This window comes from Bos indicus x Bos taurus, chromosome 17 (genome assembly GCF_003369695.1).
Source record: "Bos indicus x Bos taurus breed Angus x Brahman F1 hybrid chromosome 17, Bos_hybrid_MaternalHap_v2.0, whole genome shotgun sequence".
In the NCBI taxonomy this organism is placed as follows: Eukaryota; Metazoa; Chordata; class Mammalia; order Artiodactyla; family Bovidae; genus Bos; species Bos indicus x Bos taurus.
Window position 1 is genome coordinate 19,246,976 of NC_040092.1, and position 118,888 is coordinate 19,365,863.

The 118,888-nt window shown below is 51.1% G+C and overlaps 4 protein-coding genes and 1 long non-coding RNA gene across 21 annotated transcripts; 3 read left to right on the forward strand and 2 right to left on the reverse strand.

The window, feature by feature from the left end:
• The first annotated feature begins 362 nt into the window (after positions 1–362).
• On the forward strand, positions 363–45,778 carry TMEM120B (transmembrane protein 120B). 2 transcript variants are annotated; one of them, XR_003515227.1, is made up of 13 exons: positions 363–561; positions 20,645–20,763; positions 22,733–22,849; positions 26,232–26,291; positions 26,886–26,981; positions 30,087–30,176; positions 38,538–38,603; positions 39,103–39,164; positions 40,245–40,337; positions 41,140–41,204; positions 41,545–41,613; positions 42,123–44,707; positions 44,799–45,778. XR_003515227.1 is itself a non-coding variant. In XM_027566849.1 (12 exons), exons 1-12 carry the CDS (start codon positions 493–495, stop codon positions 42,234–42,236), a joined length of 1,020 nt encoding a protein of 339 aa, XP_027422650.1. In that variant the 5' UTR covers positions 363–492; the 3' UTR covers positions 42,237–45,778. The 2 variants fall into 2 exon arrangements, 1 of the variants encoding a protein (XP_027422650.1); XM_027566849.1 differs by having other exon boundaries at positions 42,123–45,778.
• Positions 43,779–67,893, reverse strand: RHOF (ras homolog family member F, filopodia associated). Of its 13 annotated transcripts, none has more exons than XM_027566862.1 (9): positions 66,738–67,198; positions 65,819–65,923; positions 63,769–63,868; positions 60,033–60,083; positions 57,344–57,801; positions 56,948–57,035; positions 46,831–46,940; positions 46,609–46,743; positions 43,779–45,347 (listed from the first exon to the last, which is right to left on the reverse strand). In XM_027566862.1, exons 5-9 carry the CDS (start codon positions 57,497–57,499, stop codon positions 45,183–45,185), a joined length of 654 nt encoding a protein of 217 aa, XP_027422663.1. In that variant the 5' UTR covers positions 57,500–57,801; positions 60,033–60,083; positions 63,769–63,868; positions 65,819–65,923; positions 66,738–67,198; the 3' UTR covers positions 43,779–45,182. The 13 variants fall into 13 exon arrangements, with proteins under 13 accessions (XP_027422663.1, XP_027422662.1, XP_027422659.1 ...); XM_027566861.1 differs by having other exon boundaries at positions 57,344–58,866; XM_027566858.1 differs by adding an exon at positions 65,675–65,710 and having other exon boundaries at positions 57,344–60,083.
• A 368-nt stretch (positions 67,894–68,261) lies between these two features.
• Positions 68,262–91,783, forward strand: SETD1B (SET domain containing 1B, histone lysine methyltransferase). 2 transcript variants are annotated; one of them, XM_027566847.1, is made up of 17 exons: positions 68,262–68,377; positions 68,867–69,054; positions 69,310–69,408; positions 70,056–70,326; positions 72,358–72,470; positions 73,414–74,652; positions 78,293–79,120; positions 79,581–79,842; positions 79,926–80,254; positions 80,341–80,446; positions 81,200–81,685; positions 82,993–84,249; positions 85,072–85,238; positions 86,711–86,842; positions 86,929–87,048; positions 87,133–87,270; positions 89,138–91,783. In XM_027566847.1, exons 2-17 carry the CDS (start codon positions 68,881–68,883, stop codon positions 89,309–89,311), a joined length of 5,895 nt encoding a protein of 1,964 aa, XP_027422648.1. In that variant the 5' UTR covers positions 68,262–68,377; positions 68,867–68,880; the 3' UTR covers positions 89,312–91,783. The 2 variants fall into 2 exon arrangements, with proteins under 2 accessions (XP_027422648.1, XP_027422649.1); XM_027566848.1 differs by lacking the exon at positions 68,262–68,377 and adding an exon at positions 68,654–68,757.
• Positions 91,784–96,393: 4,610 nt separating this feature from the next.
• HPD (4-hydroxyphenylpyruvate dioxygenase) lies at positions 96,394–108,496 on the reverse strand. Of its 3 annotated transcripts, none has more exons than XM_027566866.1 (14): positions 108,417–108,496; positions 108,057–108,083; positions 107,460–107,522; positions 107,019–107,123; positions 106,228–106,270; positions 105,953–106,035; positions 104,508–104,597; positions 102,897–103,000; positions 102,197–102,274; positions 100,789–100,951; positions 100,587–100,658; positions 99,072–99,194; positions 96,829–96,945; positions 96,394–96,753 (listed from the first exon to the last, which is right to left on the reverse strand). In XM_027566866.1, the coding sequence occupies exons 1-14, from the start codon at positions 108,417–108,419 to the stop codon at positions 96,643–96,645; spliced, it is 1,182 nt and encodes a 393-aa protein (XP_027422667.1). In that variant the 5' UTR covers positions 108,420–108,496; the 3' UTR covers positions 96,394–96,642. The 3 variants fall into 3 exon arrangements, 2 of the variants coding, with proteins under 2 accessions (XP_027422667.1, XP_027422665.1); XM_027566864.1 differs by having other exon boundaries at positions 102,897–103,051; XR_003515228.1 differs by having other exon boundaries at positions 99,072–100,658.
• Positions 108,084–114,921, forward strand: LOC113907553. Its single transcript, XR_003515229.1, has 3 exons — positions 108,084–108,168; positions 113,785–113,933; positions 114,809–114,921. It is a non-coding gene; the product is annotated as an uncharacterized LOC113907553 (long non-coding RNA).
• Positions 114,922–118,888: the final 3,967 nt, after the last annotated feature.

The window sequence follows — 118,888 nt, forward strand, 5'->3', positions numbered from 1 at the left end:
TCTAGCATTTCAGGCCGTGGCTGGCTTCGGCTCCGTTAAGGCAACGCTCCTTCTCCGCAAACTCCTTCCTCCCTCCGACCCCAGACACCCCAAATACACACAATCTAGGTAAAATAAGCTCTACAAATGCGGTTTGCGGCCAACTTCCCCATCCCAGCTGGGCATGAGAGATTCCCTAAAGGCCGAAGCATTTCTAAAGAAACACTGAGAGACCCAGCCAACTCCCGCAAAGGTACAACAATCCCCGCCGCGGGCGCCTGGCGCGCGGGGGCGGGACCGGGGAGGCGCGTGCGCGTGCGCAGGGGGCTGCCTCCCGGCGAGGGGGTGGGGCGGGCGCCTGGGCCGGGGCTGTGACGTCAGGTGCGCGCGTGGCTCGGGCTGCGCAGGAACAGCTGGTCCCTGGGAAGGCGGCTGGCCGGCGGACACGCGTGGGGTGCGGGTGGCTTGCCGCGCCACGCTGCGGGAGCAGCCGCCGCCTACCACCACTGCACCATGTCTGGCCAGCTGGAGCGTTGCGAGCGCGAGTGGCACGAGCTGGAGGGAGAATTTCAGGAACTGCAGGTAGGACCGGACCACCTGGTCCCGAAACTGCTACCTGAAGTGCCGGGTATTTCCTTTCCTGCTTCTCCCAGCCCCGGCCGTGGGAACCATCAAGGCCCGGGCCAGGCCCTGCGGCGGAGGCGAGGGGTTGTTGCCGGTGGTCTGCGTGGGCCAGCCCCCTCCCATCTCCCAGGACTTCACTTTTTCATCCACTTAGGGCGCTGGGTGGAAGCCCCCACAGCTACCCCAGCACCCCCCGCCTTCTCACCGGCTCCTTGCTGCGCGCGCCTCCTTCGCTGCAGAAAGTTGATCTGTGACCTCTGAGGGGAAGTTCCAGGCATGTCCATGTTGGGGAGGCCGGAGGGACCAGGTATGTTCTGGGACTCAAAAGAGAAAGCCCAGTCCCTACCTCCTCAGGGGTCTCCCCTAACCCCACCGCCGCCCACCAGGGTTTGGCGGCTCCACTCCCCTTTTGCTGTGGCGGATCAGCCCTCTCCTCTGACGCTCCATTTTGGGAGATGTGCTTGGGAGCCCTTCACCTTGAGCCCGCAGGCTTTGCTTAGGGGTTAGAGACCCCTGACCTCAGCCTTTGGGGCTCCTGTGTCCCGCCTCTGACGTTGCTGCAGGCCAAGTTTGGCGTCGTGGGTGACATCTGTCACTTCTGACAGCTGGGTTGCCTCCCAGTGATAGAGGCTGCTCCCAGCCCTCACGCTTTGGCCCAGAGCCTTATGCTGGGTGGGGTGAGGTCGAGTATAAGAGAGGCCCCTTGAAAGAACAGCATTGGCATTGCCGCTGCGGGGTCCCTGGCAGGAGGAGTTGTTCCTGAGAGGAGGTTCGCAGAGGCCTCAGCTGCCTATCCTAGTGACTAGAGAGGTCTCTGAAAATCTTGGAGTTGGCTAAGAGAGATGCCTGGGTCTTTTTTTGGGAGATGGGGCTGTTCCCTCCCCAACTACCGGATTGTGTTTGTTTTCTCCAGAGTTGGGCTCTGTTTGCCTGAAATCACATGGAACACCCCCAGCCCACTTCTGCCTAGTCTCAGCTGGGACCAGTGACATTTTGCTTGTCCATGGAGCTCTTGTCTGCAGTTTAATTAGCCGTTTACTGTGTCCAGAGTAGGGGAGGGAGGGGAGATGGGGAAGGGTGTCTGTGATGGGTCTTTCCAGAGCCATCTAGAAGGAAGATGGGTCATAGGTCCGGAAGAATAGAGAAGGGGTGCTGGAGAGACCAAGCAGGGAGAGGAGTGCTGTTTTAGCTGTGAGCAGAGAGTAAGGTACCAGAGCTGGTTCCCAGGGGACCTTTCTGGCTCTCCTGCCATGGAGAAGAGTCAGCTACTTTTTTTTTTTTTTCTCAGTATTTATCTTTATTTTGGCTGTGCCAAGTCTTAGTTGCAGCACTCAGGATCTTCAATCTTCATTGCAATATGTGGGGGATCTTTAGTTGTGGCTCGTGGGATCTAGTTCCCTGATCAGGAACTGAACCCCGGGCCTCTTGCATTGGGAGCGAGGAGTCTTAACCACTGGACCACCAGGGAAGTCCCCACTCAGCTGCTTCTTGCCGCTTTGTCCTGCTGGGCTCTCGGTTATGTCCAACTGTGGACCCATGGAGGGTATTAGGGTCGGGCGTGAGAGAAGAGTTTTGCTGTGTGGAGCTTTTGTTGTTCATAATGCCTTTCCCTGACCCTGCTTTCGGCTAGAAGGAAGAGTCTTAACTCTTCAGAGCTTTACAATTAATGCAATTAACAGCAATTAGATAGCTAGTCTTGGCAGGCAGAGGTTGCAAAGGAGACGTTTGATTTGTTGTTATGTTCTTACTTGGCGTCTCTGGGGCTCAAGTGTGTGGGGGACAGAGAGGAATTGGAAATGAATCCTGGATTGTGTCCCCTGGTGCAAGGATTGTAGACGAACTGACTGGGTAGAAACCATGATGTCCCTTGCTCAGGTCTTCAGCACTGGGGCAAGTGGAATGGACTAGGTCCGACTTCTTATCCCTCCCCCCACCCCCCATAATACACGTGAGAACTCTGAACTGAGATGAACATCTCTGGAAAAAGGCATGTAATAGGTAGAGTGTACGTTGTCATTATGTGTGTGTTGGGTGAACTTTCAAATATGAGACATTTGTCGGGGAGCAAGGAGGTCACAACAGGTATACGTTGGGCGGGGGTGCTGATTGGAACTAGAAAAGTTAATGGTAGGAAGGGTCTTTTTCTCCCACCAGAAAATCCCAGTCTATCTTACTTCACCTGTATCTGCTTCAGAATCTGGGATTTGTGGGTGTCATGCTCATATCTCTCTGATTCTGTCTTGCTTGGGATGATGTATAATATCTCTGTGTTTTATCTCTCCTTCCCTTTTGCCAGTGGAGGGAGGAAAGAGGAGATCTAATTTCAGACCCAAAAGGATTTGAAAGATTTCTGGAACTTCCCCCCTCTCCCAACCCCTAAAATGTCAAAATCTCTGGGACTTTCTAGAGGAAAGGATCTTTGTTCTTTTGTCTGTGATGTACATCTGCCAGGGCCTCCGTGGACTCAGGGGCAAGGCTGAGTTGCTATGAGGACTTTGGTTTTGGCTGGTTGGGGTTTTGGGTGTGCTGGCTGATTGAGCATTAGTCTGAGACTGGCGCATGTTTGGCCCTGTGGCCTGTGGTGTGACCACAGAAGGTCACTTACAGACGTGGTGGCAGGTGATTTAATGAGCATTTCTTGTCTTGCCTCTCTGGAAACCTGACCTCATCCCTCTGCACCCAGGAAGGAGGTGGCCCGAAGAGGCCTTTCCCTTACCCTGACCTCTCAGAAATGCAGGGGCCTGACAGGACATTACAGAGATTTTTGGCTTTTATTACCAATGAAACAGGTATTCCTTTGGCTGCTGTGTATAGAATAGACATGAGGGGGCCAGGCTGGAAGCAGGAAGATCAGTATTATTTAATTAAAACCCTCTGAAATAGAGCCTGTTATACCCATCTTACAGAGTGAAAAATATACCCCAAAGTATAAGTACTAGAGTCAGGATTCAAATCCAGGCAGGTGAACATCAACATCTATACTCTTAAAAAAATTTTTTTTAAATTTATTTAGGCCATGCCTTGCACTACACAGGATCGTAGTTCCCACATTAGGTACTGAACTGGTGCCTCCTGCATTGGCAGTGTGGAGTCTTAACCACTGGACTGCTGGGGAAGTCCCCAGAGTCTGTACTCTTAACCACGGCCCAAGGCAGGTCTGTGCCCTGGGTACTCTTGTTTCTCTCCCATCTTGCATTATTTTCTAGGCCTCTTTTCCCCTAGAAGTGGGTTGTGTGGAAAGAACTCTGGACAAGGGAATCAGAATTCTTGGGTTCAGGTCTGAATTCTGCTGCTGTCTAGCATCTGACCTTTAGCAAGCTGCCTCTCTGAACTTGAGTTTCTTTGTCGACCAAACAAAGGCTGACAGTAATAGCAGCAACAATAAGAACTAATTGTATGATACATGGATTATTCCATTTAATCTAAACAACAACCTGGCTTTATAGATGAGACTGAGGCTGAGAGATGTTACGTAACTTGAAATTTGTGGAGCCAGAATTTGACCCCAGGCCCGCTGTTTCCATCAGGTATTTTTGGGGTTGAGCTCCAAAAGTATCCTGAGACCTTTGGCTTTAGAAGGAAAGTTTCGGACTTGTGGGGACTAATTTTATTTCTATGGTGCTTTAACATGAAGCATTAGTAAGGGTTCTTAGTTGTAAGTGGCAGAAATCCAATTCAAGCAGCTTTAAGCCAAAAAACTGAAATAGTTTATTGGCTTCTGTATTGGGAAGTCCAGTGGCAAATGGCTTCAGGCAGGGCTGGATCCAGCTTCTCCAGTGATGTTACATGTGCACGTGTGTCTGTGTCCTCTGTCAGCTTTGTTCTCAACCATCTCTCCCATGTTGTGGCAAAGATGAGCTTTGACAGCCCCAGGCTGACATCTACCAGCTTAGCAAACCTCAGAAACAAGCATCTTTTCCCCTGTAATTCTAGCTGGAGTCCCAGGGCTGACTCTCATCGGCCCTACCTGGGTCATGTGATTATCCCTTAACCAGATCCTGTGGCACTGATTGGCTGGGTCTTGGTTAATATGTCCCCCCTGTTGCCCAGGACTGGGATGACTGCTGCTCAAACCACATGAAATAACAGTGGGAGAGGGGTGGTCCCATGAAGGAAAATCAAAGTACTGGTAGTGAAAAAACAAAAACAGAGAAGGATGCCAGACAGCTATCTTTTTAGGAGTAATATTGTGGAAACAGTCTATATCTGTGTTTCACCAACTGTGTTAAGGCACCTCCAAGGAGCTGCAGCAAGCTCACAGGGGCACTATGGGATAATTTAAATTTTCAAGAGAAAGACAATGACATCTGTCACGTACCACTTAAACTGCTAATGGAGTAGTTCACAGCTGCACATTAGATTATGCTACATTCTTTTTAATGATGTCATATCTTTGTGAAGTTGGGGTTTTGGTGCTGATTAAAATCAAGTACTATGTGAAAATCAATTTAGAACAAGAAATGAGGGTGACAGTGTCCAATCTATTCCTAAGGTTTGAGCCTGACAGGCATATACATCCATAAATAATTTTGGTTACTTCAAAATGAAATAAAAATACCCTTGGCAATTTCTGCGTATTCTTTTTTATTTCTTCCAAGAGACTACTGAGTTGTTAGGACATGGATACTTTTCAATTATTTGGCTTCCTTAGTGGCTCAGAGGGTAAAGATTCTGCCTGCAATGCGGAAGACCCAGGTTCGATCCCTAGGTCGGGAAGGTCTCCTGGAGAAGGAAATGGCAACCCACTCCAGTGTTCTTGCCTAGAGAATCCCCATGGGCAGAGGAGCCTGGCAGGCTACAGTCCATGGGGTCACAAAGAGTTGGAGACAGCTGAATGACTTCACTTTCACTTTTTCTTCCAATTATTTGGCCTAAGGACTCTGTGAAAAGTTCATTGAGACACTAAGGCAGTGGTAAACCAACAAAGTTAGGGAACCTTTGTTTTATATCCTCATTGTGGTGGTGGTTACACAACTGTATATATTTGCCAAAATTCATTAAATTGTACACCTGAAAATTGGTGAATTGGTATGTGAATTATACCTATAAAGCTGATTTAAAAATCCAGTACATGGCCTGTTACCTATATCTCATGCCCTAGCTCTTTCACAACTGAGGAAACTAAGAAGTGGCAGATTCTAGACGTGAAGTCAGTCTGAGTGTCAAGCCTAATCACTTAATTTTTATGTTACCTGCCTCCCAAATGCCTGACATACTTGCCTATACCTCCACTTACTGTTCCTATAACAGACATTACTAATTGATCCTGGCACGTGACTCAGAATCTTTCCCAGTGTAGAACTGATACAGTTTAGGTGAAGTCAACTTGTCATCTTTGTAGTCTTTCCACTGCCAGTGAGTCTTCGTTCAGTATATTCAGCATTCAGAAATCTTTGTCTGAAGTCAGTTCCTTAGAACTATATAAATGCAATCTCGTGAAAACTTAGCACCAGCCCCAACTATCAGCCACCGTATTTTTGTGGTGGCCATGACTCTGGCAGTCTACTGGGCTATCCACCAGCTTGCAGTGCTCCTAGGCCAGAGCCCTGTCTGAAAATGGCACATGATTCCATTCTGGCACATTTAGTAAATTTTTTTGGCCATGCCATATGGGAGCTTAGTTCCCCGACCAGGTATTAAACCCATTCCCACTGTAGTGGCAGTACAGAGTCTTAACCACTGGCCCGCCAGGGAAGTCTCATTGCCATCAATTCTTGCAATGCATATTGACTCAGGTGTTGTGACTCAGTCAAGTTATGTTAAGAGGGCATCTCCAGGTGTGTCACAGCCGTGCTGGGACCTGGAATCATTAACCTCATCTTCCCACTGGGGCAGAGTTTGTGGCCTCAGAGGACAGGAGAGGTGGCAGATCTCCAAATCCTTCAATGGAAACTCAACTGTTTGTGTCTCCTGTACATGGTATAAAAGGAATGCCAATCAGATATGTGGGAAAGGAGCTATGGGCATCCTAGCTAATGGTGCCAATGTTAGCGTCTGTCTCTGATCTATCCTATATTTTTATAAGTAATACATAGCCACATAGTTAAAAAGTCAAATAGGAAATGTGTATAAGCATTCTATAACAGCTAAAATCTGGAAACCTAACTGTCCATCAGGATGGATAATTCCACCAAACATCCGTAGAGTGTGGTATGAAGATGAGAATGAATAAACTAGAACCATATGTATCAACATGGGTAAATGTTTTAAAGAGAAAAGCAACATTGAGTGAAAAGTTGCTAAGCAGGTACGTATAGTATAACATGTATAATATAATTTAAAGCATTCAATACAACACTTATGTTCTGCTTACTGATACGTGTCTATACAGTACAAATACAGACTTTTGCAAGGGAGTGATATGGGTCAGATTCAGTAGAATGGAGATTTGGGCAGGGCCCTAGCAAGAGGCAAATGACTCTTCCGTATGGATCTCTCTGAAAAGAGTTTAAGGACGAGGCTATTTACAGGGGTTTAAAGGGGTTTCCCTGGTGGCTCAGGTAGTAAAGAATCTGCCTGCAATGCGAGAGACCCAGGTTCAATCCCTGAGTCAGAAAGATGCCCTAGAAAAGGGAATGGCTTCCCACTCCAGTATTCTTGCCTGGAGAATTCCATGGACAGAGGAGCCTGGCGGGCTACAGTCCATGGGGTCGTCAAGAGCTGGACACAACGAGGCCCCTGGAGTTGGGACCATCCCAATACTTAAGGGACAGAGGGAAGGGGCAGTCACCGGAGCCTAGTGCAGGGTAAGGAGAGCAGCAGGACTGCAGCTGTAGTGTCAAAAGCCTAGGAAAGTGAGGAGGAGGCAGGGGAACCAATACCCCAGTCTGCCTCTCCTCCTCCCCCCAGTCTTCTGTCCTGGCACCCCATTGGCTAAGTAGGAGGCAGGGCAAGGGAGCCCAGGAGATGCAGTCCGTAGGGGTCAACCTCTCAGGGCACAGAGGAAGACAAGATTGATCTGGGGTGGGCTTGGGGGTGGAAATAACCAGCCTAGGGGTTCCTCTTGTTGAGGGTAGAGGATGGGAATGCTATGTAGAAAGAATATGTAGGGGCTTTCAACAATTTGTGTACTATTAGTTCTTAAACTGAGGGTGAGAAATGTGGGCATTAATGTTGTTTATTTTCTATTAATTATAGGATTTTCTGACTTTTTCAATATGCCTGAAATATTTCATAGTCAAATGAGCAGGAGACCAGAAAGTCACCTAACAGTACCAAAAGCCTTATTCATAAAAATAGGCTCAATGGGACTTCCCTGATGGTCCAGTGGTTAAGACTCAGCGCTTCCACTGCAGGGGCACGGGTTCAGCATCTGGTTGGGGAGCTAAGATCCCACATGCCGAGAGGTGTGGCTAAAAAAACAAACCCCCCAAAAAAGATTCAGTCATTTATGTGATTACGACCATGCAAATTTCATTTACTGAAGAACTGAGCAGTGTACAATGCTTGTACTTTCTCTTGGGGATTTTTATTACATTTATATAGTCAGCACTTGATTGTTTCCTGGCAGTGTTTGCCTTGTAACTATCTTCCCCGCCCCCCACCCCAAAGCTCTATCTTTAGGTATTTTATCAAGTGGGTCTTTCTTTCCTTTGCTTGGTCTTGAGTTAGACAGCTGGGGGTTGGGACTTGCTCTCAGCCGCAGAACAGAGTCCTTTCTTTCGCAGCTGCCTGTCTGCTCCGGTGCCCCCAGCACTCGGGGTTATTTTTGGAGGTAGCAACTTGAAGTGGGAGTCAGTCGTGTGCTTTATAAGCTGGTACTCCCTGCATTGTGTGCAGACACCAGACTCCCAGTTTTTGGTGAGTGTGCTCTTTTGCTTCAGTCCACTTCTGCCAAGTTTATTTTATTTTATTTACTTTATATTCTGTTTCTTATTGATTTATTTATATGTTTGGCTGCGCGGAGTCTTCCTTGCAGCATGCAGGGTCTTTCAGTTGTAGCATGTGGTATCTAATTCCCCAACCAGGGATTGAACCGTGGGCCCCTTGCATTGGGAGTGCAGAGTCTTAGCCACTAGACCACCAGGAAAGTCCCACTGCTGCCAAGTTTAGAAATAAAAATAGTGGTTTGGTATTTTGGCATTTTCTTTGAGAGTTGGCAAACATACATGTACCATATGACCCAGCAGTTTCATTCCTAGATATCTAACCAAGAGAAGTTGAAATATATATCTACTACCAAGACTTGTGCATGAATGTGCATAGCAGCCTTATTCGTAATAGCCAAAGACTGGAAATAACTTAAATGTCCAACAACTGGTAGATGAGTAAACAAAATATGGTATAAATGCTGTGGTGTGATAAAAAAGTGGATACATGCCACAACAGAAATACACCTCAAAAACACGATTCTTTGTGAAAGAACCAGACACAAAACTGCATCTTATATGATTCCTCTGATGTGAAATGCCCGGAAAAGACAAATCTATAGAGTCCTAAGGTGGGTTAGTGGTTGCCAGGAGCTGGGAGGAAGAAGAGTGGGGAGTGAGTGTGGATAAACACTAGAGATCTTATTGGGTGACGGAAAGTTCTGAAACTGGACGTGGTAATAGTTGCACCACTTGATAAATGTATAAAAATCACTTAATTGTACACTTAAAATGAGAATTTGATGACATATAAGTTATACCCAATAAAGTTGTTAAAAAATAATGGTTTAGGTTCTTGCTTTGGCAGAAAAACACCCAATATGGTTGTTCAGAGATCTGCATTTTAAAGTGCCTGTTTAGTTACTGGCTTGATGAAGGATTTATTCATCAGGCTCCAAGTTTTTTGGCACTGGATGACAGTGCCCAGGGCAAGAGCTTGGTAATGAGTCCAAGATTTATGGCTTCTCTTCTTACCTGGTGTGGTTAACTTTTCCCAGAAGGGAGGCTCTGTTCTTTGGCATATTACTCTAGATTCTGACCCCTGCCTCATTTTTAAATTAGCTAATTTTATTTGACTGTACCGGGTCTTAGTTGGGGCATGTGGGATATTGTCTTCCTTTCTGCACTCGGGATCTTTAGTTGTGGCATGCGAACTCTTAATTGCAGCAAATGGGGTCTAGTTCCCTGCCTGGGGATCGAACCTGGACCCCCTGCATTGTTAGTGCAAAGTCTTAGTCACTGGACCACCAGGGAAGTCCCTGCCACTGGCCTCTTAAATGGAGACACTCAACCCAAATTGGCAAAGCCAAACAGAATAAAATGGCATTTGTTCACTTATATTACTTAGGACCTCAAAGGTGTACCACCTTCAGATATAAGCTGATCCAGGAGCTTAAATGAAACCATCAGGGCTCAGTTTACCCTTCCATTCTGTTTTCCTCTCAATTGGGTTCATTCCCAGGCAGCTAATGGCAGCCCCATTAGCTCTGGGCTCATATCCTACTATCTTCAAAACGAGTGGCAAAAAAGTTTCTTTTTTTTTCCCCTTTTTTCCAACAGTTCTGATAAAAAAGTCCCACAACTGAGTGTGATTGGTTTTGAATGCTCGTCCCTGAGTCAACCAGCTGGGTCAGGAGGGTGATGTTCTGATTGGCCAGGCCTGGGTCATTTGCCTTGGAACCTGGGGCAAGGTCCACTCTGTTCCTAGCCAGATCTCATGGACTCAGTGTCAGGGAGGGAGGATCTCCAAAGAAATTACAGGGAATTAACCAGAAAGGGAATAGCTGCCGAGCTGGCAAAAACAACAGAAGGCTTCCATCTGGTGACTAGTTGCGTTCAAGACCATAGGGGCTGGTTGGTTGAAAGGCAGGGTTGGCTTGCCTCCGTGTGGCTCACTCCTGGAAAAAGCATCTCAAAGCACAGGTCCAGCTGAGGGTCTTCTGGAGACATCCTCAGGAGTGGAGGACAGGGTCTCTGAGGGAAGACAGGAATTGTGTTTCTTCCCCCCGTCCTGCCCCCTCCCAGAAACACCACAAAGACAGTCCTATCAAGAGACAGCTGTCGTGAAATGGTTCAGCCTCTCTGGAAAACGATATGGCAGTTCTTTAAAAAAAAAAAATTAAGCTGTGTGATTAATTACCATATGATCCAGAAATTCTGCTTCTGAATACACACACACACACACACACACACACATATACCCCAAAGAATTAAAAGCAAGGACTCGAACAAATATATATATACATCCATGTTCATAGTAACATTATTCACAATATCCAAAAGATGGAAGCAACCCAGGTGTGCATCGACAGACGGGTGGATAAAATGTGCTATATACATACTGTGGGCTATTGTTCAGCCTTAAAGAGGAAGGAACTTCTGATACATTCTGCAGTGTGGATGGACCTTGAAGACATTATGCTGTGTTTAAATGTCAGGCACAAAAATATAAATACTGTATGAGTCAACTTGTATGAGGTACTTAGAGGAGTCATATTCATAGAGGTAGAAAGAATGGTAGAGGACTTCCCAGGTGGCACAGTGGGTACGCACCCGCTTGCCAATGCAGGAGACACGGGTTTGATCTCTGTTCTGGGAAGATCCCACGTGCCTCAGAGTAACTAAGCCCTCGAGTTGTAACTACTGAGCCCACGAGCTGCAACTGCGGAAGCCCACTTGCCTAGAACCTGCACACCATAACGAGAGGCCATTGCAATGAGGAGCCTGAGCACTGCAACAGAGAGTGGCCCCTGCTCGCCACGATTAGAGAAAGCCTGTTCAAAACAGTGAAGACCCAGCGTAGCCAAAAATGAATAAGAAAAGAGAGTGGAGGTTGTCAGGGGCTGAGGGGAACAGGAAACTGAGTTATTGGGTGATGGGTTCAGAGTTTCAGTTGAGATGATGAAAGAGTTCTGGAGATGGATGGCAAATAATGTGAACATATTTGATGTCACTGAGTTGTACACATAAAATGGTTAAGGTGGTAAGTTTTGTGTGTATTTTATTGCAGTTAGAAAAATTTTAATGATTAACATGGTAAGTTTTATATATATTTTACCACAGTTGAAAAAAGACTGAGAGACAACTGTCTGGGAAAAGGACAGAATCCACGAAGTGAGTTGATAATCTTTCCTGCTGCTGGTGTGACTGCACAAGGTGGAATCAGCAGAGGCTGGGCGTGGGTGAGGAATGCCCTGGGAACAGAGAGTGTGTCACACTAAGGGCCTTGTTGCCACTTCACATTGTCCTCGAGGCTGACAAATCCTGAGCCTGGAGCAGAGGACAGGGTGGACAGGAAGTGTGGTCTCCAGTATCAGATCTCCCTTAGGAAGTGGCCCTAGCCAATGACAGAGAACTGTTAGGAGTCAGGAATGACTGTATGTGCCTGGGGACACAATTATGAGAAGGGCCATGGACTCCAGTCTGATGTTTTAAGAGTGGGCAGAAAATACCACCAGCGGAGCATTATTGTTGTTTAGTCGCTAAGTCGGGTCTGACTCTTTGCAAGTCCCCATGGACTACAGTACGCCAGGCTTCCCTGTCCTTCAGTATCTCCCAGAGTTTGCTGAAACTCATATTCATTGAGTCGGTGATGCCATCCAACCATCTCATCCTCTGTTGCCCCCTTCTTCTCCTGCCTTCAGTCTTTCCCAGCATCAGGGTCTTTTCCAGTGAGACGGCTCTTCACATCAGGTGGCCAAAGTACTGGAGCTTCAGCATTAGGTGAAGTATGGAGCATTGCATGCACGTGTGCTAAGTAGCTTCAGCCATGTCTGACTCTGTGCAACCCTATGGACTGTAGCCTGCCAGGCTCCTTTGTCCATGGGATGCTCCAGGCAAAAATACTGGAATGGGTTGCCATTTCCTTCTTCGGGGATCTTCTGGACCCAGGGATCGAAGCTGCATCTCTTACGTCTACCTGCGTTGGCAGGTGGGTTCTTTTACCATTACACCACCTGGGAAGCCCATGGAGGCATTAGGAAGCGCCTTTAAGAAAGTCAGTGGGGATACGCTGAGTGTTGGTGAGTGTGGTCAGCTGTTGTATGCTGTGGGTGGGAGCATAAATTGGCACAGCCACTCTGTGGGCAGTTTGCCAAGACAGGTTAAAAGTAAAAACAAGCCTGTACGCCATGACCCAGCAATTCCACGTCTCTTCCCCAGAGACACTTGTGTGTGTGCCCAAGGAGACAGTGCAAGGATATTAATCATTGTTGCATTGTTGGTTATTGTCAGAGACTGGAAACAACCTAGTGATAGGAAAATGGCTAAATAAACTGTTGTCTGTTCATAGTATGAAGGACTGAACAGGACTAAAAATGAAGCACATCTGTATAGTCTTCTTTTTTTCTTCTTCTTTTCAATTAATTAATTTGGCTCTGCCAGTCTCAGTTGTGGCACGCAGGATCTTTGATCTTCGTTGCGGCATGTGAACTCTTAGTTGTGGCTTGTGGGATCTAGTTCCCTGACCCCGGATCAAACCTGGGCCCTCTGTGTTGAGGGTGTGGAGTCTTAGCCACCGGACCACCAGGGAAGTCCCTATCTATGTATTCTTATGTGGATAGATCTATAAGACATATTATTGAGTGAGAAAAGAAGGCTGTGAAATCATATCTATATTCTGATACTGTTGATATATTAAAAAAAAATCAAAAGTATGTGCTTTAGGGTATAAGCTATGCTGCTGTAGCGAAGAGATCCCCTAATAAAGTGGTTTAAATGAGATAGCTTCTTCCTTTCTCACATAGTAGTTCAGACGGGTGCTGAGTTATCCATTGGCCAGTTATCCATTGGCATAAAGCAACAGTAATTGCATTTTGCTCATGGATTCTGGGAGTCAGGAATTTAGGCAGGGCATGGTGGGAATGGCTTGACTGTGTTCCACAAGGTCAGAGGCCTTAGCTGGGAAGATGCAAATGGTTGGAGCTGGAATTATCTGGAGGTTTCTTGACCCTCATATCTGCCTGAACTGAATGACAAGAAGATTTATCTTAGTTGTGGCTGTTGATGAGATCAGACTGCTGTCATGTGGCTTCTCTAAGTGGTTAGGGTTTCCATGCAGCATGGTGGCCTTAGAGTCATGGAACGTTTTGTTCCAGAAGCTAGTGTTCCAGCAAAGAAGGTGCAAACGCAATGGCCCTCTGTGATTTTTTCTCAGAAATGGTATAGTGTCAGTTCTGCCGTTTTTAAAAAATTGAGATAAAGTTGATATATTATATGTTTTAGGTGTATAATATAGTGATTCACATTGTTAAAGGGTAGACTTGACTTATGATAAAATGCTGGCTGTATTCCCTGTGCTGCACAGTGCATCCTGAGAGCTTGTTTATTTATTGCATAGTGGTTTGCATCTCAGTCCCCCTACCCCGGTATTGCCCCTCTCCCCTTTGCTCTCCCCACTGGTAACCACTAGTTTGTTCTCTGTGAGTCTGTTTCTTTTTTGTTATATTCACTAGTTTGTTGTATTTTTTATATTCCACATATAAGTGATATCATATAGCATTTCTCTTTCTCTGTCTGACATATTATTAAACATAATGCCCTCCAAGTCCATCCATGGCGAAAATGTCATTCTTTTTTTATGGGTGCATAGTATTCCTGTGTGTGTGTGTGTGTGTGTGTGTGTGTGTGTGTGTACCACATCTTTTTTATCCATTCTTCTGCTGATGGACATTTAGGTTACTTCCGTATCTTGGCTATTATAAATAATGCTGCTATGAACATTGAGGTGCATGTATCTTTTTGAATTAGTGTTTTCATTTCCTTCAGATACAGACCCAGGAGTGAAAGTGCTGGATCATATGGTAGGTCTATTTTTAGTTTTTTTGAGAAACCTCCATACTGTTCCCACAGTGGCTGCACCAATTTATATTCCCACCAACAGTGTGCAAAGGTTCCCTTTCCTCCACATCCTTGCCAGCATTTGTTATTTGAGGTCTTTTCAATGATAGCCATTCTGACAGGTGTGAGGTGATATCTCCCTGTGGTTTTAATTTGCATTTCCTTGATATTAGTGATGTTGAGCATCTTTTCATGTGCCTGTTGGCCATCTGTATGGCTTCTTTAGAAAAATGTCTATTCAGATCTTCTGTCCATTTTTTAATTGGGCTGTTTGTTTTTGGGGGTACTTCTGACATATTTGACAGAAGAACTGTACAAAAAAGATCTTCATGACCCAGATAATCATGATGGTATGATCACTTACCTAGAGCCAGACATCCTGGAATGTGAAGTCAAGTGGGCCTTAGAAAGCATCACTACGAACAAAGCTAGTGGGGGTGATGGAATTCCAGTTGAGCTATTTCAGATCCTGAAAGATGATGATGTGAAAGTGCTGCACTCAATATGCCAGCAAATTTGGAAAACTCAGCAATGGCCACAGGACTGGAAAAGGTCCGTTTTCATTCCAATCCCAAAGAAAGGCAATGCCAAAGAATGCTCAAACTACCGCACAATTGCACTCATCTCACACGCTAGTAAAGTAATGCTCAAAATCCTCCAAGCCAGGCTTCAGCAATACGTGAACCATGAACTTCCTGATGTTCAAGCTGGTTTTAGAAAAGGCAGAGGAACCAGAGATCAAATTGCCAACATCCACTGGATCATGGAAAAAGCAAGAGAGTTCCAGAAAAACATCTATTTCTGCTTTATTGACTATGCCAAAGCCTTTGACTGTGTGCATCACAATAAACTGTGGAAAATTCTGAAAGAGATGGGAATACCAGACCACCTGACCAGCCTCTTGAGAAACCTATGTGCAGGTCAGGAAGCAACAGTTAGAACTGGACATGGAACAACAGACTGGTTCCAAATAGGAAAAGGAGTACGTCAAGGCTGTATATTGTCACCCTGCTTATTTAACTTATATGCAGAGTACATCATGAGAAACACTGGGCTGGAAGAAGCACAAGCTGGAATCAAGATTGCCAGGAGAAATATCAATAACCTCAGATATGCAGATGACACCACTCTTATGGCAGAAAGTGAAGAGGAACTGAAAAGCCTTTTGATGAAAGTGAAAGAGAATAGTGAAAAAGTTGGCTTAAAGCTCAACACTCAACATTCAGAAAACTAAGATCATGACATCTGGTCCCATCACTTCATGGGAAATAGATGGGGAAACAAGTGGAAACAGTGTCAGACTTTATTTTTTGGGGCTCCAAAATCACTGCAGATGGTGACTGCAGCCATGAAATTAGAAGACGCTTACTCCTTGGAAGGAAAGTTATGACCAACCTAGATAGCATATTCAAAAGCAGAGACATTACTTTGCCAACAAAGGTCCATCTAGTCAAGGCTATGGTTTTTCCTGTGGTCACGTATGGATGTAAGAGTTGGACTGTGAAGAAAGCTGAGTGCCAAAGAATTGATGCTTTTGAACTGTAGTGTTGGAGAAGACTCTTGAGAGTCCCTTGGACTGCAAGGAAATCCAAGCAGTCCATCCTAAAGGAGATCAGTCCTGGGTGTTCTTTGGAAGGAATGATTCTAAAGCTGAAACTCCAGTACTTTGGCCACCTCATGCAAAGAGTTGACTCATTGGAAAAGACTCTGATGCTTGGAGGGATTGGGGGCAGGAGGAGAAGGGGACGACAGAGGATGAGATGGCTGGATGGCATCACCGACTCGATGGACGTGAGTTTGGGTGAACTCCGGGAGTTGGTGATGGATAGGGAGGCCTGGCGTGCTGTGATTCATGGGGTCACAAAGAGTCGGACACGACTGAGCGACTGAACTGAACTGAACAGACATATTGTATTGGTCAGAGCAGCCACAAGCCTACTTGTATTTAAGGAGACTGAAAAGAGATACCACTTCTCTATGTGAGGAGTGCTAAAGGACTGGTGGTCATGTTTTAAAAGAAGATCCAGGTTGGTGTGGCTGAGGAGGGCACTGTGGGCTTTGTCATTTGTACCATGTAGCTTCCATTTCCGATTTCAAGGTAACTGGATCCATTGTTGCTATATGCCGCCAGGGAAAGAAAGAGTGGAGGGCAAGCCGTTACTTAGAAAAATGTGGTTTAGTTATTCTTGGCAGAAAATGTTGCCTTGAAACTGCCTTGTCGCAGTGACAACTGAACAGTTAGAAAGAGCAGGTGTAGTGGTTAAAAAAAAATGTAGTTCAGAACTTACATCCCTTCTGCTTCCAACCCATTGGCTAACACTTGGTTGTATTCCTACACGTAGCTGCAAAGGAGGCTGGGCAATGTCTATAGCTGGACAGCCACGTGCTGGCTATGTCTTGGTGGGGTCCTGTTATTAAAAGGAAGCCAAGGAGGGCTTCTCTGAGGGTCCAGTGGTTGAGTGTCTGCTCCCAATGTAGGGGATACAGGTTTGATCCCTGAATGGGGAGCTAAGATCCTACGTGCCTCATGTGCCACGTGGTGTGGGGCAAAAAAACAAAAAACTGAGATGTAATAAATACTCAAACTCTTTATTTAAAAAAAGGAAACAAAGGAGAATAAGTATTAGGGACAATTAGTTTTTGCAACAGTGAGCATTTTTCGTATGTATGTTAAGTGTGTATATATATATATATATATATAGGTCTGTGTGGAACATAGAAATACACAGATACAGAGAATACAGTCTAGAAGAAACGTAACAGTGGTTACTTGTGGAGAAGTTGGAGGAGACAGGATAGGGGTCTATTCAAAGTCAACTCTAGCTGTAGCTGTAGTGTTTTCATTTTTAACGAGGATAATGTCCTTATGTTTACTTGTGAAATTAAATATTAATTCAAGCTGAAGAGGGCCCGGTGAGCATCTGTCTGTTGATGTTGTGGTCTGGTCTTATCTCACTGTCCGGGGGCCCGACACCCAAGAGTGCCGGGAGGTGGTGTGGTGTTTCACCTTCCGTTGCTGGGGACTCCAAATCCAAAGGCGTCACTTTCTCAAAGGCTGTGTAGTTGGGGGTCTCTCTGCACCCATCCTCCACGTCCAGTTCTGGAGAGTTGCCTTTCTTACCCGCAGACACTGGTTGAACACTGAGGACTGTTTCGGCGCTGAAGCCTCTTTCTGTACAGATTATTCATTCATTACAGGTAGGAAGCTGGTCACTGTACAATGGAGAAGACAGATGGCCACCATCTCCCCCAAGCAATCAGAGTTAACATCACAGACTCCACATCCCTTCTCATGGGAGACACTGAGGACCCAGTGTCACTTGAGTGGCATGTCTGTCCCAGATGCATATTCAAAATTCAATCATGAGGAAATATCAGACAAACCAAGGCAGAGGGACATTCTCCAAAACAACTGGACTGAACACTTTAGAAGCGCTGATATTCCCAAGACAGAAGTTGAGGAGCTGGTCTAGACTAAAGGAGACCAAAGAGATATGAACAACAATACAAGGCATAAGACAGAATTGGGTCCAGGGTCTGGGGAGAAATTGCCATCCAGAGATAGTTCACAGGACTTCCCTGGTGGGCCAGTGGTTAAGAATCCGCCTGCCAGTGCAGGGGATACAGGTTGATCCCTGGTGTGGGAAGATCCCACATGTGAGGAGCATCTAAGCCCACACGTCATAACTGTTGAGCCCGTGCTGTAGAACCCAGGCTCTGCAACAAGAGAAGCCACCGCAGTGAGAAAGACGAGCGCTGCACCTAGAGAGTAGCTGCTGCTTGTAGCAACTAGAGAAAGCCTGCATGCAGCAACCAAGACCCCACACAGCCATAGAGAAATAGTGATTAAAAAAAGAAAGCGTTCACATCCAAACTTGAATTTGGATGGTATTTGAGGCCACAGTAGTGTATTGTATCAAAGTAACATTTTCTATATTTGATAGTTAGATGTATAAGAGAATGTCATGTCCTTAGGAAATATGCATTGAAGTATTTAGGAGTAAAGAAGCCTATTGTCTACAAGTAACTCCCAAATGATTTAGAACAGAAATAGTCAGACTCTTGACAAAAAGGTCAAGTAGTGAGGATTCTGGGCTTTGCAGGCCATGTGGTCTCTGTCACAGCTACACTTACTCCATTGCTGTGGTGCTGCAGACGATATATAAATGAATGGGCGTGGCGGTGCTCCAGTGAAATGGGTATTTATTCACGGATTCCAGAGTTTCAATTTCATGTATGTTTTACATGTCACGAAATATTCTTCTTTTGATCTTTTGCAGTGAGACAAAAATCATTTCTAGCTTACTGCCTGTACAAAATCAGGTGGCCAGATTTGGCCAGTGGGTTTATTGATGCCTGATACAGATAAAGACTACACGCACACACAAGCACACACATGGGAAGAAAGCAAATATATCATAATGCTAATAGTTGGTGAATCTGGGCAAAAGGTGTAAGGGGAGTTCTTTGCACTCTTACAAATCTTTCAGAAGTGTGAGATTAGTTAAAAATTAAAAGCTAAATTTTAAAAAATGAGACACGGTTTTCCTCTCTGGGGGCTCAGGAAGGAGAGAATGAGGAAACTGTTTAAATCCAGGGGACTGAGCCCTCTGTCAACTGAGGGCCAAAGGAGATAGGCTCAGAGCATTCTTCCGTGTTGCTCCTAAGTGTTATCTATTCACTTCATTGCCTTCATTTTTTTCTTATTTTTGAGCTTAACTTTCATATCTAGGAACCTGCTTGGCAGACATGAGAGTTTAGGCTATGGGCCTCATTGCCTATCCCTTTTTCCTCTCTGCTAATACAGTTCTCTACCACCCAAGCAGACAGCCACTTTAAATATGGCCATTGGATTATTGTTTTTTATTTTATGGTCCCCGTACCCTCATATTGTTCTCTCTAGATTGTTGGTATTTGTCTTAGATTACCAGGACTCTGGAGGAGACTGGTTGTTTCCCTGCATAGGGCACTACCCAGGGGGAGGTGTGCTGTGGCACTAATGTCGAGAAGATCCTTTGTTCCATTCTCCCTGCCGTGGGGAGCACTGTCTTGTATTTCCTCTGGCCTTGTGGTCCCGAATGGTTATTTCCAGGAGTAAGATATTGAGTGTATTGGAGTGGCTGTGCCTGGGATAAGGAGGGTTGACTTAAAGGGAGGAGGTATGTCTTTTTCTTAATTGTCTTAGCAAGAACTGTCTTCATTGCCAAGATCAGAAACCCAACCCAAACTGGACTAACCAGAAAGGAATTTATTAACTCATATAACTAAGAGTATTAGTGTTGCATTCAGACTTGGTTGGATTCAAGCGCTGAAATGATGCTGTAAGAATGCTGTCTCTTACTGTGTCCCAATTCTGTTTTCCTGTTTGGCTTCATTCTTCTTTTTAAAAAATTATATTTATTTGGCTGCATCAGGTCTTAGTTGTGGCACATGGGATCTTCAATCTTCTCTGTGACATGGGGATCTTTAGTTGTGGCAGTTGCAGCATGTGGGATCTAGTTTCCTGACCAGGGATCGAACCCTGGCCCCCTGCATTGGGAGCATGAAGTCTTAGCTAATGGACCCCCAGGGAAGTTCCCAGCATTCTTAGGCAGGCTCTCCACACTCAACAGCCCCAGGTGTGCCTTCTACCAGAGTAACAAACCCAGGAGAAAGAGGGCATCTCTAAATCAATACTTGTAGGTGAAGTCCCAGAGCTGACTCTCGTTGGCTCAGTTTGAGCCATGAATCCACCTATGAACCAGTCAGTTATTGGGGGGATTGGAGAATACTGATTGGCTAGGCCTGGGTCACATGACCACGCTTGGTTATGGGCACTGTTAGCTCTGTTCAAACCACCTGGACCAAGAATTGACAAGAGGTGGCTGGCCCCTCAGAGGCATATTTGGTTTCTGTTCCCATCAGAAAAGACAGAACCTGCACAGAAAAAAACAGCAGTTCCTTATTTCACTAGTGCTGCCTTCCCCAAATCCAGTCCCAGTTTTATAAGTTAGATCTTTAATAGGTGTACTTGTATCATCTTAACTGTCAAACTGGATTCTATAGTCACAAAGAGCTGACTCATTGGAAAAGACCTTGATGCTGGGAAAGATTGAAGGCAGAAGGAGAAGGGGGCAGCAGAGGATGAGATGGTAGCATCACTGAATGAATTTGAGCAAACCCTGGGAGATCGTGAAGGGCAGGGAAGCCTGGTGTGCTACAGTTCCTGGGGTCAAAAAAACTCAAGTCAGACATGACTTAGTGACTGAACAATAATATACTCAGACACAAGCAGACTGAAAAATAACCTCTTTATGTTTTCCTGCACACCCTGCCCGGGCTCTTCTATCCCTCAGGAAACTCACAGGATCTACAAGCAGAAGCTGGAGGAACTGAATGCACTCCAGACTTCATGTAGCAGCTCCATCAACAAGCAGAAGACACGACTGAAGGACCTGAAACTCACACTCCAGAGGTAGGCGGGCTGCAACTCAGAGGCTCCCCTGGCTTTTAGGGACAGAATCTCAACTCAAAACTGGCTTGAGCCGAGAATGGAAATTTTAATGGAAAAAAACAGAAGTGGCTTCAAGCATCACTGGATCCAGGGGGTCAAAGGGTGTTTTCAGGAATTTGGTTTTTTTCCTCTCAGTTCTGCCTTCCTCTAGATTGGCTTCACTCTCTGGCTGAGATGGTCACTGAGATAGCCACCAGCAGTGCCAGGCTGTTATCTTCTTGGCCTTTCTTCCTACTGGCTTGGCCACCCCAGCAGAATGAGAATTGTCTTTCAGCCCAAGTGCTAGGTGTGAGTCTCATTGGCTGGAACTGGTCATGTGACCATCTGTGAACCAATCATTGAGACTCGGTTTATATAAGACTTGGGGGCTACCCTGGTGACTCAGAGGTAAAGAATCTTCCTGCAGTTCAGGAGACCTGGGTTGGGAAAATCTCCTGGAAAAGGAAATGGCAACCCATTCCAGTATTCTTGCCTGGAGAATTTCATGGACATCCGAGCCTGGCAGGCAAGCCCATGGGGTTGCAAAGAGTTGGATACGACTGAGTGATAACACTTTATAAGACTTGGTCCTATGCTCAGTTAGTTTATGGACCTGGGGGATGGGATAGCTCTACTTGAACTACTTGGGAGGGGGAAGAGGATGAGGCATAGTTCCCACAGGAAAGTTGTTATGAGAAGTCCTGTCAGGCAGGCAAATAGCCAGTATCCTTCTCTCAGGCAAAGGGAGTTCACCCCACCAGGTCTCTGGTGTAGGGGGTGAGAGGTCCGGCATGCCTGGTGGGGATATACTTGAACTTACGACCTAGTTCCTTTCCTAAGGCCAGGATCACCTGTTCACTTCCTAGTCCCATGTCTTTATGGTTTGGAAAGTGCTGTCATTCCCTGCAAGTGAAGGAGTCCAGTGAATGCTGTGACCCCCTAGGAAGACAGGTAAACAGGCTCTGAGTGCCTTGTCCCTGGTCGCTTAGTTGGGCCTCCATTCCAGTTTATGATTCCTGGGCGATTCTTCCCTTCCCCAATGGAAAATTTGGGAGGATGGTTACTGATTATACCCCTAATCTTGACTGACCATTTCGGACATGGAGGCCCATTAGTCATGTGAAGAGTGTGGATGGTTCCACATAATGACATCACCACTCTTGGAAAAACATATCTCACTGATGGTAGGACTCCAGTCTTTTATCTGTCTAGGGTTTTTCATTCCTGGCACTCTTGATACTTCTTTGTTCCTGTGCATTGTAGGATGTTGGGCAGCATCCCTGGCCTCTACCCACGAGATGCCAGTAGAACTCTCTACTCCTGTCTTGACAACCCAGAATGTTCCCAGACAGTGTCTTCATGGTTTGGGAGAACTCCCATCCCAAGTTTCCCCAGTTGAGAACCATTGGGTTGGAAGGTTGACTCGTGAGCAAGGTTCCCAAGGACCCCTGCTATTCTTCTGAGTATCTATGACTTGTTTTTCTAGTTTTGAAATTAAATCTCACCAAAGAACAACAATCAGACCTTGGTTGGTTGACTGCTAATACTTTCAAAACTCTTCCTGTCTGCACTCTCGTAACCTTAAGGTTATTCCTATAGAATAGCGTGGAGGGTGGTATTGCCGGCCAGTATCCCTGGAGCTGGTACTATGTGTCAAGTATTCTAAATGTTTACACTGCATTTACTTACTGTGTCCTCACAATGATATCGTTTGCAAGGTAGGTCTGATGTTATCCCTGTTTTTGAGGTATGGAAAAGAAAGCAGAGAGGTTAGTTAAAGGACGTTTCCCAAGGCTGGCAGGGAGCCAGCATCAAACCCAGAGAGTACAGCTGGAGAGCTGAGGTTGCCAGAAGCATTGAGATGGAAAGATGGGGGGCAGTGCCTAGAGCTTCTGGTTTCTTCATCCAGTCTGTATAACGCTTGTCTCACCCCCCACACCTCTGACCTCAGGTACAAGCGCCATGCCAGTCGGGAGGAGGCAGAGCTCGTTCAGCAGATGGGCGCCAACATCAAGGAGCGGCAGAATGTCTTCTTTGACATGGAGGCCTACTTGCCCAAGAAGAATGGGTAGGAGCTGGGGACCTGCCCTCACACTCCCAACACCGTGTGCAGATGCCCAGGCCTGGAGCACCTGGTCTGCGTGCCTCTGACCTCCCTGCTGGGGGTTGAGGAGGAAACAAGGGCAGGAAAGAGAAGGAAGCTTCCTTACATGACCCTCCATGAACCCAGGAGGGGACCTCAGCCCCTCCGTGTAGCAGTAACATTCCTGGAAGGGCTTTTTCAAGGAACCAGACAAAGGATCTGGTTCCCAGCCTCTGCCATCTGCCTGATGTCACCTGGGGTCAGGAGGAAACATGTTCTTTCAAGAGAACAAACATCCATTGAGGGCCCCTGTATGCCTGGCATTGTGCAGGGGGGCTCTCTTGACGTCAGTCATTTCACCCTCTACAACCCGGTGAGTGAGATCCAGGAATCTCTGTTCTAAAGGTTCAGAGAAGTGGCTTTAGGAAGTATCTTGCCCAGGGGGCTCAGACTGGCTTAGGCTGAACCAGGATGTGAACACTGGACATTCTGACTCTAATGTTTGTGTTCTTTCCGTTTTCCTCCTTCAGAGAAGTCCCATCTCCTTCCTCAAGTGACATCTCTGCCACCTTGTAAAGAGGGATCCTTATAGCATTGTATCATGACTTGATGTGGGTGGCTAAATGCATGTCCCAGGAAGAACCCTGACTTTCTTCCCGGTTTGACCCAGCCCTGAGTCAGAGCCTTCTACCAGAGGCCTTCCTCTTGTCTTCTCCTTTTTGGCTGTGTTTGGTTAAAAACTCCATGCTTTGGGTGGTGATAACTCTACAGAATGAAACAGCGTGACCTTCTTTTAAAGTCAGATTCACTCTCCTAGCTCCAGTCTCCCTAGTCCTCTGTCCAGCTTACATTAGTTAGGAATCCTTGGAATACAAATAACAGAAAACCCAACTCAAAGTTGCTTAATTAATAATAGGGCATTTATTGACACATTTAACTAAAAAGTCCAGGTGTAGCTCTAGGTAGGACTGCTGCTGCTGCTGCTGCTGCTAAGTCGCTTCAGTCGTGGCCGACTCTGTGCGACCCCATAGACAGCAGCCCAACAGGCTCTGCCCTTCCTGGGATTCTCCAGGCAAGAACACTGGAGTGGGTTGCCATTTCCTTCTCTAATGCATGAAAAATGAAAAGTGAAAGTGAAGTCGCTCAGTCATGTCTGACTCTATGCGACCCCATAGACAGCAGCCTGCCAGGCTCCTCTGTCCATGGGATTTTCCAGGCAAGAATACTGGAGTGGGTTGCCATTGCCTTCTCTGTAGGTAGGACTGGATACTATTAAACTGTGTCCCTATTTATTTATTTTTTTTTTACTCTGTTTTGCAGTGTGTGAATTTTATTCTCAGGCAGGCTTCCTCCACAAGCTGGCCCCAGCAGCTCTGGGTTTGCTTTCTACCTGCTTAGCAAATCCAGTACAGAAAGCCTCTTTGTTCTGTAGGAGTTCTGGGAAAAGTCCTCTTATTGATTCTCATTGGCCTAGATAGTGTTCCATGATCATGATTGACCCAATCAGGAGGTTGCACCGCTTTGACTCGGGGAACCTGGGTCATGTGCCTTACCCTAGAGCCTAGGGGGAAAGGTGATTCTCTGAAGGGAAATTATACTGCCCTTCCAGGAGGTAGGGACTATATGCTAGGTGAGAAAAATAGATGGTTTTCTGACACCTCTGCTCTAGATGCACAAGACTGGAAATCTACCTAGATTTTGCCCATAGCTGGAAGAAGGCTTTTCTGTTCCCTTTTCTCCTCTCAAACTTCTGTGTATCCTTCAAAGCCCAGTTCACATGTTACTCCCTCAGTGAAGTCTTTCTAAACCCCTCTCTCCCTCTGTGGAATTAACTTGTCTTCCCCTGAGATCTCCTAACCCTTTATTTTCACCTTTATTAATTAGCATGTTAGGGGCTTCCCAGGTGGCTCAGTGGTAAAGAATCCACCTGCTCAGTGGTAAAGAATCCTGCCAGTGCAGGACCAGCAGGAGACACTGGGTTGGAAGGATCCCCTGGAAAAGGAAATGGCTCCCTACTCCAGTATTCTTGCCTGGGAAACCCCACAGGCAGAGAAGCCTTGGGGGGCTACAGTCCATGGGGTTGCAAAGAGTCGGACGTGACTGAGCATGCATGTACATAACATGTTAGAGTACAGGCTGTTGTAACAGAAGCATCATGGCACAGTGGCTCAAACATGCGAGGCTTTTGTCTCTCATACACAACAGTTCAGAGGTGAGTGGGCCAAGAATGTTGGGCTCCTAAGGTCACCTAGGAACTTGGTCCTTGCTGCTTACTTACTACTCACCACTTCTTTAGGAGTTATTCTCATCTGCATGGCCAACGCTGGGTCACACCATTGCATTCTCAGCAAGCAGGAAAGAGTCAGGCTGTGGAGGGCAATCAGATCCCTTTTTACAAAAATTTTGCCATTTCCTCGTGAAGCCAAACACATACATACCATACGACCCAGAAATTCCACTCCTGGGTGTATATACACTCAGTGGAAATGAGTGCTGAACGTTCACAACAAGGAAGCCAGACATAAAAGGCCACATATCACAGGAGCCTGTTTACATGAAATGTCAAGAATAGACAAATCCACAGAAACAGAAAGTAGATTAGTGGTTGCCAGGGGCTGAAGGAGTGAATGCTAGTGGGTAAGGACTTTCTTCTTGGGGTGTTGAAATTTCATGTTCTGGGATTAGGTGACACTGATGTTTGCACACTGTTGTAAATATACTTGAAACCATTAAATTGTATAATTTGTTTTTAATGTAAACATTTTTTATGAGCTCACATTATTTTATTTATTTTTTAGATGAGGTAGACATAGCAATTTGATATTTCTGTACAGTACAAAATAATCACCACTAAGCTGTATGCTTATTTTTTATTTTATTTTTTAAAAATATTTAGCTGCAAGGGAGGCTGGGAAACATGGTTGTAAGCCAGCTAAAATGGGGAGAGATGGGTTAATCATGACAGTCCTGACAGTTGCCATGTTCTCTAGTTAATCATTTTCATTCTCATATGATGTGAGAACTTTACCGTTGAGCTTAGCACCTCGTTTTCTAATATCTGGTGCTCAGTGCCATGCTTATTGTGCGTGCGTGCTCAGTCGCTCAGTCATGTCTGACTCTGTAGCCCAACACGCTCCTCTGTCCATGGGATTTCCCAGGCAAGAATACTGGAGTAGATGGCCATTGCCTCTTCCAGGGGATCTTCCTGACCCAGGGATTGAGCCCACGTTTCTTGTATTGACATCGGGTTCTTGACCACTGGGCCACCTGGGAAGCCCTTGCCATGCTTATTAAGTTTGCATATTTTTGGCTGGGGCCCACTCCTGGGGTTGTTGGCGCGGTGGCCCTCACAGGTCTTTCCTTTCAGGCTCTACTTGAATCTGGTTCTCGGTAATGTGAATGTGACCCTTCTTAGCAACCAGGCCAAGTGAGTATCCCAGGCACCCCTCCACCTGACTTTATGGAATCCTGGCATTTTGCTCTTTCAGCTCAAGAGAGATGGGACCAAGCTAGTTTTTGCATTAAAAAAAAATGTTCACAGCTGGGACGCTGGCTTTTGGTCTTTCCGACAGTCTCTTCCTTAGTATGTAGACCACCTGGGGGAGGTTTCCTTCCTTCCTTCACAGAGTCAGTATGTGGTGTGGACTGGACTGCCAGCTTCCCATGAGAAATGGGCCCCCTGTCGCATTCCATGCCTTATCACACACATTCCTCCTGGGACGTAGGCAGTCCTGGCTACCCCAAATGTATCCCATTTCCAGGGAAAATGGAGCTGTGGCTTTTCCACTACTGTAGGTAGTTGAGGAGGAGACCCTATCTCAGCTCCCTGCCCATCACGGGCTCAAAACCTTAAACCCAGGAGTCCAGGGACAAAGGAAACTTTGCACACTGGCCCTCTTTCCCTATCAATCATCACCATTAATTCGAAATCTCTCCCTTAGTTTGATCTAGCAGGCCAGGGATCTGGTGGGGTGATGGATTATAGTGATGTGACCTTTCCTGGGGGTGTCTGTCACTGCAGATTTGCCTACAAGGATGAGTATGAGAAGTTCAAGCTCTACCTGACCATCATCCTGCTCCTGGGTGCTGTGGCATGTCGATTTTTCCTTCACTACAGGTGATGGGGTGTGTTGGTGTGTGTGCAGGGGTGAGGGAGGAGGGCCATCAGAGAAGGATCCAGGGTTTCTCTTGCATCTCCTCGTTTGGTGTGATAAGGTATAGGGTAGAGAATGACCATTTCTTACAGGAAATAGTTCTGTCTGCCTTACAGCCATCCAACAAATATCTACTGAATGGTTGCTAAAGAGGCCTTATAACGTAGTAGTTAAGAAAGAGCCCAGTGTGGTCCATCCATACAATGCAATATTATTTGGCCACAAAAAGAACTGAAGTACTGACACGTGCTATAACATGGATGAAGCCTGAAAACATGGTGCTGAGTGAAAGAGCCCAGAGGCAGAAGGCCACTCACTGTGTGCTCCCATTCATATAAAATGTCCAGAACAGGCAGACTCTAGAGACAGAAAACAGATCAGTGGTTGCCAGGGGGTGGTGAGGAGGCAAATAGGGAGTGACTGCTAAGGGCCACAGGATTTTTTTTTTTTTTTTGGAGTGGTGAGAATGTTCTGGAATTAGATAGTGATGATGGATGCACAACTCAGTGAATATACTGAAAACACACTGGCTTGTATCCTTGAAAAGGGTGAATTTTATGGTATGTGAATTGTATCTCAGTTACAGAAATAAAGGTGGTAGCAGGTAGGATGGGGAGCAAAAAAGAGGAAGGAAGGAAGGAAAGAAAAAGAGATAGACCACAGACTTCTTGGGTTTGAATCCTGCCTTCGAGACCTACTGGCTGTCAGATGGGCAGGTTGCCTCTGGGTGCCTCAGTCTCCCTCGCTGTAAAATGAGGGTGACACCAGACCCTGCCTCACTGGGTGGTTGTGACAGCTGAGTGCATTAACACTGCACGTGGCTGTGCCCAGCGCCTGGCACCCAGTGGCACGGTCGAGAGGGTCAGCTGCTCCATTTGAGTGGGACAAGGGAGGTGAGCCAAAGCCACGATCCCCCAGGGGGTTTTGTTTCCCCCTGCTCTGGCCCCGGGTTTCCTGCCCTGAGGGGAGGCAGCCAAGTGTGGCTTGGGCATTTGGCCCACGTGTCAAGGGTTTATTTCCTGGCAGGAGCTTGGCTGGGAGTCCAGTTGCTGGGCTGCCCACTTGAGTGTCCAAACAAAGGTTCTTTCAGGCCCTGAGCCCGTGCCTGCCTGCTGCCGTGGGCCAGGGCAGCTTCCCTGGAGGGCAGAGGGTGCTCATGTCAGTCATACCCACTCACGTGCCCCCAGAAAGGGGGCAGAAGTTCTTGACGTGCAACCAGATTTCCTGGTGCTCGGACTTCTGGGGCCCTCAGAGGACAAACCTGTGGTGTGCGGTTGAGTGCTGAGGCTCACTGAGGGCCTGGCATCACCGTGTCTCCCATCCCTTTCTGTATTCATTCCCTGGGGCTGTCGTAACAAGGCACCACAAGCTGGGTGGCTTAGAACAACAGAAGTGTATTTTCTCATAGTTGTGGAGGCCAGAAATCTGAAATCAAGGTTGGAATCATGGTTGGCAGGACCACACTCACTCTAAAGACTAGAGGAGGAGCCTTCCTTGCCTCTCCCAGCCGCTGGTAGTGGCTGGCCATCCTTGGCATTCCCTTGGCTTAAGGCTGTTTCACTCTAGTCTGTCGTTATGGCCCTCTGCCCTGCGGCCCTGTATCTCTCTCCTGGTCTTCTTATAGGGAGACCCTAACCCATTATCTCCTCATCTTCACTAATTATATTTACAAAGACCCTGTTTCCAAATCAAGTTATATTCTGAGGTTCTGGATGGATTTGAATTTGAGCAGGGGGGAACACTGTTTAGCTGACTACACCTTCAATGGCTTAAAAAAGGCCGAGAGCGGGGAGCTGGATGGGCAGCACATCTCTGAACCTCAGTTTCCTTATCTGTAAAATGGGAAGTTGTTGTTCAGTCTCTAAGTCATGTCCGACCCTTTGAGACCCTGTGGACTGCAGCACGCCAGGCTTCCTTGTCCTTTACTATCTCTTGGAGTTTGCTCAAACTCATGTCCATTGCATCAGTGATGCCATCCAACCGTCTCATCCTCTGATGCCCCCTTCTCCTTTTGCCCTCAGTCTTTCCCAGCTCCATTGCTCAAACTCATGTCCATTGAGTCAGTGATGGCATCCAACCATCTCATCCTCTGACACCCCCTTCTCCTCTTGCCCTCAATCTTTCCCAGCATCAGGATGTTTTCCAATGAGTCAGCTCTTCACATCAGGTGGCCAAAGTATTGGAGTTTCAGCATCAGTCCTTCCAATGAATATTCAGGGTTGGTTTCCTTTAGGAGTGACTGGTTTGATCTCAAGGGACTCTCAAGAGTCTTCACCAGCACCAAAATTCAAAAGCATCAATTCTTCGGTGCTCAGCCTTCTTTATGGTCCAACTCTCACATCTGAACATGACTACTGGAAAAACCATAGCTTTGACTAGACGGACTTTTGTTGGCAAAGTGACGTCTCTGCTTTTTAATACACTGTCTAGGTTTGTCATAGCTTTTCTTCCAAGGAGCAAGCGTCTTTGAATTTCAGAAATGGGAAATAATACTGTCTTTGTTTGGGTTTCCCCAGAAGAAATCCCCCAAGAAAAGCATTTGAGTGCCAATAATTTATTCAGGAGGTGATCCCAGGAAACACTGGTCGGGGAATGGAAGTGAGACAAGTAGGGTTATCCTGTGGGAACCTGGAGTTCAGTGCTGCTGGGGAGTAGGGGGCAGCAAAGGACGGGCTGCAGTTATTCCCCCTTGAGGGAGTGGGTGGCATTTATCCTCCAACTGCTGTCTGCTGTCAGTTAAGGGAGGCTTGACTCTCCGAGTATTGCAACCTGTAGCATTTATGCTGTAATTGTCTACAAAATGAAAAATGGAACAATGTAAGTGAGCATAATAGGTACAATTATCCATTTCCACAGCCAAATTTAGTTATTACCAGCACTCAGGAAGGCACATTTCCGTATATTGAACTTTCAAGGCCCTACTCAGGTGCCATCCCTTCTTTGGGGACTTCCTTGTCCTGGTTTGCTGTTCAGTTGTGCGTGTGCCGGGGGTGGAGGTGGGGCGGGGGGACAGCTGTCCCTGGTTTCTCATGTCTGTACCCCTCCCTGGGGCTGTTTCTCTATGCCAGGGTGACAGATGAAGTCTTTAACTTCCTGCTCGTATGGTATTACTGCACCCTGACAATTCGGGAGAGCATTCTTATCAGCAACGGCTCGAGGTAACAGGGGGCCCAGCTTTGCAGGGTGGTGTGGGGGAGCCAGAGGGAAATCTGTCATGGAGGTGAGAGCTATTACCCTCGCCTTGCACCCCCTTCCTCCGTGTGGGGTGGGGGTATTCATGACTGTTGAGAACCAGGGAGGAGGAAAACGGTGTCTGCTGCTGCAGCTTCACTTGCAATGGTCAGTCTCTTGCTTACAAGAAACCCTAACTCAAATGAGTTTAGCACAATAGGAAATTTATTTTCTCACATCAAGGAGTGGGTCCATTAGTGCTGAGTTCAGGTAAGGCTTAATCCAGGCGTTCAGACAGTGTCATCAGGACCCAGTTTCTATCTCTCAACCATACCTTCTACTGTGTTCTTTTGGTCTCGGGTTCCAGGTAGGAGCACCCAGCAGCTCCAGGCTCACATCTTCATTTCTAGCATTCCCAGCAAAATAAGGCACATTCCTGTCTCCCAGGAGTCTCACTGGCTCCTGTTGGCACTCACTGATTATCTCTGAGCCCAGTCGCTGTGGCCAGAGACTACACTGCTGTGATTGGCTGGTTGTGAGCCTTGTGCCCACCCCCAGGGCTGTCAACCAGCACCTCAAAGCTGAGTGTCAGGAGAGGAATGATTCCCTGGAGGAAAGTGAATGGTCACCAGAAGGTTGAATGGATTCTGGTGAGAAAAGTGGAAGGTCCCCGAGAGAGAGATTAGAGTATCAGGACTGAGTTAAGACCCACGACTTGCCACTTGTAGGTCCCATTTCCCATAGGTCTGATGCCTTTCGAGGGTGTCCATTTGAACCCCTGCATACCATTCTTGGCCCTGTTTTTCCTGAAACAAAAAGTAACAACCTCTCGACCCTCCCCACTTCCTTCTTCCTGGAGGCTGGTAAGGAACGGCCAGGAGCTGTGTATTTAAGATTGGGGTGTTTGCCAAACCCCCAAATAATTTGCTGCCTTCTCACTTCTCTGCCAGTGGTCTCTCATGGCATATCCCTGCCCCGCCGGGCCTTACCCTGACCATAGAGCTGAGAGGTAAGGACCAGGGGAAAAGAGCTATTCTTAGGTATGCAGCCCTGTAGCATGTAGCCCTTTAGAAAAGATCAGTGTTTCTCAAACTGCGCTCATCCTTTGCCATGTCCAGCATCACCTGGATGATAGTTTTTTCACAATTTAAATCCACCGTCTTTCTGTTTCTCTTTTTAATTAAATAAATGTGAATTTATTTTAAAAGGAAACTTTTATTTTACCACCATACGTGGAAAACCAACATCAATTGCAGGAAAGAGGAAATAGTGTAAAAATAGAATTTCATTTTCATTGTCTAATTTATTGAAGTCAATGATTCCTGCTTCCTGAAGGCTCTGAGCCTGAGGCTTGCTATCTCTCTTACTTGTGTGTACATGTGTTAAAAGGGAGATGAGCAGATCTTTATGTATGTATGTATGTATGTGTTAATTGCTCGGTCGTGTCCAACTCTTTGTGACCCCATGGACTACAGCCCACCAGGCTCCTCTGTCATGGCATTCTCCAGGCAAGAATACTGGAGTGGGTTGCCATTCCCTTCTCCAGGGAATCTTCCCAATCCAGGGATTGAACCTGGGTCTCCTGCATTGCAGGCAGATTCTTTACCATCTGAGCCACCTGGGAAGCCCAAGAACAGGGGATTTTGTAAATTAAAGATGTCCTGGCATTTAACCTAGACTGTCTCCCTGACTTAATCGGGAGAATGGAAAGAACAGGACTGATGACTTCTCACCACATGATTCAGTATCATCTAGTGTTACACTCAGATACCATCTAAAACTTGATGGTACATGCCCCATGCTTTGGGAAACACTGAAGTTGAAAATCCTACCAAATCAATAACATTTGTAGTTTTCCTTAATTTTAGAGATTGTATCTTCCTGCTTTGGGGCATGGTTGGAGGGGACCCAGGGTAGTACATAGTGGAGAAATGGGCCCAGGGCAATGGGCCAAGCTTTCTTGTTACTAATTCTCTTCATGCTCCCCTGGGCTTGGTGTTGGGAGTTTCCTCCTCCTGATGGACTCATATTAAGAATGTTCAGGGGCATGCTACATCTCTAACAGTCACTAACACTTTAATAAGAGTTACTCTTGTCCCTTTTTTCTTGTATGACAGACTGTGGGTGGGGGGGTTCCCTGAGAGAAGGGAACAGGTCTGAGTCGAGGTCCCTGTAAGTGTGGAGCATACCCAGAAAACAGGGAGGAGGACTAAAGGGGGAAAGTAGGGTTCCAGAGCCACCTCACTTGCCTGACACCTTAGTGGGGCCTTCTCTGGGGCCTCCCTAGGGCTTGTGCTCTGATGGGACAACAGGAAGGGCTGTCACTGAGCTGGTAATGCAAAGCTTTGTGTGTGGTCCAATCTGTCCCCGACCTGCCATTTATTACACATTTATTTTATGTATTTTACATTTTATTTTATTTTGCTGTGCCACGCAGCATGTGGGATCTTAGTTCCTTGACCAGGGATCAAACCTGTGCCCCCTGCAGTGAAAGTGCGGAGTCCTAACCACTGGACCACCAGGAAGTCCGCATTACACTTTCATGAGCAACTTCTAAGTACCAGACACTGAGTAGGGAGGGACTCCAAGATAGGTCCCACGTGGAGCCTTTTGGGAGCACTCATAGGGGTTCTTTAGAAGACCATTCATGGCAAGTATGCTTCAGGAAGGTCAAGTTGCTTCAGGAATCACACTCCCCTAGGCCTGCCTCCCCAGTCTGGCCTTCGGCACAGATTCGGATGTGTTGGTGGTGGGGACCGTGGGATGAGCGGGGTGGGCCTGTATGGATGTCTTATTTTCTGGAATGACTACGGGAGTTGTGGTCAACTTGTGGGAGAGGGAGGCATGGCAGGTGGACCAAAGTTGGGTGATTAAAACTTGTGACTCGTCCTCAACGTCTGTTGAATAGTTAGCCTCCATCCTCCCCCTCTCCTTCTCAGAGCGGATTTTTCTCCTGAGGGTGGGCACGGGAGATGCCTGTGAGGTTTCCCCTCACACTTGGCCCTTATTAGGGAATAGCTAAGAAACCAGTTCAAGAACGCTCAGTGAGGAGGAGGCAGGGGTCCAGTTTGGGATGAAGGCTGCCTTTCTCTGAAGTGTCCCACGGCCAGCTCTGGAGCTCACAGTGGGTACCCAGTGAGTGCCCCAGAGTCTGTGTAGAAATGAACTGAACCCAAGCTCTGTAGTGAAGGAAGTTCGTTGGGGTCATCTTGGTGTTGGAGAGACAGCTGAACCTGAGCCAGATAGACTTCCTGGAGGCTTGCTGCCCAGTTTTGGTCTGATTGAACCTCTTTTATCCTGTTTCCAGTTGCATCCAAGACCTGAATTAGGGGTGTGTTGGGGGGAAGCAAGCTTTGAGAGGTGGGTGTGTAGGGGAACGCCCGCATCATGGGATGGAGCCACCCGTGGTTTGTGTCTGATGTTTCCCATGTGAGATGTAGCTCCTTAGCTTAGAGCCATAAGTAAGTCAGCTTCCCTTCCAGATTTTGCAAATGATGGAAAACCACCTGATAGGAGTAAACATGAAAGGGTATTTATTGGAGCATATAAATAGTTCAGGGGGGTCCAGAGCGCTCAAACAATGTTAATTTAACCGGCCTCCTCCTCCTCCCTTTTCCTTTCCTGCTACCTCCTGCCCTGGCTCCCAGCAGCCCAGACCAGCACCCACAGGGATCAGCAATCCCAGAGGAAAGAGCATCTTTCCTCTACTGGTCCAGGGGCAGTAGGGTCTTGAGACAGACTTCTAATTGGCCAGACTCAGGTCACATGCTCATCCCTGAACCAATCACTGTGCTGGAGTGATTTAGCATCTCCATTGGCTGACTCTGGGTCATGTGCCCAGTTATCTTCGCTCCACCACCCAGACTGTGGCGGTGAGGTAGTTCCCCCAAGGAAAGACAAAGGGGAGAAGTGGAACAGGGAGTGATTAACAGACAGACAAAACAGCAGATGTCCTCTGCAGTAGTTCCGGGATAGAATGAATAATGAATCAGAAATCACGTTGCCTTTCCTGGCAAGCCAGCCCACCAGTGCCCAGAACGAATGGGTTTTTGTAAGGGCCTTTCCTAGGATACAGAGGGGTGGGGTGGCAGAGGAGAGAGGGAGCCTTGGTGTAGAAGCCATTCCCTGAGTCATGCCCCGATGACCTGAAGCTCAAAGCCAGAGAGAGCCAGGGGTTGACTAGTGACTGGTGCCTGGATCTTACGCTAAGGTGTCCTGAAGGGAGCTCTCCAGGCACAATCCCCAGATATCAGAACATGCTGTTCCTACTACATTCAGCTATGCAGTGTGCCGGCCTTCCTGGAGTACCTACTGTCTGCTCATTTAAAAGGCCACAAGCTCCTGCAGGCTTCGTTTCTGGGGCAAAACGGACCCTAGGGATAGACTGCTGAAGGGTGAAGGTGTCTTTCTGGAGCGGTACAAATGTCCTAAAACTGACTTTGGTCATGTTTGCACAACTTTGTGAGTACACTGACATGTATACTTTAAATGGGTGGATTGTACGGTATCTGACTGACATCACAATAAAACTTACATAAATACACACACACACACTGGTGCGTGTGGAGCACCAGTTCAGAGCCCTGGGGTATGCAGACGGACAATGGGGCTGGCGAATGCACACTGGGAAAGAGGACATTTTTAGCCTCTCCCAGTGCCACTGAGCTGTGTTTATTGGTGGCGTCTGTCAGCGCTGGGCTGTGGGCACAGTGAACTGTGAAATTAGAAGCTGCTGCTCAGCCAGGCTTGCTGCTGAGAGCCTGTGTCTGGCTCCGGCCCTTCCTGGACAGGGAGCGGGTATTTCTCTGGGGACCTTTGGTAGGTAGGACAGAGAACGGGGGCTTGCCAGGCCTCCAGGGCTTGCAGAGATGTGTTGGTTGCTCTTCAAGATGAAGGTCTAAGGATGGGGCCAGTTATCTTTTCAGTCAGAAACCAAGGTTCTTCAGAGACACTGACAGGCAGGGCAGGGACACAGGGAAGGGAGATTGGGAACCAGGAAGTGGACAGATGTCCCATCCTGTCCTGTGAACTCATGTGGCACCTGCGTCAGTCTCCTGTCCAGTCTGTCCTGGTGGCATCTATACCAGCTGCACTTCTTGAACATCACTTTTTTCATTTCAGAATTTATTGAGTACCTACTGTTTACCAGGTGCTGTTAGTGCTAGGAATAAAAAGCCTCCTAAAACCTTGTTTCTCCTCATAACCACTCAAGCATCCACAGGCTGTTGCCCAAACACCTAGTTTATGACCAGACTTTTTTTGTGGCTGTATCGTGTGGCACATGGGATCTTAATTCCTGACCAGGGATTAAACCCGCAGTCCCTGCGTTGGAAGTGTGGAGTCTTAACCCCTAGGCTGCTAGGGAAGTCTCTTTCATTTATTTTCTTTCTTTCTCTTCCTTTCTCCTTTCTCCTTCCCTTCCTTCCTTCCTTCCCAGAACTACTGAAGGGCTTCCCAGATGGCTCAGTGGTAAAGAATCTGCCTGCCAGTGCAGGACACACAAGAGATAAGGATTCAGTCCCTGGGTCGGGAAGACCCCCTGGAGAAGGAAATGGCAACCCACTCCAGTACTCTTGCCTGGGAAATCCCATGGACAGAGGAGTCTGGTGGGCTACAGTTCATGGGGTCACAGAGATTCAGACGGGACCAAGTGACTGAGCACACACACACTCATTGAAGGGCTTCGAAGAGAAGAGAGGAGTAAGATGCTGTGCCTACCCTTACAATGTTTATGTCCAGGTTGGAAGGTCTTAAGACAACTCAAATCCACTTATTAGGACAGTGCAAACGAAAACCTCAACGACACACCGATTTTCACATAATAAGATTGGGAGAAATTTTAAAATTAGGTATTCCGTGTTGCTGAGGGTTTGGGGAACTCGATATTCTCTACTGCTGATGGGAGGGTAAATTGGGAATTGCTGTTTTGGAAGGTAATTTGAGAAATTACCACGCACGCGCCCTCTGAGCTAGCCATCCTGCATACTTACTTCCTGGTAGCCGCCATGGAGAAATGCCGTCAGGACACAGGGGACTTCCACAGGATGTATGGCAACATGAAGGGTGACTGTGACAGTTCGGGAATGGCTGAGTAGACTACGGCAGAGCAGACACATCCTGAAATGCCGTGTCACGTTTAAGAAGTCGGTGGCAGGTCTGTAGATACAGGCCTGGAGTCAAGACAAGGAAGCAAGTCGCAGGATGATTTTAGTTAAAGTCTAAAAAAAAAATTTTTTTTTTAATTTAATAAAAGGGACTTCTTGGAACTTTCCTGACAAAGACAGCATACTCCCAATGCAGGGGGCCCAGGTTTGATCCTGGTCAGGGAACTAGATCCCACATGCCACAGCTAAGGTCCGATGCAGTGGAATAAATAAATAAATTTTAAAAGAGAGGGCTTCCTTGTGGTCCAGTGGTTAAGACTCTGAGCATGCAATATAGGGGAACAGGGATTTGATCCCTGGTCGGGGAACTAAGGTCCCACATGCTACACGGCTCGGCCCAAAACAATTTAAAGAAAGAAAAAAAAACATCTAATCCATCAGCTCATCCCCTAAACCAGCAGATCCTCGGGTGCCTCCATTTGGAGCCCATCTCCCCACTTGGCCCCCTCTCCAGTTATCTCCCAAGAGAGTGTTCTGGAAAGACGAAGGTTAACTTCTTCTCCCACATGGGTGCTTCCCGTGTCCCAGTCCCTGGTATCCCAGGGTGCATTTGGCAAAGCAGATTGCTGCCTCCTCATGTTCTGATCACTGAGCTCCTGGAGGAGGCCTGGGGAGGCCAGCAGAGGCCTGAGACACACTCTGGGACCTTGAAGAATAAAGACTGCCTGTGACACTGGAGAGGGGGTGACAGCCAGGCTCCCTGCCCCTCTTTGGAGTGATAGCCCTGAGCCAGGGGAGCGCTGGGTTCTTCTTATTTATTTGGCTGCCCTGGATCTTAGTTGCAGCCCGTGGGATCTTCAGTCTTCATTTTGCCATGGGGCATCTTTAGTTGCAGCAGGCAAACTCAGCTGCACCACGTGGGATCTAGTTCCCCGACCAAGGATCCAACAGGAGCCCCCGGCTTTGGGAGCGAGGAATCAGCCATGGGCCACTAGGGAAGTCCCAGGGCTGGGTTCTGACTGCGGGGTCCCGGCAGCTTGTGGGCTGGATGAGTGAAGTCCAGGGCTGGGCGAGGGCCTGCTGTAGACAGAGGAGCAGATGAGCCTGGGGCCTGGGGCCCCCGGAGAGCAGCTGTGTCTGGGATGGAGTGAGGCACTTTGTGTACAGTCTGTCGTTCCTCTGCGAACGTGGGGTTAACAGCTAGCTACAGCTCTGTGTAAACGTGTGCGAGTGTTCTGTGTTTATTCAGCATGCTCGTGGAGCACCTGCTCTAAGCCAGGTGTCACGATACAGATGAACAGACAGTATCTCTGCTCTTTTGAGTGGGGAAGGGGGTTCAGAAACAAATGAGGAAAGAATGATAATTTTAGGTAGTGATAAGCACCGTGAAGAAAATGAAGCAGGGTAACTTGATCCAGAGTGGGGCTGTCTAGCTGTTGCAGATAAGGGGGTCAGGGAAGGCCTCTTGGAGGAGGTGACAGTTGGTCCGCAAACTTGAATTTGGACCAGGAGCCAGGCCGGCCAAGATCTTGGAGCAGAGAGAATGGCAAGTTTGAAGACCCTGTTAGTCTGCTCAGGCTGCCATGACAAAGTATCACAGACTATGGGACCTAAACAACAGAATGTATTGGTTCTGGAGGCTAGAAGTTCAGGATCAGGGTGCTGGCAGGTTTCCCCTGGGACCACGCCTTGGCGTGCAGAGGGCCACTGCATCCTCACAGGGCCTATTCTCTGTGTGCATGCACTCCGCTCCAGTCTCTTCCTCTGCTTGTAAGGACACCGAGCCTATCGTATTAGGGCCCCACCCTTGTGACCTAATTTAACCTTAATTATCTCTTTAAAAGTCCTCTCTCCAAATATAGTCACATTTTAAGGTACTGGGGTTAGAGGTCTTCAACATAGGAATTTGAGGGGAACATCATTCAGCCCATCACAGGCCCTGAGGTAGCCATGGGCTTGGTGGGTTCAAAGAAAAGGCTACCTGGAGCTCCTGAGAGTAGGGGTGAGGAGGGGCAGAGAGGCGGGTCTTGGAGTGCTGGGGAGGTTAGGGAGGTGCCCGAGTGCCTCTCTGGGTCTCTGTGTGATTGTATATCTCATAGGACAGAGGGCAAAAGTCCTGGCTTGGGTTCATTTCTTGCTCCAAGAAGCTGTCTCTGGGTTGTAGACCACTCTTCTCCCTCAACACAGGCTGGGAAGCTTGCCTTTCTCTCCCCTCCTGAGCTCTTTTCCTTCTCTTCTCTCAAGAATTAAAGGCTGGTGGGTGTCTCACCACTACGTGTCCACGTTCCTGTCCGGAGTGATGCTGACCTGGTAAGTGTCTCCTGCTTGAGCCCAGGACCTCTGCTCACTCTCCTCAGGGAGCCGGTGGATGGGAACTGGCAGTGGGCCCAAGATGCAGGGGATTTGGGGGCTGACTTTTGGGCCGAGAAGTAAAAGTGTGAGCTTACGAAGGGGCTGCAGAGCCACCCCAAGCCAACTGGGGACTTTTCCAAGGGCCACTGACTGTGGTGACAGGGAGCAAGTCTGGACAGAACAAGCACAGGGACAAGACCGTGACTGATGGAGGAGGAGGAATGGGTGGGCATTTGGTCTTCGAGATGCCTACCCCCGCTCCCTTGGTTCTAGAATGTATTAAAGCAATGATGGAAATTACCTGGTCCAGCCCCAGGGACATGGTGATAAGGTAGAAACTGGGTTTAAAATCTTTTCTCTCTCTCTCTCTCTTTTGGTTGGAACAGAGATAGGATGGGGATGAACAAATGATTTCAGATTGGGGCTTCATCTTTGCTTTTCCTCCACTTCTCTGCAGGCCTAACGGACTAATTTATCAGAAGTTTCGCAATCAGTTTTTAGCGTTCTCCATTTTTCAGAGTGAGTGTCTCTTGCTCAGATTCTGGGGACGGGCACGGTGTGGCTTTCACTGGTGGAGGTTGTGTGAAGAGTGGAGGTTGTGTTTTTCTTGTGTGAAAGGAGTGGAAGGACTGGGGGAGGTCCCTGGTCGGGCAGGGAAGGGTCCCAGAAATCCAGAAGGAGCTGCCCACCATCTCTCCCCACCACTCCATCAGCTCCATCCTGCCGTCCAGCCCCCTGCCCCTGGAGAGGAATGTCTACCCCCTGGAGCTCCAGTTGCTGCCTTTTTTTCCCCTGGTTCAGAATCTGACCAGTTGTGCCCCTCAGGAGCTGCGTGGTATTGGGAGCATCAACTCTGTTTCCCTTAAAATGGACATTTATGTTCTTTTTCTTATTTAAGAATAGCTCCGGATTTGTACACAATGAGGGGTTAACTCTGAGGAACAGAGATTGGATGGTTAAAGACAGGGAGAGAGTTTTACTTTTTGCCAAGTACCTGTTTGTTCCCCTTGAGTTTTATGCTGAATACATCTTACCTATTCAAAAAAATACAATTTAATTTTTAAATAAAACCCTGCGTACAAACATAAGCCAAGAAGGAAAATTATGTATAATTCCATCCTTAGGGTGTTAATAGACATATGTCCTTTTAAATATTTTCATTCATAAACACATACACACCTATAATACTGTATTATGTATAATCTACAAACATAGGATTCTTCTACACAGCTTTTTTTTATAACCTAGTTTCTATTCTTTTAACAGTTATGATGGGTATTTTTCCATGTCGACACGCAGAATTCTGCTTCCTCGTTTTTTGGGTTCAGACGTGTGTGTGTGTGTGGTGTGGTGTGGTGTGGCGTGGCATGGTGTGGTCTGCCTCCTCGTTTTTTGGGTTCAGACGTGTGTGTGGGTGTGGGTGGGTGTGTGGGTGTGGTGTGGTGCGGTGTGGTGTGCTACGGTGCAGTGTGTGTTGGGGGTGGGAGGAGGTTGTACCCAGGTGCCCCTGGTGTCTGGGCAGTGGAGACCTGCCGGCCTGCTGCGGAGGTGTTGCTGGGTCCCCTAGTCCCTGAGCTGGGCGCTGTGCTCCCCCTACAGGCTGTGTCCAGTTCCTGCAATATTATTACCAGAGAGGCTGCCTCTACCGACTGCGGGCCCTGGGGGAGAGGAATCACCTGGACCTCACTGTGGGTGAGTAGCCTGGCCTGGTTAGCGAGGTGACAAGCACTGACCCTTTCTGTTCCCCCAGACTTTGCCCCGTGTCCGTCAGGGGGCCAGGTGCCGGTAAGAGCCTGACAGGATTTGCCACATGCAAAGCCAGGGCTTGCTGGCCTCATCCTAATTGCTTTTTGTAATTCATGGTGGATTCCATTGCAGTTGACAAATGCAAGGCCAGCTGTGTGCCAGGCCCTGGAGGCTAAGTGCCTGTAGCCTATCCTTTTTAAATGTCTATATTTTTTTCCTATGTTTTATGACATACATAATGCTAGTCTAGTCTAGTGTTTTTACACTTGTGCAATTTATGTGTTCTTAACTTTAACTCATTGGGGTGGGTGCTGCATCAGGAAAACTCAGAGACCCTTCCTTTAAAACTCTCAGGGGAAAGTGTTGTTAATAAAAAATCTGTTTTTTGAAGTGGTCATTTCCATCGAATTACTCTGCGCAGTAGGCCCTATTTTGTCAAGACTCGATTGAAATGAAGCATGCCATAGCCAGTTACGAAATGTAAAATCCTGTGCAAATTATGAAAAACCAAAAACCATACTAGTGCTGGCATGTCAGCGTCCTGTAAGAGTGGTCAGCCCACTTGGGTCACAGGGACGTGAGGTGCGAGGGCCACCAGGCCTGGCGGTAGGTAGTCCACGTGTTCCCTGGGTTATTTTCCAAGTTAGCACTCACCCACCTGAAGGAGGTCAACCCGCCTGATCGCAGAGTGACGGGCAGGGCCAGGCCACCTCACCCAGGCCCTTCACTCCCTCCTTCCTCTCCACAGAAGGATTTCAGTCCTGGATGTGGCGAGGCCTCACCTTCCTTCTGCCCTTCCTGTTCTGTGGCCATGTGAGTCCCCCTGGAGTTTGTGGGTACCCCCTTCCAGGAATAGAAGGTCCTAAGGCCACTCCCTCTCTCACCAACCATCTGTGAGCTGGGGCCCTCGGGGTCCTGTGGCTGGGACGGCCCCTGGGTCCAGGGAGGCCAAAGGCAGGAGCGGGAATTGGCCCTGGGCACCCGCATGCCCCACCCCAGGCTGGGTGCCCCAGGTTCATTTGAAGGGGGTTGTCAGTGTCTCAAGGGCAGTTTACAGCAGAAGCTGGGGGGCTTGCCCCTGCCCCCTGGGCTTTCCCACCTGGGTCTCAAGGGGACTCAGGTGAGCTGAGCAGTTCCTGCTTCCCCTCTTTAGTTCTGGCAGCTCTACAATGCCGTCACATTGTTTGAGCTCTCCAGCCATGAGGAATGCAGAGAATGGCAGGTATGGTGCTCGCACTTGTGTGTGTGTGTGTGTGTGTGTGTGTATGTGTGTATGTGTGTATGTGTGTCCTGGGGCCACTTGGAAAGAATTCCTTCCCCGCCCCACCCCCTGCTCTGTGGGGACCTGCAGTAGAGAGCTCACTGCTCTGGGGGCCTAGGAGACTGGGGCAGGAAATCTGGGGGTCCCTTGGAGCCCCTCAGAGGTCTGAGAAACACCAAGGAAGGCTCTGGGGATAGGAGGCAAGGGGGGAGCCCCCTAGGACACTGCCTGACCCCGAGGACTCATACCTCTCACCCAGCTGGCTCAGATCCCTGCCTTCCGCTGGCAAACCTTGAAGTTCTCAGGGAGCTTGTGCTTAGGGGTTCTGAGGTCCCTGGGGGCGCTGATGTGTGTGTGGGGTTTGGGGGGGCCAGTCATTTCAACAAGGAGAGCTGACCTGAGCGGGCCTCTGCCTTCTCTCCCTTCTGTTCTCTGCCTGCCTCCCCGAACCCGGGGCGCCCCCCCGCCAGGTGTTCGTGTTGGCGCTGACGTTCCTCGTCCTCTTCCTCGGCAACTTCCTGACCACACTCAAAGTTGTGCACACCAAACTCCAGCAGAACAGAAGCAAGGCCAAGAAGCCGTGAGCCACGGGGCCAGCGCCCCTCAAGACCCCGGACTTTGAGACTGCAGGGGATCCCAGGCGGCGTCCTTGCTGCCCATCTCCTCCCCAACAGCGCCAGTGACCACTGGCAGCGGTGACCTCAGGGGCCAGTGCATCACTGGGAGCAGAGCCAAGGCCCAGTCCCTGGCTGGACAAGAGGAATGTGACCCCAGCCTGTCGGCGCAGTATTAGCCGGCCCCAGCCTCCCTATTTATGACATATTTAATATTGCCTGCCCCCTTCCCTAAAATCTGCTGCCCTCCTTCCCCTGCTGCTCTCTCGAGACTGGGTCAGTCTTCCCGGGAGGGGGCGGGGGGAACTAAGCCTCAGGGACCCCCTCTGTTCCCCATCCTGTCACTGAGCCCCTCAGGTTTGGGCTTCAGATGTGCCTCACTGGGGGTGGGTTTCGGCTGATCTGCTAGTTCCTGAGTTCTAGGTGGGTGGAAGGAAGCCTCTTGGTGTCCTGCGGAGTCTCCCTCCCCGGGCGCTGCTTCTGCTGTAAGCTCCCCGCGGCCTCCGGGGTGTTTCAGCTCTCAGAGAACCACTGTCCCTCTGTGCCTCCTGCTCCTTGTGCTTCCTGAGGCTCCCCGCTTGCTGGCCGCCAGGGCTTGGCCTGAGGCAGGGGAGTTTTCTGAGGGTCACCACCAGAGGGCACCCCTGCACTGTTTGGTTGGTTTGAGGGCATGTTTCCCTCCCACCCACCCTGCCCCCCACAAAGTTTGGGTCCACTCTTGTGGGAGGGGTGCTTCCTGACCGCCACTCCTCAGCCCACCTTCCCAGATTCATGCAGTAACTCAGGGAGTGGGGACAAGACTCAGCCCTGGTTGGGACTTAAGCCAGCATGGAGGTCACCCGTGCTCCGGACTTCTCCCCTTCACCTCAGAGGTTCTGGAATGTGGAGGGAGGAGGGGTGAGTTTGAGCAGGCTCGCTTTGTGGAGGTCACCCTCTGGAGGTCATGGCAGGTCTGCTGGTCACCTCACATTAGGTTCTCTATCTATGAAGAAGCCAAAAGGTTTGGTTGCATTTTCTGCATCTTCTCGTATGGGCTTCAGCCGCCCTTAACAACTTACCTAGAAATCTCTGTTGGCCAGAATTCACAGATGGTGTCTGTAGTCATGCTCTGGCCCTCGAAGGAGTTTAAGTTTTCAAAATATGGTATTTCCCCTCCCTCCAGTAAGATCCCACATGAAAAATCCAGATTTCTACTTTCCCTAGAGAGATGGAAAGACCTAGAAACATTCCCATAGAGCAGCATTTGCCTGGGCTGAGCTGCCTTGTCTAGGGTGGGGGCTTGCTTTCTAGTTTGCCCCACCACTTCCTTTCATCCCTACCCTACTTCACTCATTTGGGTCTCCCATCTGGCCCTTTAGGAACTTGGGTTTGCCCCAGACTAGGAGTTGGCAAACTTTTTCTGTAAAGAGCCAGATGGCAAATATTTTAGGCTTTGAGGGCCAGATGGTCTGTGTCACACGAGTCTGCCGTCGGAGGGCAAAGGCAGCCAATGTATAAATGAATGGGAGTGGCTGTGTTTCAATAAAAGTTTATTTACAAAAATAGGCAGTGGCCAGATTTGGCCCATAGACTGTAGTTTGTGGACCTCCTCTGTCCTAGACCATCCTTTCTTTGTCCACGAAGCTCTGGACTGAATGCTCTGTTGACTCTCCCTAGGCATGTCAGGGCCTTGGGGAACCTAGGTGGGGTAGGGTAGGTTTTATGTCTCTTTCTCACGCCCAGTGGAGGCCAGAGCACTAGGCAAGGGAGGGGGCAGAGGCAGAAGATACCAGGGAGGGCCGGAACCACCTAACGCCATGATCTCATATTAGGTGAAGCTGATTCCCCGGCTTATTCAGGAACCACCAGCTCACAATCTCTGGGGCATTAGAATCACCTGGGACTCTGACCCCAGACCTTTCAGGAGGTTCCGGGAAGCTGTGCTGGGGGTTAATCAGGAAGTCTCCCAGGAGGCCAGGACAGCCTTGGTGTGTAGTCTCCACACCTCGGCAGCAGGGGGCGCTGTTTGGGACAGAGGGGAGCCTGGTGACAAGCCAGTGCCATCCTTCTGCAGGTAAAAGAAATCTGTAGAGAGACCTGACTTGCCCAAGATCACTCAAGAGCCTCTGTTACTTTTCATCTCTGGTTTCTGGCAAGTCGTGGCCAGGGTAGGGTCACAGACGCTGAGCAGGGATCAAATAGATGGTCCAGGGAATACTTCTTGCTTTTAGAGAGAGATCCCTCTCTGTCCCCTGTGCGTCCAGCTCTGGAAAGATGGTGGCCAAGCTGAAGGCTGAGACTGAAGTCCTCTGTATGAGGTGGAGGAAGGAGGGCCCTCATGTCCAGGGCTGAGGCCTGTGTTCTTCTGATAGGCCCCAGGCCCACCACGGTGCCTGAGTTCCTGGGCGGAGGAAGCGAGAAGCTGGAAGATGTGACCATGCCTATTTCGGGGGCCCAGGGAGGTGGGTGACTTGGGAGAGCAGGCTTGGGAGCCCTGTGGAAGGCTGCCAAGTCCACATGTATCCATGTACCAGACGTTGTTTCTCGTTTCAGGCATGGGCTTGGAGGACCTGTTGGGTGTGCAGAGAGGAAACACACAGCTGGGAGCTGGATGTGACAAGGGCACTCCTGAGTGCTGGGGACAAGTGCTGGTTCCAGGATAACAGAGGGACCGAGTTCAGCACCCCCACCCTCACCACCACTATGGCCACACAGGCTGGAGGGGAGTGTGTGGTCAGAGCTCCAGCTGGGAAAGGAGAGAGTTCCAGAATGTTCCAAGAGCCTGGCCACAGGCTCCAGACACTAGGTCCTGGAGGTGCCTGACGCCAAGTGCCCTTCGAGAGCTGGGGCAGGGGTGGGGTCTGGGCAGCAGCATGGGCCTGGGGGCCTGGGCCCCGTCAGTTCTGTCGTGAGGGCCGCATGCCCTGCTGGGAGCTGTCAGAGCAGCAGGCAAAGCCGGTGTTGTTTCTGCCGCTGTGCTTTCTTCAGAGCACTGAGGGCAACCTTGGCAGCCTCCCGGAAGACGTCTTCCACATTCTCCCGAAACTTGGCAGAACATTCCAGGTAGAGGGCAGCTCGGATCTGCTCGCAGGCGCTCTGGCCCTGGTCGGGGGAGGGGCTGGGATTAGACCAGGGGCTTTGGGCACCTCCTGTGCGACCCCACTCATGAATTTGGGGGCTTCCTGGGGCCAGGGTCCTCCCCAGGGTGTGCAGATGGGCCATAAGGGCTTGTTTGGTGTGGCCCACAGGTTGTAGCTGCTGGGAACTCCATCCTGGCCTCCACCCCATACTCTCCCCAAACTCAGGCAGAGAGGGGCTGACTTCAGCCAGGAACTGTGGTGGTCTGTTCTGTCTGCCAGGCCTGTGAGAAGCATTGAAGGCCTCAAGACATAAGGGCTTCCTACATGCCTCTCTCCCTGCTCGTCTCAGAAGCACAATTTAGGCAACTGAGCTGGCTATAGAGTAGAAAGAAAATTACTTCTAACACAAATTTATTAATGCCTATTCCTTTTGATTAAACTTTATTAGTTTTCGTTTGTGTTCCTTTTATTCTGCCACGCCTCACGCAGAAGGCAGCAGGGTTTGGTCAGGTTCCTGAAAGGAGCCCTGCTTTCCAACACAGGCCTGCCCCTCCAGGCCTCTGGGGTGATGGGACAGGACGGTGGTCAAAGGCTCAGGCTCTGGGGCCAGAGTGACTAGGGTGGGATTTTGGCTCCAATTCAGGTTATCTGTGTGACCCTGGGCTAGCTACTTAACCTCTCTGAGTCTCAATCTCTACTCTGTAAAAGGGAGGGGGGCAGTAACAGTGCCTGCCTCAAGGTAATAAGGATTAAATGAGGTAAGTAATGTGCTCAGATAAGTGTCTATTAATATCTAAAAATTATTCTTAGGGAATTTCCTGGTGGTCCAGTGGTTAGCACTCAGTGCTTTCACTGCTGTGGCCCCAGGTCTAATCCCTGGTTGGGGAACTAAGAGCCCACAAGCTGCTGGGATGGCATTTACACATAGTCACTTCAGTCATGTCCGACTCTGCGAACCCATGGACTGTAGCCTGCCAGGCTCCTCTGTCTATGGTATTCCCCAGGCAAGAATCCTGGAGTGGGTTGCCATTTCCTTCTCCAGGGGATCTTCCCTACTCAGGGATTGAACATCTGAATCTCTTATATCTCCTGCACTGGCAGGCAGGTTCTTTACCACTAACACCACTTGGGTATATGATTCTTAGAATTCTGTTGCCTTCAGCTTCTGAAAGGTCACTGAGGCACACCAGATGCCGAGGCCAAAGGCCTGGGAGGCTTTTGGCCATGGCTGTGCACGTGGACCCGGGCTCCTCGGGGTGGGGTCGGGGAGGGCCCCTGGTCACCTGTGTGTAGGTGATGGGCTCCAGCTGGGCTGCCCGGAGCTTGCGCAGCTGCTCCTTGTCCTTCCTCAGGTCTGTCTTGCAGCCGATGAGCACCATGGGGATCCCACGACAGAAATGTGTGACCTCGGGGAACCACTGTGGAAGGGGAGGGCAGGCATCAGGGGTAGGGCCCCATCTGGCCCCACTTCCAGAGGCAGGCGGGGCTGGGAGACGGGGCCTCACCTTGATGAGAACGTTGTCGTAGCTAGTGGGGTTCATGACGTCATAGCAGATGAGCACGAGGTGGGTGTTCTGGTAGGACAGGGGCCGCAGCCGGTCGTAATCTTCCTGTCCTGAAACCAGACAGCAGGTGGGGGTCAGGGAGGTGCCCCTTACTTCTCCACCCAAGTCCCCTGCCTGGGCTCAGATAGGGTAGGGGTTGGGGTCTCCTGGGCAGTTGACTCTGTGTCTCTGGGCCTCGATTTCTTCAACTATAAAACAGAGGAGACAGCCCACAGTCCTGGACCGTAGGGAAGATTACACAAGATAAAAGCAGCGGGGCTTCCCTGGTGGCTCAATGGTAAAGAATCCACCTGCTAATTCAGGAGACACAGGTTTGATACCTGATCCGGGAAGATCCCACATGCATCAGAGCAACTGAGCCCATGCACTGCAACTATTGAGCCTGTGCTCTAGAGCTTGGGAGCTGCAACTACAAAGCCCACACGGCCTAGACCTGTGCTCCCCAACAACAGAAGCAACCGCAGTGAGAAGCCCACATGCTGGAACAAAGAGTTGCCCCGTGCAGCAACAAAAACACTCAAAAATAAAAGCCGTGCGGTGCTCTTGTGGTGCTCAGAGATGGGCCTGGCTGAAGGGTCAGTGCTGGGAAACAGCTAGCACTCATGTCGATAATGATCACCACCCCTCGCTTCCGTCTTCATCCCTGATGCTCAGGTTTAAGGTCAGACTCTGAAGAAACCGAACCCTTCCTCTCCCGAGGTTTCAGACCAGTGGGGTTGGGTGGGCCCAGAACTCTGCAGTTAACTGTGGAGGGTGCCCCTGCCACCTGCAAGCTGAGAGGGGCATGGTCTCTGGTTATACTCCTCTTGCCATTCTGGCCTATGCTAATAGGAGGGTGGGGGGACTGCTGGAGATGATGGGCATTTGCCTGCCTGGGCCCACCTGGCACTGGTTGTCAACCCTGCACCACATGACTCACCAGGGGAACTGATGGCTTCTGATACATCAGCCCCTCCCAGCACCAAGTGAATCAGGACCCAAGCTTGGGCTTGGGCAACAGTGGGCTTGGTTTTTTTCAAAAAAAGACCTCATTTAGTATTTTTTGTCGACAGTTTCAAGCTTACAGAAAAATTGCAAAAGAGTGCAAAGAATTCCCTTACTCCCTTATTCACTGGGGCCTCACGTTTTGTCCACTTGCTTTATCTGTATATAAACACTTTAAACCATGTGAGAAGACCTTTGGCTGGCTGCTGCTTCTCCCCACCCCCGCCCCAAACTCCTGAAGATTTACCGTGTGGTTTTTCTAAGAACAAGGACGTCTTCTCACTTACCTCAGTACAAGTATGAAACTAACCAACACTGAGACTGTATTCTAACCCAATCTACTAGCTGTGTTCAGATCTCACCAACAACGTCCTGCAGAATTTTTTTCTGTTTCAGAAGCAGGCCTGGGATTACACACTGCATGTGGTCCCCACGGCTCAGTAGTTTTTTTTTTTAAATTGAAGGATAATGGCTTTACAGAACTGTGTTGGTTTCTGTCAAACATCAACATGAACCAGCCATAGGTATACATATGTCCCCTCCCTCTTGAACCTCCCTCCCTGGCTCAGGGATTTTTAAAAACTCCCAGAGTGAGAAGTGAGAGTCTTTCAAGCCCATGGGCGACCCCCAGCCACCTCTGCAGAAAGACTCAGGCAGTGACTTCCCTTCCAGGGAACGCAGAACACTGAGCCCAGGAATCCCCACCCTGGCCTTTAGCCTGTGGGTGCCAGGGTGACACCAGCTTGCCCTCTGACCCCTGCCTGCCCAAGGCCTCTCAGGACAAGTGGCCTCTCCAGAGAGCACGGACAGGCCATGTCCTGCTGGTGATGGCACAGCTGCCATCTTTCCCACTGGCTCCCCATCAACCCAGGGACCCCTGACAGTGTGCAGTGGCCGGGAACCCAGCTCTAACGATGGCTGGTCCGGGAGGACTGTCTAGGCTGTCATTCAGCCCACGTCCCCTCAACACCGGAGAAGGGATTAGGGATAGTCTGCACCTGGCAGACTCGGGCCCTCCTGCCCTCGTCGCCAAAAGCAGGAGAAAGCCTTGTAAGATGGTGGAAAACAGGCCAATACGCTACTCTAGCCAATCTCCTCCCCTTTCCATACACATCCCCAAACTATCCCCTCTCCTGACCTCTGTGAACATCTTTCTAGACCTGCACTGTCTGGGAGGGTAGCCACTAGCCCCACCTGGCTACTTTAATTAATGTTAAAACTTCAGGTTCTCCAAATGTAGCATTGGCTACATTTCAAGTGATTAACTCATCCAAGACAGTCTCCTGCGTCGCCTCCTCCCGTGCCGCCGCCTCAACCCATTCTCCACCCAGCGGCTGAATGGAGTGGGTGGGGTGGTGTGTGTGTCTGTCTGTGTGTATGTGCATGCACTAAGTCGCTCAGTCGTTGTCCAACTCTTTTCGACCTCATGGACTGTAACCTGCCAGATTTCTCTGTCCATGGAATTTTCCAGGCAAGAATACTGGAGTGGGTTGCCATTTCCTATTCCAGGGGATCTTCTCAACCCAAGGATTGAAGCCAAGTCTCTCGCCACCTTCTGCACTGGCAGATGCATTCTTTACCACTGCACCACTTGGGAAGCCCCTGAATAGATGGTAACAAAACTAAAATCATGCCCCTCCCCTCATCTCAAACACCTTCAGTGGCTCCCTATTGCTCTTTGTGGAAAATCCAAGACTCTCCTGGTTATTGACATGACCTCCATGCCTACCAACCTTGGCTTCACCCTCCTCCCACCTGTGCCCCTAACCCTCACTCGCTGCGGTCCAGTCTTGCTGTTTCTTGAACTCATCAAGCTCTCATGTCACACCTGGAATGCTTTTTCCTCCTTTCCCCATCGTTTGCTTCCAAACATTTTAAACATTCAGACTCACCATCCATAGTTATTTCCTTTATCAAGATAATCATCTTCTCTGTACCTCTACTTATTGATAATGCCACGTTATACATTACAGTATTTTTTTTTTGTCCGCAACCCATGGCTTGTGGAATCTCAGTTCCCAGACCAGAAATTGAATCTGGGCCATGGCAGCCCAGAATCCTAACCACTAAGCCACTGAGGACGTCACCTCACATACTTCTTACAGGGCCTCTGCCTCTAAATGATTAAGAAATCTTTACAACATGGACTTCCCTGGTGGTCCAGTGGTTAAGAATCTGCCTGCCAATGCAGGGGACACAGGTTCAACCCCTAGTCCAGGAAGATTCCATGTGCCTCGGGGCCACTAAGCCCGTGTGCCACACCTACTGAGCCAGAGCACCTAGAACCTGTGCTCCACAACGAGCCCCAAGAAGCCTGCACACCCCAACTAGCGAGTAGCCCCTGCTCACCACAACTAGAGAAAGTCTGTGCCAGCGATGAAGACCCAGCGCAGCCAGAAAATTAATTAAATTTAAAAATTAAAAAAAATTTTTTTTAAAAGAAATCTTTACAACAAACACCTGATGTGCTAGTCAGGGAACTCCTGAATCCTATTTACATATAAAGAAACCATGAGCCATGAAGTGACCTCCCCCCCTTCCACCACGAGGTCACCGAACCAGAGCCAGGCCTGACTCTAGGTTCATTCCGTTCCAAAGCCAGCCTTCCTTCTGCTGAAACACAGCAGTGCTCTCTTCTGCTCGGTAGTACGCACAGACCGGTGCCAGGCCTAACACACACTCTGATGCCCTTTTAGAAACACGGCAGGAGAAGACAAGCAGTTACGAGACAGGACTGCTGCGTGCCGAAGTCTGTGCCGACGTCTTCCCCACCTTGCCCAGCTGACTCTTCAGAGAGGCCTTCCCTCACCACACAAAGTCTGTCCCTGCCCTGTCTGGCCACAGTCTGTTCTCCCACGTTTATTCGTTTACTGCCTGTCCCCTGGGAGACTGTAGGCACCCGGAGGGCAGGGACCATGTCTGTCCTTAAACATCGTTCCTGGCACCGGGCAGGTGTCCAGTCACTGCTGGCTAGTGGGCTGTCTCGAAGTCGTTCATCTCTTGTCAGATGTGGTAGGGACCAGGGAGGTGAAAGGGTGCCACTGGGCTGAGCAAACTGGGGCCTGAGCTGACTGCAGCAGGCTCGATGGGGGCCGAAGTCAGGCTGGTAGAAAGAGGAAGTCAGACCAAGCCTGCTCCTGGTGAGGGCCTCTCCCTTGCTGTTCCCTCTTCTAGAATGCTCTTCCCAGGTAACAGCATGGCTCACTCTCTCCTTTCCTTCAGGCTTCTGCAGAGATGTCACCTCTTCCTAGAGAACTTTCCAGACTGCTTTGAAATAAGAGCGTCCTTTGCCATCTGTCCCATGACCAACTATGGCTTTAATTTTCTTCCTAGAAAGGACATCACTACCCAACATCATGATTTTTCCATGAGTACATAAGACCCTGAGATGCCCGCCATCTCTGTACACATCACTGTTACATCAATGGGTACACACACAAGCTCAGTAATCATTTGGGGGTATGAAACAACAAATGAGCGGGTGAATAAAGTGTAATGATAATTTCTATGGCTTTCAGGCTTGCAAGGGCACTTCATTTCTATCACCTGTGTTAAAAATTTTTTTGGCTGCATTGCTCGGCTTGCAGGATCTTAGTTCCCCAACCAGGGATCAAACTTGTGCCCTCCCATCCCACCCCACTTCAGTGGAAGGATGGATTCTTAATCACTGGACTATCAGGGAAGTCCCACCTGTGTTAATTTAAGCAGTCACCCCAGGAGGGAAGCTGGGTGGGGCAAATTCTTCCTGTTAGGAGCCCATGTGGCTGGGGGTGATTTCAAGGTCATAGACAGGTTTCCTGTGAGCTGAAGCACCAACTCAGTCCCCAGTTCCAAGGTCAGCTGCCAGCCCAGCCACTCTAAAAATTCCAATCCTCCCAGGAAGCCTTTCAATTGGGAATTCATCTCTGGACCTCAGTTTTCTCAACTGTGAAATGGACATGTGAGGAATAGGTGGGCCTGTGATAATGGTAGTGAAAATGGTCAACAGTATTTATCGGCAGTGCTCACTCATCACATGCCAGGCCCCATTCAAAGGCTTTTGTATGCACAGACTCATCAATCTTCACTATGATTCCTCACTACTGGCTATTGGGTTTTGGGGGCTTTTTTCTTTCTTTCTTTTTTTTTTTTGGTCTTATCACGTGGCTTTGTGGACTCCTGGTCCCTCAACCAGGAATCGAACTCAGCCCATTGGCAAGTGAAAGCTCGGAGTCCTAACCAATGGATCGACAGGGAATTCCCACCACTGGCGATTGTTTTCTTCAATTTACAAATGCAGAAACTGAAGCAGAGAGATGAAGTGACTTGCCCAATATCACACAGCCAAAAGGAAGGTTCATAAATGATAGAGGATCATAGGGAGGGCTACTGGGGTGCTTTTCTCTCAGGGCACCCCAGAGGATGGGAAGCTGTCCTTATTCTACAAGCCCTAGCTCCGACCAGGTGAGGAAAAGGCTGCCAACAAGGGATGAACTCTGGGAGAGGATGGGTAGCCAGCCCAGATCTCAGCGCCTCCTCTGGGTTGCCTTCTTGGCTTGACTGTGTCTGGCTCAGCTTCCCCAGGGGTCAGTATGCAGGGACCACGCCTGCAGAGGATGGACTTGCAGGCGCTGCTGACCTCGTTTCTTTGGGAGTGGAGTATCCTGGACACCACTCCCCTGTGAGTCAGGGGAACCAATATCCATCATGTTCCACATGACTCATGTTCCACGATCTTGGCACCTTCCCTACCTGGGCCTCAGTTTCCTTATCTGGAAAAGGGGGTGATAATCCTGTCCTTGATCTTGGAAGTAGAGAACTTGCAGGCTCGCAATGCTGGCCAAAGGTGTGGTTACTACTGAAATTGAAACTCACAAGGGACAGGGGCCTGGGTAGAGGATTCTAACCCCTGATCTTTGGACCCACAAACTCTAGGGGGCCTCCCAGCCACAGGTGATACAATGACCTTTCCCATTTACCCACAGTGATTCACAGGCTTAGAGGGGCAAGTCATCTGTCCAGAAGAGATGAACAGGGTTCCACTCTGGCCTCTGAAGATGGGCTTGCAAGGTTAAAAAAAAAAAAAAAGCCCCCGAAGGCCTTCCCTGGTGGTCCAGTAGCTAAGACTCTGTGCTCCCAATGCAGGGGCCCTGGGTTTGATCCCTGGTCAGGGAACTGGATCCCACATACCACAACTAAGAGTTCTCATGCTACAACTAAGACCCAGCACAGCCATATGAATTTCAGAAACAAATAAAAGGCCCCGAGTTATGTGCAAAAGGATGCATTTGCTTCTAGTGAGGGAATGTTTTCTGGGCCACAGTGCCCCTTGAAGCTGCCCGTCTTCCTGAAGCTGGGGTGCTGTGGGGCAGAGGAAGTGAGGCGAAAGTCGCCTCACGCAGGGCATTTCCTTTGCGGGAAGCTCGGCTGTGGCAGGCATCGTGTCGGGGGCATGGTCTCTAAGGTCTGGTGCTGGATTGAGGAGAGGGTGTCCTTGGAGCCACAGCAGTCCCCAAATCTGCCAGAGGACACCCACTGGGCACATAATTCCCAGCTCTGGCTGGGGTGTTGGTCAGGGTAGGGGTGTAGGCAGTGTGAGAAGCGGAAGCTGCCAGAAGAGGAACCCACTTCTGTACTAGTGCTGCTGGGGCCTCCCCAACCTGTGTTTCCTCCCCCGGAGAAAGGAGCGGCTGGTGCTCGGGTGGCCTGGGCCTGGAACTCAGACCACGCTGCTCTGACGGATCTGCAGGGTCAGCTCCCCCGCCTCTGGGGCTCCTGGGTCCGTAATTCCTGTCTTAGCAACTTGCTTTGCCCCCGATTTGTCCTACTGTTCCCATCTCAGGTTGGGAAGGGGCCCGCAGCTCCCCACCTCCCAGGGCAACACCACCCTGCCCCACCCCTGGGCCCCACCCCAAAGCCCAGATAACTGTCTCTGGTTGGTGTCTTAACATCCCACCTCGCCCCACATCTCCCCTCTCTCTGCCCAGGAAACTTCAGACTTCACCGCAGTTTCCGGCCTCTGAGGTGGCAGATGAGCCGCTAAAGCGATGGGTGCTCACAGCTCCCGCCCCTCTTCACCTTTGAGCACTGAGAGCTCCATCCCCCTCAGTACCCCTCCATTGGCTACAGCGGTGTCTGTAACTGCTTTCCGCCGGATGGAGACAAGCAACCAGACTGTCCTCCCACACAGACCCCTGTGGGCAGGGTCCTGGGTATGGAGAAATTTTGCCTCCTAGGGGCCACCCCATCCCACAGCTCTGGGTACCACTGATTGGTTGGAAAGATGCTTTCTCCTGTCCTCCACCCCTCACCTTGGGGTCTGGCCCGTCCGGTTCTAGAACCTTCTACAACAACTTTTACTGGACTCATCTCCACCTTGGCCACTCCCTTCACTCTCTCAGTCTCTATCTTCCTCTAGTTGGTCACCTGGCCGTCTTTTCTGCCACTTTCTCCTGATATCTGTCGACCCCAAAGGCAGAGACCAATCTCACCATCTTTATCACAAAGGACCTTCTCCAGAGATCTCTATGCGCCCAAGATTTTTCTTCATTCATTCGTTCCACAAGCCTTGCTCTGTGACAAGTGCTGTGCTGGGCACTGACATGTGGAAAAGGAATGACCCAGCCTTTCCTTCACGTTCCTCTAGATAACGGAGCTTTCCAAGACACAGCAGGATACTCTTGAGGGAGCAGCCACATCTCTCTGCACCAGAATCTCTCTCCTGGGCTGTCCCACTGATTGTAAGGCCAGCCTACTTCCCCAGAACACTAATGAGAGGTTCAAAGCCCGGCTCTGCTCTTCTGCTGCCTGTAACAGTCCTGCTGGGAAAGCATGGGTGGGGGCTGGCACAGAGCTCTGCAGGCCACTGGTTCAAAAGAACAGGCTTGGGCTCAGGCCTGGGCCTGAGCGGCAGGAGGTTAGAAAACTCCCAGTAACACTCAGTGAGCTCTTTGGAAGAGGCAGGCCCTGTGCTAAGCGCTGTACATCACATGACTCTGTCATCCTCAAAGCTATTTTAGCCCTGCTCACAGAGGAGGAAGGGGCTTCCCAGGTGGTGCAGTGGTAAAGAATTCACCTGCCAATGCAGAAGACGCAAAGACACATGTTCGATCCCTGTGTTAAGAAGATCCCCTGGAGAAGGGTATGGCAACCCACTCCAGTATTCTTGCCTGGGAAATCCCATGAACAGAGGAGCCTGGCGGGCTACAGACCCTGGGGTCGCAAAGAGTCAGACACAACTGAGCATGCACACACACACAGAGGAGGAAATTGAGGCCCAGGTGTCCCCAGGGACATACAGCCATGAGAGCTGGCATCAAAGCCCAGGTCAGACTCCAGAGCATGCGGCAGGACGCTGCGGGCAGGTCATCATTGCCCTGGGTGGTCACGCCTTCTGACAATTGAGAAAGCGCTCTCCCCACCCCTCCGGCACGAGCTCTTAGTGAAAACCCTGCCTTATACCAAGCAGAAGCTTGCCAGAACCTCTTCATGACAATGTATTCTGATAAGTCTTTTGAGCATCTTCTTCCGGGTTAAGCAAGAAAGACCAGAAGTGGTCCCAGCACTGGGTCTGCTGGGGGAGGCTGTGGTGAACAGTGAGCCCCAGGGATCTAAATGGAGAAGGCCTGAGATGAGAGGAAGGAGGAGCTGGTTCAATCCTTGCTCTGACCCTCCCTCCCCCACCAGCCCTCCACCCAGAGCAGAGTTAATGAACCTCCCCCTACCTGGGTCTGTGTGAAACTGAAAGAGCCCCAGACACACCACTTGGGGCCCCGCCTTTGGGAATTCCTCAGACGATTTTGGCTTTTCCAGTTCAAGGGGCTGGCCCTGTTCTGGGGGCGGCCCTGCACCGTGTTCATCCAACAAGAGAGGGTCCTTAGGGGCCACTCGAGGGGGGACACACCCACAAAGTCAGGAATACAGAAGGACCTGGGTCTGGGAGAGATCCTTTCCTAAACCTTTCCAGGGTGGAATGACAGATGCTACTGGTTGCCTTATGGAGAGGTGCACAGTGGGGTGGGGAGCTGGGGATGGGGGTGGGGGATTTTGGTCTCATCCAAGGGCAGTTGGAAGACTCCACTTTATACATACAAGGCTTGGCTGACAGGGCACCTGATGACATGGTTCCACACAAGTCATTAAACATAAGAGTCACAAAGGCTGGGTGAGGCCCCAACTGGGGATCCTAACCTTTGCTCCCCAATGTTGATTCAGCCCAGAGGGGAGTCGGGGCATGAGGTAAGCTCCTCAAGGGTACCAGCAGCAGCAGCAGTGTTACTGGAATCTTCCCATTGGCTGTGCTCCTCCTACCATCCCCCAACAATAGGAACGCTGAAGATTGCGAGGGGATCAGCATAAATACACTTGCCTTGGGAGCTGCAGGTGGCAGAAAGAACCTTATTTTGGACCTACATCCCCTAGAGCTCTGCTCCTTCTTCAGTGCCAGGAAAAAACAGAAGTGTAGCCACAGAGTCCGAGAACCACAGGCTCAGAATGACAGACCACAGAATTCCAGAGCCAGGCACCACAGTCCATGGAATCCCAGAAACACGGGACTCAGAATTTATAGCTATAGGGCCCTAGAGTCTCAGGACTGTCAGCCACAGAATCCTGGCGTTCACAGGATCTGATCTGAAGCCCAGAGTATTCTACAAAATAGGACCCAGAAATGCAGCCTACGAATCCTTAGCAGCAGGGGACTCAGATCAGCAGCCCACGGAATCTTAAGAGACCACAGCATGTAACACACGACATCCTGGAACCATGGTAAACAGAAGCAAAACCCACGGTTTTCTAGAACCACAGGAGAGGAACAAAGCTGTGAGCCCTCAGAACATCAGCACTAGGAGGGCGGCCCAGAAGCTCACCTCTTCCAAATACCCTCCTTTTACAGATGGGGCGACTCTGTCGGGCTTCCAGCACCACCCAGCCAGGCGGTGGTTAACGGGCTCCCAGACAGCGCCTCTCCGGGAGTGACGGGATGTCGAGGTCGGGAGAGGCAGGAGGGCGGGCGGGATGGCCCGGTGGGGGGATTCCCCTCAGGGGAAAACCCTGCAGGCGGACCCTAGGACCCTCGCCGCGCAGACGCACTCACCGGCGGTGTCGTAGAGGTTCAGGGTCACCTCCTTGCTGCCCACAGTCACGCTGGCTGTGTACTTCTCGAACACGGATGGGGCGTAGTGCTGTCGGAGAAGGGGTTATGTCGGTTCTTAAGGGGTACAGCGGGTGTCCAGGTTCCAGCTGGACACCCACCCCTACCTTCCATCTTCAGCCCATCTGGCTCAGCCTCACACCCCCACTCTGCTGGGCTCTGGAATTCCCGAGGGGGCGCCCCCGGGTGACGGCCGCCTCTTCATGATCAGGATGCCAGGGACCCGGGGTCCGGGCTCGAGGCGCAGGCTGAGGTCCGCCCGTCGCCCCTCGTGGCCCCAAGTCCTTTCCCCCATCCCGCCCCCAGCCTACCTGTTTGCAGCCCCCCGGCGAGCCTCACCTCGGGGAAGGAGCCCTGGCTGTACACCATGAGCAGCGAAGTCTTGCCGCAGCCGCCGTCGCCCACGATCACAATCTTCAGCTCCTTCCGGCCGGAGCCCGGGGCGGCGGGTGGGGCCGGGGCCGGGGCCGGGGCCGGGGCCCCAGCAGCGTCCATAGCCAGGAGCCGGCAGTACTGGCAGCGGCTCGCCGGGTAGAGCGCTGGGGTTGAGCGATCGGAGGCGGGGTGGGAACTGGCCCGGGGGCGGGGCTAAGAGAAGCCCCGCCCTCGGCACCTCCTCCACCAGGCAGCCAACCGGGCTGACTTCAGTCTCATTCCCAAGAAAACTGAGGCAACTGAGAAATGGAGAGCTCGGCGGCGATGGCAACTCCCATCTCCTCCCCTGTGCATCACTGCGCGCCCCTCACCGGCAAGGTCCGATCGTTTCCGCCTCTTCCCGCCCGGCATTGGCAGGCTGTCTTCAGGCAGAGACCCTTTGATTGGCCGATTTGGCCTCCCATCGGATCGCATCCTTTTGATTGGCAGGATGTCCCCAACACGCCGGTTTGAGGAGCCTTGGTCTCAAGCGCTAGGAAAATGCCCCCATCTGCGCCCCGCCCCAATTACATGGCCTTGGGGAAGTCCGCTCTGACTGCAATTTCCCCCAGAAGGTAGCATCGGTGGTGCCCAATATCCTAGCATGAGGGTCAAGTCGGCCCACCTGATCCGGCCGTCTGAGTCTGTGTGCGGGCTGGGGAATAGCAGTTCCGCTTACCTATCACCCCACCTCCCAAAGGTGGAGGTCTGGCGCCCTCTGCTGGGCGATGGCATCTGCGCGGGGACTTTGGGAACAGGTGAGCTGACTCATAACAATGCCCTTTCGAGAGTTGGCCCCAAACCACGCGGGCGGGAGCCTCTTTCTAGCAAGACCCAGAGGCGTGAGCAGAGACTCCGTCGAGGAGAGGACAGGGAAGGCCAGGGTAGATGTAGTCGCCTTCAGCTGGGCCCCCTTCCGTCCACTTTATTTGTATTCTCCAGACAGCAGAAATACCTATCCTTCTCAAGCTGTCTCCCTAACCCTCCTTACCCCATGACCAAAACGGCTATTTCTTGAGCGTTTACTCTGGATGAGTACTATCAGGAAGGCTGGCTGAAACCTTCCTGCCCCCACCCCTCCCTGCACTTTGGGCTGTGCTTTGCACAAATTAGGCCAGTGGTTGCAGAGGGATCCTCAGGAGCAAGCGTGTACCAGGCAGGCACCAGGGCATGGCTAGGTGAGAAAGCAGGGTCTTTCCCAGCTAGGATAAAATCTCTGATAATTTCCTCAGAGAAGAGCTGGCAGGACTCAGGATCTTCTTGCCTTCACCCCAAAGGTTCCCCATTTCAAGCACTCAGCAAAGATCAGGTAAACTTTATTTCCAGAGGAAGTTGCCAGCCTGGCAGTTCCATAAATGCCAGGTCAACGTTTTCGGCGGCTGCAAGGCATAACCTGACCACCAGATGGCAGCAGAGACTGCCCCTGGAAACTTTCAAAGAGCACAGACCTGGGAAGAGAGAAGCCCAGCTCTAGGCTGTTAAGTGGAGAGCCCTCAAGATCCCCTAGACAAATTTACAGCAATTCATTCATTTTTTGCAGCACAAGTTTATTGAGAGGCAACTGTGTTCCTGTTTTTGAGGAACTCAGTCTTGGGGGAAGCAGTCTAAATGCAAGATGTGAACTATTTAGACACCAGAGCCCCTGTGGGATTGAGAGAGACCTGGGTAGTACATCAACTAAGCTTGGCAGTGCTGGCAGGAAGGGCCAATGGAAGTAGGATGGGCGTCCAGCTTGAGTAAATGCACAGTGGCTGGAAAACCCCATCAAGTTTGGCAATGGCTGGGGCGTGAGAAGGGCGAGACATGGCTGTCAAGGAAACCAAGGCTTAGACCATGGAGGCCTGGCTGCCAGGCTGAAGACAGGAGTCAGACACAGGCTCTGAACAGAAGAGCCAAGCCAAAGCTCTCTCCGGTGACTGAGGAGGAGCTGTGATTGGTTGGTGAGGCCGTGGCTGGGGCCATCTCTGCATAGGGGCAGCCTGGCGCTGGCAGGAGGGGAAGAGCATCACTCAGGGACAGGGAGGATGGAAGAAGGTTTTGAGAGAGAGGGGAGGACCACTTACCTTTGAGCCAACTGCAGGATTGACCTTGTGTCAGGGATCCTGAAGCTCAGGGAGTGACTAGGAGAGTAAGACTGCCTCATCTGGGAGGGTCACTGGGAGAATTCACTTAGAAGGGTCACCCTACTCTGAGCAAACTGTGGTAACTGCTCCAGCCTGGAGGGGGAGTCCACTTGACTTTTCTCAAAGTCCTCAGACCTGAGTTTCTACCTTTTCTATGAAATGAATTTCAACTTACAACAAATGACATAACACAGAGCCAAGAGGAGGAAAAGTGGGTCTTCCCAACCTGGCCTAGGCCCAGGCAAGACAGCTGACACTGGCCCCAGCCTGCCCACCCACCCTGCCTGGCCAAGAGGTTGGCGGAGCCCCAACCCCACCCTGCAGGGAGCATGTTTGATTTGGACCTCGCTCCAGTGGTGGTGCAGGGGCTGGCTTTGTAGCTAAAAATACCCAGTGGCCAGGCCAGCTGCTCAGAGCTTCCTCAGAGGCAGTAGGCCAGTGCAGGCCAGCTGAGGCACTGGAAATGCCCACAGGCCGGCAGACTCCCTTACCTGCAACACAATCTGAGGACCCAGATCCATTCTTCTCTTCACTAGGAATTCCTGGAGAGATTTGGGAGAAGAAAAAAATTCTTTAACCCGGTTCTTGCCACAGAACTGTTGGTACACAGAAGCCTAGGGGAGTTGGCAGGTGACATTTGTGGGGGTGAAGCGACTTGTGTTCACACTTAGGCCTAGGGGCTCTCCCAGTGTTAAATCGTTCAGCCATGTCTGACTCTTTGTAACCCTATGGACTGTAGCCTGCTAGGTTCCTTTATCCATGGGATTCTCCAGGCAAGAATACTGGAGTGGGTAGCCATTCCCTTCTCTAGATCTTCCCAACCCAAGGACTGAACCCAGGTCTCCTGCATTGCAGGCAGATTCTTTACCGTCTGGGCCACCTGGGAAGCCCTGGGTGTCTAGTGAGGCCAACTGACCCCAGTAGAGAAGTAGGGCCAGATACACTTCTGTCTTATGAGGTCAAGGTCTGGCCAGCACAGATCAGGACAGGGAAGTGAACAGCAATGCTATGGCTTCCACTTCCCTAGTGCCTCAGGAACACTGTCGGAGGTCACTGCACACCTGAGGGGTCATCCACCCCATGTGGGACAGAAGTTAATGGAGCCATCCTCTGAGGTCCCAGAGATGGGAGGTGGCCCAGGGTGGCCTGGGGGATCAAAGCTGTCTCTTCCTGTGCTAGGGCTCTCCTCCAGGCTCGACATTTGGTAACAGGGTTGGGGGAGTGACTGCCAGAGTAAAAAAGCGGCCTTCATAAAGCCAGACTCAGAAACAGCTCAAGAGGTTATCCGCCACCTTCCTCCTCCTGGTTCACAAGAGGAGACTATGAGTCCTGGAGGGGCGGGATTTTGTCGAGGTCACTGGCCAGAAGGAGACAGACAGCACTGGACCCAGGCGGCCTCTGAGATGGCCGGGTGCCCTCCACAGTCCAGGCAGACGCTGAGTTTCCACCCAGAGGGTCTGTCCGAAAGGTCGTACTCCACACCGCGCCCGTTGGCCGACAAGCCGGAAGGGGCGGGGCCCTGGCGTCCAGTAGTAAGGCAGGTCCGGCCACCTCCCAGCCGCCCTTCCGCTGGCGTGGCCCTCTCCAGGCAGGCTCCACCGGCTGGGCGCCAGGAACGCCCCGCCCCGAGCTCGCTGGGTGACCGGTGGGCGGGGCCACCCTCCCGCGCAGGAACCACCGTCTGAGGACGATAGGCTGCCCCGCTCCTCCCTTCACCTAGGAGGTGATACCAGCATGCGGACAAACAAATTCAAGAGGTAGAAAAAAAGACTAAGAAGCGAGAAGGGGGTACAATCCTTCCAGGTCTTCCGGACACCCCTCCATTTCCAAGAATCACACCCCGAACCCAGGGGAGAGCCTCATTGTTCCCTAATTGGTCCGAGGGCGGGTGTGGAGGAACTGGAACTGGCTGTAGCCCTTCAGGCTGCTGCTGAGAGGGAAAGATTTCAATTATTTAACCATCCAGTGCCCACGGGAGGTAAAGACCACTGGTCCGCGGAGCCCCAAGGACTCGATCAGAAAAGGATGGAGGACACTCTTAGGTGGCAGAAAACGTCACCTGAGAATCGAAGGGAGTTGAATGAACACATCAATGGCAGAGCAGAATCTAAACCTTAGGACTGGGACAAGTGTGTACGTGGGAAGAGGCTCATAGTATAGGGTATTAATAATCTGAGCCTCACCAGCTTTTACAAAGTGCTCACTCTGGGTAGGGGAAAGGGAGTCTAGTGCCCAGTGTAGTCAACTGCACCCCCTTCACCCGAGCAAAGGACAGGATGGACCAAATCCAGCTTATCTGGGATAAGAGCCTCATGTGGTCAAGACTCGGCAGCCAGAAGGAACTACGAGTACCATGCTGGCTACTTTCAACCAGACAGCTTTGCCGGCTCCTGGGCAGTGATGCCAGCAGACAGCTGGCATGGGCAGGAGACCAAAATAACCCAGACAGCTGGGGCGAGGGGGTGCCACGGACACAGGCGCTGGGCTGGAAGTCAAGACACCTGGAACCTCATTCTGACTGCCCGTGGTGGCCTCCTGACCTTGAATGAGTCACTTCTACTCTCCCAGTTGCCGGGGTGGGGGGGCACACCCCTAAATCAGGACCCATTATGGAACAGCCTGTGGACTTGAGGAAGGGCCACAACCCCAACTCACACACTGGAGGAAAAACAGTGCTGGCTCCCAGCCGGCAGAAAGTCAGTCTTCCCCTTTGCCCAGAGGCTTCGCCACATGCTGTGGGGTGGGCAAGTTGGGGAGGAGCCTACAGATGGCCCAGCCACCTAGGAATGAAGGCCAACTAATGTGAAGCCAGAACGTGAGGCCGGCACCCCTTAATCGCACTTAATCTGCCCTCCACCCTTTACAGCAGGCTTCATTATCATCACTTTACACAGGAGACTCGCCCAAGGTCACTAGCACCCTGGAGAGTCAAGCCCACAGCTGCCTGACCTACAGCTTCCCTTGATGAAACACCAACACTGCCCCAACAGAATCTCTGGGCAAGCCCTAAGGCTCCTCCAATCCTCAATCCAGCCCCTACACTGAGGGATGGGATAAAAGTGAACAGAGCCGATCAGACTGGGAAGCCTGAACCCAAAAGGGGGGAGGCTGTGCAATCAGCAGGGACCCAAATGGTTCATCAAAGTAATCACAAACTAGAGCTCACATGGGGGAGGGGTCAGAGATCAAGGGTCACACTATCTCCAGCTGTGGAGCTTCCTGGAGATCAAGAGGACAGGAGACCCCTTACAATCAGCCTGTGTTAGGAAAATGAGAGTTGCCATTACTACGAAGCCCTTGACTCTGCACCAAGAAATGAGGTCGGGGCTTCAAGTGCACAAGTTCAGGTCCTTTCAACACCCCAAGGTGTTACCCGGCACAAAGGTTCTCAGAATGTGTCTCCACCAGGCAGCCATGAGCAAAACCTGGGAATTTTATTAGAAATGAGAGTTCTCAGGCCCCACCAACTGAATCAGAAACTCAAGGATGGGGTCTCGGAGTATTTTAATGAGCCACCCGTGTGATCGGATGCACACTTTGACAATCACTGACCCATTTGTTCGGATGGGGAAACTGGGGCTGAGAGACTGCGCTGCTTACACAAGGTCACAGCAGGTAAAACGGCTAGCCAGGTTTCAAATTCGGGTTTGTCCAATTCTAGAAACAGGGCTTTGAGGGGGAGGGGGCTGGGTGAGATGGAATCGTGGGAATTTCCTGGAAGGAGACGAGTCAAGAAACCTCTTTCTTAAAGAAAACTGGCCCAGATCTCAAGTCCTTCTGTTCTTCACCTCCCTAGCAGCCAGACATTAGAAAGGAAGGGGCCAGCTTCATACAATCACCCCACACACCCCCAGTGCGGGCCGGAAGGGAGGGCCAGCGCCGGGTCCGGTTTCCTGGCAGCCGACTGTGCCTTTCAGAAGAGGCATCCAGGGCCCTCCCCCACCACAAACACACGACTGGGAAATACTTTCGTAAGTGCAGCCTCTCCTATGCTGCTAAATACGGCAGAGAATTGCACGCCCCAAACTCCTGACAACAGAAGCTGACAGGCGGGGATGGATGGACCAAGCAGGCCCAGCAGGCAGCCGATTTCACACAGTCCCACACATCTGTGTGGGGGAGGGGCCGAAGAACCAGACTAGCGGGTTTGGGGTGCCCGCCCTCCCTGGGCGCCAGGCCAAAGCCCCCCAAATCGCCCTCGCAGGCTGGGAAAGGGCTCACACCTACCTTAATGCGGGGACTGGCAGAGTCAGACTATACCTGCTTCTGCTATCCAAAGGAGGGCGGTCCACTCTGAGGGTACCGGGCCCCTTCTCCAGTCACGAGCCTAAAGGGAAAAACGGGAGGGTTTTTTTAGGGCGTCGATGGCCACAAACCAGACATGATCTCCTAGAGGAAGAAGAGCCTTACAAATGCTGAACCCCCTTCCCAGCTGCCAAGGCGGCCGTCACTCTAAAATGGATGAGGCGAGGGGGGGGGGGGGATGGGGGGCGGCGGCGCACGGGAGTCACGAAGGTTCAGCCGGAGCGCTGAGCTGCAGGAGGCGACTCATCTGCATTTCCAAAGGCCCGCCCAGTCTGCATCCCCTCCCCCAGGAGTGGCCGGAGGTGCGAGGGTTTACCCCACAGCCCTCCGCCTAGGGGGATCCCGGGGAAGGCCCGCTCGGCTTTCCCAGGCCCCAACCCCCCACCCTACCCTCCCTAGCGCCGGTGGCCAGCACTGCCTTCATGGCCACTTCGGAACATCGGTGGCCTGCGTGAGGGCCTCGTGCCCAAAGCAGGGGACAAAAGGGGCCCACCCGCCCCTCGGGCTCGGCTATCAAAAAGGGCGGTTAGGGGGCCAAACGTGGGCGCCATGGCTCGAGTGGGCAGCAGGGAGGGCCTGGGGTCAGAGCAGGGCCACGGGGGGGTAAAAAAAACTCCGCAGCCTCTAGAGCAGCCCTTCGGGGTCAGGGGGCGACCTCGAGCGGCCCCGTGGCCCTTTGCTACTGGCTCCCGGACGGGAGGAAAGAAGAAAGGCCCCGCCCGGGAGCGAGGCCTCGTGCCCGCGGGGGCTCCTGAGTAGGGCGCGGGGTTTACGGAGGCTGCAGAGCGCGCTCTGTACGTCTAAGCTTCCCCGGGCCGGGGGCATACCCCCAGGCGGCGGCCTGGAACGCGGGCGGCGGCCTCCCCTCCTCTTCCCCCCGCTCCGGCCCCGCCGCCTCCTTCCCTCCTCCCGCCTGGCGCGCTGCGGCCGCCACCGCCCGAGCCGCGGGCGGCGCGCGCGAAATGGCGCCTGTCTGGCCGCCTCGCCCCGCGGATGCGAGCGCGGGAGCCTCGGCGCGCGACGCCCCCCAAGGCCCGCGGCCCCCGAAACGGCCTCGGAGACCAATCCCCGACCCGGGGCACTGTGCCCCGCAGGTTCTCAGGGCTCCGCCCGGCCGACGGACCGCCGCCTGCTCCGGGGTCCCAACGACAACCGGGGAACGAGGGAGGAAGAAAGAGAGCGGCCGCCATTAGCCACCCCGCAGCCCGGCCCTGGCTCCGGCCCCAGCCTCGGCCCCAGCCCAGCCGGCGGCTCTGCTCTGAACCTGAAAATAAAACTCGTGTTTGCGAGGGAGGAGCGAGCGCGGACGGGAGCACAAGCAGCGCTGGGGCTGCAAAGCGGGAGAGATGCTGCGTCATGGTGCCAACATGGACGCCGGCCTTTTGTCCTTTTTTGCTTAGGAAGCGCAGGCGCGCCCAGGAGCCCCGAAAAGCCGGCTTCGGAGGGCGAGACCCCAACCACCAAAAGGAAAAGAGGCCTCAGGCCCGGAAGGAGAGGCTTCCTCAGCTTTTGTGACCCCCTTCCCCAAAGCACTTCAATTTCTTCTCCCTGTCAAGGCTCAAACCTAGAAAAGAGAGGGGAACTAGCGCAGGCGGCTCCATGGATGCCCCAAATCGCTGGGGAGACCTTCCTCTTGCCTCCTGGGCAAAAGGGGCAAAGGGTCTGAAGAGTCCTCCTCGTGCCCCCACCCTCCCCGATCCGGCTGCCAAACGTGAAGCTCCAGAAACCTCCTACTCCTCTCAGCTCCTAAACATTTGCAGCGCTTGGCCTTCTCGAAAAAACATTTCCTCGAAGGGGCAAATACACTTTTTTTTTTTTTTTTACTTACCGCTCAGCCCGGTGCCATGGAGTCTGGAAGATCAAGCTGGGCGGAGGTTTTGGAGGTGTTATTGTGGGGGGGAAAAAAAATCTTTTAGGGAGATTGTTTAGTTGGAAATATTTGGGGTAATGGTAGTGTCTTTTTTGTTGTTACCTTTTTAAAGTTACACTCTCATGGCATTTTCTGCTCCTTCCACTTCTGCAAACTTTCCAGGGTTGGGTTGGCAAAAGGCGGCTTCGCTGAGGACTGTTTACTGCTCTGGATATAGCAATGGTGTGACCGTCATTAAGAGACAAAAGGCGAAAATACACAGTCAAATCAAACAAAAGGCAAAAGACGCACCGGCCATCCCAACCACCATAGAAACTACCCCCGTTAACGATGGTGTTTGGCTCGAACCAGCTAGGACTTGTTTTCCAGTTTTAATCTAGTTTCCTGTGACGGCTTTAGTCTCTTTACACAAAGAGGTCTTCCTTTCCCTCACAACCCCCCTTCCCCAACAAAGACGAGAAAAACAGAGTCTGTTTTTCTTCAAATAGATCGATTTTCAAAGAAAGTGTACCTGTTACGGGGAAGAAAGCTGACTAGCATTTATTGCTGTAAACATTTTCAAAAGCTTAACTCTAAAACCTAGCTTTATAAAAGCAAAATCGTCTAAAAGCATTTTAACTGGCTTATGCTAGACAAGAGCGACAAAGACATACATGCAGATGAAGGTTCAGAAAATTAAGGACATCTCAGCAACATTAACATGAAAACTGCACTGCGTAAGGACAGAATGGATTGGGTACTTACAATGTAAAAGGTTTTTAAACACTTAAGAGTAACGACTGCTTACAGTTTTTTGATGCTGCCATTTCGCTAATCCTAAAACTATACATTTAAAACATTACCTTGTTAAAAAGAGCAGAAGGAGTTAATAAGATGGCCAGTTTTAAGTGTTTAATAGAGGAAACTATATATATAAAAATTTATTGTTCAGTTAAGAGAATACAGATTAAGACAGCTCCAAGCTCCCCCACCCACCCACGAAAAAAAAAAAAAAGGAAAAAAAATTAAATATGTCATTTACTTAGGTTTTTTGTAATTCAAAATTGTTAACTGCTGACATTAATGGTGTGCTATGACCTAGTTATACAAGACAAAGATGGATTCCAAGTCATAAGGAAAAATCCAGATCTTTTTAAAGTCTTCTTCATTCTTCCAATTTTGAGTCCTTTAGCTTGTTGACAAATGTTAAACACAACACTGAGGCGTCCTGAACGGGATGGTGGAGTCAAAGGAAAAACATTCCCCATTTGCAACAAAGGAAAAACCCACTTGGCCATTTAATTCCATTGCAGAAAAATGGCTCCCCTCATCTGTTGGCCTCTCCTTGGTGTCTGATGAAGGATGTTTTGAGATCAGCGTCTAATAACTCAAGCCCTATAGAAGCCGCGCGCTGATTGGCTGCCGCGCCCGGCCGCCCTGCTCCAGCCAATTACCTACCCACGGCCAAATTACAAACCCCGAAAAGAGCCCCAATATGAAATACACTACCACGAAGCCCCAGCGAGGCGGCTCCCTCTCCTCGGTCGCCAGACAGGAGAGGCAGAGGGGGCTGCAAACGCGTCCTCGCGAAGCCCGAGAGCCTCGGAGTTGAACTCACAAAATGGAAGCCGCGCGCTGATTGGCCGCCGCCACTCCCGGACCTTTAATAAAGAAAGGGGAAGGAAAGATAAATGCAAAAAAGGGGGAATCGTTCCTCCGCCGGTGGCTGGAGGAAAGGGGGGGGAGGGGTGCGGAGGGAGAAGCATGTGTTCACGACAATTACAAGGGCACTCCTCTCCAAAAATAAAAACAGAAAGAAGCTTCTATCACTCAGGTCCAGGCCCGGGCTGCTTCCTCCCAGGAATGTAAATGCTAATTTGGTTAAAATCCTGGTTTCCCCTCCTCAGCTCAGCTCCGGGGGGAGGGGGTCGCGGGCAGAAGAAGAAGCCGTAGCCGAGATACCTCGATTGCAACTCGTCTGGGGGCCGCCTTGCCGCCCCTCACGGCTCCGGGCGTCCAAACACACAATCATACACCCCAAAACCAGCCCTTTCCCTTGGGTCCCCACGCGCCCACCTCGGGTCTTGGCAGTTTGGAAACAGTTTTGGAGGCCTGAGGCGCAAGCCGCGGCGGCCGCGGCTCGGAGGGTAGCCCCAGCCGCGGGAGGTAGAGCCCGGGGAGACCACCCCCCCTCCCCCGCCGCCAAGCCCCCCATCTAAGTCCCAGCAGAATAAATAAATTAAAAGGCCTTCCCCCGGGGAGGGGGGAGGCAGTGTGGGAGCGCGCGAGTGAGGGGTGGGGGGCCGCTGGGGCCCGGGGCTTTGGCGGCGCAGCTGCCGCCGCCGGGAGAGTGCCTGGGGAAGCGGCGAGGAAGGAGAGGGGAGGAGGAAGAGGAGGAGGAGGAGGAAGAGGAGGAGGGTGAGCGCTCGGGTCGGGCTCCTTAGCGGTGTATTGTGGGATGTGCGGCTACTGGGAGCCGAGCCTCCGCCGCCAGCCGCCTCCCGGGCAGCAGCAGCAGCAGCAGCAGCAGCGGCGGCGGCGGCAGCAGCTCCGGGCCCGGCAGCCGCGGCGGCGGCGGCGCTCCCCCCTCCCGGCCCCCCGTCCGGCCGCTCCGGCCTCGGCTCCCGCGGGGGACACCATGTACTGGCTGGCGGCGCAGGGAGGCCGGCGCCCGGCGGGGATGTAAGCGCGGCTCGGGGAGGGAGAGGCCGCGGCCGGCAGCCGGGCGTCCCGAGCCCCCAGCCCCGGCCCCCGCTCCGGCCGACCGAGCGAGCGGGCGGGCGGCGCCAGGCCTGCCGGGAGCCCCGCGCCCGAGCCGGGCCGAGCGAGCGAGCGAGCTAGCGCCACGCCGGGCGGCCGGGCGGCCGGGCGGGCACCATGGGCCGGAGCCCGCGTCCTCCGGGTGCCCCGGGCCCCGCCAGTCCGCACCAGGGGCCCCCGGGAGCCCCTCGCAGCCGCTCCGAGACGGTGGCCGAGCGGGCGGGCGTCTAATTCTCCGGAAGGGTTATTCTCTCGCTCCATTCTTATTTTGGGGGGGAGCCAGCTCCTTTTGGGGCGCGCTGGTAAGGTGGGAGGGGGTGGGGGGCTGGACGATTTGATTCTTTAGCGTGTGTGTAGAAGCGGCCGCCGCCGCCGCCGCGGCGGAGACGACAACAACTTGCTCGTTTTCAGGTTGGGTTAACGGCATGGAGAACAGTCACCCCCCCCACCACCACCACCAGCAGCCCCCGCCGCAGCCCGGCCCTTCGGGCGAGAGGAGGAACCACCATTGGAGAAGTTACAAGTTGATGATTGACCCGGCTTTGAAAAAGGGGCATCATAAACTGTACCGCTACGATGGGCAGCATTTCAGCCTTGCGGTGAGTAGCCGGCGCGCCTCCCTGTCGGCTCCCCCGCCCCCCCCCCCCCCCCCGCCTCCCCGAGCCGTGCCGAAGAGATTGGGGGCTGAGTGGTCCGAGCGGCCCGGGGACCCCCCCTTCCTGACCATCCGGCCAACTGTCAGCCAGGTCCCTAGTCCTGGAGTTTGACAAGTGCCTGGAGAAGGGGGGGTTCCTGTCCCTGACCCTGGGGAGTGGGACCAGCCCACCCACTCCGCCTCTCTTTCCTATCCACAGATGTCCAGCAACCGCCCGGTGGAAATTGTCGAAGATCCCCGGGTGGTCGGCATCTGGACAAAAAACAAGGAGCTGGAGCTGTCGGTCCCCAAATTCAAGGTAGGACCCCCTCCCCCGTATCCCGCGCCCCTCCCCCCGCCCCCCCTCCCCGAGTTCGAAAATAACGCCAGTCCTGACCTAGCCCAGCCGGATTCTGAGTTCCCGCCGTCCGGGGGCTGGGGAAGTTTTGGCGGGGAGGGGGAGGTTGCACAGAGAGGGGGTGTCCCCTCTCGGCTACAGTAAACAGAATAACACTCGGTGAAACTGTAATCAAGGAGCTGATACAGTGTCCTGCCCGCCCAGCTGGGGGCTCCGAGTACCCACCTGGCTCCTGCCAGCCCAGGAACTCGGCCCTGGGACCCGCCCCCCTTCCCGGCTTTGTGGTTTTAGGGGGACAGCTTCCTAGCCCGAGGGGTCGTCCCTGCCCTGGCAGCAGGAAGAAGAGGTCAGAGTTGGGGGGGGTGGGGAAAGAGAAACTGTTTCTTTTTCCCCTTTCCTTTCGAACCCAGAGAACTTCCACGTTCCAAACGATTTAATCCTCCGCTTCCCGGGCCCGCCCGCGTGCTTTCCCCCTCCCCCCCAATTTTTTTTTTTTTTTTAAATTTTTTACCCTTCATTGTTTTCAAAGAGCGGGCGAGTGGGAAATGTTCTGCTTTCCCTTCGGTTTCAATGTTCTCCAAACTCCCTTCCCCCTCGTCCCCTGCCAGATCGATGAGTTCTATGTGGGCCCGGTGCCTCCGAAGCAGGTGACATTTGCCAAGCTGAATGATAACATCCGTGAAAACTTCCTAAGGGACATGTGCAAGAAGTATGGGGAGGTGGAGGAGGTGGAGATTTTGTACAACCCCAAGACCAAGAAGCACTTGGGCATTGCCAAAGTGGTCTTTGCCACGGTCAGGGGAGCCAAGGAGGCCGTTCAGCACTTGCATAGCACTTCGGTCATGGGTAATATCATCCACGTGGAGCTGGACACCAAAGGTGAGTGGAGGCCCGCTCAGGACAGCCACCGCCGAGGAGCCCCAAGACCTGTCAGTGTGACCCCCTTCTCTCCCAGGGCCCGTCTTGCAGTGTTGGGGAGCCCCTCAGTTTTCCTTGGGTACCCCCCTACAACCTTATTTTTCTTTTGCCCCCCTCTTGAGGGTAGAGTCACGTGGAGCTAAATGTGTTGTCTGTTGCTAGGAGACGGAACTGTAATTTACCAAATGTGCCGGTCCTTGGCCACTGCACCCCTAGGGACCACCTGGAGGCTTCCCCACTGCTGACACCCCCGTGGGCCCCTCTCGGAGCCCTGGTGGCCTGGGTTTAGGCAGTCCCCAGTGTTGCTGTCTGTGTTAGGAGAGGAGACAGGGTTTGTTTATTGGGGGGGGGGGGGGGGGCGCCGCTGAGGGAAGAGCCACGAAGCCGCTTTTAAATGTGCGAAGAGTAGGTCTCTCCACTAAAAAAGTCCTCCTAAGGGGTTAGGGAGTGCCCCTCCCCCTCTTGCCGCCCCCTCCCCCTGGAAGTGGGAACCAATCTGGGCCCGGAGTGTGGTTTCATTGATAATGTTCCCGATAGAGCTGGGCGGGCTGCTCTGGGTGTTCAAGGGTTGACACTGTGTCTTCCCTCCTCTCTCTTAAAGAGACAGCATCACCTCCCAGGCAGCAGAATCCCACTCTGCGCTCGCTCTGAGCCTCTGAGCGGCTGCTGGGAGAGCTGGGCTCTGGAAGCCATACCTCCCACCCTCAGGGTCCTGGGAGGCTTCTCCTCCGTGCTGACTGGGGGGCTTCCGGACCTCCAGGGCATCCCCTAAAGTTTGTCTGTGGCCGCTTAGAGTTCCTATAGAATATAGAAGAAAGTGTCAGGTGCTCTGAGGTCCAACCAGAGGTGACTGGGCAGACATTGTTGGGGTCTTTCCCACCTTCCCCCGCTGTGGGGGGGGGGGGGGGTCCCGGGGGACCCTGCCTGGGAGGGTTTAGGTGGGTAACTTCCAGGGGTTCTGTGAGCATGGGGTTTAGGGGCAACTGGGGTATACCAAAGCTAAGACCTGAAAATCTAAATCTTCTTTTTTGCCTTTAATACATGTCAACTGAGTTTCTTAGTCTTTGCTGGGGGGTGTGGAGGGATGCTGCTCCTGGTTGGGCACAGTTACCCTATAAACTTTTGCCAAACCTGTCCCAGGCCTGAGCCTCCTCAGGGCACAGGCCACAGCCCCCTTCACCTCCCCTCCTTTTGTCTCTGTCAAGGGAGACCCCTTGGGTGGTGGCAGGCTTATCTTAAGGAACAGTCAGCCCTCACCAAAGTTGTATAAAAAAAAAAAAAAAAAAAGGCCCTTAGAGACTGCCACTAAGTTTGTATTTCAAGAAAGAGACCGGTAAAGAGTAGCTCAAGGAATGTGTCTCCTTTGCATATGTAAGCAGCTGCCTCAGAGGGCTCTATAAATATCGATAATCTGGCCCCCTGGTCTGTCAGAGGCCTCTCTCTACTGGTGGGGGGCTGGGAATGGGGAGGAGCTAGGGTGGAGGGTTATCCAACAGGGGGACTGGGGACTGGGAGGAGGCTGTCAGTCCTAGAGTGCTTTTACAAACTCTGTCAGTCACCCAAGAGGGTTCACAACAAACTGTCACTTCTGTGTCACTGGGTCTCCTTTTCACTTGCTACTGGGCTCTGGCTGGTAGATGGGAAGGCAGAAGAACGGGGATTACCTGACTGTGGTAATGGCTGGCATGGCACAGGTGACAGGAAGGGGCTTTGTGGTGGGGGTGGCATGTCTATATTTGGGGGAGTCCCGGTGTCATGAGACATTAAATTCTTGAATTTCAGGATGAGAGAATCATACAGTTTAGCCGCTTCATTGAACAGATTGTACCTCCCGAATGAGGTACAAAGAGAGAAGTGGGAACTTGGTCAGGGTCACTCAGCTTCCCAAGGTGTGGGGTCCCAGGTACAAGGGGACCCACAAGGATGCCCACCTGTGGGGGCTGCCCCATCCTGGAGCCTCACTGAGGCTTCCCTCCCTTGCCTTTTCTACAGGGGAAACCCGCATGCGGTTCTACGAACTGTTGGTCACGGGCCGATACACACCCCAAACCCTGCCAGTGGGTGAGCTGGACGCTGTCTCTCCAATCGTGAATGAGACCCTGCAGGTGGGTGTGTGACCCCACCCCATCACCAGTTTCCCAGTGTGCACCCCCCACCCCACTTCACCAGCTCCAGCATGGGACACCAGGACCCAGGAGGGAAAGAAGCCTGGCTGTGCCCACCACAGCTTTCAGTGGGGTGCAGGGGAGGGTCCTGAAAGCCCTGTCTGCTGAAGCACCCTCTGGCTTGGCCCCTCACCCTTTCCCTGCACACGCTGGGATTACCACTGATCAGAGCCCATGTGCTTTCCACGCTGATCCTGAAACACTGCTGTGTTCAGGATCCTGTTGTCTGGTGTCCCATGGACCCCTCCGTTCCACGCCCCCACCCCCGCCAACGAAAGCCTGGTTCAGGGCTCTCCTTCCAGAGCAAGAATGACTCTTCCCTCCTTCCCCAACCACTGCCCCCCAGAACACCCACCTGGACCACCCTCTCGCAAGTGGACCACTCTCAGGAGTAGCTTTTACCAAGTGAAGAGTCTTTGCTTACTTGCTGATCCGCTGGGATGTCTATCAGGCACTTTACCATGTTACACTATTTAAAGCCTAAAATATCAAGAGGCTGGGGGAACAAGGTAGCCACCCCTCACTTCCATCGTTGGCCTCGGCTACCTCTGCCTGGAAGGTCTTTGATTTCTGACGGCCTGAGGCAGGAAGGAAATCCCAGTGTAAACCAAGACATCAGGGTCTTATCTTTACCCTGCTTCAGGGATTAGGAAAAACCCTCAAGGTTCTCTGAGGATAATTGGCTACCCCAAGATTAGAGAAGGTGAGGCCCATCCAGCTATTCTTCTTTAATCTCCCCTCCCCTCTCCGTTCACCATGCTGAGTGACCAGTTTGGCTCCGAGCTCCCCGGAAGATGGAGTGAGAGGGGAAAACAGTCCCATTCTAGTGCATGATTTCCCCCCCAGCGATCTCAGACCTTTCTCCCTCTTTCTCTCTTTCCAGCTGTCAGATGCCCTGAAGCGCCTCAAAGATGGTGGCCTGTCTGCAGGCTGTGGCTCCAGCTCGTCCTCTGTCACCCCCAATAGTGGTGGGACACCCTTCTCCCAGGACACAGCTTATTCCAGCTGCCGCTTGGACACACCCAACTCATACGGCCAGGGCACGCCGCTCACGCCACGCCTGGGCACCCCCTTCTCGCAGGACTCGAGCTATTCCAGCCGCCAGCCCACGCCCTCCTACCTCTTCAGCCAGGATCCCACAACGACCTTCAAGGCTCGGCGCCACGAGAGCAAGTTCACAGATGCCTACAACCGCCGCCACGAGCACCATTATGTCCACAACTCGTCTGCTGTCACTGCAGTGGCAGGGGCCACAGCTGCCTTCCGGGGTGCGGTGGACCTCCCATTCGGGGCAGTTGGCGGCAGTGGGGGCAGCAGTGGGCCCCCATTCAAGGCCCAACCACAGGATTCTGCCACGTTTGCCCACACTCCTCCGCCCACCCAAGCAACCCCTGCGCCCGGAGTCGCCTTCAAGTCAGCTTTCTCTCCGTATCAGACTCCTGTGCCCCCTTTTCCCCCGCCCCCTGAGGAGCCCACCACCACAGCCCCCTTTGGGGCCCGTGACAGTGGCGAGTTCCGAAGAGCACCTGCGCCCCCACCCCTGCCACCCGCCGAGCCCCTGACAAAGGAGAAGCCTGGCACACCGCCGGGACCCCCGCCCCCTGAGGCCAACAGCATAGAGCTGGGTGGTCGGCCAACCTTCGGCTGGAGTCCTGAGCCTTGTGACAGTCCCGGCACGCCTACGCTGGAGTCGTCGCCCGCAGGGCCAGAGAAGCCCCATGACAGCTTAGACTCTCGGATCGAGATGCTGCTGAAGGAGCAGCGCACCAAGCTGCCCTTCCTTCGGGAGCAGGACTCAGACACAGAGCTGCAGATGGAGGGCAGCCCCATCTCCTCCTCCTCCTCCCAGCTCTCCCCACTGGCCCCCTTTGGCGCTAACTCTCAGCCAGGCTTTCGAGGCCCTACACCACCCTCTTCGCGCCCCTCCAGCACTGGCCTGGAAGATATCAGCCCCACGCCACTGCCTGACTCAGATGAGGATGGTGAGCTTGATCTGGGCCTGGGGCCTCGGCCCCCACCCGAGCCGGGTCCCCCAGACCCTACTGGTCTTCTGGGTCAGACAAGTGAGACGGCCTTGGACCTGGCTGGAGACAGGACCCCAACCTCAGAGAAGATGGATGAGGTACCACATAATGTTTGTCTGTCTGTCTGGGTTTGGTTTTGTCTGTCTTGTGGCACCCTCTTTCCTCCCTGAGGATAACTACAACACACAAGCAACAGGGCCAGGAGAGCCAAAATAACAGGTCAAAAATAAAAAGAACGTGCAGAAAGCATCAGGGGCCGTGACTGAGCAGTTGGTTTGCCTCTGAGCTCCCTAGCAGCTTTGGCGAAAAGGGAAACTTGACCTAGATCTGTTGCTCTCCATGTTAGGTTATGGGAAGTTGAGACTTTTCTGGGGGATAAAGTCTGAATTGAGCTTCTTTGGTTGAAGTCTGAGATCCCAGGGAGTGTGGACAAGTGATGGTTTTGGGTCCCTTCCTCTGTTGGGTAGCTAAGGGCCTGGTCAAGACTAGTCCTGACACTCAGACAGTTACGGGGAAAGGGAGTAACCAGAGTGTTCTGCTGAGCTGGGTCAGGTGGGAACTCTGGAGCTCTGTCTCCTAGTACCTGGTGCCCTCTGAAGAGACTGGAAACCATGTGGGGCAAGGAGGGCATTGAAATTTACTTTCTCCCTCTCCTCTGACTCCAAGAGTGTCAGCAGGAGGGCCACAGCCAGAAGCAGGCAAAGCTGACCCCCCACCCACCCACCCTCTGCCTACCCACAGAGCTTCATTTGGGGTCTCTCTGCCCAAGCTCCATCCTTAGGGTTAGCATGAGGGATGCTGCCTGCCACATTCTCTTGTGGGGAGGATTAAGTCATCTTCCTTGGCTCTGTTCCTACCCTCTCCTGGTCCAGGCACCTGCCCTGGCCCTCCTGGAGACCTGCTTTGGAACTTGTGATCCTGAAAGGCATGAGCAGCCAGGAGCTTAGAGGGAGCTCTGTGCCCCTGTGGGTGGCGGGAGGAGGGGCCCTCCCTCCTTCCCAGGTCCTTTGATTAGGCCGATTTGGCTGCCTCAGGGAGGAACAGAGAGGACCTTGGCTTGCCTGGGAGGGGACTGCAGGTGGCCAGGGCCCCTGGGGGCCTCTAGGCTGATCTGGCAAGTGGTTTCTGGCGCTAAGGAGTTCAGGCAGGGAGAGTTGACAGGTGTTCAGAGGTGGGGGCGCTACTGGCTCTGCCATCCTCCTTTCTTCCCGAGGTTAGGGGATGTTTGTTTACCATGCTCACTTGCTGATTCAGGGCTAGGAAGCCTAGAGTAGCTGGAGAGAACGGGCTCTCCCGCCGGGTCACTGGAGGAAAGGAGAGACTGAGGCCCAGAAAGCTGTGGTCCGGGAAGCCCCGGGAGTACGGATAACCTCCAAGGTGGCCCTCGGGAGCCCCCTGCCGGCAGTCGGGAGAATGGCTCCCGGGCCCCGCCGGACCAAACCTAAGGGAATCCCAGCCTAGGCTGACCAGGCGGGAGAGCAGCGCGAGGGGGCACTCCCTATCTTCACAGAAGCTGGTGGTTAGAAGTTCTGGTTCCAGGCCTTAAGCCTTGAGCCTCGAGTCCCACCTCTGTCACTTACTGGTTATGTGACCTTAGGGAAGTCACTTTCCCTCTCTGAGTCTCAGTTTCATCATCTGTGAAATGGTGGGATAGTCAGAGTATCCGCCTCACGCCGTCTCGGCTTAAGTAGGTGCTGCACGAGAAACTCCAGGAACAGCTCAAACTGATGCCCAAGGCTCAGCGGCTAGTTCCCACAGGTTCTCGCCCCCCGGACGTGGGAGGGGCGGAGGGAGGGGCAGGGCCTCGAGCTGGTGCGTGGACCCCGGTCTCCTTGTGATTGGCTGGCAGTGGGGCTGGGGTTAACCCTCTGCGTGCTGCGCCTGTCTCGCAGGGCGCTGTCCAGGACTGATCTGGCGCTGTCCCTGAGTATCAGGCTGCAAGCCTGCCAGTGCCTCCCTCTCAGCACGAATGTGGGACCCTGAGAGGCAGCGAGAGTGTGTGTGTCTGTAGAGGGGACAGAGTAACAGCCCGAGCGTCCTTCTGCTGCCGGAGATTTCGTTTACCTTTTCTCCCAGTCCCTCCATATCCCTTTTCTCCCTCCCTCGCCTGTAGGTCTGACCTTTGACCTTCTAGCCTGCGTAGACCCCCCACCTCCTTAACCTTCAAATGCACTCCCTGTCTCTGGCAACCTACAAAGGCTCTGTCTCCCCAGATGGCACCTGAGCTACCTTTTCACCTCTGGTCCTGACACAGGAGCCTGGGGGCAGTCCATTACTCCTCTCCCAGCCCCTGTTCTGCCTTCTTGCTCCACCTCTACCCTGTGGACACCATGGCCTGCTCCAGTTCCAGGCCTGTGCACCCAGCTCCCCAAAGCCCCAAGTGTGAATGTAAAGAGGACCTCGCTATTTCACAGCCAAGTCACACTTGGCTCCCCCATTGACCTGGTACCGCTGTCCTGGATTCCCACGGCAGCCCCGACCCCTCACTCAGCAGGCACCCTGGGCTCCAATCTCAGCTGTTTCTGACCAGCGCCTCTTGGGCCAGTGATTTACGTGTGTCTCTCTGAGGGTGTTTTCTCACCTGTCAAAAGATTGGAATAGAGCCCTTCCTCATGAGATGATGGTACAGATAAGAAACATGAGACATTGTGCTCACAACACTCAACCCAACCACAGCCTGTACAAAAACTATGTGAACGGAATAATTAAGGAAAACATACAGACTTATCTCCTTTTCATGCACCCTGACTCCTGCTAAAGCTTCTCCTTCCCTTGCTTCTGTCACCTCTGCCAGGCCCTCTCTGCCACAGTGAAGACTGCAGGCCAACTGGGAATAAAGGCTGGTGAGCCACTTCCTGGTTGGAATCCAGGCTCCTTCTCAGTGGCCATGTAGCCTTGGGCAAGTTAAGCTCTCAGTGTTCAATTTTCTCATCAGTAAAATGTGGTAAACACCTACGTTGCAGGTTTTCTGAAGGTTAGCTGAATGAACATACATAAAATGCTTAGAAAGGTGCCTGCCAATAGGACAGGCTACGTGCTGTGATAAGTTGTTTCAGTCATGTTTGACTTTTTACAGCCCCATAGACTGTAGCCCACCATACTCCTCTGTCCATGGGATTCTCACAGCAAGAATATTGGAGCAGGTTGCCATTTCCTCCTCCAGCAGGGAAGGGCTATAGAAATGTTATTAACTATTAGTATTATCTTCTCTGAATACAAGTTGAAACAATCTTTCAAATTGAAACAGAATCTTTTTCCTTCTTCATGTCTCACTGCCCCCTTCTTTGCTTTCGTTTTCTTTGCAAAAGACTATATATTTCACATTCATCCTAGTCAGCCTTTGCCTTATCCCTCTAGAAGTTCAGCTCCAAGAGAGCAAGTTTGTCTGTCTTGTTCATCACCGTGTCCTCAGCACCTGGGACAATACCTGGTATACAGCAGGTGCTGAGCAAATGTTTGTTGAATGAACGAATGCATGAAGCTGCATGATAACCCCATGAGGCAAGTACTATGATGCCCAAGATACAGATGGGAAGACTGAGGCTTAAAGAGGTTAAATGACTTGCTCAAGGCCACACGGCTGGGATGGGAAGGGATGAGGATCAGGACTGCGGAAGCCATGTTGCTCACTAGTCTTACAGAATGCTGCTTCTCTGACCTTCTGGTGTTGGGAAGGGGAATCTGGGAGCCTGGCTTCCCAGGCTCCCCCTCACTTCTCTCCCCTTGCTCTCCCTGCAGGGGCAGCAGTCCTCAGGGGAGGACATGGAGATCTCAGACGACGAGATGCCCTCGGCCCCCATCACCAGCGCTGACTGCCCCAAGCCCATGGTGGTGACCCCAGGGGCCGGGGCCGTGGCAGCTCCCTCCGTGCTGGCCCCAACCTTGCCACTGCCCCCGCCCCCTGGCTTCCCACCACTGCCCCCGCCCCCACCCCCACCCCCACCCCAGCCCGGCTTCCCCATGCCCCCACCTCTGCCACCACCACCGCCCCCGCCACCCCCGGCCCATCCAGCTGTGACAGTGCCCCCACCACCCCTGCCAGCCCCGCCGCCTGGTGTCCCACCCCCACCCATTCTGCCGCCACTGCCGCCCTTCCCACCAGGGCTGTTTCCTGTGATGCAGGTGGACATGAGCCACGTGCTGGGGGGCCAGTGGGGCAGCATGCCCATGTCCTTCCAGATGCAAACGCAGATGCTGAGCCGTCTGATGACGGGCCAGGGCACATGCCCCTACCCCCCCTTCATGGCTGCCGCAGCTGCAGCCGCCTCCGCCGGACTGCAGTTTGTCAACCTGCCGCCCTACCGGGGCCCTTTCTCCCTTGGTAACACTGGCCCAGGCCGCGGGCAGCCCTGGCCACCCCTGCCCAAGTTTGACCCATCAGTGCCACCACCAGGCTATGTGCCCCGCCAGGAGGACCCGCATAAGGCCACTGTGGACGGCGTCCTGCTGGTGGTGCTCAAAGAGCTCAAGGCCATCATGAAGCGGGACCTGAACCGCAAGATGGTGGAGGTGGTGGCCTTCAGGGCCTTCGATGAGTGGTGGGACAAGAAGGAACGGATGGCTAAGGTGAGTGGGCAGCATGTCCCCTCGGTGGGGGGCGGGCAGGCCAGAGGCAGAGACCTGGCCAGGCAGCCTCTGTCGTCCCCAGGCACCTTAGTGGAAACACCACCACCCAGATCCCCCAAACAGAATAGTGTGTGTTATTTTGTGAAGCCAGTGTGTCGATGACACATGTGTACTCACTGTGTGTTTCTCTTGGATTCCAATCTCCAAAACTCCAGTGCCCCTGCCATGTGTGGGCAACCATAGTAACAGCTTCTCAGGTGAGGAAGTTGAGGGTCAGGGAAGCGGAGTGTGGCGCTGGGGGTGTCCTGAGTAGTGACATGAAATGCGGTAGGTTCCAGGAAAGGAAGTGCCCAGTTCGGGCATGACTGTCACTGTGGAAAGGATGGCAGGCTACTCGAGGGACAGGGTTGGTGGCCGTACTCTAACCACACTGACCTTCCCCTCCTCTCTCGCACCCCAGGCCTCGCTGACCCCAGTGAAGTCGGGTGAGCACAAAGATGAGGACAGGCCGAAGCCCAAGGACCGCATCGCCTCTTGCCTGCTGGAGTCCTGGGGCAAGGGCGAGGGCCTGAGCTACGAGGGGCTGGGCCTGGGCATCGGGCTGCGCGGGGCCATTCGACTGCCCTCCTTCAAGGTCAAGAGGAAGGAACCGCCAGACACAGCCTCGTCTGGTGACCAGAAGCGGCTGCGCCCCTCCACCTCCGTGGATGAGGAGGACGAAGGTGGGGCCTTGCCGGGTGCTGGGACTTCCTCCTTCCCTACTCGCCCCCACCTGGCTCTGACCGCCCGCCCTCCCTCCCTGCAGAGTCTGAGCGTGAGCGGGACCGGGACATGGCCGACGCCCCCTGTGAGCTCGCCAAGCGGGACCCCAAGGGCATGGGCGTGCGGCGGCGGCCAGCCCGGCCCCTGGAGCTGGACAGCGGCGGGGAGGAGGACGAGAAGGAGTCGCTGTCGGTGTCGTCTTCCTCGTCAGCATCCTCGTCCTCGGGCTCCTCGACCACCTCACCCTCGTCCTCAGCCTCTGATAAGGAGGAGCGAGAAAGCACGGAGGAGGAAGGGGAGGGGGAGGAGGAGGGGGAGGAGGGCCCCAGGAGCCAGATCTCCTCCTCCTCAACCTCATCCATGTCAGATAAGGTATTGTTTGGGCTTGGGGAGGCCTGGGGAGCCGGGCCAGGCGAGGGAGCCCTTCGGCTCACCTGTCCAGCATCCGTCTCCCCTAGGATGATGATGATGAAGACAGCGACGACCGGGATGAGTCTGAGAATGATGACGAGGACACAGCCCTGTCAGAGGCGAGTGAGAAGGAAGAAGGGGACTCAGATGGAGGTGAGTGTGGCTTCTGGCCCAGCCCAGGGTCCCTCTGCAGAAAGCAGAGCCTGCACAACAGTCAGCAGTACTGAAGGGGTAGGATTTCTTGACTATGAAGTGTGAAGTCATTAAAACACAAACACAGCCTGCTGTGTAATTCCTTTTTAATGAAATGTCCAGGATAGGTCAGTCCACAGAGATAGAGAATGAGATGGTTGGATGGCATAACAGACTCAATGGACATGAGTTTGAGCAAACTCCAGGAGATTGTGAAGGACAGGGAAGCCTGGTGTGCTCCAGTCCATGGGGTCGCAAAGAGCAGACACGATTGAGCGACTGAACAACAGTAGAGACAAAGAGTAGACTAGTGGTTGCTGAGGTCAAGTGGTGGGGATAGAGGGGTGATAGCTGAAAGGAACGGGCTGCTTCTTGAGCTTGTGAAATTTCTATCTTTGGGACACGATAGAAATGTCAGTTGTCCACATTGTGAAGGTGCTAAATACCACCGTGTCATCTACCCTAAGATGGTTAGGTTTATGTTATGTGGATTTCACCTCTGTTGGAAAAAAACAGATGATGGTGAGTTAATACACACACACACACACACACACACACACCCCTCCACACACACACACACCCCTCCACACACACCCCTCCACCTACCTGAGGGACACGTTCACCCCAGCGCCTCCTGTTTTGAGCCCTTTGGTGACGCCTCTGGCTGGGGCACAGCAGATAATAACAGGGCCCTTGCCCGTGTTCCCCATGCAGAGGAGACGGTGAGCATCACCACCTCCAAGCCTGGAGCTGAGTCCTCCAGTGAGAGTTCTGAGTCATCTGACTTCGCATCAAGCTCCGAGTCCTCTTCATCATCATCCTCAGAAGATGAAGAAGAGCTGCCAGCTGGGGAGGATGAGGAAGAGGAGGAGGAGGAAGGGGAGGCAGCTGCAGACGAGAGCATGGCTCCCACTGCTCCTGACGAGGACTTTGAGAATGAAGTCGTCACAGGAGCACCCACAACGGAGTCACAGGGCCCAGAAGAGGAGGTGGACATTGAGGCTGAGGACGAGGCCCCTAAGGAGCGGACCCCGATGCTGGAAGAGCCCCCCTTGCCTGTGAGTGTCGAGGAGCTGGCTGGCTGCAAGGAGCCCCCCGGGGAACCAGGCCTGAACCAGGAAGGGGCCAGGTTGCTGTCTCCAGAACCCCCTGCAGGAGAGATGGAGGCCCGGCCCCTGCCATCCCCAGAGCCTACCCCAGGTAATACTTGCAGCCCATGGGAAGGCGGTGGGAATAGAAACAAGATGTCTTTAACCATCAGAATGAACCAGGGCTCCTTTGTGCCATCACTTAAAGTTACCAAGTAATTTCCTTATCTGTAAAACGGGATCAATGGATGGTGCTTCCCCCGTAAGGTCATACGGGAGGATGGAGCGAGATGACTTGCCACTACGAAGCTGGGTACCTGTTAGACCCCAAAGGCAGGTCTGCTGCTGTCACCATTCCTCACTGTATTTCCCTGGGGTCTAGTCCTTGGACTGCTAGTCCCATGAGATACTCCCAAAAGAGGTGTGGATGTGTATGGTCTTTTAGTGATAGGCAGGCAGAGAAGGCTTCTGGGCCCTGGGCACCTATCACCAGAAGGGTGCTGGGTGGGTTAAAAGGGGCTGTGGGCACTGCCCCCTCCATCATCTTGGTGGAGCTGCACAAAGCACGTGAAAGGCTCTGGCAGTGCCGTCCAAGAGAACTTTGTACAGCAATCAGCATGTTCTCTCTGCCCTGTCCAGCCCCATAGCCACTAGACACAGCATTGTTAAGAGCTTGAGAAAGGGGGAGAGTGCCGCTGTGGGACAGAATTTATAATGTTGATTAAGTTAACATAAACTACTATATGGGGTCACACAGAGTTGGACACGACTGAAGCGACCTAGCAGCAGCAGCAGCAGAAACTACTATAGCCACACGTGGTTAGTTGGTACCTCTAATAGTCCTTAAGGAGAGCAACCCGTTGTATTTTGTTTAAGTTTTTTATTTGGCTCTAGAACCACAAATTTTTGCCAATTGTTAAACGTATTTATAAAGCCTCTATTTTTATCTCCTTTATAGTTTTAGGAACTGAAAATAACAACAGTGGACCAAAATGGGCAAAAGTATCGTCCCTCCTGGAGCTTACGCTCAGGGCAGGGTGACAGATGACAGCCGATAATTTAGAAAACACACTAGGTGACAGTGGAGAGAAACGCTAGGGGAAAACCTTAAAGGCTCTGACAAGTCGTGCAGAAAAGGGACTTGTTTAATTTTATTCAATAGCAGAGGTCATTTTCTTGGTCCCTGGTATGTTCCTTGCTCACCGGAACACCATTCTAAAGACAGTGTCAAGGGCGCCAGCTGGGTCTCCTGCATCTTTGATTGATTCCCACCAACATTTCTCAAATCCTGCTGTATATCTAGGAATCTAGAGGGTGCGAGTGCATACCCAGAGAGGTGTCCAGGGTACAGTAGGGTAGCATGAGGAGGGGCCGTTTGAGTCAATAACTAAGGTCTGCTTTCTGCCTGCTGCTCTACAGAGGACAACCTGGAAGCGGAGCCTGAGGCCCCGGCACTGCTTTCTTTACCGCTGCAGCCACCATTGCCGCCGCCTCGACCGCCCCGGCCACCCAGCCCACCACCAGAGCCCAAGACCCCAGACCCCCCACTCCCATCCGTCCCTCTGGAGCCTCCCCGCCATGAGGAGCAGCCCCCACGTACTCCGAGCCTCTGTGGCAGCCTGGGCAAGTCCCAGAGCGCCGAGGCGGTGCCGGCCACGCCGAGTGGGGAGCCCTTGCCGACGGCGGGCAGTGGCGGCCTGGCCCTGAGCTCCCCGCAGCTGCCCGGTAGCCCCTTCTCCTACCCATCCCCATCCCCCAGCTTGAGCAGCGGGGGCCTCCCAAGGACACCTGGCCGGGACTTCAGCTTCACACCCACCTTCCCCGAGCCTGGCGGCCCCCTACTTCTGCCTGTCTGCCCCCTCCCAGCTGGCCGGCGTGACGATCGGTCTGGCCCCCTGGCCTCCCCGGTGCTCCTGGAGACAGGCTTGCCGCTTCCTTTGCCCTTGCCCTTGCCCCTGCCCCTGGCGTTGCCCGTACCTGTCCTGCGGGCCCAGTCGCGGGCCCCCACCCAGCTGCCCCCTCTGCTGCCTGCTCCACTGGCCCCTTGCCCACCCCCCATCAAGAGGAAGCCGGGCCGGCCCCGGCGATCCCCGCCAGCTGTGCTCACCTTGGATGGGCCTTTGGTCCGACCGCCAGGAGGGGCCGCCCTGGGCAGGGACCTCCTGCTTCTGCCAGGCCAGCCACAGACCCCTGTCTTCCCCAGCACCCATGATCCCCGGACCGTGACCCTGGACTTCCGGAACGCGGGGATCCCAGCCCCCCCACCACCCTTGCCCCCCCAGCCCCCTCCACCCCCACCTCCACCACCTGTTGAGCCCACCAAGCTGCCCTTTAAGGAGCTAGAGAACCAGTGGCCTTCTGAGGCCATACCTCCGGGTCCCCGTGGGCGTGACGAGATCTCCGACGAGTTCATGGCCAAGGTGCGGGGGTCCTGGCGCCGGCCACCGAAGAAGCGCCATGAGGACCTGGTGGTCTCAGCCTCGCCCGAGCTCTCGCCACCGCAGCCTCTCTTCCGGCCCCGCTCAGAGTTTGAGGAGATGACCATCCTCTATGACATCTGGAATGGTGGCATTGACGAGGAGGACATCCGCTTCCTGTGTGTTACCTACGAGCGGCTGCTGCAGCAGGACAACGGCATGGACTGGCTCAACGACACGCTCTGGGTCTACCATCCCTATATCCTGCCAGGTGGGGCGGGGGCCACACCTCCCTCTCTGGGTGGCATCTCCTACGAGGGCGCATGTCACCACCACTTGTGGATGGTGTCTGTGTGTTGGTGCCACACCAGGCTCTGTATGGAGTCATCTCTGCCTTGTGCGCCAGAATTAAGAGATCTTGGGGCCAAACGTAACAACGTGATTGTACAACATAACAGAAGCAGGGGCTGACAGAGGGCTCACTCTTCCTGGCTCCCCCTCATCAGCTAATTTAATTTTTCCAACAGCCTAGGGAGGTGGGGGCTATTATTATTCCCATTTTACATAGGAAGAAACTGAAATTCAGAGAGGTTAAGTTACCTGCCCAAAGTCATGCAGCTATAAAGTAACTGAGTGGAGATTTGAACCCAGGTAAACCTGGCTCCAGAATCTGGGCTATTAATCACAATGCCCCCATAGTCAGTTGTTAGCACAACCCAGTGAAGTTGGTGCTATCTTTATCCCTGCTGTACCAAACTAATATACTGAACATTTATTCTGTGTCAGGAGCTCTACTCAGCATCTGTAATCATTCCGAGGGTGTCATAATTATCCCATTTTGCATATGGGGAAACTGAGGCAGAAGGTGGATAAGAAACACACTCAGGACCATGCAGCTAGGTACCTGACAGAGTTCTAACCACAGTGGAGTTGGGCAGTGGGCAGCTTTAGGGAGGTGGCCTAAGTGTGGGTGGTAGAGCTGGGTGTCATCAGCGTCCTGGAGATGGGTCTGAGGGTAAGGCCAGGTCTGGGAAGATGGGGCTCTCCAAGAATGTCCATGTGGCCCTTGACCCACACCCACCCACCAGCCTCTCTTCAGCTAAGAAGAAGAAACGGGACGACGGCATCCGGGAGCACATGACGGGCTGTGCCCGAAGTGAGGGCTTCTATACCATCGACAAGAAGGACAAGCTCAGATACCTCAACAGCAGTCGTGCTAGCACCGACGAGCCCCCCACGGACACCCAGGTAGGGCCATCAGGTGCCCACCCACCCAGGAGCCTCCCAGGCTGGGCAATGGGTAGGGGCCCTCCTGGAAAGGGTGCCAGGCAGCCAGGGCAGTTGTGGAACCAGAGGCCTGGCTCACGGTGCCATCCCCCTGGGTGCTCAGGTGTGAGAGGTGAGGCGAGGTGAGCGGCGGGCAGGGAAGCGATTGTGAAGGGTCTTTGTCAGGGATGTGAACAGTGTTGAATTGCATCTCCAGAAGTTAGCTTCATCTTTTTTTTAATTCAGCAAATAAATTGGGTAGGTTGGGTGTAGGGGGCTGTGTGGGGAAAAGTGAATGCCTTTGAAAAACTTAGCAGGATCATTAGAACATTAGAAAGTCTAATGGATGGGACTGGGGGCTGACTGGAGGCAGAATGGCATGACGCTGCTGGGTCCGGCCTGGGGCACTGGGTAACTGGATGCCAATCACAGAGGTGAGAGGGAAAGTGAGACCGTTGTGTTGGGACAGCTTCAGTTCTGGGGTTTATGGAACATCCAGGTAGTGAGGTCAGGTAGACAGTTAGATGTATGGGTACAGTATAGAGCCTGGGAGGGGTACTTCCGGTTCGAGGATCTAAATTTAGGCATTATCAGGATGGAAGCGTTAACCAAAGCCCGCAGCAGGGATGAGCTGACCCAGGGAGAGCACCTGGAGGGGAATGAAACTCCCAGGTATTAATGGCGGGGACAGGACCAGGAAAGCCAAGAGAGGGAAGGGATGCAAGGGTGTTGGGAGGAGTTGTGATTTCAAATGAAAGCCACGGGTTATTAGGGTAGGTAAGTACTCAACAGCTTTACTTTTTAAAAAATCATGTATTTATTTATTATGTTTGACTGTGCTGGGTCTTTGTTGCTATGAAGGCTTTTTTGTAGTTGTGAGCAGGGTGAGCGCTCTAGTTGTATGCTCAGGCTTATTGCTGTGGTGGCTCGTTGCAGAGCACAGGCTCTAGGGTGTGTGGGCTTCAGTAGTTGTGGCACATGAGCTCAGTAGTTGCGGGTCCTTGGCTCAGGCTCAGCAGCTGTGGCACAAGGCCTTAGTTGCTCCATGGCATGTGTGATTGAACTGTGTCCCCTGCATTGGCAGGGGAACTCTTTACCACTGAGTCACCAGGGAAGTCCCTGATCGCCATCGTCTGTCCAAGAAGCAGAGATGCTTCAGATCTGTAATTGAGAAGAGAAAAGATGACAGGAGTGAAGTGGATGCTGTTTTGTTACATTTAAGATTAGAGGAACTTGAGCACGTTCAGATTCTGACAGGAAGGAACCAGGTGGAGGAGAGGTGGCGATTAGGACAGGACAGGCATAGGTGTGCCCAGAGCAAGGAAGCTGGGGCCACAGAGCTTAGAGTAGGGTCGCCAAGGACAGCGGGACACAGGTACCGTGGTCTGTGAGGCCAGGTCCCCCAGACGGCCACACTCCTCTCTGATCTGTCACCCGCCGCCCCACCCTCGCAGGGCATGAGCATTCCCGCGCAGCCGCACGCCTCCACACGGGCAGGCTCCGAGCGGCGATCTGAGCAGCGGCGCCTGTTGTCCTCCTTCACTGGCAGTTGTGACAGCGACCTGCTCAAGTTCAACCAGCTCAAGGTGAGGCCAGACCCCACCTGGGGCAGCCGGGGTAGCCCTGGGACCGAAGGCCATGACTCTCACCCGCATCTCCGTCCCTCCCCTAGTTCCGGAAGAAAAAGCTCAAATTCTGCAAGAGTCACATTCACGACTGGGGCCTGTTCGCCATGGAGCCCATCGCGGCCGACGAGATGGTTATCGAGTATGTGGGCCAGAACATCCGCCAGGTAAACACTGCCGGGCAGGGCAGGTGTGGGAGCCAGGCCATGGCTAGCCCCGCCCCACCCAGACTGAGGCCTCTTCCTGGCCAGGTGATCGCGGACATGCGGGAGAAACGTTACGAGGACGAGGGCATCGGTAGCAGCTACATGTTCCGGGTGGACCACGACACCATTATCGACGCCACCAAGTGCGGCAACTTCGCGCGTTTCATCAACCACAGCTGCAACGTGAGTGTGCGGCTCGGGGCCACGCCCCCGGGGGCGTGCCGCGAGGACCTGGAAGCCGCTGGCACAGGAGCCAGCATGGCCTCCTTTCCAAGCATGGGGCGAGGACGGGGGGCTCAGGAGGGAGGACGCAGTGTGATGCCTTGTCTGAGGAGCCCTTCTCCTCTGACCTTCAGTTTTCCCGTCTGTCAAATGGCCCTAATGAGACCAGAGGTGTACCTGACACGGTCCATATAGTTGATAATTGCAGAGTTCCTTCTCCCTGCTGGGTTTTTTCTATGCCTCTGCGGTTAGTGCTGGCCAGTAGAAGTTTCTACAGTGAAGGAAGTACTCTGCATCTTTGCTGTCTGCTCCTGTACACATGAGGTACTGAGCACTAGAAATGTGGCCAGTGTGGCTGAGAAACTGAGTCTTAAATTAACTTAAAGAGACACACAGGGCCAGTAACAGCTGACATGGCATGAGTCTGGGGTGTTGGAGTGGATGTTGATATCAAGGTTGGTTGTCTCATGGAGACAAGCACAAGGAGCTTCAGATGGGAGGTCAGGTACTGCTGATTGTGGGTCAAGTCTTGTTTGGCATTGCTACTTAGTGAGTGACCATGGACAGGTTACTACTTGTCCAGCAATAGTTACAAGTTGCTACTTCAGTTTCCCAAGCTATAAAACTGGGATGATCACAGTCCCTTCTCATAGGTTGTTGGGAGGACCAAGAGGGTTACTGAGCACAGGCCTGTGCAGACACAGTGGGCTCCCAGCACATGCCAGCTCACAGCATGGTGACTTGTCATTCCCTGGGGCCGGTGGGGACTTTGCTGAGAGTCTCCTGTGAAAGCCTGAGGGATGAGAGGGAATTACCTGGGTGTAGGAGTGATTGAAGTGAAGCCTGGGGCAGGGAGGGAGGGAGAACACCTCTCCAAGGGGCAGAGAAAAGGAGGTTGGCAGGGTGGCTGGTGGCTGGGTCACTCAACCTTATAGGCAGAGCTGAAAACTTTCTCTAAAAACTGAGGCAGGCTACTGACTGGGGGGTGACAGGATTTGCTGTCCTTTTGGAAAGACTTCCCTGGCAGTTGGGGCAGGAGTGGAATTATTCAGAGCAGAGACAGGCAGCGGGGACTTACTGGAGTCCAGGCCCATGGTGGCAGAAGTGAGAGCCCCTGTAGATGGAACCTGCTGAGTGTGGTAGGCCAGATCCAGCCTGCTGGAGGGGAGGTGAGGCAGGGGAGGGATGCTTGGGGGACTGGGTGAGTGGAATGGCCACTCCCTCAGTTTGAATTCACTGAGCCAAAGATGTCTCCTTGAGCTGTCAAAGGTGGATATCAAGCAGGAAGTTGGATCTGGGGTTCTGCAGCACAGGCCAACCTTTTTGTAAAGGGCCAGGGAGTAAACGTTTTTGGCTTTATGACCCAGACCATCTCACAGCTGCTAAACTATCATTGTAACAAAGGCAGCCACAGGCAGTATGTAATAAATGAGGGCAACTGTGCCAATAAAACTTTATTTGCAAGAGCAGGCAGCTGGGGGGTGGAGTTTGCTGATCCCTTCTCTAGAGCTGTGAAGTAGGGCCTGGGCTAGAAATATAAATTTGGGGTCATCTACGGTATAAAAGAAAATTGAATATTTCCCTAGGAAATAATTCGTTTTTATTGCAATCATCATGCTCATTTAACCTCAGAGGCTAGGGGTCTTTCTCTGCCCGATGTGGGAGCCGAGGCTGAGAGCAGGTGACCAGTGGGCACTGGGTTGTGGGGCCAGGGCGTCGGGCCTTGAGCATGGGGTTCGGTTGAGTTTCAGGGTATGCAGTCCGTGAGGGCCTGGTTGGGGGCCCAGGTAGGTCAGCTCACCCTCCCCCACTCCCATCCCACCCACAGCCCAACTGCTACGCCAAGGTGATCACGGTGGAGTCACAGAAAAAGATCGTCATCTATTCCAAGCAGCACATCAACGTCAATGAGGAGATCACCTATGACTACAAGTTCCCCATCGAGGACGTCAAGATCCCCTGCCTCTGTGGCTCTGAGAACTGCCGGGGGACCCTCAACTAGGCCGGCACCCGGGGTTGTCAGCCACCCCGGCTCCCAAGCGTGGACCCCGGCTCTCTGGGGCCGGGTCCCACCCCCCACCCCCATTTCAGGTGCTGTCCCTCTACCCAGTGGCCGTGCCAGGGCCTGGCGCCCCCAACACTACCCCCCAGGTCCCACCGCAGCTCCGGCCCCTCAGTGGGAAAGGGCTTCTCTGTCTCAGCCCGTGTCTCCTTCATTTTTTTTTAAATGCTCCTTTTGGGACTTTGGTTTAGCTCTGGTGTAAATGTCTTCCCCCACCTTCTCCCCTTCATCCACCTCTTTCCCTCTGTGTTTTCTCATCCTGTCCTGCCCCGTCAGCCTCTTCCCATGAATGCTGCTATGTTGTTCTGTCTTCTCCTTTTCTTTTCTTCCTCTTCATAAGAAAAGACATTTTTAACCGTTGAAATGTGAAAGCAGAATCAGAGAGTGGGGACCCCCAGCGGGGGCTGCAGAGGCCTCGTTTGATTGTGCGTCGGCCCAGGCCCACGTTCTGGAACCCTCCAGGCCTGGGCGCCAGGCCAGGTGCTGCAGAGGAGGGGGTCAAGCCAGGCGGCTCTGACCTCAGAACACTACGGAAGGCCCCCTCTCTGCTGGCGGACTCAGTGAGAAGAAGACCCCCCTCTTTCCCATCCCCTCCTCAGTCTGTTCCTTCCCCAGCAGCCTGGGGGTGCCTTCCCCCCGCCACACACGCCCTCCAGCAGACCCTGGTGGAGCCAAGCTGGCCCCAGGCAGGAGTTTCCCCTCTGGGGCTCTCCATGCTACCCCACACCTGCCATCCCCAAAATCTTGGGTTCAATGTTTACTTTCTCATTCAAATGCCAGCAACGAGGGAGCCTCCAGGAGGCCCCAGTGTGGGCAAGGGGTGCTGGAAGTGGGGTATTTACTCTCTCCGGCTCTCACCTTCACCAAGGGGGAGAGATACACCTCCCAGGGAAGGCGGGTCCCCCAGTCCCGCCACTACGGGTGTCTGACCGAATGCGTGTGGCATTTTTTTTTTAATTTGCTTATAAGCTTCACCTGCTCGCCCCCAGCCCATAGAGCCTGACTCACCCTGCCAGCAAGCCCTCACCCCAGGAAGCCAAGAGCATATTTATTTTCGGAGTGAGAAGGTGTATTTCTCCCAGAGAAAGGAAAATCTTGGAAAAGATTTAAAAACTCACAACTAAGTCTGATAGTTTTTTTTTTTTTAACCCTTTACATCATTCTCTTCCAAGTTCCTTTCCATGGATTTTTTTTTTTTTTCTTGTGCGTGTATAAAATCAAAACGAAGGGAAAAAAAAAATAGGTTTTTGAAGTTCAGAACCGACTTCTGTACATAGGCTGCCATAAAGGACTTTTTCTCGGGAACATTGTTTCTTGTAGAAACACGTGGGAAGACTTTTTTGCTTATTTCTTTGTACTTCCAAAAAACCCCCCCCCCCCACACACACACACAAAACAAGTCCCCCGCACCCCAGAAAGCAAAGCAGGCGTGTAAATAATTTATGGAAAGTGACTGCTGTGACCAAGAGTCATCCTCAGCAAGACGGGAGCGCTCCCGGTGGGGCCGCACCACCCTGCGGATGCAGGCCCGGAGCCTCTGGTATCTCAGCTTGTGTCAAGCTTGTTATCATGTAAATTCTGTACAAAGAATTGTTATTTTTTTCTCTCTCTCTTTTTTTTTGTCGTTGGTGGTTTTGTTGTGTTTTTCTTTTTTTTTTTTAAATTTCTTCACCCCAACCCCTCTCTGAGACTATGCCCACTGGTTTCAAGGTCGATGAAATTGGTGGCATGAAGACACAGAAAGGGACCTGGGTACAGCGGCAACCTTCTCTTCCTTTTGCGGTTTTCTGCCTCATTGTGCAACTGAGGAAATATTTATTTTTCATATGAGGAAATGTGTAGTTTGTAGAGATGGCTGATTTAAGTTACTTCTGCAGTCCCCAAGGGGCTGGCTTCAGTCTATCCCCTCCTCCCATAAAAGAAGTGGAGGTGGGGGATGTGAGGAAACCAGGGTCCGGGGTCCTGCCTCACCCCTCACCCTGGCCTCACCTTGCCCAACCAGCCTTCCCTAAGGGCAAGTAAGGGCCTGGGCCCTCCCTGTCCGCAGGAACCCCTGTCCCGCCCCTGAAGTGGCTTGCGATAGCCAGAAATGTGTCAGGTCATTTTTCTTTCAATGCCTTCATTTTCACTGAACAAACTTGCTTTTCAAGAGTTGGGGGTTTCTGCTTTTTCTTTTTCTTGTCCCTCCCTCCCTCTTTCCTCCAGCCAAGAAGAGAATCCATAAGTTTTAGGGATGTTTGTGCATATAGACTCTCATCGTATGTAACTTGTTTTGAAGAGAAGTGTTTCCGTTGTGGGTGTGTCTTGCTGTAAATATTTGTTCATATTTTTGTGAATTCAATACTATGTACCATTGTATTATAGTAACTTTTATAAAGCAAACCATAAATATACTGACTTTTCTTACAGATACGCCGTCTCTCTTGCTCTCCTGTCTGTCTGTCCTCCTCCCTTCTTTCTGTAGGGGGCATACCACGCTCACAAGGAGTGGGTGCTTACTGGGCTGGGGGTTAGGGTTTGATCCCTGGTCCAGGGAACCAAAGTTTGCATGTTACAACTAAGAGTTCACGTGCCAAAACTAACACCCAGCATGAAAGTCGCTCAGTCGTGTCCAACTCTTTGTGACCCCAGGGTCCATGGAATTCTCCAGTCCAGAATACTGGAGTGGGTAGCCTTTCCCTTCTCAAGGGGATCTTCCCAAGCATCCCCCCCTTCCCAAAAACAACTTCCTTAAAAAAAGAATAAAGGTTATGATAAAGAAAAAATAACTAGGAGAAGGGGGAGTCAGGGGGAAGGAAATTAAATTTTAAATAGGATGGTCAGGGAAGCCCACTTACCTGACGTGAACAAAGCACAAAGGAGATAAGGGAGTCAGCCCTGTGGAGATCTCGGGGAAAGGTGTCTGAGGCGGAAGGAACAGTGAGTGCAAAGTCCTGCGGCAGGAGCCTGCCTGGTGTGTTTGAGGACCAACAAGGAGGCTTGCATAGCTGCAGCTGAGTGACAGGAAGGGTGAGGCAAGGAAATGAGGTCTGAAAGGTACCTCATGGGGGAGGCAGATGCTGTAAGGCCTCACAGGGCAGCACAGGAACGTGCCAGGGCGTCCAGTTCAAGGCTCAACAAAAGACACTTCCAAATCTCAGTTTCCTTCATGTTCCCTCTTCAACCTGCTGCTATATTTTCCACCTTGATCAATGACACTTCTATTCATGCCTCCACCCACCTACCACTGCTGCTGCTGGTTACCTAAGCTCAAAGGCTGGAAACCCTAGACTTCTTTTCCCTCAGCTCCCAAGGCTGATGGTTCTCCTTCTACCATGTTCTTCAAATTCATCCACCCCTCCCTCTGCCCCTTAGTCCCACAGGCTAAGTCCTCTCTTCACTTCATTTGCTGTGGGGGCCGAAAATGGAGGCTCAGCTCCATACATCTGCATGCACAGGGCACATGGGGTTGTGCTAGAGGGGAGGAAGTGCCAGGTAGACTCAGGCGAGAGCACCTCACCCAGACCCCTCTCTAAAAATAAAAAGAGCAAGCACATAGCACTGATGCTGTGCCAGCCACAGTCTGAAATGTCTTTGACATTAAGCTCATAGTAGTGCAAGCTCTAGGAGGTAAGTGTTATCCCCATTTAACAAGTGAGGGAAACTGAGGCATTGAGGGACCAAGTAGCTTGCCCAAGGTCACACAGCTAGCAAGCAGCTGATGTAGGTGTGAACCCAGGTAGTCAGGCTCCCCTAGTCTATGCTGGTTCCTGTGGGTCTGCTCTGCCCACACCCCATCTAAAGAGGCAACAACTGCTTTGCACCAGCTGATTGTTGCTGCATAAGAAGGCAAGTTCAGAACTGCCTGACTGGACTTCACTGATGGCGCAGTGAATAAGAATCCGCCTACCCACCTGAAACTATCACATTATTTGTTAATTGGCCTTACCCCAATACAAAATAAAAAGTTTTAAAAACTTCAACTTAATTGGATTTTTTCAAATGGATAAATACAACTGTATTAAAAAAAAAAAAAAAAAATCTGCCTGCCAATGCAGGGTGCATGGGTTCCATCCCTGGTTCAAAAAGATTCTACCTGCCTCAGAGCAATTAAGCTCATGCACCACATTACTGAGTCCAAGTACTGCAACTGCTGAAGCCCGAACGCACCTACAGCCTGTGCTCCGCAACTAGAGAAGCCACCGAAATGAGAAGCCCACCCACTGCAATGAAGAGTAGCCCCTGCTTGCTGCAACTAGAGAAAACCCTCACAAAGTAACAAGGACCCAGTACAGAAAAAAAAAAAAAACTGCCTGGTTGTCCAAGTAGAACCAGAATCCTAGAATTTGTATGTGAAATATCCCAATCTTCTGAAATGTTGACTTGAATTTGTTGAAACCAGGCAGATGACATAAAATACATCTGTGAGCCAGCTTTGGCCCATGAGCCACCAGTTGGTGACCTCCTGTGTCACAGAACTTTCCTTCTTTGCATAAACCATGGGGAAACGGGGAGGGATTTTTAACCAGCAGCACGGGCCTGGGACCTGCCATTATTCCTTGGGTTTCTCACTGCTCTTCTTTTCATTTCTGAATTCATAATCCTAGAAGCCTGATTTTCTATAACCTGACCCTCCCCCCCCCCCAAAAAAGTCATCCCAACTCCTTCATTATACCAACTCCAATGTTTTTTCTTACACAAGCTTGTAGTTTTGATCTGACTCCTCCTCAGGGAGGGCTGTCAAGCATCAGAAGCAGAAGAGATCCTATTTGCCCCCATCTCTTCTCTGGTTTTGAAGAAAAATTTCCTTCCAAGTGTTTTAGGATTCAGTAGCTCCTTTCCCAACTGTATCATTATTTTGCAAGGGCCATTCATTCACACTTGTGTATGAACCAGCCTCTTTCCAAATGGAATCCACACTAGGAGCAGGGCTCGGGGGAATGGGGCTGCATTTGGGAGTGGGGTTGGGGACACTAGAGTCTGCCTTACCGAGTGTGTGCTCAGTTGCTGTGCTGAGTCTAACTCTTTGAGATCCCATGGACTGTAGCCGGCCAAGCTTCTCTGTCCATGGGATTTTCCTGGCAAGAATACTGGAGTGGGTTGCCATTTCCTCCTCTAAGGGATCCTCCTGACCCAGGGATCAAACCCTCATCTCTTGCATCAGCAGGTGGGTTCTTTATCACTGAGGGTAGAGGGCAGAAGCTGAAGGGCTCAGATCCCTTCTACCGGCTCTCACATCAGGAACCAAGTCCCGTGGTTGAGCAAGTATGATGCCCCCAAGTCCTTTAGCTAACACCTCTCTGTCCAGAAGTTTGGGCTTAGGGCAGCAAATTTGAGGACAGTTCATCCTTAGAGATCATAACGCCATCGGACAGGATACTGTCAAGCAATGTCGAACCTTAGGGCCTTTACCCTTGCTGTACCTGAACCGTGAACTTCCTGATGTTCAAGCTGGTTTTAGAAAAGGCAGAGGAACCAGAGATCAAATTGCCAACAACCGCTGGATCATGGAAAAAGCAAGAGAGTTCCAGATAAACATCTATTTCTGCTTTATTGACTATGCCAAAGCCTTTGACTGTGTACATCACAATAAACTGTGGAAAATTCTGAAAGAGATGGGAATACCAGACCACCTGATCTGCCTCTTGAGAAATCTGTATGCAGGTCAGGAAGCAACAGTTAGAACTGGACATGGAACAACAGACTGGTTCCAAATAGGAAAAGGAGTACGTCAAGGTTGTATATTGTCACCCTGCTTATTTAACTTATATGCAGAGTACATCATGAGAAACGCTGGACTGGGGGAAACACAAGCTGGAATCAAGATTGCTGGGAGAAATATCAATAACCTCAGATATGCAGATTACACCACCCTTATGGCAGAAAGTGAAGAGGAACTAAAAAGCCTCTTGATGAAAGTGAAAGTGGAGAGTGAAAAAGTTGGCTTAAAGCTCAACATTCAGAAAACGAATATCATGGCATCAGGTCCCATCACTTCATGGGAAATAGATGGGGAAACAGTGGAAACAGTGTCAGACTTTATTTTTGGGGGCTCCAAAATCACTGCAGATGGTGACTGCAGCCATGAAATGAAAAGACGCTTACTCCTTGGAAGGAAAGTTATGACCAAGCCAGATAGCATATTCAAAAGCAGAGACATTACTTTGCCAGCAAAGGTCTGTCTAGTCAAGGCTATGGTTTTTCCTGTGGTCATGTATGGATGTGAGAGTTGGACTGTGAAGAAGGCTGAGTGCCGAAGAATTGATGCTTTTGAACTGTGGTGTTGGAGAAGACTCTTGAGTGTCCCTTGGACTGCAAGGAGATCCAACCAGTCCATTCTGAAGGAGATCAGCCCTGGGATTTCTTTGGAGGGAATGATGCTGAAGATGAAACTCCAGTACTTTGGCCACCTCATGCGAAGAGCTGGCTCATTGGAAAAGACTCTGATGCTGGGAGGGATTGGGGGCAGGAGGAGAAGGGGACGCCAGAGGATGAGATGGCTGGATGGCATCACTGACTCGATGGACGTGAGTCTGAGTGAACTCCGGGAGTTGGTGATGGACAGGGAGGCCTTGCGTGCTGTGATTCATGGGGTCGCAAAGAGTCGGATAGGGCTGAGCGACTGAACTGACTGACCTTTCTCCTAGGATGCTCTTTCCCCAGATTTTCTCATGGCTGCTTCACAAATATCATCTCCCAGAGAGCCCTTCCCTCGATCGAAATTGGCCCTCCCTCCGACCCTTACCTCTACACAAGCTCATCACTCGCTTCATTTTCTTAATAGCATTTACCACAAAAAGATATTGTCTGTGTTTTCCTTTAGAGTGTAAGTCCTCTTCACCCTTTGGTTCCATAACTCCCCTCCAACCTACTTGGACCTACTTAGCACAGGGTTGCACCAGGCGCCTCCGAAGCTTCCCCAGCCTCTGAGCTTCCCCAGCATCCGTAAAGTGGACGCCTCCTACAGGGCTGCCGCCTTGAGCTCCCCCTGGCGGCCGAAGAACGTCACTGATCCAGCCCGACACAAACGCGTGGACACTGCCTTGGACTCTGCTTTGCTTTATACCCAAGGGCAGGAGAGTAGAGGCCCCAAAGAGGGGCATGGTAAGTAGTGGGCGGAGCCTTTAGTGTGTGTGGGAGGGGTCCCGGAGTCGGATGGTGGGCGGGGCAAGGAGGGCTCCCTTCAGCTCCAGTGGAGTGGGCGGGTCACAGGGCGAGGGGGCGTGATCCACCGTGCGCCCCGCTCCCGAAGGTGGGCGGGGCCTCGGTGGCTCTTGCTGGACCTGCGGCGCCTACATGCCGGACACACCCCCATTGGGCTCCATGTCGGTGAGGTTGCCTCGCAGGTCCTGCTCCTCCTCGAAGGCCTTGAACAGTGAGTTGAAGTTGCCGGCTCCAAAACCCTGGAGCGGGAGAAAGGAGATGAGCTGCGAGGCCCAGAAAGCCACCCGCCGAGGACAGGCGGTCCTTAGTGATACCTGGTGATTGTGGCGCTGAATGACTTCCAGGAAGAGCGTGGGCCGGTCCTGCATGGGTTTGGTGAAAATCTGCAGGAGGTAGCCTTTCTCGTCGTAGTCTACCAGGATCTTCAGCTCCTAGGTAGGAGGCAGGGGACTAGGTAAGGGGCAGGCTGGCCCGCCCCCCTAGCCTGAAATGGTGGGATTCTTAGAAAGGCCATGGGGGTTTCTGCACCCCCAAAGCCAAGACAAGACCATTTTCTGCAGCAGTTCCAGACACTTCCAAACAGATCCCCCAATTGTCCTCTTAGCACCTCCCCACTTCAGCCCCTGTATCAGCCACCTAAGGCTGGTGTGGACCACACAAGTACCACCCAAGTACCACCCACACAGCTCTCCAGTGCTTCTGCTTTTGTCTCCTTACAATCCATCTTCCACACAGACAGAGATCTTTTAGAAATCACATCATCTCATTCCCCTGTTTCCATTCTGCAATGGAAACTAGAACTCTCCTATGTGGCTGCTGGGAATGTAAAATGGTACAGCTGCTGTGGAAAACAGTCTTGAGAGTTCTTCCAAGAGTTAATAGTCGAGTTACCATATGACCCAGCAATTTGACTCCTGGGTATCTACCCAAGAGAATTAAAACTTGTCCACACAAAAACTCATACCCAAAGGATCATAGCAACATTATTCCTAAGAGCCAAAAAGTAGAAACAAATATCTATCAGTGGATGAATGGATAAGCAAAATGTGGTCTCTTCATCCAATGGAATATTATTCAGTTTTATAAAAAGGAACACAGTACTGACACAGGTTTCATGGATGAACCTTGAAAACTTTATGTTGAGTGAAAGAAGTCAGTCACAAAAGATTACATATTATATGATTCTATTTATATACATATTTAGAAGAAAGCAACTCTGCTGCTGCTGCTAAATCGCTTCAGTCGTGTCCGACTCTGTGCGACCCCATAGACGGCAGCCCACCAGGCTCCCCCATCCCTGGGATTCTCCAGGCAAGAACACTGGAGTGGGTTGCCATTTCCTTCTCCAATGCATGGAGGTGAAAAGTGAAAGTGAAGTTGCTCAGTCGTGTCCAACTCTTAGCGACCCCATGGACTGCAGCCTACCAGGCTCCTCCGTCCATGGGATTTTCCAGGCAAGAGTACTGGAGTGGGATGCCATTGCCTTCTCTGAAAGCAACTCTATAGAGACAGAAATCAGTGATTGCCTAGGGCTAGGAGTGAGGAGAAGGTAGATGGAGAGATTGGGAGGTGGTGGCTAAGAAGTCTGATGTCTCTTTGAAAGTGATGAAAATGTTCCAAAATTGATTTTGATGATTGTTGCATAATATAGTGAATAGCCAAAAACCACTGAATTGTGTTTTTTTTTTTTAAATAACATGTTCTGTGACTTATATATCAATAAAGTTGTTAAAAATAAAGCCAAGAAAACCTCCAAAAAAAAAAAAAAAAAACCCAAACCCAAACCTCCAGTGGTTTCTGACCACAGAAGAAAAAAATCCAGACTCCTGAATAGCCTACCAGAGGAATTGGCTCCTGCCTCCCTCTGTGACCTGGGCCACTCCTCAAACATTTCCCTTCATACACTCTGGCCCTCTTTCTGTTCTTAGATACTCAGAGCTTGCTGCTGCCTCAGGGCCTTTGCACTTGCTATTTCCTCTGCCAGGACTGCTCTTTCTTTAGACCTTCATGCAGCCAACCGCCTCTCATCATCTCGATCAGGGTTCCCAACCTCTGGGATCTATGCCTGATGATCTGAGATGGAGGTGATATAAGTACAATAGAACAAAGTGCACAATAAATATGATGTGCCTGAATCATTCCCAAATCATCTCCTCCCATCCCTGGTCTGTGGAAAGACCATCTTCCATGAAACTAGTCTCTGATGCCAAAAAGGTTGGGGGCCATTGAATTAGATTTCACTGAAATGTCACCTCCTCAGAGAGGCCTTCCCTGACTGCCTCCTATGTAGTAGCCCCAGGTCACTCTCTGTCATAGCCAGTTTAATCACCAACTTTCTCTCTCTCTCTCTCTAATGGTGTTTGTATTACTTATTTATTTGTTTGTTGTCTGTCTCCTCACTAGAATGCAAGTTCAGGATGGCAGGGCCCTGGTCTGCTCTCCTTCCTCTCCCCCACATCGCAGAGCCTGATGCCAGGGTTAGACGACATTTGTGAGATAAGATGGAACTCAGGGCTTGTTCTTCTTGGCTGACCCAGGATCAGGCTTTAAACCTCACCTCTAGGATATCAATATTCTCCTTCACCCGGATCTTGGCCATCTTGAGCTTCTCCCGCAGTTGTTTGTAGTATGTGGATGGAACAGCCAAAAACTCCACGCCTCTCTCTCTCAAGTGGCGAATCTGTCTCAGAGCAGGGTCAAGGTCAGTCCTTTTCTCTCCATGCTCAACACCCCCAGCCAGGTAGAAGTGCTGAGCCAGGGTCCTTTTCCAAGCCCCATCAACTGCTACGATGCGATGTCACCTCATCCCCTTCCACCTCTGGGCCTTGTGGGTCTCATGAGAAGAACTGCAATCACTAACACTTAATGGAACCTCACGATGTGCCTGTCTCGGCTTCCCCAGTGGCTCAGTGACAAGGAATCCGCCTGCAATGCAGGAGACCTGGGTTTGATGCCTAGGTTGGGAAGATCCCCTGGAGGAGGGCACAGCAACCCACTCCAGTATTCTTGCCTGGAGAATCCCATGGACAGAGGAGCCTCGTGGGCTAAAGCCCATGAGTCACAAAGAGTCAGACACGACTAAAGCGACTGAGCACACACACATGCATGTGCCTGTCTCGAGCACTTTCTATGTACTGTCTCCTTACATTGACGCAGCGATCTTCTGAGACATTTGGATGATTATTCTCCCCACTTCATAGCTGGGAGAACTGAGGCCTTGAAAGATTAAGTATCTATTCTCAACATAGTAGCCAGGGGGGGTTATTAAAATACTAGTCAAATTATGTCACTCCTCTTCTTACCCTACCCTGGTGTCTCAGAGTCAAAGTTCTCACCATCTGCCCTGACTCCTACATTCTGACCTCATTCCTGGCCCCGCTCTCCTTTGTTCATTCTGTTCCAGCTGTTCCTTTTTTCTTTTTAATCTTTATGTCACACCAAATGGCGTGTGGGATCTTAGTTCCTCAACTGGGAATCGAACCCATGGCCCCTGTGCACAGAGTCTTAACCACTGGATCACCAGGGAGTTCCCTCAATAAGCATCTTTTGAGCAAATGAAAAAATGAATGAAATGAAGTTGCCATGGTCATGCAGTGAATTCTTGGTTGCTCTGGGACTGAATGGTACAGGCCAGGCTCCTGTCCACTTGGTCACCCAACCTCCCCAGAGGCTGGGGCCATAGACTCAGGACACTTAATTTGACTGAAAGGACCTACTGGATCCTGTGACTTAATAGATTCATTTTCAAGTTGAGACAACTGAAGCCCAGAGAGGAAGTTGAATCCCTGGAGACACACAGCAAGTCACAGGTAGAACCGGGTCTAGATCCAGGCTTCCTGTTACTCTGGCACTTGCTTCTTCTGTAGCAGAGAGACAGAACTTTCTGGGGGTGGCAGTGTGCCTGCACATGAGTGGCAGGAGCCTGCAAGAGAACCCCGTCAGCTATCTGGGCCAATGAAGGGGACCCAGGACTTCCACTTGCCACCCCCACCCCTGGCCCCTGACTCAGTTTGCAAAGTTTGGCTCTGGAGCTGAATGGGAGGTGAATTAGGACCAGGAATGGGCTTCTCACTGCTGTGATGATGTCTTTGGTCTTGAGAGCAATGTGCTGGACCCCAGCGCCCCCGTTATAGTCCACATATTCCTGCAGAAGGGAAGCAAGGAAACCATTGTCAGTGGCTCCAGCCAAGAGCCTCAGCTGCAAGAGCCCTCATGCCTCTTCCCCGCTTCCCTCTTTCCCAGCCAAGGTCCCCGGGGCAGGAGACAGAACTCACCTGGATCTGGGACTTCTTCTTGCCCGGTGCTGGCTCATTAATGGGCATCTTGATGGATTCCTCATAATTGGCCACCACGACGGACCGCAGAGAGCTGTACTCCGTGTGCACCTGCGTGTCATCCACGGACCAGAAACGGTGGAACTGCAAGTTCTTCAGGTACCTGCGGGGTTGCCGGAAGGGCCCGCCGGCTCTGAGTGCCGGCCTAGGACTGGCCCTCTGCCCCCACTCCACCTTCCAGAATTTGCTCCCTGAGCAGGCATCAAAAAGGGAACTGCCTTTCACATCAGACACATCATGAATTTTAGGACAGTGTTCCTTTGGGTGGAAGTAAAGCATCTGGTAACAAGACCTGTATACATGATGACACACCAACAGATGCAGAACCTTTTTTTTTTTTTAAAGTATCATTTATTTTATTTAAAAAATCATTTTTATTTTTTAAAAGAAATGATTTTTATTTTTAAAAAATGATTTTTTAATAATTTTTATTTTAAAAAATAATTCTTATTTTTTAGGCTACTTTGTGCACGTGTGGGATCTTAGTTCTCTGCGTGCGTGTGTGTGTGTTCAGTTGCTTCAGTCGTGTCTGACTCTTTGTGACCCCATGGACTGTAGCCTGCCAGGCTCCTCTGTCCATGGGATTTCCCAGGCAAGAATACTGGAGTGAGTTGCCATGCCCTCCTTCAGGGGGTCTTCCTGACCCAGGGATCAAGCTCCCATCTCCTGTAGCTCCTGCCTTACAGGTGGATTCTTTACTGCTGAGCCACTGGGGAAGCCCCTTAGTTTCCTGTCTGTCAAACCCGTGCCCACTTGTTCAGTGGAAGCGTGGAATCTTAAGCACTGAACCGCCAGGGAAGTCCCTGGAGGTGCTTTTGAGAAGGGCTATTTGCTTCTGACTTGCACCCACGAGCTCTTTGACGAGCTTTTGAGTAGTGGTAGCCTTCCTCCACTGACTTATTGGAAAAGACGCTGATGCTGGGAAAGATTGAAGGCAGATGGAGAAGAGGGCAACAAAGGATGAGATGTTTGGATGGCATCACGGATTCATTGGACATGAAATAGTGCAAGCTTCGGGGGATGGTGAGGGACAGAGAAGCCTGGTGTGGTGCAGTCCATGGGGTTGCGAAGAGTGGACACGACTTGGTGACTGAGCAACAACAACAAAACCTTCCTTCAAGCCTCCCTGAACTATGACACCCCCAGTGCTGATTCTCCAAGGTTTCCTGGAGGGGCTTGGTTGGTCAATTTGGGCCTTAAATCATCAGATCTCCATGGTGACAATTTTACAGAGAACAGATGAACTGGTGACCTCAGGCTAACCTCCCCTGCCTTGTGCTCTATTTCCTGATAAGACTGGGGAGCGGTCCTGTCACAGGTGTGGGAAGGGCTTGGGCCAGGAACTCACCATTCAGAGGCAGACACCATCTCTTGATCAGGCTGGTTTCCCACAATGTGATCGATTATCTCGAGACTGCAGCTGGGCCTGGAGAGGGAAACAGTGGGTGAGGAGAAGGCTACTCCCTAAATCTCCTTTTCCCTACCCCTCAATAACAATAACTGCTCACTATTCCATAGCACTTACTATAGACACTTTATTTGCCTTCACTCACATACTATTACTAGCCCCATTTTACAGATAAAGAGACTGAGGCTTAGAAAAATAACTTGGGACTCCTGGTGGTCCAGTGGTTAATAATTTGCCTGCCAACGAAAGGGATGCAGATTCGATCCCTGTTGGGAAACTAGGATCCCACATGCAGCCGGGCAGCTAAGCCTGTGTGCCACAACTACTGAGCCTGCGTGATCTGGAGCCTGCGAGCCACAACTAGAGAAGCCCACTTGCTGCAGTGAAGACCCAGCACAGCCAAACAAAGGAAAAAGAAAAGTAATTTGCCAAGGTTAAATAGCTAGGAAGTAACAGAGCTGAGATTTGAACCAAGGCAGTTGTGTTCCAGAGCCTATGCTCTTCACCTCTATGCTGCCTCTTCAAGCCAATCCTGGGGGACCCTCAGGGGCTCCCCCAGCAGGTCCCGAGATGCTCTGCCTGCCCTGCATGGATGAAAGGGCCTTGCTTTCCACCCTCCCCTGTTCCAAGGGGCACTCACAGCTTGGAAAGTTGGGGGTCCATGAATGGTGGTGCCTCGAATCCAGGCAGGAACCGGCCAGTATAGTTCATCTTCTCCACCAGGGTGTGTGTCGTGTCCCCATACTGTGGGTGGCAAACAGCCTGAGGTCCCATCCCGGCTGAACCCAGGCCACACTGCATGGGGCCAACACAGCCCTGGGTTCCAGCCCAGATCTGGTCCTAACTCCAAGTGTGATCTTGGGCAAGTCACTTCCCCTTTCCGAAATGAACTGCAATTTGACATTTGGGAATTTGACAGTCTCCCCATAGGACCAGAAGCTCTGTGGGGGTTGTGATGACGTCTTGCTCATGATACCATCCTAGCTCATCATAGGTGCTCGATACAAATATGTTGTCTGCATGAAGAATGATGAGGGCATTGGATCTAATTATATGGAAGGATCCTTTCAATCACTCTAACAATCTTTGCATGTATGTGTCCTGTGTCACTTTAGTTGTGTCCGACTCTTCACGACCCTATGGACTGTAGCCTCCCAGGCTCTTCTGTCCACGGGATTCTCCAGGCAAGAATACTGGAGTGGGTTGCCATGCCGTCTTCCAGGGGATCTTCCCCACCCAGGGATCAAACCTACATCTCTTACATCTCCTGCATTGGCAGGCAGATTCTTTACCACTAGCACCACCTGGGAAGACCCTAAGAATCCTTGAAAGTGAAAGTGAAGTCGCTGAGTCATATTTGACTCTTAGCAACCCCATGGACCGAAGCCTACCAGGCTCCTCCGCCCATGGGATTTTCTAGGCAGGAGTACTGGAGTGGGGTGCTATTGCCTTCTCCAAGTTGTAGTAAATCTTGAGGAGGGGGACTTCCCTGGTGGTCCAGTGATTAAGACTTCACCTTCCAATGCAGGTGGTGTGGGTTGGATCCCTGGTTGGGGAGCTAAGATCCCCTATACCTTGCAGCCAAAAGCCAAAATATAAAACAGAAGCAATATTGTAACAAATTCGATAAAGACTTTAAAAATGTTCCACATCAAAAAAAAAATTTTTTTTAACATAAATCATGAGGAGGAAGGACCTATGATGGTCTCAGGTGCTAAACAGGCTTTGTTGGGTTATCTACGATATGCCAGTGCTGTTGTTCTAAGTACTATGTATGAATCATCTCATTTGATCCTTAAAATGACCGGAGGGAGGGATCACAGCTAAAGGAACAGGCCCAGAACTGTTAAGTAGTGTTTGGCAGGTCACACAGGTGGTCCTTGCTCATTTAAATGGACTTGCAGAGAGGTGAAGTGATTTGTCTAAAGTCACACAGCTTGAGTGGGGAGGGGCTTCCATCCCATCTCCTTCCCCAGACCCACCCATCTCCTTCCTTCGGAGCCCCTGCCTGCCGCTTGCAGTCCCATGCTCTCACCTCGACTGGGGAGGAAGGGAAGCCCAGAGATGGGTGACTGGGAGCCCCCCTCAGCCTCTGCACACCAGCCAAGAATACAGGCGATCGGGGTCGAGGGAGAATGTTTGTGCTTTGAGGCACAAGGATGGGATGGTATAATGGAGTCAGGGGTTGGGAAAGAAGGGTCCTGGCATCTCTGTGGGTGTAGGCAAGGTGGAGGCTCCAAAGTTAACTCACCGTCTGTAGCACAGCAAACTTCACCTTCCCAAGCTTATCTTGCTCTACCCAAGGCTCCCGCACAATCTTGGCGCCTCGTTCCCGGGCTTTCTGCAGAGGAGACGGGGTGGGGAGGCGGTCCGTGCTGGATCCTCAGGGAGCCCTTTGGCTGTCCCTGCTGGATCCTCTCTGTGTGGTCCTGCCACAGCCTCTTCCAGTGTTTCCAGCCCCAGGCAGGAACTCCAACCAACTTTAACTGTTGCCCTTGACACTCATGCCTCATGCCCATTTGGCAGATTGGAAAACTGAGGCCCGGGGCTGTGGGGGACAAACCAGGTGAGGGTGGGGGTCTGTCCTGCCTGTCCTGTGCTCACTCACTCTGTGGCCCTGCCCCCGCTCTAGGCTTCAGTTTCTTCATTAGTGAAAAAGGGTGGTTGGATAAGTCGAATACCAGCTGGCATTTATTTATTTATTTTTAAAAACATTTATTTATTTGGCTGCATTGGGTCATAGTTGCAACATACAGGATCTTCTTTGTAATAGGCGGGCTCTGGAGCATGTAGGTTGCCCCATGACATGTGGGATCTGAGTTCCTAGACCGGGGATTGAACCCACGTCTGCTGCATTAGAAGGCAGATTCTTAACCCCTGGACCACCAGGGAAGTCCCCATGCTGGCACTTATTGAGCACCTACTATGTGTCAGACCCTCTGCCAGTTGCCTTACATGCATGATTCGTGTATTTATTTAGCAAAACCTCATTACTGGATGTCTATGCTTATCACATGTCAGGCATTGTTGTAAGTATTAACCTCTTAAATCCTCATTACGTGAAAGGCACTATTATTGTCTCTTTTATGAATGGAGTCATTCACTTAAAGATGAGGACATTGAAACACAAAGAAAGTAAGTCATTCACCTAAAGTCACACAGCAATTAAGATTCAGACGCAGTAGTCTGCCCCTGGAATCTACACTTTAAACCTGTAAACTGCCTCTTTTAAAAAAAGAATTAATTACTTTATTTGACTTCACTGGGTCTTACTTGTGGCATGTGGGAGCTAGTTCCTTGACCAGGGATCAAACCCAGGCCCCCTGCATTGGGAGCTTGGAATCTTAGCCACTGGAACACCAGGGAAGTCCCTAAACTGTCTCTTGAATACTTGCTTGGTACAGAATCATGCCTATGAAATGATAATTATGATCTCGTTTCCTCTTTGTAACAACTCAGTGAGATAGGTGGTTATTCCCATTTTACAGATGCAGAAACTGAGGCCTGGAGAGAGATTGCTTGGCTACCAAGGGGCAGATGTCACTGGAACTCAGGTATGTGTCAACCAGCGTCTGGGCACATCACTCCAGCGTGGCAGTGCCCTCCAGCCCTGACCGATGGGAGGTCCCTCTGGCAGACAGAGGGCAGGCTGAGGCTCCCTGCTTTGTCTCCACGCCAGCCCATGTGCGGTCTCACCTGCACAATGTAGTCACAGTCCTCCACCTCGAACGCAATGTCCTTCACTCCATCGCCGTGTTTCACCAGGTGATCGCCCATCTCTGTGGTCAGCAGGGGAGGCAGGTGATGCTGGAATCACAGCCCCTCCCCCATACTCTCAGCCTTCTGAGCTCCATCTCCTTCTGGGCTCAGGCCCCCTCCCTCAACCCTAACCCACCTCTGTGTCCCTGACCCCTACCCACAATACCATGTCTCCACTCCTTGGCACCTTGAACCCTCCAAGGCCCCCTCACCTTTGTTCCAGGGGTTGAGGGCAGAGGAGAAGACGAACACGATCTAAGATGTAGAGAAGAGGGATGTTGCTGGTGGGTCAGGTGAACTTGTGGAGGTACACCCCCAGCCCCTCTCCCTGCCCACCAGCAAGATACCCCTGGTGGGGCATTAGGACCACCTCCTCTCTGCCAGGCAGAACTACTCTTTTTTTTTTTTTTTGGCTATGCCGTGTGGCATATGGGATCCTAGTACCCTGACCAGGCTTCCAACCCATGCCCTCTGCAGTGGAAACACAGAATCTTAACCACTGGACTGCCAGGGAATTCCCAAGGACTCTTGATCCTGGGTTCCTGCCCCTTCTCTGCCTTAGTTTCCCCTCTGGTCCTGAGGGATGGGGGCTTCCCCCATGCCAGAGCTGCCTGGAGTCCCGGGATGAGATGGTGGTCAGGCCTGCCTATGGGGAGAGCTCCAGGGACCTACAGACCAGGGCACAGCTCAGAGTTAAAGCTCTGATGCTGGAGGCCTTTGCCCACTTTTCCCGAACATCCATGAGACCAGCATTGGGCCAGGCTGAAAAGGAGACCAAACCAAAAAGGTCCCTGTTGCGCGTTGTACAAAGGTGCCCATGGGGGCTGACCTCAGCACAGGCTCCGCTAACCACACCAGGCAGCCTGGAAGAGCACCCAGCCGCCTGGAGGAAGGGCCTCATGGTCTGCTGCACCCAGAGGTGCCAGAGCCACCAGGGAGCCCAGAGACCAGCAGGGGAGAGACGGGCCTCCTGGAGGAGTGGGGGCCCGGTGCAGAGACTCACCTGCCCTTGCTTGACCACATGGCTCACCACTTCCCGGGAACCGGTCTCCAGGCCCTTGTAGGCTAGGGGCTCAAAGCCCAGCTTACTGCAGTAATATGACGCAGCCTGAATCACAGAGTTGCAGGCAGGCCTGTGAGGGGTGAGGCGCTGGCCCACACCCCCACAGCGTGTCTGCCCCATTGCCCCAGGTACTGTTCCTCCTGGGAAAAACACCTGGCTCCCTGGCCCATGCTGATCTCCCTTAAGGTCCCCGCTGGGATCTGCAGCCTGGATTGTGTAATTAGGATCCAAAGAGTGACTGTCCTTCCAGGACACTCCTGACACTGGCCAGGATCCTCCCTCCCAGCAGCCAATCACAGACCTGGCCAGAGGCCTGCCCCTGTCCTAGAGGCCTCCTTGCCTGCCCTCTGCCCAATCCCAACACCTCGCCCCGGCTTCTACCTGCTTGGCATTGCCAACCCAGAAGGTCACAGAGTGAAAGTGGAGGAATCGGCCTCTTTCAGGCTGCAGAAGGAGAGAAGGGGTGAGACTGAGTCCCTAGAAGTGGGTCTAGAAAAGTGTCAGTGGAGAGGAGTCCCCTAGCCCTCTCCCTTGTGCCACCCTCAATCCCAGAAGTGAGGACAAGTCACCTCACCCCACCCCTCTGCCCTGAAGCCTTGCCAAGCCTCGAAAGAGGGTTCTCATGTAGAAACTGAATTCCTGTGGGTTTAGGATTGGTAAGCCCCACCCACTGAGGAGGTCTGCCCAGGTTTCACAGCGTGAACAGCCTTATGTTACAGGAGCAAGGATTTAAATTAGACCTTAGAAAGAACTTCCAGACACGATTAAGCAATTGGCAGGAATTTAAAAAGAGGTAAAAATTTTTCTTAGGAAGGCAAGGTTGAAGTGAGTCCAGTCGCAATGAGGTCAGGGGAGTGCAGAGATGAACCTGAGCCTGTATCCAGAATGTCACGTACCCACTGAAGCTCTTCCTCTTCTGCCCTTTGCTGACATCCCAGGCTCCCAGGGCCCTGACCCCACATTTCCCCTCCTGCTTACCTTCTCTCCTTTGTCGCTGTAAGTCGTCTAGGAAGAAAGAAAAGAACAGTAAGACACAGACACTCGGACACAATGTGCTTATGGAAATCTCACCGCAGATCCCTACCATCAGGTAAGGCCGCCATGGGTCCAGGCAGGCTCTTTTTTTTTTTTTTTAAGCTTAGGCTTTTTTTTTTTTTTCTTTCTTTTCTTTCTTAATTCATGTATTTTTAATCGAAGGATAATTACAATCTTGTGTTGGTTTCTGCCATACATCGCCATGGATCAGGCATATGTCCCCTCCCTCTTGAGCCTTTCTCCCACCTCTCACCTCCCACCCCATCCCACCCCTCTAGGTTGTCACCCCAGGCAGGCTCTTACCATGATTGATCGTGGTCACACTTCCTGCTGAGAAGACTGGGACTAGAGGCCAGCGGAGTGCTGGACAGAAATATTTAACATGAAGCTGGCCCCGCCCCCGGCCTCCTGGCCTTCCTGGGGGTGGGAGCTGATCCTGGAGGCTCCTGTGCCTGGAGACCTCTAATCCAGCCACAGCCTCATTGGACAGGGTGACGCTGTGAGGCCTGGAAAGGGGGACTGACATGCCCAAGGCCACTAGCCAGTGGGGCACAGAGGCAGGCACAGACGCCAGGGGCACGACGTTCTTTCCAGGACCCTGTGCTGGGATTTCGATCTTTGCCCTCCAGAATTCAAAGCCCAGAAGCCAAGGCCAGCTTGCATGCAGAGGTGACTCCAGAATTCATAATTAAGGGGAATTTGAGCTATTTCAAATCCTGAAAGATGATGCTGTGAAAGTGTTGCACTCAATATGCCAGCAAATTTGGAAAACTCAGCAGTGGCTACAGGACTGGAAAAGGTCCGTTTTCATTCCAATCCCAAAGAAAGGCAATGCCAAAGAATGCTCAAACTACCACACAATTGAACTCATTTCACATGCTAGTAAAGTAATGCTCAAAATTCTCCAAGCCAGGCTTCAGCAATACGGGAACCGTGAACTTCCTGATGTTCAAGCTGGATTTAGAAAAGGCAGAGGAACCAGAGGTCAAATTGCCAACATCCACTGGATCATGGAAAAAGCAAGAGAGTTCCAGAAAAACATCTATTTCTGCTTTATTGACTATGCCAAAGCCTTTGACTCTGTGGATCACAATAAACTGTGGAAAATTCTGAAAGAAATGGGAATACAGACCACCTGACCTGCCTCTTGAGAAACCTACGTGCAGGCCAGGAAGCAACAGTTAGAACTGGACATGAAACAACAGACTGGTTCCAAATAGGAGAAGGAGTACGTCAAGGCTGTATATTGTCACCCTGCTTATTTAACTTATATGCAGAGTACATCATGAGAAACGCTGGGCTGGAAGAAGCACAAGCTGGAATCAAGATTGATGGGAGAAATATCAATAACCTCAGATACGCAGATTACACCACCCTTATGGCAGAAAGTGAAGAGGAACTAAAAAGCCTCTTGATGAAAGTGAAAGTGGAGAGTGAAAAAGTTGGCTTAAAGCTCAACATTCAGAAAACTAAGATCATGGCATCCGGTCCCATCAGTTCATGGGAAATAGATGGGGAAACAGTGGAAACAGTGGCTGACTTTATTTTTTTGGGCTCCAAAATCACTGCAGATGGTGATTGCAGCCATGAAATTAAAAGACGCTTATTCCTTGGAAGGAAAGTTATGACCAACCTAGATAGCATATTCAAAAGCAGAGAGATTTCTTTGCCAACAAAAGTCTATCTAGTCAAGGCTATGGTTTTTCCTGTGGTCATGTATGGATGTGAGAGTTGGACTGTGAAGAAGGCTGAGCGCCAAAGAATTGATGCTTTTGAACTGTGGTGTTGGAGAAGACTCTTGAGAGTCCCTTGGACTGCAAGGAGATCCAATCAGTCCGTGCTAAAGGAGATCAGTCCTGGGTGTTCTTTGGAAGGACTGATGTTGAAGCTGAAACTCCAATACTTTGGCCACCTCATGTGAAGAGTTGACTCATTGGAAAAGACCCTGATGCTGGGAGGGATTGGGGGCAGGAGGAGAAGGGTATGACAGAGGATGAGATGGCTGACTTGATGGACATGAGTTTGGGTAAACTCCGGGAGTTGGTGATGGATAGGGAAGCCTGGCATGCTGAGATTCATGGGGTCGCAAAGAGTCGGACATGACTGAGCAACTGCACTGAACTGATGTTGCCCCAGCCTGTTTTTTTTTTTTTTTAATGAAAGCCCACTAATTATTTATTAATGTTTATTTATTTATTGGCTGCATTAGGTCTTCATTGCTGCATGGGCTTTTCTCTAGTTGTGGCAAGCAGGGGCTACTCTTGATTGTGGTGCTTCGCTTCTCTCTCCTTTTTTTTAACTTAGTTGATTTATTTATTTATTCATTTTTGGTCGCACCGGGTCTTTGTCGCTGCACGTGGGCTTTCTCTAGTTGTGGTGCGCGGGCTTCCCACTGCGGCGGCTTCTCCTGTTGCCGAGCACAGGCTCTAGGCACATGGACTTCAGTAGTTGCAGCACTGGGGCTCCGTAGCTGCGGCTCATGGGCTTTCATTGCTCTTCGGCATGTGGAATCTTTCTGCACCAGCGATTGAACCTGTGTCCCTTACACTGGACCACCAGGGCAGTCCCAGCCTGGGTACTGGGGAAGAGGTTGTGGCCCCACCCCTGGCCTGGAGTGGGTGGGATGTGGGAGCTATCGCCCTGGGAGGAGGAAGGCCTGGATTCTTCCCCAGAATCCCCCCACACCTGAATCTTCAAGGCTCAGTTTCCTGGAACATGGTGTGGTGACTGCTGGCCAGCTGTGGCATTTACCTGAGGGCTCCAGGACAGCTCCCCCACCCTCGTCTAACTCCACCTCGGTCCCCAGAAACCCCATTGCTGAGCTGTCTTCCTAGGGAACTGATTTCATCAACTATCCTCATTGCCTGAAAAAACATTCTTTCCAGTCCCTGATGCTGGCAGTCTCAGCCTGTGACTATACCCCTCACCCCCTGTCTTGCATTTTGGATTTCCAAACGTCCTGCATTAGCCTTTGTTGTTGTCTTTTGAAAGTAATGTTTATTTTACCCCAGTGGCAAATCATTCATAGTTTTTTCCAATGTATTTAAACTAAAAAAAAAGTTCACTAATTTCTCCCACTCCCTGCCCCATCCCCCACCCCGCCCCTGACAGTCACAGGCCAGGTCTCTGTGCCTGTGAACCTGGTGTCTGATGTGTTTTGCTTTCTTTGTTTGTTTTTCTTTGTTTTTTTTTTTTTTTTTTAACACATTCTTGACCAGAGGCGTATTAATACATCTTTTGTCATCTTAACATTATTGACCGGAGACCTAGCAGTATCACTTACATAGCAAATCACCAGTCACAGGTGTTAGTTTCTGCAAAAATTCTACTATCAATAATGAGTTAAGATACTGCATATAAGAGAGATCATAGGAGGTCTACCCTGTTGGTCCATTGGTTAAGACCCATGCTTCCACTGTAGGGGGTGCAGGTTCAATCCCTAGTCGGGGAACTAAGATCCATATGCCAAAAAAAAAAAGGAAATTTCAAGAGAAGGGAGGATAAGCACACTAGTCAGGTAAAGAAAACTTAGGTGTGAAATCCAGAACATTCACACCCAGGTTTTCTTTACCTTTTCACATTCACCATATGAGTATTCCACTGGCTTTAACGCTAATCCTAATTATAACACTGGATGTAGCCCTACCTCCGCCCTATGGCTCTCTTTGTCCTAAAGTTAATAAATACCCTAAGCCAACACCAATAACCCTATTAAAAAAAAAATAATCACTGGGGACGCCCTAGTGGTTCAGTGGTTAGGACTGTGTGCTTTCACTGCTGAGGATCCAATCCCTGGTTAGAGAGCTAAGGTATTGCAAGCTTCATGGTATGGCCAAAAAAAAAAAAGAGAGAGAGAGAAAGAGCAATCATATAGTGTTTGTCTTTCTCTGACTTATTTCATTTGGAATAATGCTCTTGCAACCCATGCCTGTTGTTGCAAATGGCAAAATTTTTATTCCCTTTTACGGCTCATTGTTTTAAAAATATTTTGAAGATTTATTTATTTATTTTGGGGGGCTGTGATGGGTCTCCATTGCTGCACGTGGGCTTTCTCTAGTTGCAGTGAGCAGAAGCTACTCTCTAATTGTAGTGTGTGGACTTCTCATTGAGGAGGCTTCTCTTGCTTTGGAGGACGGGCTCTAGGGCCCTCAGGCGTCAGGAGCTGCGGCTTCCAGGCTCTAGAGCACAGACTCAGCAGTTGTGGCGCACAGGCTTAGTTGTTTCCCAGCACGTGGGAACTTCTCAGACCAGGGATTGAACCAGTGCCCCTTGCATTGCAAGGCAGATTCCTAACCACTGGACCACCAGGGAAGCCCTATAATTTTTTTTTTTTTTGGCTAGTGAGTTGTGAGGTCTTCCTGTATGTTCGATATTAGCCCTTTATCAAATATGTGATTTGCAAATATTTCCTCCCACTCAATAGGTTGCCTTTTCATTTTGTTGATGGTTTCCTTTGCTGTACAGAAGTGTTTTAGTTTGATGTGGTCCTATTTGTTTATTTTTGCTTTTGCTTTTGGTGTCAGATGCCTTAAATTTTTTTTGTTGTTTGTTTCTTCTTCTATTTTTTTTTTGGCTTGCAGGATCTTAGTTTCCTGACCAGGGACTGAACCCAGGCCCCAGCAATGAAAGCACTAAGTCCTAACCACTGGACAACCAGGGAATTCCCTGCCTTTTTTCTTTTCTTTTTTTAATACTGAAAAACAGATAATCCTGGTAGGTTATAACCTTGAGGATCATTCAGTCCAACATTCAATCCAATGTTCCCATTTCTCAGATAAGAAAAATGAACTAACAGCAAGAAGGTGCCTGACATTACTCCCCTCATTCTTTCCTGCCCCCCTCCTCCCTCCTTGCCTCTCTTGTCTTCCCCTCCCAACCAGAGAGCAAAGAGAGGCTTGTACCGGGGAGGAGCACCCCTTCCCACCTTCCTCAGCAAGACCTGCTAGGTCCTCCTGGTCCACTCTCAAATTTCCACCTCCTCCAGGAAGCCCTCTCAGAACTAGGTCAGAGGTTCAGCTGCTTAGCTGCCATGGGTCAGCCTTAGTCAGCAAACCCCTGGGAGGTGGGACCTGGGACAATCAGAGAACTTTCCTAAGCCAGTCAGAATAGAACTGGAATGTGAACCAGATTATTCTAAGTCCAGAGCCTACACTTTTTATTTTTGGCTGCACCACTGCATGGCATGTAGTTCCCCAACCAGGAATCGAACTGGAGAACCCTTGTAGTAGGAGTGCAGAATCTTAACCTCTGGACTGCCAGGGAAGTCCCCAGAACCCCATCGCCGTAGGCATCACCTTCTAGGCAAGTGGGAGATATTGATCCCCCCCCACCAGACAGATGGGAAGACTGAGGCTCGGAGAGTGAATATATGCCCCTAGGGTTGTAGAGCTGTAAGAACAGAGATCCTAGCTCCGGCCTATTTGCTTCTATTTGCTTCCCACCAGTCCAGACATCTTTTCCCTCTTCTCTGCTTCCTGGGCAAATATGAAGGTAGGCAAGGTGGCCCCACCTCCTTATTCTGCCCCCACTGGGCCAGTCTGCTTCTGGGTCCACCTTGGTGCCCTGAGTCTAGGTTTCCATCTGAAAACAGAAGTGGGTGGAGCCCAGAGTGGCCCTCATGGGCCAGGAGTTTCCACGTGGGAGAATGTCTCAGTGCACCCTCCCATCCCAGGTGCAGAAGAACATTGTGAAGTTGGCCCTTGCTTGCGGCGGCCAACTCAAATCCTTTCTCCTGGAACCTGATCTGCCCTGTGCCCTCGGCACAAAGTTAATGTTTGCTGAATCAAGGAAACACGTCAGCAGCAGCCTCGGGTGCCAAAGGTAAGTGACCGGCTCTGCTGACCAGGGCTGGTATCTTCGTCCCTCCTACACCCTGGACTTTGCTTCCATAAACACTGTGGGGTCTCGGTCACGTGTTGGAAGCACCCCTACATGCCTCTCCCATCTGTGGGAGAGGTGGGGGAGGGGAACCTACAGGACCCAGTCTTTGGAGCCCCCGGGCCCCCTTCCTGGGGCTCTATCTCAGGCTGGGCCCAGTTGGAGAAGGTTAGCGGTGGATGGGTACGGCTGCCTTGGCTCTTTGTTCCTGAGTGGCCAGTCCATGCCCATCCTGTGCTAGGAGCTAGGTGCCAGATGGCTTGCTCAAGGAGCCCACAACCTAGATGTCCTCATGTGACTCACCCTCCACTGTGCCCTGGTGTGTAGACGACAGGGAACCCGCAGGCTTGAGGCTGATTTTCTTTCTTTCATTTTGTAAAAAATAATTTTTAAAATTTATTTTTGGCTCTGCTGGTTCTTCACTGCCGTGCAGGCTTTGCTCTAGTTTTGGGGAGCCGGGGGCCCACTTTCTAGTTGTGGTGCCAGGGCTTCTCACTGCGGTGGCTTCCCTTGTTGCAGAGCACTGGCTCTAGGGTGCTTGGGCCTCAGTAGTTGTGGGATGTGGGCTCTAGAGCACAGGCTCAGTAGTTGTGCAAGAGCTTCAGTTGCTCCACAGTCTGTGGGATCTTCCTGGCCTAAGGATCGAACCTGTGTCTCCTGCACTGGCAGGCAGATTCTTTACCACTGAGCCATGAGGGAAGCCCCTGATTTGATTTTTTTTTTTTCTTTTAACATAGTTGAGCCAGCCATTATCCTGAAGATTTGATAATCATCTATTTAGAATCTTGGCCTTTTTTTTTTTTTTTTTTTCTTTTTAGGATGCACTAGGAGGCCGGTGGAATATTAGTTCCCAGATCACCTGACCTCCCTCTTGAGAAATCTGTATGCAGGTCAGGAAGCAACAGTTTGATCTGGACATGAAACAACAGACTGGTTCCAAATAGGAAAAGGAGTACGTCAAGGCTGTATATTGTCGCCCTGCTTATTTAACTTATATGCAGAGTACATCATGAGAAACACTGGACTGGAAGAAACACAAGTTGGAATCAAGATTGATGGGAGAAATATCAATAACCTCAGATATGCAGATGACACCACCCTTATGGCAGAAAGTGAAGAGGAACTAAAAAGCCTCTTGATGAAAGTGAAAGAGGAGAGTGAAAAAGTTGGCTTAAAGCTCAACATTCAGAAAATGAAGATCATGGCATCCAGTCCCATCACTTCATGGCAAATAGATGGGGAAACAGTGGAAACAGTGTCAGACTTTATTTTGGGGGGCTCTAAAATCACTGCAGATGGTGACTGCAGCCATGAAATTAAAAGACGCTTACTCCTTGGAAGGAAAGTTATGACCAACCTAGATAGCATATTCAAAAGCAGAGACATTACTTCGCCAACAAAGGTCTGTCTAGTCAAGGCTATGGTTTTTCCTGTGGTCACGTATGGATGTGAGAGTTGGACTGTGAAGAAGGCTGAGCGCCGAAGAATTGATGCTTTTGAACTGTGGTGTTGGAGAAGACTCTTGAGAGTCCCTTGGACTGCAAGGAGATCCAACCAGTCCATTCTGAAGGAGGTCAGCCCTGGGATTTCTTTGGAAGGAATGATCCTAAAGCTGAAATTCCAGTACTTTGGCCACCTCATGCGAAGAGTTGACTCATTGGAAAAGACTCTGATGCTGGGAGGGATTGGGGGCAGGAGGAGAAGGGGATGACAGAGGATGAGATGGCTGGATGGCATCACTGACTCGATGGACATGAGTCTGAGTGAACTCCGGGAGTTGGTGATGGACAGGGAGGCCTGGCGTGCTGCGATTCATGCGGTCTCAAAGAGTCGGACATGACTGAGCGACTGATCTGATCTGATATAATTAAAGCTGATATAAAGTGTTCTATGATTGTAATTTCATAAATAGGAGAGGGATGGTCACAGTTAGGGAGAGCTGCAAGGAAAAAAACCATCACTGGGACACAACTTTCTTGCATTTCACCATATGGGCAGCTTGGAATTTGAGTTCTTTGAGTATCAAAAACAGAACAGTTCATACTATGAGTCCTTGCCTATTGGCTCCTTCTGGGAAAAAAAAAAAAAAAAAGACAATGTGGAACTTCTCTGGTGATCCAGTGGCTAAGACTCGGAGCACTCAATGCAGGGCGCCTGGGTTTGATTTCTGGTCAGGAAGCTAGATCACACGTGCTGCAAATAAGACCCAGTGCATCGAAATAAATAAATATATATTTTTAATGGACACAATGTGAAAAAGAGGCAGTCTCTAAATGAAGATGCCCTTTTGAGGTTTGGAAACACAGTCTTTGGTTGCTAATGAGCTCCTGTGAAATCATATGCCTTATCTTTAGACATAACGTGCCATGACTTGCATATCTTTGGGCAAGTCGGCTTGTATTCTAAGACCAACGTGACAAAAGGGTGTGGGAAAGCCTTGGCTGTCTTTTGAACTTGGAATGTGGCTGTCTGGCTTGGCTGCAGCAGAAAAGATGCTGATACTCCCTCTTTCTACCCCCAACTTTATTGAGGAATAATTGACAAATTACTGATAAGAGAAACTCATCAGGTCTAACTAAACTGGACAATGTGATTTATGCAGATCACCTGCATGCTTCTGAGAGTCTGGAATTTTGGCACATCATACCATGCAGAGGTTTCACAAGACATACAAAGACGTCCATGGCAAAAAAAGGGAGGGAAAAAAAGGCATAAGATCTCGTGCTCTAGATAATATCCACACGAATCCCTACCCTCATTTATAAGGCTGTTCACTTGTCTTAGTTCATCTACCATGGTGGAAAATATTGTAAACAACCTAAATGTCCTTGTATTGGTTAAATACAAGGAAACATTAAGTAACTATAAAAACAGATCAAGAGGGATTTCTCTGGCAATCCGGTGGTTAAGACTGCATGCTTCCACTGCAAGGGATACAGATTCGATCTCTGGTCAGGGAACTAAGATCCCACATGCTGGCAGTTCCCACAGTGCAAAACATACCAATGACTGTCAGCCATTGAATGGACTTTATTAATTTATTTTTTCAAGTTTAATTGGAGTACAGTTGACTTACAACGTTGTGTTAGTTTCAGGTGTACAGCAACGTTAATCCATTCTGAATTGGATAAAGAGAACCTGCATTTAAGTAAAGAGAACCAGTTCAACAATTTCCATTTGGAATCTTCTTTTGGGATCACCCCAGGCTATTGTGACCAAAAAGTTTATTTCCTTCTCTTCAGGTCTAATTGCCATTCTGATTCTGCCACAAATAATATTTGCATGATTTATACGATTTTAGGAGTTGTAAATATGGCTTTTTGAGAGTCGTAGTTCTTGAAATGTAATTTATAAAGAATGACATTCACCCTTTTCAGCATATAGTTCTGTGAGTTTTGAAAACATATACAGTCACGTAACTATAACCACAATCAAGATCTAAAACAATTTCATTACTCAAAATCAGACCCACCAACCCATTCACCACTGTATACCTTTGTAGTTAAACCCTCCCCCACCCAGTCACTGACAGCCAGGGATCTATTTTCTGTTATGTGGACAGATTGTGGGTTTTGCCTTTTCCAGCATTTTGTATAAATGAATCAGACAGTAAGCAGCCTTGTGAGTCTGGCTTCTTGCATTCAACATAATGCATTTGAGAGTCTTCCATATTGGTGCCTCTACGTGGATTGTGTGTCTTTTTGTTGCCGAGCGGAGTTTCATAGAACTGGTCTCCCAGAGTTTTGCTGTTGTTGTTTTTGTTTTTTGTTTTGGCCCTGTCTCATTGTGATTTTGATTTGCGTTTCCCTAGTGGCTAATGATGTTGACATTTTTATGTGTTTATTGTTAATTTCATACATTCTTTGGAGAAATATCTCATATCCTTTTCCTACTTTTTCACTGTATTATTTGTCTTTTTATTACTGAGTTGTTGTTGTTCAGTTGCTCACTTGTGTCTGACTCTTTGCAACCCCATGGGCTGCAGCACGCCAGGCTTCCCTGTCCTTCACCGTCTCCCGGAGCTACTCTAACTCATGTCCATTCAGTCGGTGATGCCATCCGACCATCTCGTCCTCTGTCACTTAGTTGTAATGGTTCCTTATGTGGTCCCTTATCAGGAATCAAGTCCCTTATCAAATATATGATTTACAAATATCATAAATTTACAAATATCATTTTTCCCACCCTGTGGGTTGTGTTTTCACTTGATGGAATGACAGGCAGCACAGATTGTTTAAAATTTGATAACGTCTGACTTACTATTTTTTTCTTTCGTCACCTGTGCTTCTGTTATTGTATGTAAGAAGGGGAGCTGATTTTTTAACTTAAAATATCTTCAGCTGAAGGAGTGTGATCTGTCTCAAGTTGTCACCTTTGGAGGCAGAGCACTTTTTCAAAATAATAAATAGCAGCAACAACAAAAACTTAGATTTTCTGGTCATTTGGTTTTATAAGCCAGATACTGTGCTAAACACACTAGATGCTGTGACCTTTCTTTTTTCTTTTTTTAAATTAATTTTTATTGGAGCGTAGTTGCTTTTATGCCCTTTAATTATTAAATCCTCTAACAACCCTAGGAGGTAGGTGCCGTCATCCCCATTTTACAGATTGGAAAATGGAGGTTTAGAGAGGTATCCAAGGAACACAGCTAAAAAGTGACAGAACTGAGAATTGAGCCCAAGCCTGAGCGGTAAATAATCCGCCTGCAATGCAGGAGACTCAGGTTCAATACCTGGATCAGGGAAATTCCCTGAAGAAGGAAATGGCAACCCATTCCAGTATTCTTGCCAGAAAAGTCCCATGGGCAGAGGAACCTGGTGAGCTACATGAGGTCGTACGAGTCAGACATGATTTAGCGGCTAAATTGCCACAACCACCTGACTCTCTCCAAAGTCTGT

Coding starts and splice junctions, on each gene's coding strand:
- TMEM120B (XM_027566849.1), top strand. CDS start 493: ATGTCTGGCCAGCTGGAGCGTTGCGAGCGCGAGTGGCACGAGCTGGAG. Junction 30,177..38,537: donor CTTATCAGCAACGGCTCGAG/GTAACAGGGGGC, acceptor TCTTCTCTCAAG/AATTAAAGGCTGGTGGGTGT. Junction 38,604..39,102: donor TCCGGAGTGATGCTGACCTG/GTAAGTGTCTCC, acceptor ACTTCTCTGCAG/GCCTAACGGACTAATTTATC.
- SETD1B (XM_027566847.1), top strand. CDS start 68,881: ATGGAGAACAGTCACCCCCCCCACCACCACCACCAGCAGCCCCCGCCG. Junction 74,653..78,292: donor CCTCAGAGAAGATGGATGAG/GTACCACATAAT, acceptor CTCTCCCTGCAG/GGGCAGCAGTCCTCAGGGGA. Junction 87,271..89,137: donor TCATCAACCACAGCTGCAAC/GTGAGTGTGCGG, acceptor TCCCACCCACAG/CCCAACTGCTACGCCAAGGT.
- RHOF (XM_027566853.1), bottom strand. CDS start 57,499: ATGGACGCTGCTGGGGCCCCGGCCCCGGCCCCGGCCCCGGCCCCACCC. Junction 46,941..56,947: donor GAACCTCTACGACACCGCCG/GTGAGTGCGTCT, acceptor GTCTGGTTTCAG/GACAGGAAGATTACGACCGG. Junction 45,348..46,608: donor AGCCCATCACCTACACACAG/GTGACCAGGGGC, acceptor TCCCCCGACCAG/GGCCAGAGCGCCTGCGAGCA.
- HPD (XM_027566864.1), bottom strand. Junction 103,052..104,507: donor AGTTTGCTGTGCTACAGACG/GTGAGTTAACTT, acceptor GGCCCCATGCAG/TGTGGCCTGGGTTCAGCCGG. Junction 100,952..102,196: donor ATGGTGTCTGCCTCTGAATG/GTGAGTTCCTGG, acceptor GCAACCCCGCAG/GTACCTGAAGAACTTGCAGT.